This window comes from Mytilus edulis, chromosome 12 (genome assembly GCF_963676685.1).
Source record: "Mytilus edulis chromosome 12, xbMytEdul2.2, whole genome shotgun sequence".
In the NCBI taxonomy this organism is placed as follows: domain Eukaryota; kingdom Metazoa; phylum Mollusca; class Bivalvia; order Mytilida; family Mytilidae; genus Mytilus; species Mytilus edulis.
In genome coordinates, this window is record NC_092355.1 from 17,172,586 (window position 1) to 17,314,363 (window position 141,778).

General features: G+C 32.2%; 5 protein-coding genes and 1 long non-coding RNA gene across 6 annotated transcripts; 3 read left to right on the forward strand and 3 right to left on the reverse strand.

Moving 5' to 3' along the window:
- The first annotated feature begins 9,199 nt into the window (after positions 1–9,199).
- LOC139497351 (cadherin-23-like) lies at positions 9,200–26,132 on the forward strand. Its single transcript, XM_071285563.1, has 15 exons — positions 9,200–9,413; positions 10,149–10,391; positions 11,081–11,156; positions 13,573–13,742; positions 14,519–14,689; positions 15,399–15,517; positions 16,368–16,542; positions 17,254–17,427; positions 17,878–18,006; positions 19,412–19,534; positions 20,166–20,348; positions 21,218–21,405; positions 22,926–23,638; positions 24,514–24,605; positions 25,561–26,132. The coding sequence occupies exons 1-15, from the start codon at positions 9,362–9,364 to the stop codon at positions 25,695–25,697; spliced, it is 2,745 nt and encodes a 914-aa protein (XP_071141664.1). The 5' UTR covers positions 9,200–9,361; the 3' UTR covers positions 25,698–26,132.
- A 3,939-nt stretch (positions 26,133–30,071) lies between these two features.
- Positions 30,072–54,883, reverse strand: LOC139497352 (cadherin-23-like). The gene is made up of 16 exons (XM_071285565.1): positions 54,704–54,883; positions 48,438–48,521; positions 47,140–47,307; positions 46,794–46,866; positions 45,052–45,224; positions 44,028–44,195; positions 43,528–43,646; positions 41,352–41,529; positions 40,758–40,916; positions 39,535–39,675; positions 37,530–37,655; positions 36,166–36,345; positions 34,220–34,413; positions 32,390–33,159; positions 31,470–31,597; positions 30,072–30,359 (listed from the first exon to the last, which is right to left on the reverse strand). Exons 1-16 carry the CDS (start codon positions 54,771–54,773, stop codon positions 30,193–30,195), a joined length of 2,898 nt encoding a protein of 965 aa, XP_071141666.1. The 5' UTR covers positions 54,774–54,883; the 3' UTR covers positions 30,072–30,192.
- Positions 54,884–60,210: 5,327 nt separating this feature from the next.
- Positions 60,211–77,801, forward strand: LOC139497353 (proton channel OtopLc-like). Its single transcript, XM_071285566.1, has 9 exons — positions 60,211–60,426; positions 62,600–62,752; positions 63,416–63,442; positions 65,649–65,757; positions 67,129–67,246; positions 68,328–68,598; positions 70,354–70,517; positions 74,164–74,335; positions 76,862–77,801. The coding sequence occupies exons 1-9, from the start codon at positions 60,309–60,311 to the stop codon at positions 77,650–77,652; spliced, it is 1,923 nt and encodes a 640-aa protein (XP_071141667.1). The 5' UTR covers positions 60,211–60,308; the 3' UTR covers positions 77,653–77,801.
- Positions 71,144–73,153, reverse strand: LOC139497354 (uncharacterized). The gene is made up of 3 exons (XR_011657753.1): positions 72,479–73,153; positions 71,769–71,874; positions 71,144–71,530 (listed from the first exon to the last, which is right to left on the reverse strand). It is a non-coding gene; the product is annotated as an uncharacterized lncRNA (long non-coding RNA).
- Positions 77,802–80,159: 2,358 nt separating the features above from the next.
- LOC139497355 (transmembrane protein 47-like) lies at positions 80,160–86,544 on the reverse strand. Its single transcript, XM_071285567.1, has 3 exons — positions 85,974–86,544; positions 82,683–82,832; positions 80,160–81,152 (listed from the first exon to the last, which is right to left on the reverse strand). Exons 1-3 carry the CDS (start codon positions 86,197–86,199, stop codon positions 80,992–80,994), a joined length of 537 nt encoding a protein of 178 aa, XP_071141668.1. The 5' UTR covers positions 86,200–86,544; the 3' UTR covers positions 80,160–80,991.
- Positions 86,545–91,721: 5,177 nt separating this feature from the next.
- On the forward strand, positions 91,722–112,237 carry LOC139497356 (TRAF3-interacting protein 1-like). The gene is made up of 4 exons (XM_071285568.1): positions 91,722–91,881; positions 100,063–100,987; positions 106,881–106,962; positions 110,121–112,237. Exons 1-3 carry the CDS (start codon positions 91,864–91,866, stop codon positions 106,937–106,939), a joined length of 1,002 nt encoding a protein of 333 aa, XP_071141669.1. The 5' UTR covers positions 91,722–91,863; the 3' UTR covers positions 106,940–106,962; positions 110,121–112,237.
- The last annotated feature ends 29,541 nt before the right edge of the window (positions 112,238–141,778 follow it).

The following is a 141,778-nucleotide window of genomic DNA, read 5'->3' on the forward strand; positions in this document are numbered from 1 at the left end:
TACCCATTGTTTTTGCTGAGGTCTCATAAAGCTAATATGGTAAACATGTTGATTGATTCGGCAAGCTTATTTTTCTATATTCGCATACACTTAACATTTCATGGGCAAAAATCAATACCTAGTCATCTTTTTTTTTCTCTGTTTGTGCTAAAAACCGCATGATGGGTATTGTACTTTGTTTGTATACCACATTTGGCAATAGAAAATATCTCAACACTAAGTATAGTTCAAATATAACAATGAAAATACTAAAAACGGGTAACAGGCGTTGTGTTTTGACATCACGTCTGTTATATTGCCAAACGTAACATAGGTTACTATTTTGTATGAAATAGTTGGGTTTCTGCAGACTTTTCTTTAGCTTATATATTAAACATTTTACAGAAACATTTCTTAACTTTTTAGATTCACTTATTTCATCAGTTAATCAACAGTAATTCTCATAATAAGTATAACAATGTAGATGAAGTATGACCACACTACCAGCACAATGTCAACAGATAAAAGTAGACGTCTATGGTTGAAAAATATTAACAAAAATGCACAATAAATGTTTCATTTATGTTGGAAATTGCTAGTCATCATCATTTGATAGAGATTTATTCTCCTGATTTGAATAGAAACTAATATTGATCGGTCAAGTAACGTGCGTTACCTTTCAACCACTATAATGAAAATGCTGTTTTAATGCCCCAAAACGGTATAAGTTATGTTCCTAACAACGTAGTTTAATTATTTATATATTAATCTTACAGACTGCACAAAAAAAATAAAGATATGCTACGCTTTAAAATTTGGACATCTTTCACAATAGATATACACTGTACTGTGGAATGTACAAATTATACAAACTAGGGCATTTTTCAAAAGTCCTACAATCTTTACTAAAACAAAATTATTACAGTAAGTATATTCTAAACATCTTAACGTACTTAGCAATATTTTCGAAACCGCAATATATCTCATTGAATATATAAGGAAAATTAAAAATAATAATTTGATACGAGTAAGGTATCATAAATACCTTATATGATCTTATATAAATTTCGAATTCCATGGGGTGTAGCAGTGGGGACTTCTGACTGCCGTAACAGTGATTCCATAAACAATCAACTTATTGTTTCAACAAAATGGAGGTCCATGTCCACACCCACCCACTTTTATGAAAGAAATCCACCTCTGGGAAGGTCTTAAAACTTTTTGATTGTGTTCCTGTAAGTGAAAAAAAATGTAGGGTATGCCCTACATCTTTAAAATAAAAAAAAACTAAATTGAAAATTCATCAAATGCCCCCAACCACCCCCCCCCCCCCCCCCCCCCAAAAAAAAGGGCCCATATGCATAAAGCTACTTAAGTTAAGATTTTCCTTAGTAAACACTTAAGTTAAGGAAACTCCGCCCTTTTTATCTAAGTGGTATGCATAAAAAATCTTAAACTAAGTATTTCCTAAGTAAAATCTTAGTTCTTTTAAGTCACGCCCACAAAACGTAAGTGGCATGCATAAAACTACTTATACTAAGAAAACGCCTAAGATTACACCTAAGTCTAAGGTACCTATAGAGCTACCTTAAATTTTCAAAAATAGTTAAAAATCAGTTGACAGTATCCCTTTTTTGTCAGAACATTAATAGGTTACCTACACTTTAATTGATCAATAGCTATATCAGTAATAAAATCGACGTTTTTATGATACCTTACTCGTATTAAATTATTATTTTTAATTTTCCTTATATATTCAATGAGATATATTGCGGTTTCGAAAATATTGCTAAGTACGTTAAGATGTTTAGAATATACTTACTGTAAAAATGTGTTTAGTAAAGATTGTAGGACTTGCCCTAGTTTGTATATGGATTTCTGGAAAAAGGGAAGTGATACAAATGTTAATTTCACATCAAAATAGATTTTGTTTTAAACCATAAGCAAATGTAATCAAGGGGTCTGGAAAGGGAGATAGCAGCGCATAATAAGCTGAAAAATTAGTAAATATTTTATTGAAAAAAGTGTTTTGTAAAACTATTTGTTAGCACGTGCTTACAATGCTACACTCAGTCTTGTGCTACGCCACTGAAACCTTAATCATATTTTGCTAGAGTTTAAAACATATTGTTGTCTCCAGAAAATATTACACCTATATGTTACATTTTTATTGAATTGTTTTACATACCAATATCAATTTAACCCCAGGGCCTCTTTAAAAATAAAAGCATGCATTGATCAATAAATTTAACATAATCATAACAAACTTTTACACGGATGAGTACATGTGATGAGCTAATATACATCATACGGTAACTAGAGAAATGTTCCGATTTAAGAATTCCTTAGTTAAGTTTAAGGAATACTTAAGTTAAGATGTTTTATGCATACGGCCCCTGGTTGTTACCGGCCTGTTTCTTTGTTACCTTTGTATACTTGGGTAGAGCTAATTAATTTTAAAATAAACAGGCTGTGATCTTTATTTTTAATGAAAAAATGCAGGATGTGTGTCATTCCATCCCCCCGTCCCCCCTTAAAAAAATTGTTGCCAAATACATGAATTTAATATTCAGTGGTGAGGGTCCTGAGGGTTGCAACAACCCTTTTTTGGATGATGAATGCATTTAAATGGGGACATAAAGTTGGACCACACCCCCGTTTTGTCCTGGATTTGGACCTGGATCCGCCACTGATATAAATTCGATAACAATATAAATGCGATAACAATATAAATGTATCAAAAGAATGAATTTTCTACTTCATTAGTAAATGAAATGTTTATGAAAAAATGGATTTTGTCTTAATATTATATATATTCAGGCATATACTTTTTTTTTTAATTCATGCTCGTCCCTTGATCTGCAAGTGTTGCTCGGGAATAAATACGTGTTACATTATGATCCAATCGCAGCTTACCGCCCAAAATTGATGACATAAGTTGAATGATTTTCTTCTAGATTTGCTGCTTATTTGGACGTGTATTCCATGAACGTTTTTTGTTTATAGGATCAATCGTGCATTGGTAGGTTAATAGGAATTTTATCTTTTGATAAGAATTGAATTTTATTTACTTATTTCCTGCCTTATTTTTATTGAAATATACACGTCGGTATCATCATTTCTTTACTTTCAGCATTGTCCAAAATACTATTCATATCCACGTATTGAAGAAAACATTTATTGACCGAATATTTTGCTTCATAAAGGGGGCGGTATGCTCTTTTTTTAGTGTATTAACTATTTACTTTTCAACCTCATCACCCATTTTTTATTATTTAAAATTAGCACTATTTACGGTATTCGGAAAATCAGGAATCATGCAAAACTTAATTTGTCATCTGCTTGACCATGATAAATTTTTCTCATAAAATTTGGGATCAAAATATCTTTTTTGGGAGAAAACCATACCCCTCCTTTTTGAAGTTAAATATCTAATCCCTTAGTGTATATGATATGCATAGTATTTTACTGGAAATGTTTGAAAAAAGATATTGATGCTAACGTAAATATTTAAAATATTTACGTTAGCATCAATATCTTTTTTCAAAATTCAAAATTTTTGTTTAATAAAAAGACAGGAAATAAGTCGGTGAACCAAAAAGTTCAAATCTAATTGAAAGTTAAAGTGCCCATGAACTCACTGATTATGCACGAGTGATTATATTCATAAAAAGTGTCCGTGTAACAACAAAAAAGAGTCCGTGTATCATCTAAAAGGTGTCAGACCACCAATTACTCCCTCCAATTTAGAAATTTGTTACAAGACTTTAAACATTGGTTGAAAATTGGCATGTAGGAAGGTGATACATGTACAATTCAGGATATACCTGGTTTCCTTGAAGTTAAACTTAAGGTAAAATATTTAGAAAGCTGTGAAAATTGCAAAATTTGGTTGAACAGATAGGGATTTTTAATTGGTGGTCTGACACCTTTAAGGGAAATGCGGTGAAACCCCAAATTCAGAAAACAATTGATTTTTTTTACTTAACTGATCATATGAAGTGATAGTAGTCACATTTAAATCTTTTTTGGGGCAAAAAGTCACATATTGCAAATTTAGAGCCTTAGACCTGAATTTGTGCTATTTTTAGCTTTTTCCACCCTGACAATATGCTTTCACATAAAAAAATGTTCCAAATTGTTATAAATGCACAGCAAGTTGTTTCTGTGGTTTTAACATTAAAACATGGTTATTTTACCACCAAAAAAAGTTCTTGTCATCAAGATTTAATGAAATTATTTGATTTTTATCCCTTATATCATTGCGTCATAGCATGTATTTGGCAGATAACATAGCCTGATGTAAACATTGCAAAAACTCACAAAAATCCCATTTCTTATCTCAAATGAAAGTTTTATGCCTTAAGTTGTATTAACTGATAGTAAATAAAAACAGTTAAATGACCATGACTGCACTTTTGATCATTTAATAGTCCCATTACTTACACCAGGTGTAAAAAAGGGGGGTCAATATTCCTTGACTCTTCAATACCTTGAATTTTTTACTTAACCCATTGTAAAAATTGTGGAAAGTCTTTTAAGAAGTAGAACAAACAAGAAAATTATCAACAAAACTGATCTTGATATTGAAAGTTTATGTTCCTGTAGTCCAAAATGAAATTTTCAAGTATTTTCTATCAAAGTCATACATTACAGTCAGTTTAAATTGAGCTGTGAAATTTGTAATATAAGTCACATTATGCTCAGATAGGATGTTTCTGACTTCAAATTAACTAAGGATTAAGAATAAAGCAAAGCAAAGATTTCTGAGCAACTTTTTTGGCTCTTTAGGTGTCAGACCACCAATTACTCCCTCCAATTTAGAACGTATGTAAAAGTAGTCCTACTTTGACACAAAATAGTGCTTTTGATGTCATTGTTTACTTAAACTAACCAACAAATTTGCAGAAATGAAACTTTTGGTGAAAGGGAAATATATTTAGACCATTTTGAGCCAAAATTCACTTGTCTATGAGTTTGCATTAAAAATTCAGGATTAATGCGCTACATAGTACACTAATTTAAGATTTCCAGAAAACCGGGAGTTATTTTGGTAGTACCTGTCTTTTCAAAATCAGAAATTTGTTACAAGACTTTAAACATTGGTTGAAAATTGGCATGTAGGAAGGTGATACATGTACAATTCGGGATATACCTGGTTTCCTTGAAGTTAAACTTAAGGTAAAATATTTAGAAAGCTGTGAAAATTGCAAAATTTGGTTGAACAGATAGGGATTTTTAATTGGTGGTCTGACACCTAAAAAGAGTCCGTGTAACATCCATTAATGTACTATTTTTCAATAGCTCTGCGGGGGGCAAAGTCGTACAAGCAGTCGATAGTCGATGTAGGCCTTGCGTAGGTTAAGTGTACACAAAACTAGGCATTCAGAACTTTAATGTTCTCATGTATATTTAAAAAAGAAACGATTTTTATATAAAATCGATACTTATAACACTTATTAATAATGTTCTTATTATTTGTCTAAACTTGATATATTCATTTGTTATAAAAACACTTTACGTATTATATATAATACAAAGGTAACAAAGAAACAGGCCGGTAACAACCGTTGCCGGATAGTTTTTCTGCACGAGTAGTCAGGTCAAGGTCCGAGGCGAAAGCCGAGGACCTTGACCTGACTACAAGGGCAGAAAAACTATTCGGCTGGTTGTTACCGGCCTGTTTCTTTTGTTACTTTTGTTTTTTATCTGACTTGTACGACGTTTCAAGAAAGTAATGATACGATTTACAAGACTAAACATTTGAGAAACTTAGATAGCCATAAAGCAGTAAATGTAAGTTACAGTATAACTCCTTTATTTTTTTATTTACCTTCAACCGTGTTCAAGAAAAAAAATCAGGAATCTTATAATTTGATAAAAAAAAAAGAACCATTTCAAGTAAAAGATGAATGTTGTACACATTTAAGACTTTTTAGAATGCAACTTCGTAAAAAAAGTAAGTTATTAAAGAAATAATTTAGCGTTAAGAAGGATAACGTTTAATTTTTATGGATGAAAAGGAAAGCGGGGAAAAGGGGTGGGGGTGGGGGTGGGGGGGGGGCTAATTCATTTTAAAATACACAGGCTGTGATCTTCATTTTTGATGGAAAAAATGCAGAATGTGCCATTCATGACACCCCCCTCCCCCTCCCCCCAATCCCCCTTAAAAAAAATCGTAAAAATCGCTCGTTTGTGGCCAAATACACGAATTTAACATTCAGTGGTGGGGGTTCCCGGGGGTTGGAACAACCCTTTTTTATGATTAATGCATTTAAATGAGGGCATAAAGTTGCCCCCTCTCTTATTTGTCCTGGATTTGGACCTGGACCCGCCACTAATATAAATTCAATAACAATATAAATGTATCAAAAGAATGAATTTCCTACTTCATAAGTGAATGAAATGTATAAATTTATGAAAAAAATGGATTTTGTCTAAATATTATATAGATTCAGGCATATACTTTAAATTTTTTTTAAATTCATGCTCGTCTCTAGATCTGCGTGTTTTGATCGGTTTTAAACACGTGTTACATTATGATCCAAATTACCGCCCAAAAGTTGATGACATAAGTTGAATGATTTTCTTCTAGATTTGCTGCTTATTTGGACGTGTATTACATGAACACTTTTTGTTTATAGGATCAATCGTGCAATGGTGAGTTAATAGGGATTTTATCTTTTGATAAGATTTGATTTTTATTTATTTATTTCCTGTCTTATTTTTATTGAAATATACACGTCATTATCATAATATCTTTACTCTCAGTGTTGTCCAAAATACTATTCATGTCCATATATTGAAGAAAACATTTATTGACCGAATATTTTGCTTCATGAAGGGCCCGGGGGCGGTTTGTTCTTTTTTTAGTATATTAACTATATACTTTTCAACGCTACCACCCAAATGTTTTGCTTAAATTAGCAGTATTTACGGTATTCGGAAAATCAGGAATCCTGCAAAACATTAATTTGTCATCTGCTTGACAATTGTTGACCCTAATAATTTTTGTCTCGTAAAATTTGGGATCAAAATATCTTTTTTAGGAGAAACCATACCCCCCCCCCCTTTTTGAAGTCAAATGTCTAAACCCTTAGTGTACTGATATGAATAGTATTTTACTGGAAAAAAAAAGATATTGATGCTAACGTAAATATTTTGTTCAATAAAAAGAAAGGAAATAAGTCGGTGAACCAAAAAGTTCAAATCTAATTGAAAGTTAAAGTGCCCATGAACTCACTTATCATGCACGAGTGATTCTATTCATATAACGTGTCCGTGTAACAACTAAAAAGAGTCCGTGTATCGTCTAAAAAGAGTCCGTGTAACACCCGTTAATGTACTGTTTTTCTATAGCTCTGCGGGGGGCAAAGTCGTACAAGTAGCCTTATTTAAAACCTCTCATCGACTCATCCATCATCATAACCGAACACATGATTCATTTGGAAAGGTCTTCCCGAATCGACTGGACGTTCAAACTGACAGAAATATTTGCCACTGGTCTTTACTCAAACAACGATTCACTCATAAATGCATTACTGAAAAAGGGTGAGGTTAATTGTTTGTTTGAAGTATCTCAGATCCGTTAAAATACAATTAGAAATTTAAAAAAACCACAACATTACCCCCTCCCTTTGCCAGATAATCCTTGGAGAATAATACCATTTGAAACAAACAGGAAAGATAGAAATGTATAGTGATCCTTAACACCGCAATTCTTTTTCTTCGTCTGTAAGCACGCTGATGCAGCCTACGTTTTTAATGCGTAATTGAGACATCTTTAAACAACTGCAAATAATCCAAAATGACTTTCTTAAAGGAGCAACCACTTTACTTCAAAAAGGGGGGGGGGGGAGATTCTGAGTCAGATTATTTTTATCGCGCGAATGTTTATATTTAGTTTTTTTTCCGATGGTACCAATTCAATATATAATGTATGGGGAAACTTTGAATTTAGAATATTTGTTCATTCTAATCATCTGTATGACCCGATTTTTTAAAAATCAAATTGTGGTAAAATCCATCCCCCATTTTTTTTTTAAGTCAAATGGTCGTTCCCTAACTGCTAGAAAACTTGTTCGAAAATTTGAATTCGGTTCTACGTAATGAACATTTAAATCACATATAGTTTAAAAGTGTGAACAAATCTTATGTACAGGTAGCTATATATAGCTAAACAAAGTGTATAGATGTGAACAAATTTAATGTGAAACTAGTGTACATTACATTAAATCGAATGTAAACATGTTTACTGTAGACGGCGTTTGGTGTGAACACGGCCTAAGTAACATCGTGTGCACCATTTAAGAGTTTGAAAGTGTTTTAAAGTTGAGGAAATATATTAAGTGCATGATCATTTGATAAAATTCATTATTCTGAAGAAGTCGATAAACGCATGTGCAAACAAATTTTATTGGATTTAGAGCAGTGGTTTGTTCACAAAGCGAAAGTAGCACGTCATATTAGAATCATCTACTGTAACAGTTACTGTTACACAACAATATTAATTATTATTTTTTTAATTTCATCAAATTATCAGGTACTTCTACAATAAGTCTCCTAAAAAGAGTATCGCTTACTGTGACCTCTATATTACGTTATGGTTAATTCTTTATAAAAAATATACTGCTTCCCACGTTCCTGCGACTCTTTTCACATCTTTTAGAGATGTGTATGACTTACGAGAATTTTTACTCTTAAGATTTTTTGTGAAAAAAGTCGCTGTTTGTGTTGAAAGTTTTACTAATTTACACAAATGTTTAGTCTCCGTTTCCCTACTTTGCAAACTACAATAATTTTATGAATATCGGCCCATTTACCTGAAAGACAGACTTGAAAGCAACAAATCATCTTGAGATGATCCGCTTTCAAAAGGTTATCTGTCTTCTTATACTTAAATGTAGATTATATCTTATAATAGACTAGTAGTAAAAGAATTTTTTGACTCAGGAAAATTATAAGTAATTAAATTCCCATATTAAATGCTTTATTTTTTTTCTTCAATTTTAGCTTCAAACCAATCTTATCTGTATTCTTATGAATTCTTCAATTTAATAGATTATTTTTTTATTGTTTGCTATGATATAGTGTTGAGCGATCCGTAAACTTATTAAATTAACACTGTCATTATGGACTTGTCTGCATTACAACAATACTTGTAATTTAAAACTCTTGTTTTACTTTTCGTCCATTGTTCTTGTGTTTGAAATCGATTGTGCGTAAAATAAATCCAATGTTATGTTTTATTAAATAATTTCAACTGTATTTGTTTTATTTATATATAAAAAAGATATATTACACTTGTGGTGAATCCGAAATGGTTACAAGTTATTTAAAGAGTTAGTACATTCCGAATTGTAAAGGTTTCACACAAGAAAACATGAAATGTGTAGACATCGTTGGGATTATTTTGATGTTCAGATCTTCCCATGGTAAGCATGATCATAAGATATATGTTTAAAGTTTTTTTTTATTACGTCTCTTTTAATTTTGTATTTCAAAATTTATTATTCATCAAAAAGTGTTATACTGTCTAGTAGTATCAAACAGACTTCGTATACATTCTTTTACACTGCAAGACACCTTGTAACCGTTAATCCAGTTGATGCTCAAAATAGACATTATAAATGACTGGTAGTGTTGAATGTGCAGTGGCAAATGTTACAGACATAAAACAAAAAGGACAAGTGTATACGGAATCCTCCTTTAGAGTATCTCGAAAATGACACAATCAATATTTAGGGCTTGTGGATGGTAAATGTACAGTGAAAAAATATTACAAGCATATCAATAATAAGCACAAGGTACGAGTACTCTTAAACTGGCACATACTAAAGGATAGGTCACGAGGAATTCTTTAACTACTAAGACGTTTCGGCAAATACAGAGACGGTAAAAAGGTTCTCGTTGTGGATAGATATTTTTCTAAATAAATATTCTGATCCCCAATTTGATGGAAAAAAATATTCTGGTCAAACAGATGACAAATAAAAAATATTCTGAATGCAAATTTCCCTTACATCTCATACTGTTAGATACTGAGAAAAAAGAAAATAGTCTTATTGATTGCATCGAAAAACTAAATATATATGTGTTCGGGCTGAGACCCCCCCCCCCTTTTTTTGAAGTTACTGGTCGCTCCCTTACCTCTTTAAATTACTTTGTAGCATTTACTAAATGTACAGCAGGAGGAATAATTGGTAACAACCCTGTAAACTCGTTTGCGTCAGCTATCACAACTACCGGTAGAGGTTATCTACTAGAGGACGAGATATACCAGGTCACGTGCTGTGGTTCTATAAGTCGATGGGAGATAGGGACGAACGGTGGAGGGACAGTTAAATTACAGATATGGCGAAAAACTGGAACATATTCGTATACGCTTATAGGGAGCAATGAATATACTGCAGGTAAGAGTAAAACAACTACATATTATCGAAACTATGACAAATGATAAAAACCATGACATATTATTAAAGTCATGACTATTATCAAAACCATAACTATCATTATCAAAACCATGGCATATCAAAACCATGACATATTATCAAAACCATGGCATATCAAAACCATGACATATTATTAAAACCATATCATATATAATCAAAAGCATGACAAATAGTGAAAATCATGACTTAATATCAAGACAAGGACTTTTTATCAAAACCATGACATATTATCAAAACCATGGCATATAAAAAAATGAGGTATAAAAAAAACATGACATATTATAAAAATACATTTCAATATCCTCCATCTGAAGGCTAAATGTATAAAGACAAAGTCTGTATCCTATGAGCAAATTACATTTCTATGTTATGATTACCTTAAAAGTTAGGGTATTTTTTGTGTATATTTTTCATACAATTATGTAAATGTTTTATAAGAGGTGGAACTTACATAAGATATTGTTTTGTTTTGTCTTGTCTACGACGAAACCTCAAGGTACAATTATTCTTGATATTTTTTCTCTATTTTTCATAAAAATTAAGTATTCGTCATATTTACACATTACTTTTTTGTATTTTTTGTTGTTGTTGTACTGCTATTTACATTTAGTATTTATCAATGTGTGTATACTTTATTTTTTCCACTACAGGCGCTGCTGGATCTCACACACTAGATGTCGCTTCGGTGGACAGAATATCTGTACAACATGGGGATATGATAGGATGGTAAGTGTATAAAATAATGGAATTTACTATTTGGAGTGTCAATTTTAAATATCTTTAGAAATTTAGGATAAATTATGTGTTTCTGATGCATGGTCCGTTTTAAAGGTTGTCAATAATGTCTGTTTTCGACTTACAACATGAGCATATAATTTTATCAAACAAAAGTTTTGCTCGGGAAACTCTTTATTAACATTTATGAGAAAAGAGTCTATGTTCGAACGATAATGTCCCTTTAGCCCCTTATCAAACTGTTGAAGGATGTAAATTTAACAAAGTAGTTTTACATGTTATAATTAGCTTCAAACTGGCTTTCAGTAGCTGTGAGTGCTCTTATATTGTTTTCTTAACGTTAGTGCTTTTTGTATCTCGTGCATGTTCTTATTTGATTTTAGTCAACTGCTTTTTAAACTTTGCTCATGTGTTGTGCTTTTTCACCACTATGTCAGGTTAGGGAAGGTCAATTGCTTACAAACATGTTAAACTCTGTCGCATTCATTCTTTATGCACATACCACAAGCCAAGAATCAGAAGTGCAGTGATTTTCATTTGGTCGTGTAAATATGTATATATATATATATATATATATATATATATAAGTGTCTAAGAATGTAACTTTAACACACTAATGAGTGTTATAAAATGAGTTGTTATATTTTATATATTATTCACGCAATATTTCGCTAAACAAATTAGCTTCATCGGGCGTGTGCATCTATCTAGGTGAAATCGGATGCCCGATGAAGCTAATTTGTTTAGCGAAATATTGCGTGAATAATATATAAAATATAACAACTCATTTTATAACACTCATTAGTGTGTTAAAGTTACATTCTTAGACACTTATATAATTTAATTTAGTAACTGCATCAGTTTATTTACAAACTGATCCACACCTAGATAGATTGAATGTTGATTGTTGCTATTTTTAGACACTATATATATATATATATATATATATATATATATATATATAAAGATGTGGTAGGATTGGCAATGAGACAACTCTCCACAAGAGACCGAATGACACATACATTAACAATTATAGGTCACCGTACAGCCTTCAACGATGAGCAAAGCCCATACCGCATAGTCAACTTTAAAAGGCCCCCAGAATAACAATGTAAAACAATTCAAACGAGAAAACTAACGGCTTAGTTGTACAAAAAAATGAAATGATTAGTCCACTGATTTTCTCATTTGAATAGTTTCACATTTTTAATGTCGAGGCCCCTTATAGCTGACTATACGGTATGTTTTTTTTGTCATTGTTAATGGCTTACTTTATTTCAACTCTGGTGAATAGTTGTTTTAATGGCAATCATACCACATCTACTAATTTTTATATCGAAAATAACATGGAAACTGCATGTGAACACATCACACATAGAAACTGCATGTGAACACATCACACATGGAAACTGCATGTTAACACATCACACATGGAAACTGCATGTGAACACATCACACATGGAAACTGCATGTTAACACATCACACATAGAAACTGCATGTGAACACATCACACATAGAAACTGCATGTGAACACATCACACATGGAAACTGCATGTGAACACATCACACATGGAAACTGCATGTGAACACATGAACACATCACACATGGAAACTGCATGTGAACACATCAGATTTGATGTTGAAACCTATATGAATGAAAGATCACCGATCACATGTTACTCTTTCATTTTTTGTCTCAGTTTTAATAGTTTGGTCGATGATGAAATATAGTTTAGTTATGTTTTTTTCGGCATTCTCTTAATCTTGAGGCAGTTTATCTACAATAGTCAATATTTTTTGGGAGTGCCTTACTCTCTATGCTACTTCTGTTTGCACGGAATAAAATACATGTCAACAGTTGTGGTCTTGTTTCTTTGACACTTTCCCCATTACCATTCTGAATTTTATTGTTTCCCATTACAATTTAGATGAATCCGATTGTTACATTGTATGATAAACTTCAACAAGTCACTCTGGTTGTTCAATTATTAAAACGGGAAAATAAAATGTGGGAATCAATGTTAGGTAACTTACAGTAGTGCTGGAGCAAACTCCGGACAAAAAAAAAATTAAAACCGTTATACCCTTGATCTGATATTTTGTATCCAAATACTATATGTTTTGCTAATATCTTGTCTTGATTCTTTGACACTTTCCCCATTACCATTCTGAATTTTATTGTTTCCCATTACAATTTAGATGAATCCGATTGTTATGATAAACTTCAACAAGTCACTCTGGTTGTTCAATTATTAAAACGGGAAAATAAAATATGGGAATCAATGTTAGATAACTTACAGTAGTGATGGAGCTTATTTTTGAAATCTTTTCTTACAACTTAATCTTGAAAAAATATATAAATGTTTTGCATTATATAATTATTTCATCTATCATTTGTTTCCCTAGGTATGCGTCGCCAAATATCATAATGCATACTGCTTCAAGTGGATATCCAGTCACAAATCGTCGCTCATCATCGATAACGGACCTAGCTGTCGGCAGTATTTATGACTGGGCTTCTGAAAATACCTTTCCAACTGCACTTAAATTTGCAATAAAAGCAACGACAATTGCCAGTATGTATTGAATTCAAGTTATATTTTTTATGGATTCTAAATTCTGAAATTATTCTGTTAACCGGCTTATAAATTAATTTTACATACTTTGTAATTAAATTTAAAAAATAAATTGATAAAAGTGAGAACAGAAATGAGGAATGCGTCAAAGAGACAACAACCCGACCATAGAACAGAAAACAGCCGAAGTACCCTCACTAATCAATAAAACATTTATAATTGCACACATGCTGAAGGAAAACAATGTCTACCTCGATTAGATCAAGAAACAGAAATTTTCATCACCAAAACTTTTAAATTTTGTTTACGCAAAATGTTCATTAATAATTTTAAAATGGAAAATGAACTACTATCAAGAAGACAGTAGTAAAGGGCACGCTAACAGAATTTCCGTTTATTTTTATGTTTTTTTTAAATTCACGACTTGTAAACTGTAAATATATTGAAATGACATGAATTTCATAAAATCAATATGCAATGTACAATGTACCTGTTAAACATTCTGAGAAATTAAAAGGCTTATTCAGCAACAAATATTAATGTATAACTCGGATGCTAATCACGGGAGTAACAGAACATGCTTAAATGGTGTATTCTTTTGAAGTATCAGTCTCGTTGAATCCTCGTTCTGGAATTATTTCTAAAAAATGTGATACAAATGAAAAATTTCATTGAATTCATTAATCTGTTTAAAAATTATAGTGTTTGGATAAATTAATGTAAAAAATAAAATCTGAAATTAAAAAAATCCATAAAGTATAATTTTCATACTCTAGGTACATTACCAGAATTTACAATTGGAACCACAGAGGCCGTGTCGATAGATGACATCACACCAGCAGAGACAAATATCCTCTCTCTCACTGTTTCCGACGATGGTGGCGACACCATTGTTTATTCGACAAAAGCGAACGACAGCCCATATTTCTACGTCGATACTAACAATGGTAATATAATAAAACTGGTATGATGAATTAGTCAAGACAGCATGTGGCTAGAATAAACGAGGCGATATTTCTCTGTATCTATTATTTTCATACATTGCCCTTTTGCTAAAAACTCTTTTTTTCAAGTTTTGCATGGTGATGTGCACGTGACATCTGCGAAATATTGGTTCTTCATGTATCAAGTCTACTCTCGTATGCTATCAAGTCTTACAACATTTAAGAAATGAATGCTTCTTTTTTCACTTTAACTTAATTGTGTGTAAATTCAGAGGTAATCTGTATTCTATGTAATGCATATATTCTCCTGACCATGCTTTTGACTTCCCTCCCATTTCATTCGATCCGTCATTCACATGCATGAAAGAAAAAAAAATTTCAGGGTTGACATTTTCATATCAACAGGTGTCTACCTGTAAGGATACCGGTAAATTGTATGTTTCGGTTCAAAGAATGTGTTTTGTGTTGTAATATCATAAACCCTTAATGGTTTATACATGTAACTACATGAGACTTAAATTTTTTAGTCTGACTTTCAATTGTTTGCTTTTAAATAAGTGTTTGGTTTATACGTGTCAGTTTATCATTCGATGTCATTCGTCATAACTCGGCTGATTCCGTACACAGTAGTGGATTTACCCGAGGATTGCCGATTGCATTCAATGTATGTACAACAATGTACTCATGATTGAAATATTTATTCTTTTTTCAGGCCAAGTGAAGACTTTACAGACAAACATACCAGAAGGCACGTATACTATCACACCAATGGTTACAGATGACTGCTACAATACAGCTACAACAGTTGTTACAATAACAGTAGAAAATGTGGTAAGAGAAACTATGGAAACCAATAATTTTTATTTCCAATATAATGGTCTTTAAGCAGAATGAATATACTCCTCGTATCTAATAAAAATATATTATTCACTTGTCTTCATTTATTACAGACTTATTGTAAACCAAGACCTTATACCTTTCTTGATATAACAAAAATGGGCGTTGGTACAAATGTATCTCCCCCCCCCCCTTTTTTTTAAGTTTCTGCATATCTCTTCAACGGTTCGTGACCTTTGTTAAAATTTTCTTGGGCATGCACATATCATTATTCATGACATTCAGTCAGAATTGAAAAAAACTTACCATCACCCTAAATTAAGATTAAGGGGATATATATATATATATATTTTTTGATCAGAAAACGAAAAACATATCAAAATATGCATTACTTGTAAGTAATGGTAAAAGTCGAAATCGATAATTTCATAGTTTTTTTTTTTAGTTTTTTCCGTTGTTTTCAAGTATTTAGAAAAGATGAACAAAAACAAACATTTTACACAACAACAAACGACAACCACTGAATTACAGGCTCCTGACTTGGGGCAGGCCCATATATAATGCTGCTGGCCTAAACTCGTTTGAAGGCACCAACACTCCCCTAAACATGGGACAATGGTGTAATAGTAGAACACAAGAGCTGCAATGTAAAGAAAACAACCATACAGGCCCAAAAGATGATATTGTAACTTCACGAATAACATGATAGAAGTATTCGGCACTCCCTCGCATTCTATCGTTTTCTAAGCTGTGTTACAATAAGTCATATATTTTGATACAGTGTATAGTATACATCATGCAATCATTACAATCAAGCCTAAAGATACATTTTCTGCTATTATAGGCTATTACTTCGAGTGGATTTACTGGAACTTCAGTAACTATTTCTCAAGATGATTATTTGGAAACAAATCTAACGAATATTCTAATAACAGAACCAAATGACGGTTATTATTGTTACCTGACCAGTTCTGCTAGTTTTCCATTTAGTGTCAGACAGGCCAATAGCTTATCTCCAGGTATATGTACACTTTAAAGCTTGCTATGATTTTGCCTTGAAGTTTAGTTTGTAACCACATGATAGTTTTAGTCTTTGTGTTTGAAATTATGCAATACCTTTTGATATTAATTTGGATGTTGCTTATTGGGTTTCGAATATGCTTCGCTTTTCAGAGAGATAATTGCTATTTGTAGCTAAAATATACATGTATTATAATGTAAATTACTAGTAATAATAATAAAAAAAAATACGTAATGTAGAACACTGGTAAAGAGTATGAAATACGTGTGTGGCTATCTGTGGGGCCGAGCATGAGCCGTTGCTCGTGGCTTTGCGAAGGGTCTTAGCCTTTTTGGTAATGACTAAACAAACAGCCATGTCCGAAATCATCAAACATGTCAACATAAAACTTGTGCCGCTGTATTTCACAACATCGATTTCTTAAGGTGGTACCTAACACTACAGGGAGATAACTCTGTAAAATCAACTCAACGTTTAAATTACTTCGAGTTGTTAAGGGAATATTAAGCTTCTCAATTATAAAAATTAGGGTTTGTCAAACTGCTATATATCCAGTGTATTTTTTCTGATAAATTGGTTGGTTCAAATTTTTTGAATTTTTTACATTTTTGTCAAAGAGTCAAAGTAAATATTTTTTCAGAATTTTATGAAAATTAAACGAGCCAATTAAATTTTATATCTCTATATTATATTCACCACCTCCTTTTAGGTTATACATTATACCTTCAAGATTGGCCAGAGTTGAACGCAGCAACTACACCAAGTTATACGCTTACTGCAGAATGTATAGAGGCGCATTCTGCATCACCCGCAAGTGTTAGTGTTGGTTCCTTTACCGTTAATGTTTCACCAAATAGTGGTCCGTCAATGGCCACTGGAACAGGTAAATTTACTTCAGTCATAAATTAAAAAACTTAAACAGCCAAATTTGACATGCGGTTGATTTTGATATTTATTAATGTCCCATATGAGCATATAGTCTGCATCTAATTAAGTACTTCAAATTTAGTGTTTAAGCGTTCCCTACGAAATAAGATCTTGAAAAGCGCTCCAAACACAAGTTATCTATGATTTTTTCTTTCTTTCTAAAACTAGCTGCATTTCATTGTTGAAATTTTGGTTAAATAATAAACAGGTTTAATTGTACGTCTAGTATTTCATACACAGATTGTACTTTTTTTACGTCATCATTTAAAAAAAAAATCCCTTCTTTTTTCCGTTCTCAAAACTACATCATTTGCTAAGTGACTACTTAATATGTAATCAAACTCATACAAACATAATTTGCTAAGATTTAAAACCTATAATAACTATTTATTTTATTTAACCGTAGCCACAGCAACGCTTGATGCCACTACAGACTGGACTGGTACCTTGGTTTATACAGTAGTTGCTACAGATCCAGAAAATGATCCATTTACATTTACCCTTGCTGGTGGAGGACCATTCACAATAACTGACGGTTAGATAACATATCAAATAGAGGCAAAAGATTAGTGTATCATGTTCAGTGTAGAAACAATAAAATGCGACCTTTTTAAAAGCTGTTGCATTTGATCTGTCTTTTTGCTGCGATTTTTAGTCTTATTTGTATCATATTTTTTTTTTTGCTTGATCATATCATCAACCAAACGTCAAGCTCAGGCTGGGATAGAAACAAGGTGATGAGTAATATAGTAACTTATTTAAACAGAAGGCAGGAAATGTTTTTCAGTCTTATTTCATTACGAATGTCTGTTTTTATCTCCGGGGATTCCGGCTTTTCTACAAACAAAAACTTAGCTCCACGAAATAACACATGTGCAATAGTGCTGAAAGTTTGTTTTAACACCAAACAAACAATCAATCATTTAATAGTATTTTCTTATGTTCAAGACCATATGAGTATTTCGACCGTATGCGTACGGTCTGGACCGTTTACGTATATTCGTAAATTCCGACCATACGCGTACGGTCGGACCCTACGAGTATACTCGTACGGTCTATACTCGTACGGTCTATACTCGTACGGTCTGGTACGGCCATCAGCCGTATACATGCTTGTTTTTGGACTCGGTGATATGGATTTATTTTAGACAAATGTTTATAAAAAAAATTATTGAGTTTTACAAATGTTATAACTGTTTGATGAACAAAACTTCAACATATTTCAATTAAACATTCGATTGTCTATCTGAATATGATTTTTCGCAATGTTGATATCGGTGACACTTGCTGCCACATGCATAAAAGCTTTTATTCCCACAATATGTTTACTTCCAATCAATTCAATTTTAATAAATATAATTTAATTTTACGTATAACTGACATGCTAACTACAGGAAATTAACATATTGAATTAACGAGACATTTTAGTTATATATATAACTAATTAAAATATTTAGTTTTTATTTCAGTAACAATGGAATTTTTATTTAAATTGAGATTTCAGTTAGTTTGATATGGAAATAAATATTTATTTCTATCTATTAAACATGAACAATTTCTTAAAATTAGGCAGACCGTACGCGTACGAACCGACCGTATGCGTATTTTGTAAAAGTATCAGATCGTACGCGTACGGTCCATATATTCATATGGTTTGGAACATTTATATTCCAGAATAGGCATCTGCTCCTTGGTCGGCTTGTTGTCTCTTTGATATATTCCCCATTTCCATGATCTATTTTATCTGTCAAATCTGTAAATCGACGGATTGTCAAATTTTAATTGAGAGTGGATTCACATGACTACTGGTCCTTGCATACAACAGTCTCGCCCATTTTTGAATACATGCGTCAGTTTTTGCTATTTTTTTAACATCAGTAAATTACTGTTGCCTTTAACCTAAATCAGCATAACATATCGCTTTCAAAATATGTTTTCAGCTGGTAAGATAGTGTTGACAGAAAATCTTGTACGTCATGGTCAGGGTAGTTATACACTAACAGCAACTGTGGCAGATAACCGTGGTAACTCTGATGCAACGACAGTAACTGTTACCATTAACAGTAAGTAGTGTTAACTTTGATATATAATCTGTAAAAAGATTGGAAGGTGCATGGGTACCACGAGATATCATTAACCTTAGGTCAAACAAAAGCAGGCAACGTCAGCATTCACTTTGCAGTTTGAAAACATTTTGAAGAAAAAGAAACATAAAAATGATTTTGTCGTTACGCAAATCATTAGATAAAAACTAAATGATGGTAATTATATGAATGATAATTTTTGGAGTTACACGCTTGGCATTCTCGAAATAATTTTTAAACCAGCGATGCACATATTATCAATGGTCTTTCAAACGCAAGGATGTTTCTGAGCTGAATCTCAATTAAGATCTATCGTAAGATGAGACTTAACCTGTTGCTTATAAAACTTAACAATCGGTGATCTATTTAAATGTCGACCCAACGTTTACCAATTTATTTATTTGTTCTAACTTTGTACATTAAAGATAGAAATGTGGACCAAAGGTTCACCAATTTATCTAATGGTTCTTACTTTCACTATTAAAGATACTAGAATTATTCAAAGGACGTTCACTATTTTTTTAACGATTTTAAATTTATATGTTTAAGATAGAAATGTGAACCTTATATTTACCAATTTACTTACTTGTTCTTACTTTGTATGTTAAAGATAGAAATGTGGACCCGACGTTCACCAATTTACCTGCATCAGAAAGTATAACAGAAAATGTAGCCGTGGGAACGACTGTATTCCAGCCTGTTGCAGCAGATACTGACGTCACTGATGTCCTTGAGTATTATGCTCAATTTAATCCATCGTATGGCGCCAAATTATTTACAGTCAATCCAAATAGTAAGTAATAGTTGTAAGGAAGAACTGAAATGCAAACATACTCTTTTACCTTTTTTTTTTTGAAAGCTTACATAGTCGTTCTTTGGCAATTATACCTTCTATTTTGATTGTATACACCATTCAAATTTTGGCAAAGTAAGAGACAAACTGATGTTGATTGGTCGGAAAAAAATCATTACATGCAGTACATGGTAAAATTAAAAACAAATTGATAAACAATAATGATTCAAATTATCACACACTATTTACTTTAAAAAGGAAATTGTCAAAGGTTCAAGATCATACATTTGGGAAGAAAACTTCTATAAAAGATAATAAGCTAAAATATTGGATAAAGATTGACCAGCGGTTTAGCGTAACTCGGACATTTAATGAGAGAAGTGTATGACGAGATACATTCCTTAACCATACATATTTTCCATCATTAAAATTGCAGCAATACACATTTTAATAAAAAAAAAAAAACAATCTACTTGAAATTGATGCGACTGTCATGCATGCGAGAGGTTTAGCTAGCTATACAACTAGATTTAAAACACCATTTTCTACATAAGAAAATGCCTGTACTGAGTCAGGAATATGACAGATGTTATCCATAAGTTTCATGTATTTGAGCTTTTTATTTTGCCATTCGATTATGGTCTTTCCTTTTTGAGTTTTCCTCGGAGTTCATTATTGCCATTATTTTTCTGATTTTAATTTTCACTTCAAATTTCTTCATGATATTATCGATAGATAATTATAGGAAGATGTAGACAATGTCTCCGTTTTCAGGGTTTTATGTAATTTTGTTAAATAATAACTTACATTACAATTAATTTTCAATATAGTTTTCAAACTGAATCCTATATATGTCATTGTTATTATAGCTGGAGAAGTCTTGACGTCAGCAAATATTGATTATGACGTCATCGGTGATCCTTCCATTGCGATTTTCATCTCAGTTTCTGACGGAAAATGGTTTGACACGCAACGTTTGATTGTAAATATTGGCAATGAAAATGAAACCCCAGTAATAGCACAAAAATATTTCAAAATTATGAGAGACGAGGGAGTGGTGAGTTAACATAATTTTTTTTGGGTTTAAACGCCACTTTTAAGAACCGCTTTTGTGTTATTTTGTTGCAGCCAGTTTTGCTGGATTTAGAGTTTCCGGAGAAAACCATCTACCTTCGATAAGAAAACTGACTATCCTAGTCAATTAAGATTAAAGTCGAGTGCACCCGCAGAGGCTGGGATAGAACTCAAAACCTCAGTGTTGACTGGCTAGTAATTGCAGTAGTAACTGTTAAGACCACTCGGCCACTGAGGCCCCTCCATTAAATATAAACAAATAATGATAGCGTCTTACAAATGCAAATATATTACAATACGTATAGAGGAAGAACACTGTATTACTGCCAATGGGACAAAGATCCACATTTTTCTAGAAAGTTGATGTACGCAATTTTAAACAACTGTCTGTCATTCAACAATTAGAAAAAAAACAATCCCGTATAGTCGGCTATAAAAGACCCGAAATGAAAAATTTGAACCAATTAGATTGAGAAACCTTATGATCGTAATAACGATAAATATTTTTCGAATATCAAATATATATTTTTATTATCATGATTAAGTCCCATCGTCAGAGACCTCATATAAACGGTGTACTGATGTTCACAAACCTGACCCGATTCCAAATATTTTAATCTCTCTGCAACTGTGTTCGATAAAATATACAAGTCACATAAAAAAGAATACATGTTTAGCTGATTTTCAATCAATAAGTTGAATAAAGAAGATGTTTGGTTTACGATTTACAGATATCAACCAATCGCAATAGAAACAATATATATTTATCCATAAAAGAGGGGCGATATACCAGAGGGACAAACTCATAGATCGAAAATAAACTTATAACGCCATTGCTAAAAATGAAAAAGACAAACAGACACATTTGTACACAAGACACAACACAGAAAACTAAAGGCTAAGCAGCACGAACCCCACCAAAAACTAGGGGTGATCTTTGGTGCTCATGAAGGGTAGGCAGATCCTGCTCTAAATGTTGTTTATGTTATTACTAACCCGGTAGAGAGTCTAATCCGGATGGTCACATTCTACAAATTAGCATTCCGTTTAAAAGATGTATGTTTTTTTCAATATCTATACTGTGGTCATTTTTATAAATTTCCTGTTTACAAAACTTTGATTTTTTCGAAAAACTAAGGATTTTTTTTTACCCCAGGCATAGATTACGTTAGCCGTATTTGGCACAACGTTTTGGAATTTTGGATTTCAATGCCTGTCAACTTTTTAATAGTTTGGTTTTATAAATATTTTGATATTAGCGTCACTGATGAGTCTTATGCTGTATAGACGAAACGCGCGTCTGGCGTACTAAATAATAATCATAGTACCTTTGATAACTATTTACACCACTGGGTCGATGCCACTGCTGGTGGACGTTTTGTCTCAGAGGGTATCACCAGCACAGCAGACAACACAGCATTGACGCTATAGTTTCATGAAGTAAGAATTAAAAACCCACAGCATATACGATTTGAAATTAAAACTCATTTGATTCTTTTTAAGTCTGGCGATTCCTTTCCTGTGATACGATACGATGTTGAAGATCCGGACATAGCTTCAGTGAATGATGTAATGTTATATACAAAAGATTGTGGAGTTGACAACAGCAGGGTGGCCATTTCATCCTCTACGGGAGTTTTCTCCTTTAACGGAGATTACGACCTCGACGACGCATCAAACCCAACAGATTTTACCTGTACCGTCACAGTGACTGATAGTGGTGGATTAACTGACACGTGCATTGTTGACGTTCGTGTTGATTATGTTAATGAGTTTACTCCAACATTTACCCAATCGTCGTATGATATAACTGTTTTATATACAGAATTAGTCGGTACAATAATTCTTTCTGTCAGTGCCTCTGATCAAGATTTAGGCGAGCACGGGGATTTTTATTATGAAATTATCAACGCTGAAAAATTGTTTGGAATATTTCAAAACGGCAGTATTTTTGTGAATACAGATCTAATTATACATTATCCGAATGGACACGTGGTATTTATGACAGTAAAAGCCGAAGACACTGGTGGCTTGTTTTCCACAATTACAGTAAATGTAACCATCCCATCATCAATTGTAGAAAGTACCACCACAGAAAAGCCATTAACTTTCTTCGAGTACCAGATGAACATGGTCGCATATGAAATTGCAGCAGCAGTAGTCGCAGCTTGTTTACTGGTATCGATATTTTTTGCATGCAGATATATAAGGAGAAAGTAAGATTTAATTTTACTCCACGTTTACAATGATGTCTTTATATTTAATTGATTAGTTAGACTATAACACGTGATAATGTACAGAACATCATGTTCCCCTCTGAATATCGTATCAACCTCTTGCGATGTACAATATGACATGTAGTTTATATATCGTTTTAGCACTTTTGACACAGCGTCATCTCAATTATAAAGGCAAAATATGAATACATAAGCAATTATCATCTTTACAAGAAGGCTTAAATTGTATTTCATTTTGATTAGAACTTGAAATTTAAAAAAAAAACAGCACCACAAAACACTTATTGTTATTTAACTAAACGTTACAATGCCAGATTTTGATTGTTTGGTACGAGTGAGATCATTCACTCTATCCCATAGCTCAGAGGAATATAGTTATTTCTTGTCACCATCTCGTGTAGACCAATTAAAAATCGATAATTTAAAGGGCAATGAATGGCATTTACATCTATAATTGTAAAGCAAATGCTCAACTTCGACGATTTGGCCTGAGAACTTTTTCATAGAATGTCAAAATAAACAAATGCACCTTGCTACACTTACAGTTATTTTCTTATGGTATAAATGTAGAGTTGTTTTGTATACGAACATGACGTCATATTTAAATACTTTCAGTTTAAAATTCAAAAGACAATAATGATAGTACATTCAACACAATGAATTTATAATACGTAGCTGAAAGGGAGATACAGCACAAAGGTACCCCTTAAAACACATCGTTAACATTGTCTCTGGATACCAATATACTCTATCAGACTATTAGCTATACACTATTCATATGATAGCCAAAAGAAACAATGTTCATTCATATATAGTCACATATATTTAACTTTTTTACCATTTTGTTTTTTCAGACCTCCTGTGACTGAGGTTAAGGCAATGACTTTGCCGCAAGTACCTGAAAATGGGGCTAAAAATGGAATCGTAGACAAGTCGAATGACAATGGTAATTACAAAGATACCGTAACATATATAAATGAATCAACTGTTTATTATAAACTAATGATTCGTCGTATTATCTTTTTGTTCTTGTTCTTCATTTATTGTTAGTACAGTACTAAATAGATATAGGAAGATGTGGTATGAGTGCCAATGAGACAACTCTCCATCCAAATAACAATTTATAAAAGTAAACCATTATAGGTCAATGTACGGCTTTCAACATGGAGCCTTGGTTCACACCGAACAGCAAGCTATAAGAGACCCCAAAATTTCTAGTATAAAATCATTCAAACGGGAAAACCAACGGTCTAATCTATATATAAAATCGAGAAACGAAAAATAAACGCTGTTTAATAATCCGTGCCGAATTTTCTTCCAATGTTGAGAAATAATCAGAGTGTTATATGTTAAGCTTTTGAATTTAATTTTGAAATTTAGCTATATTTACCAAGACCTGATCAAAGATGGCTTATATTTGAGTTCGGCAGACGCAGGTTTTGTCTACAAAAGACACATATACGTCTTCTGAAACGTTAGACGGTTACATAGCGTGTACTAATGCGCAATATTGAATTTATAGAGATTGCTTCTTTTTTTTAACATTTATTTCACATAGTGTTCATAATTTTTAAAACATTTCTTCGGCATGTTCGTAGCCTAGTATGAAAGCATTTGAAACTGCTCTTGAAGATAACTCATAACTTTAGAACGCAATCGTTTTTTCTTCATGATCGGTAATATTTATCAATTTTTAAAGGTTATCTCGACATGTCTTCTAAAACAGATTTTATTTTGCATGATTGAATAGGCTAATGACAATATCGATATTTATAACATGAGTAAGTTTCTATACTTAATGGTTCAATCTAGACATTTTGAATTCAAAACAAACTATACATGTATGCGCTGTGATATCGTTTATTTCAATGTATAATTATAAATTCTGTTTTCCATTTTAGGGGATGGCAACAGTGTGAACAACCCTCCGTCAAACAATGAGGAACCTCAAACTCGTGTTAGACCATTGTTTAACATAGAAGGCCCCAGGACAGCTGATGGAGGAATGCGGAGTCCTCCACCGGCATATAACCTATAATTAAGGATACTAATATTTTCGGAATCTGTTCTATTTTGTGTTTACAAACTAATATAGTTGATGTGAAAGGATGTTGAAACATTCTTGTCACCACACGCTTAACAATTCTAAAAAAATATCTTGTTTTACGATCACATAACAACATTACGCTCTTGTCCAATGTTTCATACATATGATTCAAACTTACCGCTATTTTTTTCATAAATAATACACAAGTAATGTTATATATGGAGTCATATGGTAAATCTAAAATTTATAATCAAGTAGTGTCGACCGCTTACGGACACATGCAACTCATTCTATATGACTATTGAGAAGACCAACAAAATTGGTCTGTAAACAGATAGTTCACTTGTGTTTTAAACTCAACAGTATACTATTATGTGCTCAACTTTGCAAATATTGCATGTAAATATTAAAAAAATGTAATCTTGACTGTTCTTAATTTTGTACATTGTATTGATTTTTTTAACTGAAATCATATACTAATCACTTTCCTTGTACGGGACAACAAAGGCAATTATCAACAGCCCTAGTACATTCAATATATGATGATTAATTCGTTATCATGAGTTTCCTTTACACGTAGGTTGATAGTTATGCACCATTCAACATGAAAATGTGCCGTTATATAGCCCTTTTGTTTCATTCAGAAAAAAACAGATACTATAATCGAATGTAATCAATCGCTTGTTTTATTTTGAATGAGCAGGACGACATATATTACTAGAAATGAATGCGATTTTACATTTGCTTTGCTTTAATATGAACCGTTAATTAGTTTACATTTATATACGTTTTAAGGGTTGTAATTGTAGTAATTGATAATGGACGTATAGCTGTCTTTTTAGCTCACCTGGCCCAAAGGGCCAAGTGAGCTTTTCCCACCACTTGGCGTCCGGCGTCTGTCGTCCGGCGTCCGGCGTCGTTAACTTTTACAAAAATCTTCTCCTCTGAAACTACTGGGCCAAATTTAACCAACCTTGACCACAATCATCATTAGGGTATCTAGTTTAAAAAATGTGTCCGGTGACCCGGCCAACCAACAAAGATGGCCGCCATGGCTAAAAATAGAACATAGGGGTAAAATACAGTTTTTTGCTTATAACTCAAAAACCAAAGCATGTAGAGCAAATTTAACAGAGTAAAATTGTTTATCAGGTCAAGATTTATCTTCCCTGAAATTTTCAGATGAATCGGAAAACCAGTTGTTGGGTTGCTGCCCCTAAATTGGTAATTTTAAGGAAATTTTACTGTTTTTGGTTATTATCTTGAATATTATTATAGATAGAGATAAACTGTAAACAGCAATAAAGTTCAGCAAAGTAAGATTTACAAATAAGTCAACATGACCGAAATGGTCAGTTGACCCCTTTAGGAATAATTGCCCTTTATAGTCAATTTTTAACAATTTTTCGTAAATCTTAGTAATCTTTTACAAAAATCTTCTCCTCTGAAACTACTTGGCCACAATCATCTTTGGGGTATTTAGTTTTAAAAATGTGTCCGGTGCCCTGTCCATCCAACCAAGATGGCCGCCATGGCTAAAAATAGAACATAGGGGTAAAATGTAGTTTTTGGCTTATAACTCAAAAACCAAAGCATTTAGAGCAAATCTGACATTTAGTAAACGTGTTTATCAGGTCAACATCTATCTACCCTGACAACCCGTTGTTAGGTTGCTGCCCCTAAATTGGTAATTTTTAGGAAATTTTACTGTTTTGGGTTATTATCTTGGATATTATTATAAATAGAGATAAACTTTAAACAGCAATACTGTAGAGCATAGTAAGATCTACAAATAAGTCAACATGACTGAAATGGTCAATTGACCCCCTAAGGAGTTATTGTCCTTTATAGTCAATTTTTAACAATTTTCATAAAATTTGTAAATTTTTACTAACATTTTCCACTGAAACTACTGAGCCAAGTTCATTATAGATAGACATAATCAGTCAAACAAACTTTATTAGATTAAATCTCTAAGGAACGATCGTTTTCATTGGTCAATTCAAACCTTCGACCTCCCACCTGCAAAAATAGAACACATTCATAACATATGACCAACCATGCTTTGTTAAGAAAAAACGGAGATGGCCAATCATGGCACAGGGGATGATTAAATGTAGTTTATAAACTCCAACGATATACTTCCTGAGGTTTTGCTTTTCTCGGTTAAAAAAACGAACGTAAATTGTAAATTGTAAATATTAGACCGTTGGTTTTCCCGTTTGAATGGTTTTACTCTAGTAATTTTGAGACCCTTTATAGCTTGTTGTTCAGTGTGATCCAAGGTTTCGTTTTGAAGGCCGTACATTGACCTATAATGGTTTACTTTTATAAATTGTTATTTGGATGGAGAGTTGTCTCATTAGCACTCACACCACATCTTCCTATATATATATCTATGTTTATTCATTAAACCATTTAAATGTATTGATAAAAAGGTGAGTTTCTTCTTGTATATGCATTTAGTCATCCTTAATTTCTTGATATTTTGTTTATCAGTTTATCATACACGTTTCGTTATGTATTTCATTTTAAATACGAATACATACTAAATACTTTAGCGGATAGTTCAACAATGTTATGCAGCTCTATTCTTACAGTATAAAATTTAAAGATAATTGTTCATCTATTTAAAATCGAAAACAGTACATTTATATTTAAAAAATAAGATGTGGTATGATTGCCAATAAGACAACCCTCTACAAGAGACCAAAATGACACAGAAATTAACAACTATAGGTCACCGTACGGCTTACAATAATGAGCAAAGCCCATACCGCATAGTCAACTATAAAAGGCCCAGAAATGACAATGTAAACAATTCAAACGATAATTGTTCCTTATAAACTACGACATTTCTCACAAGTATTAATTCAATATTCAGTTCCACACATGCAAAAGAAATAATCTTCGCCGATGTAACATTTCAATTTATTACAACAACATATGCCTTCACTGAATTCATTCAGGTGCACAAATGATACGATTAAGGTTATTTTGTTTATATCTTTAGGGGACAATTTCCTCCGTTTATGGTACGCTTATAGCTACTGTGTGTATGTTTTATAGCAACCCATCATTAATTATTGTATGGATCAGTATTATGAGATACTTATTATAAGTGACTACGACATTATTAGGATTATAACCTATCGTCAGTATGAAAGAAATTAAAAGTGGTTCATATATTCATCCGTATAAAAGCGGCACATGTATTTTATTTTATCCTTATATTTCTCATCATGCCGGGTACAAGATAATTGAGTTGCTGCATGCTAAAGAACTTAGAATATTACTTAATACAAAATATCAGTATAATATTTCGACCCCACTATTTGAAGTTAACAAAACATTTATTTAATTCTTTTGACCAAAGGTTTGTAAACTATACAAATCATTGGTTTTTACGTTCGTAGTAACATAGTAAATTCCAATGTCGGTCACCTGTGTCAATTCACGTGGACACTGACTACATTGCTGTTGTATTTGAATCCTTCGGCCAATGAAATGAGACGTTACAAGTTGTTTGTTTATGATACGCCAGAATGTTATTAATTACTATCAAACGCTAAACTTCATTGCATATAACTGTATCATGATTATAATTTAGTACGCCAGACGCGCAATTCGTCTACACAAGACGTATCAGTGACGCTCAGATCAAAATAGTTATAAAGCCAAACAAGTTCAAAGTTGAAAAGCATTGAGGACCCAAAATTCCAAAAAGTTGGGCCAAATACGGCAAAGGTAATCTTTTCCTGGGATAAGAAAATCCTTAGTTTTTCGAAAAATTATATTATTTTCCTTTTAATGTACACCATACATCAAACCGCATCAATAAAAATTAACTGCATTAAAGTTTTGTTACAGAACAAATGTGCGCTACAAAATTTCGATTTCAATGAAAACAAAAAGCAAAGAATGTGTAAACCCAAACTATCATCTCGATTTCTAGAATTATTCACTATTGTATGATGCACCAGAATACTATTTTTAAAACATCATTTCGATTTGCACCATTCACCATTCAAGTTACATTAAACACGTTTTCCTAGTAAGTTTACATAATTAAAGGGCCATAACTGTTCATGTTACTTTTGTGCGAAGAAACTTGATATCATGGAAAATAAATTGTAGTTTGCATTGGACCAAGTTATAACACATCAGCTTCCTGGTATGACAGATCCGTACATATGATATTGTTATTCGATTCAAATGACAACAATTGGCCTTCAAAACTTTGAGGTCATAATGAACTATATTACATTCTGTAATCTAATAAATATGTTGTTTATGAAATAGATGATCGATTTAGTTTTTTTTCCTTCGCGTGTTTTCATATACTCTAACAATAACTGAAATACAGTGAGTAAATACAATTTATTATAAAGATCGTTCTTTTTATCAATGTATAGATGAATTGAAACCCAAATAATGCATAAGATATTCCAACATTTGCATTGCACTTGTCTTTAGATAGTAAATTTCAGAGCTGTGCCGATTGGTTGCTATTTACTTCCTTGTCAACGGTTGACATCCATTTATTAGGATCACCTCCTTGACTATTGCTGTATGTTTGTTCATAAATTCTTTCATCCCGACTGTCGTTTCGACTTTTTAGTTTAGTTGAAGGATCTTTTCCAGTAATGTAAACTGAAGAATAGATACAAACATTCATTTTCCAAAACATTAATGAACATAAGATATTGCTAAATATTTTTTCGATACCTACTTTTAGTCTCTTTTTTTATCTACGTGGTTGTTCGTTTTCTATATTGTGTGTTGAGTGTGAATTCACATTGCTATAAGACGTGTCATGATACTTTTCTAGCCAAAATTCATGTATTTAGTTTTCATTTTATATTTGTTATTCGCATCGGATTTTGTTTAATGCTTAGTTCATGTCTGTGTGTGTTATATTTTAATGTTTCTGTTGTTTCGTTGTTCTCCTTTTATATTTCTTGCGTTTACCTCAGTTTAAGTTTGTAACCCAAATTTTTTTTTTCTATCGATTTATGAGTTTCGAACAGCGCCATACAACTATTGTATTTATTTGTAGAATGTTGTTGATTTCTTGATATTATTTGTATATTTTTTGTGATGGCTTTTTGTCAGGTATTATAAATTTGAATATCACTTTGGGATCTCCCTCATTTCCTTATTTTGACTTTGCTTGTGTAAAATAAACTTTTCTTATTTTAACAAAGCCATACAGGTAATCATACAGCTTCTTCGTATCATTTATAATAATATTTATCTTTGATCAGAGTGTCGTTGGTTTGTTTCCGTAAAATCATATTTCTTGCAAATCTTGGAGTTTTACACACTCTTGTAATATCAGAACGTTTTACTTACATCTGTCTTATATGAAAACTTAATAAACATTTGATTTTCTTTGTTTAGAGTATTTCGTAAAGATTTATTTTTTCTTTAAATTCCTGTTACAAAGTTTTGAATTTTTCGTAAAACTAAGGATTTTTTTGTCCCAAGAATAGATTACCATAGTCGTATTTTGCACAACTTTTTGGAATTTTGGGTGCTCAATGCTCTTCAACTTTGTACTTGTTTGGCTTTATAACTATTTTGATCTTAGCGTCACTGATGAGTCTTTTGTAGACGAAACGCGCGTCTGGCGTATCAAATTATAATCATTGTACCTTTGATTTGGCTTATGTCTTTATTGGGTTAATAAAATGTTGTTTCATAGACTTATATGTATTGCGAAAAAAAATGTTTTCGCTAGGAAAATGTTTACTAGACTACCTCTTTCGTCTGCTGGTTCCCCCAACAGTATACCTCTTGGCAGCGGCATTGCTTCCATCGGTGTGTATACTGGCGGTGGCAGTGGTGGCGTTTTTACTTTTGGTTTAGGTGGCTTTGGTTTTCGTTTACTAGAAAAGACATGAAGTGCTGTTTTTCAAAACTTACAATATACGTGTTCATCATATACAATTATTATGTTATAAAAATAACAAAAATACAGAGCTCCAGAGAAAATTCAAAACGAAGAGTTCAATATCAACATGATCAAATGGCAAAATCAAAAGCTTTTTTAAAACACATCAAACGAATGGAAAACAACTGTCATATCCCTAGTGGGGTAGTTTTTAAAGCAACAACAACACAACAAAGCGATGAAAAATAACGACTTTTGTTTTGTCAATATAAAAACGAATAAATTATAATGACGCATTATCTTGGAAGTCATGGTTTCTGTATTAGACTTGTTGAAATAATAGATAGTACGATTATGTCAGTTCTCAATCTCTAACCATTCAATAATTGTGCACTTGTTTGTGTGCTTAAAATTCATTTATAAAAGAGGCAACAGTAGTTAACGTACACACAAACCTCGTAAATGCATTTAGAATACACAAAAGAAGATAAATATCAAGATGTACATTAACACAGTCAGATACTATATTTTGAGTCTTTTATATTATACCAGTTAAGGAGAACTATATTTCTATGTATCCAGCTACAGTCTTGTATTATCAAAGGTTTTGTTCGTGGTCTTCCTTCGTGAAAAATGTGCAACACGCAATAAAAAATTAAACTAATCGAAAGGAGATTTCCTTAATGTTAATATTTTGCAAATAACTTAAGAATCCTGTCTTACATATAGCATGTATAGAGCAGGGACATTTTAAAAGTTAATATGCTAAAAGAGAAAAGACACTTACCAGCAATTGCATTTTGGCCTATTGCACGTTGGTAATGTAAAATAACTGAATAACAAGCAACCAATCAAAAGAATTACAACTATTCCTCCTACAACACCGAATGATAGAAGTGATGTATTCACTATATCTTCTGTATACCGTAATGGCGTCTCGGTAGTGGTTGTAGTCGTTGTAGGCGCGGGAATAGTTACTTGTATTGTTGCTGTTCCTATGAGACCACCAGTATCTGTAGCTAACATGAGAACATCAAATGTTGCTCCATTGTCATATATACTGAAATCACTTTTAATATATACACTTCCGTTGTTTAATACACCAAAAAGTTCGGCACTTCCGTTGAACGTTTGAACAAGTGAATAATAAAATGTACCATGTTCTGTTAGGTCATTGTCAGTGGCTGTTATGGTAATTATTATTGTACCAATTATATCATAACTATATACCGTTACTGGATACTGTCGCAATGGTGCCCACGGTGAATATGGAAAGAATGGGGTATATTCATTAACGTATCTGATATTGACTGCTATTTGACACGTGTCAGTTAAACCACCGATATCAGTGACGTTTACTATGCAACTAATATCTGTCGGAGTTCCTTCAATATCAAGATCATATCCGTCTCTGAAACTTATCTGTCCGGTGTTGTTATTAATTGATAACCTAGACGTGTTTGTACCACAGTCGATAAAGTATTCGTGAACATCCCCATCTCTTGCAACATCTGGGTCATAAACATGATACCTTGTCAAGGGAAATGATAGACTTTCCTATAATGAAAGTAAAATCGAGTTAAAACAAATATTTACAACTCTTTAACATGTTTAATATGTTTTGGTATATTTGATTTTAGACAAACAAGCTGAATATTTTTTCAATCTATTGTTTTCCCCGTTCGGTCTTAGACCGTATTAAATGCACGTTAAGATATTACGGTGCGTTATCTACAGCATCCGGTTTTTTACTAAATAAGACACGTTGTTTTTCTTTCTTATATCAGTGTAGCTCGAATCAAACCTGTGGACGGTCAAAACACAGATTACAATTTTGTCTTTAAATACTGTTTCCCTGTGAAAATTAAAAATATGTCAACCACCATATATTATTCAAATAGTATTGATATTCAAAATAGCTATGTAATTTTTAAGGCTTTTTAAAGTGTGAAAGTGCATCTCTAACTCATATATACTAGGCGGATAATTGTTAATGCGTTGATGAGTTTATTTGCACGCGTTCCGCCTTCACAAGGAGAAGAATGATGTAGTAAACAAAAATACTGAACTCCTATGCATATACAAAACGTAAGTCCTTTATCGAATGGCAAATTCAACAGATTAATCGCATCTACCGAAAAAAGAACAACTGTCATATTCCTGACTTTTTACAGGCATTTCCCTATTTAGAAATGGAGACTTAATTCTAGTTTTATAGCTAGCTAAAACTCATTGAGAATCAAACAATTTCAAAAATGAAAAAAAAACCATATACGACTTAGGATGAAAGTGTGGATCAGATGAACCATAAAAACGTGATTGAAAAAAGTCAAATAAATATGGGCACATGTACAAAAGAGTATGGCATAACACGTTTGAGTAATTTAGCACAAACGGTTTTGTATACACTATGTGATAAATCAACCATAATCTGAAAAAAATATTGAAATGTTATATTTTCCACTGTTACGCAATTACTAGTTCTTTGAAGTTGTGGTTTGTGTACGCTTGTTTGCGTTTGGTAGTTTTCCAGATTATGCCATTGCTTTATCGTTTTTTTCAAGTTAGGAGTTTGAATATCCCTTTGTGATCTTATGCCTTTCTATGGTACACTTACGTTGCTTTCATCTCTAGATATCGAGTAATGAGTCTGAGAAAATGAGGGCGCCTCGTTCTGATTTTTAATTTTAATCGTCAGTAATTGTTCGTCGTGTTCTTTTTCATCTGTAACCATGACCCATACTTTTATCGAAATGGACTCGATGTAATCATAATCTATGTTGTGTACCGCCGAAGTCCAAATTACTCCATCTATAATTTTTAAGTAAAGAAATAATATTAATAACGATATATGTCACTGTTATAGCAATCAAATAATAGATAACAAAACCTATATTTCTTGTACAAAACCAAAGCAACATGAGCAATGACAATTCCACGACGGGTGCAACATGTGGAGCAGAATCTGCTTACCCGTTTGGGAAACTTGAGATCACCTCCAGGTTTTGGTGGGGTTTGTGTTGCTAAGTCTTTACTTTTCTATGTTGTGTCCTGTGTACTAGTATTTGTCCGTTTGTCTTTTTATTGTTTAGTCATAGCGTTGTTAGTTTATTTTCAGTCTATGAGTTTGGTTGTCCGTGTGGTATCTTTCGCTCCTCCTTTACAAGTTTATTGAAAGTCATTTGTGCGTTATAACTTTGTAGTTATTTCATCGATGAACAAGTATTCATTTTGGCTGTATATGTTTGTTCTTATCATACAGCAGCAGCATCTACACAAATAGGACAAACATTGAATTAATTAAAAATGTATTTTAGAGTAAAAAATCAAGTGCTTAAAAGGTTGAAAATTAACATACATGCATGAAATGCCTCTACAAAAGGTATGATCTAAGTACTTCTGACATCAATTAGATACATTTTACGAGGTTTGAAAAAGTTAGAATAGTAACAACTTAAATTTAATAACAAAATTATAATGTTTCAAAGCTTAGCACATTGAGTACTTAACTGTATGTCATTGGTTTTTAGATACAAACGGTAATATGTTACAGTATCATCTTAGTAAAAGCTAATACTAAAAGGTTAACTACATAAGCACGAATATAGTACTTAGATAGTGACTGACTATTTGTTTTCATAATACATGATTTCTATATGATTTCAAAACTTTGTAAATCAATCTAATTCAGTTAGTTTGCAAGTTATACTTTTAATAATAGAATGTAAATGAGTTGTGTATACGGTAGAAAAGTGATATTCTTGACTGAAATAATTACTTATTCGATTCAATATTATTCTAGAAAGTTTAAAAAAAAATCATCATAACAAATGAGACCTTGGCTTTGATATTCTTAAGGTAGATACATGGTATACCACCATCTGGGATTGTACAATCACAGTAAAAAATCGGTCTAGTTATTTGCCTAAATCTGCAAATTTGGAGACAGATTTGCAATTTAAAGGTTAGACTGTATAATAGTATAAGGAAAACATGGTAATTCATTGTATAATACAAGATATTTAAACAAATATCATTTTTTTTTGCTTTTAGAATCATTTTTTTCAAATGAGCCATTTAAGGGAAGATAACTCTTTGAGTAAAAAAATTATACTGGACAGATAGGGAAATTTTTTTTTTTTACTTGTAGCAAGAAAACAAGTTCGGTGACACCATTTTTTCATTTTATTTTCTTAAAATATATTACAAAACCTATCTTTTCACTATTCATTTCAAAATTCTATCTCATTGAATTATTTTTATGCACACAAATGTGTTTTTCCAATCTAACCAAATTTAGGCAATTTTCAACGACTCATAGCTTGAAAAATAGCACGGTGACCAATACTTTTTATTATATTTTTGAAAAGAGCATAGTAAAATCTTCATTTTTGCTAAGTATAAGAAAATTCTGTCTCAAAAAATATTTACTTATGATCTACCTTAATTGCAATATTGAATGATAAAATTGCACTTGTCGAAATAACAGAGATAAGGTGGTCACCTACCTTCTAAAACCTGACATAAGGCAATATTTATGAATTTTCGGTGATTAAGACTTACCACTATCAATTGAAAAGTATTTTGCAGCCCGTCTTGGACCAAACGTTGCTGTGAAAACACGTGGATCTGATATGTCAAGATCATCGACAGAGACAGTAAATAATGACGTTGATAATGCTGCATTTTCTAACAAGTTCATATTTGCTGGTAAATTTGATAAAACAGGTTTATCATTGATATCTACAAAAATAAAACACGTGTGTATTATACGGCTGTATTGTTTACCACTATTCTGATCCTCCTTCTGAGAATTTGGATCCACATGATTTTCAATTTTGTACTTTATTTTGACCTTTTTATAAACATTGTGTATATTGGAGCTTCACTGATAAGTCTGTTGTAGACCAAACGCACGTCTTGTGTACAAAATTTAAATCACGGAATCTATGATCAGTTTATTTCCACTATATATAAAAAGTAAAATCACAACAATACTGAACTCCAATGAAAATTAAATCGGAAAGTCCCTAATCACATGGCAAAATCAAATGACAAAACTCATCAAACGAATGGACAACAACTGTCATATTCCTGAATACGTACAGGCATTTTTAAATGTAGGAAATGGTGGATTGAACCTTGTTTTAAAGCGCTAAACCTCTCACTTGTACGACAGTCTCGTCAAATTCTGTTATATTTACAACGATTCGTGAACAAAACAGACATAATAAATAAAATAGTCAAAATATGGGTACAGCAGTCATCACTGTGTTACAATCATATATGTTAATGTTTTAACTTCAGTCATCAAAGGATACAAATAATCATTAAATAAAAACATTAATTGTCTATTGAAATTCTTTCATAATAAGCCTCCTCTAATTTTAGAATCGGGCCTTTGCCGAAAAAATCAAGCTGAAATAATCATGTGTAACGTTGTTTTTACATGTTTTCAGTATACTTATGCAATTTATAATCCAATTATTAAATACAGCGAAGGAAGATCCAGTTCTTCAGTTTTGGCTTTAATTTTTAATAAATATCGAACAGACCTAATGAATATCCATGATGTTCTTAGCATGTGCCGTTTGGGTATATTTTGAGTTTCCATGTTTTTGTATCTAGCATTAATTCAAAACCCAGAACGATCAAATTTCTTGCATTGTTTGTATTATATATTCCTCTTTGATATCATATGACCAACGTTTCAGAGGAGGATTCAGGTAGAGGGTAGAGAGCCAGGTCTCTCCTTTTTATAGAAAAACGCTGGTTGATTATAAAGGGATTCACTGAAGCATGCTTGGAGTGGGCCTCTCCTGAAGAGGTCAATGGGCCCCCTTCTGAACATTTCTGCTTCTTTTTCAATTCATGATATATCTTGATTTGTATGTTTTCTACTTTATGTCTTTCAGAAATATACATACCATTAATATTTACTGTAAGTGTTCGAGGTCCAATGGTATTATAACCATCATTTGCAGTTATTGATAGATCATAAGTTGCACTAGCATGGTGGCGCAATACATTCTCTGTTAAAACAATTTTTCCCGCTGAAAACAAAAAGGTTGCTTGTTTATACATGTTATATGTGAGAAAGAAAAATACCATTTAAGAGACCTTATATTCCATAATATCTGTATAACCTTTAAAAATTTTACCTGCAGCAGCAAATTCTAACTTCAAATGGTAATAATGGTACATATGCTGCACCTAAACAGAACGTTGACTACTTATGTCACTTTGGCCATTGTTACATTACAGTTTGTTTCTCTGTATGTTACGGTTCGGTGTTGTGTCTCTGTTGTGTCGTAGTTCTCTTATATTTGAAACGTTTTCGTTCAGTTTTAGTTTGTAACCCGGATCTGTTTTTTTTCTTTATCGATTTATGAATTTTGAACAGCGGTATACTACTGTTGACTTTATTTAGGCCAAAATATCTGAAACTTCTAATATTCATTACAAGCTTCAAGAGAGGACCGAATTGAAAACGACAACACAGTGGATATACTAAGCATGCAGAAACGTGTATGATTTGAAATTAAGAAAAATGTAAGCTTTGTAACAGACATTTACGATGACGACTTTAACATGATAGCTTACAAGGTGAATGTCCACAAAGAGACCTAATACATTACGCCAATTCGAATTTTCTTTAAACTTATGGCATAAATTTTGTGTTGAAGAAGAATATAACAATATAAAGTTTAAGGTTTACTTAAAAAGGCAGGCATTGACTAGAGGTATAGGGGGAGGGTTGAGATCTCACAAACATGTGTATCCCCGCCGCAATTTTGCGCCTGTTCCAAGTCAGGACCCTCTGGCCTTTTTTAGTCTTGTATGATTTTTAATTTAAGTTTCTTGAGTATAATTCAGAATTTAGTATGACGTCCATTATCACTGAACTAGTATACATATTGTAAGGGGCCAGCTGAATGACGCCCCTGGATGCGGGAGTTTCTCGCTACATTGAAGACCCATTGGTGGCCTGCGGCTGTTAGGTGCTCTATGGTCGAGTTGTTGTCGCTCTGGCACATTCCCTTTTTCCTTTCTCAATTTTATATATATATTTTTCACAGCAAAATACATGTGAATGGTTGTTTATTTATCTTTTGGGAAAACGGGGAATTGGTGTATTGATATGGATTATGTATGCCCAAAACAGAACAACTCAACCTCACTTATTCATTTACAGTATGAACTATCGGAATAGGGCCAACCGAGATTATAATAGGAAAATTTGAACCGACACTAGATTTTGAAATGATTCACAGAGACAGACATTTCGGCTTTATAAAAGGCTACATCTAACCAGTCAGATATTTTTTTTCACTAGAGTATCGAAGGTAATTGATCCAATTTAACCTGGCTTTGATTTTATACATCAGGGGGCAACAAACACACATCATTTTTGTATGTATCTTTGTAACATTTAGGAGATGTTCAGGTAACCTTTAATATATGTGTTTTTCATGGACATTCGATTAAAAGAGAAATAATCTTTTGAAAATGGAACTTGTCAGATTATTATTCAATCATATACTGAAGGCAATGGCAACACAATCCAGGCATGTGAAAGGTTGGTACCTATTAAACGTTTAAACCCGCTGCATTTGTTTACACCTGTCCTTAGTCAAGAATCGGATGTTCAAGAGTTGCCTTTTGTTGATGTTGTTCATAAGTGTTTCTCGTTTCTCGTTTTTTATATAGGTTAGACCGCTTGTATTCCCGTTTGAAAAGTTTTACACATGATATTTTGGAGGCTTGCTGTTCGGTGTGAGCCACGGCTCCGTGTTGAAGACCGTACTTTGACCTATAATGATTTACTTGTACAAATTGTGATTTGGATACGAGAGTTGTACCATTGGTACTCATACCACATCTTTTTATATCTATGCGAACTATTAGTGAATAATATCAATTGTAACATACAATAATCAAGTATATCAAATGGTCCGCCAGCTGGTGAAGTCGTCATTGTAAATATGATCTGGTCATTTTCATCGTCTGTAACACTTACAGTGAATACAATATCACTGTTAACCTGTGTTAATGCATCAACAGTCACTGAATCTAAAAATAGAAAAAAAAACAATTAACTACTGTGGTCTTACATTTAAGAAATAAATGAAACAAACAGGAAAAACGATTAAACACTTTAACAGTAAATGTGTTAAGATGTCAAATTAAGATATATATTATATATGTTAGCGGCAATAAGTGAAATTAGGCATTAAGCTTAAATCCTAGGCAATAAGCTAACGTCTAGGCATTAAGTTATTGCCTGAAATTTCCAGGCATTAAGCTTATTTCCTGAAATGTGGTGATGATTATTCATCCTATTGCCGAACACGATTTTAGGCAATAAGTTAAATTTTAGAATTTATATATATGATTTTTCTTAAAATAAAGTATTTTCTTAATATAATTATATTTCTAATACTAGTATACGTTTATCTGACAAATCTTCAAATTTTAGTACTCTTCTTATATTTTAGGCATTGAGCTTAATGCCTGGACACATTTTTCAGGATTTAAGACTAATGCCTAACATCATTTAGGCATTAGACTTAATGCCAAGGCGTTAGCTTATTGCCTAGGATTTAAGCTTAATGCCTAATTTCACTTCATGCCGCTAACATAAACATATTCAAACATAACGGCAATTTTAGAACTATTTCATATCTCTTGCAATTATATGGTTTAATGATTTTTCTTTATAAGCGCTAAAACAGGTGCAAAGATTGGAAAAGTCTAATTCAAAAAGGATTTAACAAATACAAGAAACTGTATTTAGGATCAAAGCAGAATACTACGCAATCACAGATTGAACAAATGACGGTGAATTATCCAGAAAGCTGCTTTGGAGGCACAAAGTTTATAGAATATTGTTTTAATTTGTAACGTCAGAGAAATTCAGAATTTTCAGATTTACAGAATACGGCATTCAAAAGTCAAGGCTATTTTCTATAAACTTGAAGAAAGTTGTAGCAAGATAAGATAATTGAACAAATAGAGTGCAAAGTTCATCAGTGACGCTCGAATCAAAAATGTTAACAAGCCAAATAAAAAAAGAAAAAAGTTAAAGTTTGATCCACGCGTTTTTTTTATATTTTGTTGAATCTTTCCCTAAGTATAACAGATACATTACTCACTATCGAGATTGGTGAAGACAGGATCTGTGTTCTTTATAATTGAGATAGTAGCTGTTCCACTTGCTGTATGGTGATCATCGTAACATTTCACCGTCAATAGATATTTATTGTTTGCATCATAATCTAGTTGAGGCCAAGGATTCAGATATATTGCATAATCTGAAGTATAAATGACAGCCATTAGTAGGGTTCGGATGGAAATGCTATTGTTAGATCTAGAAAAGTATAAATCAAGTTTTTGTTTTGCTTGAGGAAATGAAGGTTAAATAAATCACTACAAAGTAATATAATAAAATGACCTGTAAGCATATACTTTTTGACTTAATATTGGATTGGATCTCTTTCGGTTACAGTTCAGGTACTGCCATATTATATGAATATCTTTTAAAAGGTATGCAACTGATGTCTTTGTTGATTTTAAAGGGTCAATGAACTTTTGCGAGGTGTAAATTTTGCGATTTAATTTCTATAGCGGACATACAAAAACTAGACACACAAATACAGTAATTGATATTTGGTACATTTACATTGATTTGTGTTTAATTTGTCCATGCATAAAGACAAACCTTATAATTAATTTATTATTATACTTGCCTGGACTGGGTCCTCCAGCATCCTCTTGTCTTGTTAGGAAAGGTGTATCATTTGTATCCAGCATATCACAATACCATATATCAGTAGCTTCAGTTACTATAAGATCGTATATTTTTTCTTCTAAATATAAATCTTCTCGAATTGTTAATGTATGTGGCAAATTGTCAATAGTTATAACCTGAAACAAAATGTATAAAAACATTACATTGTAAAATATTCCTATTTCTAACTGATGGTAATAAGCGAGTACAGTCAACATCAAACTACCTACAATGCAGTGTTGTGATCAAACAGCTTATGTATTGGATAAATTTTCATTCCAATAGTTGTTTGATAAATAAAGGCAACAGTAGTATACCGCTGTTCAAAACTCATAAATCTATGGACAAAAAACAAAATCGGGGTAACACAAACTAAAACTGAGGGAAACGCATTAAATATTAGAGGAGAACAACGACGCAACATTAAAATGTAACACACACAGCAACGGACTAAGCAATCCAATGAGAATAACCAATATAAAATCAAATCCAAATACATAAATTTGGGATAGAAAAGTACCGTGACACGTCTTATAATAATATGAATTCACACTCAAATATAGGAGAAAACAAACGACACAACGGAAACACAACGTAAAAATATTACACACAGAAACGAACTATGATATAACAATGTCCATTTTCCTGACTTGGTACAGGACATTTAAAACAATGGTGAATTGAACCTGGTTTTGTGGCATGCCAAACCTCGCACTTTGATCGCATTGTTAAATATAACAATAAAATGACAACATAATAATACAGGACTACAATAATAATAAATAGGAGAACGTATTAGGCAAAGAAACACATGAGTAATAGAAAACAAAAGGCATCAGGTTTAAAATTCATTACGTCAAAAACGCGCCTCGTCCAAACAAGACTTACCAGTGACGCCCAGATATAAAAGTTCGAAAGTCAAAAAAGGGGGTACAAAATTGTACAGCTCTGAGGATCAAAAGTTGAAAAAGGTTGTGCCAAATACGGCTAGGGTTTTCTGCTTGTGATAAGAACATCCTTATTATATAGAACAATTTATGCTATTGCAAACAGTAAATTTTATCAAATGAATATAAAAGATTTGCATGATAAAACTGACGTCTTAACTAATTACAGAAAACAAACCCCGAATACATAATACATTGAAGACCAACACAGAAAATAGACACACCTGACTCAGTCCAGGCCTGAATGCAAAAAGTCATAACATTGACGTCACATACGAAGTGGTGAAAAGGCACAATATTACGTCACGCAGACATTTGAATTACAGCACCAAAATGACGTCATATTTGAAAAATTAAATCTAAAAAATAAGATAAAAATAGGATTGATTTAAGATTATAATAGAACTAAATACTGATATTACATTTAAACACAATGCACATTGCAATACTAATTAATAGCAATTAACTATATTATATATATGTCCGGTTTGTTTTGAATCTAACTTTAAAACATAAAAATCGTACAGATTACGTTGAACAAAATCAAAACTAATGAATGAAGGCGGTGATTAATTTTCTTTACCATAACACATGAATTTAATAGAAAAGACGTCAACCAATTTGACAAAATCCGATGAAAATTACAAATATAACATTAAACTAAATACATGAATTTTTGAAAGATAAGTACCGTAACACGTCTTATAGTAATGCGAATACACACATAGCAAAACAGTCACAATCGGGAATAAGTCACGTTCGGTAATTAAAAGATTAGACGACGTAATGACAAACCACAATCTACCATGTGGTAAAAATGACCTTAGCTAGTTTGGTCAAAGAATTGACAATGTTTTAAAACAAAAGATATGACATCACACAGGGTTAACTACAGATAACAGAAAATCCGCAAAATCCTTCAAACAGATCACATTACATACCATTCAGTTGTACACTGAAAGATAAGATCGTTTAAGAGCCTCCTTTGGCTACATTTTGTAGGAACACAAAAAGACAAAAAAGGTTTTTTCCAACCTGAAAATGCGTGGTGCACCGGTTCCATGAAGAAGGGATTTAAGGAAGATCATGCAAGACTTGGTTTTGATATCATCCATTGAAAAGCAACAAAAGCTATTGATACGCGTTGCTCTGGTTACATAAGAGGAATAATATTATAGAATAGCTTACAGTGTTTTGAACTGTTATGGTAACAGTAGATGTTGAGGTGTGGTAACACTCATCTATGACTTCTAGTTCCATTATGTAAGTGGCTTCTGGTATCTCATCTTGTAGTGTCTCCAGCGCCACTGCAACAAACTTGAGCAATTAATTCAACCGTATTAGATTTCGTTCATGCAAAATAAGACAGTCAATACTGTAATAGTCTGGTTTGTTGTCTTTTTTTAATTCTATTATTATGGTTCATTTTCAAATAACATTTGTTCATGGTTTAATACAAGGGTGAGATTCTTGGCTTAGAAATGATTCTTCGTGTAACATTTTTTCAATGTAACCGTCTCTTCGTGGACATAATTAAAATTAAGGATATGAAGAACAATTTTCAAATAAACAACATGATCGATTGAACAATGATATATATTTATTTATTTGATTTATATATGAAACACTATTTTCAAAAACGAACATTGTTTTGTATGCGTCTTGGTAACAATGAATTCTAAACTTACACGAATTCAGTTCAAAATATCCATTATCTGTGCTGAGTACATTGATGGTATGTATATCTGAGACATCGTCGTCGACCACTGAAAGGGTAAGTATCGCTGTACCAACAACTGTTGATTCGTCAATAGTCATCTCATAATTGGTACCAATATTCAGAGTCGGAGTATCACCTAAATTGAATTTTTAATTGAATGAATATAGGCAAAATTGTGGATTGTAGTATAGCATACAAGAGAGCTTATAGGTAGGATCAATGTTCTCCTAAATTAAAATCGTTCTAAAAAAACACTTTCGATCTTTACTTATACGAATGTTCACAGTATAACTGTGTGTATGATTTAAGGTTCCAGCTTTTTATAACGTATTCATAGCCAGATTACTAAATTCTAAACGACTACAAAAGACTCAAAACTTTAACTGTGAGAATACACAAGTTGCGTTTCAATTTTTAGGTATAGAACCATTAATTCAGGCCCGGTCGGAAAGAACATACAAGAAAGTAGTACATATTTCAAACAAAACAGTTCTTCCGCATAGCTGTATCTTTGTCAATAGGAGAAATGTTTGGATTATGGTATCAAATGAAAGCTTGGGGACTTGGGATCACTGTAGAACCCTTTTTGAACGTTTCTTTTGAATAATATAGAAGTATATAAAATTGTAATAGGAGAGCACATGTTCCCTGTTGTTCATATCAGAAGTACCGGTTCTTTTGTACTATCAAACATCCTGGAACCAATACGCTATTATATCATATATGCAATTAAAGCAATGTTGGAATTTTCAGCAGAAGTCAGGATAAGGTATAGTTTACATTGTACCACTGTATTTGAACTTGAGACAAAGTAGCAACTAATGCATGAAATTGAAGATTTAAAGATAGAAAGCAATGTGGGCTATGACTTAGTGGTTGTATACCTTTATTATATTAACAACAGACACAAAATGAGCAGCGGCGATTTTTTTTTTTTAATTTTCGTTTAAAAAAAATGTTGTTATTTTTTTATTGCTTTTTTATTGTTGTACCTGAGGCAGTCCGGGCTCCAATAGCGTACTGTCTGTTTGTTATAGTATTTCTACTAGTTGTCCAGTCTAAAGTATCCCCTGCCGTAAAACTGGTTTGTCCCGTAAACTTTCTGTTCATGATTGGGTATGAACTATGTTCGTTGTACGAAATTACCTCAGTTCCCGCTGTAAACCTGCAAATAAAGTCTTATTACAAATAAAACAAACTTAGAAAAGAGGGTCTACATGGGGTTTACATAATAGAGGAGAATTATAGGTGAAACAAACAGAATAGTTGGAAAAAGATAAATAGAAAAGATGCATTTGTAATAACTGTGTGTTAAAATAAAAAAAACTTTCAGACCCTAATAAAAAGACACCAAAATGAGCAATACAAAATTAATGTAATTTCAATAACTGTTATAATAAAAGATTATTACTAAACAAATAATTAGGAAAAACATGTCATCTTTTAGAGACGAGAAAGCATATATGTTTAGGAGAATATATCAGGCTGTTGAAAAGAAATCTCTTCTGTAATAAGTGTCGTATTTAACATATAACATCCAACAGATTTCTCTTTTTTACGTCCATACTTTCAAGGAGTACGTTCGGTTATATTTGGCCCCGAATATTAAGTCGATATTGTAAACTAAAAATGTTTCAAGGAAACAAAAGACACATAATACATTGAAATAAGAGTATATTTAATAGCCTTTCTTATAAAACAAATTCACATAAATAGACCAAAATTAGATATCTGTTTTAGATTTGACAAAAAATTTAACCTGTTGTTGCTACTAGGAAACAATCATAAATATGGCTAACCGCACATCATCTCGCTCAAATCCCGACAGATAAGAGATAACACCGCTTCAAACAAAAAGAATATTTCGGGAAAACTGTTACATAAACGTATAACTGAAAATACCAAACTTCAAGGCCAATTTATAAGTCCATACAAACATACAAAAGTAAACTCTATTTATTACAAATGTGGCAGAAATGAAAAGCAACTGCCATGTTCTTGGCGTAATACATGAATTTTTCAAAGAAAATGGTGGGTTAACCTGTTTTTATAGCTAGCTAAACCTCTAACGTGCACTTCATTTAGTTCGTTTTCAAAACTGTTTGACATGAGTTCTGTTTTACCATTTATGTGTGACCTTTTAATGCTATATGGAGAAGTGTAATTTGTTCCTGCTTTGACTCTCAATTCGTAAACTTATAAATCTCAAGTTTATTCCCATTATTACACACTAAACGCGTTTTTGAAATATGTAATTGTTCCACAATTCAGGAACAGAATTTCAATGACATATAAAGTATTAGTATACCATCTTATGTAATCACCATGTTTAACACTAATCCTCTCACAAATCATGAAACGCTATCAATTAACGAAACAAGTGATAAACAGCTGTCATATTCCTGACTTGGTACCGGCATTTTTCATATAAAATGGTGAGTTACTCCTAGTTTTATTTATAGCTAGCTAAACCTTTTACTTGCACTTCATTTGGTTTGTTTTCCAAATTAAACTGATTGGCATGAGTTTTGTGTTACCATTCCAATTTGACCTTTTTATGCTATTTGGAGAAGTGTAAGGGTTCGATGTAGTATGTGTCTGCTTTTACTCTCAAGGGATTAGTGAACTTATAAAAGTAAAGTTTATTCCTATGATTACACATACTATACGCGTTTTCAAAATAGATAAGTGTTCGATAATACAGGAACATAATTTCAATGACAGATTCACATACCATCCTATGTAGTCACCATGTTTTACACTTATCCTCTCAGAGATAGGAACATCGTATTCAAAATGTCCAACATCTGTAAAAATAAAATATGTATTAAAGTGTGAGTTATTTAGGTTTTAGTAGCAATATCCTGATTTATATGTCTTCACATCTTTTTTGTTATCTTTTCGTTTCCTTAAAAAAATATTTATTCAAGAAAATAACTTATGTAATTTAAAATTTAACAACAACTTTTGAAAAAACTTACATATTGTAGATTTTTTTTTTTTTTTTTTTTATTATAATTAGGAGCGGTCATGTGTTGTTTTTTTGTGGGTTTTTTTCAATGTACTTTTGTTATACTTACCTGTTGGTGTAACAGTATTGAACCCAACCAGTTCATATGAGTTTGAAGACAACCTTCTCCATACGTGCAAATAAATGGTTGCTAGAGATCGAGCATTTATCTCCCAGTATGATATTACACCACAACATTTCACTTGAAAGTTCTCGTCTTCTACCATGTATACTGCTCCTATTGTTGGAGAAGGATAAACAAAATGATTTAAACAGTTATGTTAAAGTCATATGAAACGAGTGACTGGTGAAAAATAATGTTTATCCAATTATTATACCAAAGCATTTATATATCATAAACTTAGTCTTCTGCATGTGCACGATTTTCTCATTTTTTACGCAAATATATCGTATAATCGTCAATTTCTTTTCTCTTTGTCTGTTATGATTTAACAAATATGGCAGCTCATTAAATGCCGTGTTTTGACTCCGAAGTTTACCGCGCGATTGTCACCTTATAGTAAACAATCAACAAAAAGCATGGATATTGAGCATGTGTTTAACATGTACAATCAGATAATAGTTTATTTCAGTGACAGATCCAGGCGTATTGCGATCACTAAGGTCACTTTGCATACGGAAAATATTTCGGCGAATTGCTTCCTGGAAGCAAGCAATTAAAAAATTTTAACCTCTTCTAAATATCGACAAATTAAAGAATTTTCTTTAGGAAAAAGTATATGTACATAAGTTTGATAATGAAAACTATCTATTTTGTTATAAAAAAATATATGCATCATTTTTTTTTAATTTGAGGTTTCATATGACTTTAACAGAAGTATATTTTCCCTTGTTGAATGTAATAAAAACGTTATTTTTCTGTGTCTTTTTAATAATTCATAAAGACATAATTTGTTCACATAATAATAATCAAATGAGTTTATTTTCAGGATTTTCTCCAATAAGAAATACCTTTATCAAGAAGTCAATAAAGTACTTAAAATAGACAAAAGAAAAATAAATTTATAAATGATTTAAAGAATTCAAATCCGAAAAGAATAAATGTTTCAAGAGAGTAGAATATAACCTTATCAAAACATGTTATATGATTGGCAATGGCACCACTAACTACCAGAATAGCGACACGGACATTTGAAATAAACTCATCACAGATAACAGGATTAAATTCAGTAATTGCGTCAGCCGCGCGTTTCGTCTACAAAAGACTCTTCAGTCACACTTGTATCAAACAAAGTTCAAACGGCCAAATAAGTACAAAATTGAGGACCACAATTACGCGTCCTCTTCGTTGGTATTTAATTCAAGTTCGTCTGTTCTACATTGTGGCTAAAAGGTTCTACAGCTTACCAGTACTAATGTCCAGCAAATCTTTGAAGTCATAAGGAACTGACTCCCCAATGGTAGACGACACTGCACATGTTGTCACATGATCTAAAGAAATATACGTATATATAACATTTAAATATTAGAGATATATACATTTATATATATACATATGCTAAATCCGTGTACTATTAGTACTTTATTTTCTCACATAGACATTTGGTAGACCTCTTCCAATACATGGTCAAAATTGAGACAGGTAATTTTTTTATCTATATTCTGATATCGCACCGCGGGTAAATTATCACGTTGTGATTGGTTTAACCCCTTATGGGTTTTACTAACCCTCTATGCATCCGTAGGGGGTCAGTAGCGAACCATATAACTTTTAATAGAAGGCATTGAACGTGTAGGAAATTCATTAGTCCAACTTGAAATCATTACATAAGGAAGTAGGCACTAATAAGTTATAAAAAGCGTTTTTGCTTTCCTCATTGTTGAAGGCCTTACGGTGACCTATAGTTGTTAATTTCTTGGTCATTTTGGTCTCTTGTGGAGAGTTGACTTTTGCAATCATACCACATCTTCTTTTTTATTTATTTTTTCTATTCATGAAAAAATGTGGATTCTTTTTCGACCACTCGACCCGATATGTCTCTAAAGAACACATTTCTCATACGTATGAAAGTTTTTGAAATGTTAAACTAATGGATACAAGATAGCAGGATAATGAACATACAGGTATTTCGAGTAAAGAGGGGCGAAAGATTCAAAGGTCAAACGTACTTGGGAGAGGACCATTATTCTTAAAGCGCATCCCCCTTTTTTTCCAAAATTCGTTTTTTATTCTATTAATTTCAATTATATTTTGCGTTTTTCTGTTTCATATGAACATAAATATGCGAGAAATAACTTTCAATCTTTTTGTCTTTCTATCAATTTCAGGTTAATCTAGTATAATAAATACACCAGTGAAAGCTTTGGATAGTACACATGGAATTGATAGTAAAAAATTAGCAAATACAAATTATTTCTAGTATATTTATGTTCATATAATACTGAAAAACGCGAAAATAATTGGATAAATAAACAAAACAAAAAGGAACCGATTTAGGAAAAGGGGGAGGGTTAAAAATAATTTTCCTGTGTCCAAGTACCTATGGTAAATGTAACGGATACACGCTCCTGTCGAACTGGCAAAATAATCATCAATATATAACAATTGACATACCACATTATGTACATACTGTTACATACGAAAGCCGAGAAGGCTCACCTATAATTCAGAATTCAACATTCGGAATTCAGCATTCAGAATTCAGAATTCGGAATTCGGAATTCAGAATTCGGAAATATTTATTTTATAATGTTATAAACTATTATTGTAATAATAACTATTTGTTTAAATTGTGAAAGAAAATTTAATACCTGCCTTTATATCATCTACTCCTTCTTATATAAAGAAATTCTATATATTTGTCCATAGCACAAGCTATACAGGACTGTTTGCTTTTCATTTCATCTTTGTGTTTTTTACTGGTTTGAAATCGAACCCTGTAAGGGAGCTACCATTTGATTTTTATGGGGGGGGGGGCTAGGATGAAAAATTTAGTCCTGCTTTTTTTTTTAGTTGTAATCTCTGTCCTGCCTTTTTATTTTTTACTCTATTCGGTCCTGTCTTTTTTTTTTACTAGTTTATCCTGACTTTTTTTACACAAATTGTCATCCTGCCTTTTTTTTTTACCAAGTTGCTCATCCTGCCTATTTTTTTACTCAAAACTCCTGTCCTGCCTATTTTTTTCAAATTTCATCCTAGCCCCCCCCCCCCCCCCCCATAAAAATCAAATGGTAGCTCCCTAAGTCTATGGTTTTAACTTCCATCCTCACCACCTTCCCATTATACACCCCTACGCTGTTTCTATTCCCTGTCTTTATTTATTCTCTAAAACATGTTTACCAAACCCCGAAAATCCGTTTAGCGTTAAAATTAAATAAAGAATTACATAAAACTTAGGTAGAAGCTTTTTCATGATCGAAAGATAATTTCTCTGGCAAAACTTTGTAAACAAAGTATTCTCAATTATCCATATTTTGACATGTAGATACGGACCACCATATAGTATACATCTATTATTTGGAAGGGATTATTTAAGGGGATAAAAGCAAGGCGAGAAACGGGTGACACTGATTCAAGCATTTTGCTAGTTTTAGGTTTGCTCTTTTTCAACACTCAGTCTGTATTACATGCCTCTGATTCTAACTACAACCCCCTTTTTCTTCCATTTGCCCTTGTCTAAACGCATGCTTCTGAAGGGTTTACTAGGTCCGTGAAACATTTTCTCGGAAAGCTGTTTGATTGTGAAAAAAGTTCAGAGATATATTATATCCTATATTTATTTGCAATCCCCTTTTCACTGACGCGATAAGAACGTGTAAATACCCTTAGTGCTGAGAAAGGAGATATCAATTTCCCGCGTTTTTTAGTGTCAACAATTTGCACAATACTGAGTACATACAAAAACGCAACACAAAAAGTTTGAAATTTTTATAACAGTTACTTCATTATCTACTATAAAAGCAACAAAAAATAATAACCTTGGGTATAATTGCACATGTTTCTAAATTCATTTGGATCGATCATATTACTTTAACGAGTAAGTGAATGAATTCTGCTTAACGTACAGAAGCAAATATAATATATGCATATGCATGATTTGAACATGTAAATGAATTATGAATAAACTCTGCTTGTCCGACATGTAGAGCCGGATACCAATTTTTAAGTCTTTTGTTTGATCTAGCTGGCAAAGGTTCGAACTTACGACATTACGGACTCAGACAAGCACGCTATCCACGAGACCATCTAGATTGTTTAGTATAATAATGGAAGTTTAAATATTTCTTCCATGGTATAATATATTCTTCCCTAACAAAGATATTATAAATATCTTTAAAATCCTGTTAATTACATAGCTACTGATATATTTCATGGGAAATAAATGGTTTCAATCTTTAGAAAAATAATGTTCCATTTGTTGTTGCGTTTTAGTTGACATTCACTATCCCAACGGAAATCAATGACCGATCATCATAGAATATCAATTACAGAACTATTAAACTCATTATGTATGTTTATCTTAAGCCAGCAAATTCTTAAGGTTTCTTATACTATAATCTGACAAGTAAACAACCTGTGTATTCCTTATCTTTATCTTGATCTTGTGTAATTGAAGTCGGTCGCAGTTGAAAGTTAATAGACTAGCTCTTATTATAATAATAATAATAACTTTATTAAAAGAATGTGACTCAAGTAGAAATTCACTAATCTACCTTGAGACCCTCACAAATATAATAATACAGAACAAATATTACAGATATTATAATTTTTGAACATATAATTGAACTTTCATGCTATATATATCTAAATTGCGGTTTTTATCCAACGCAATCATAGGTTTGAACGTAGTTATCAATTTAGACTCGTTTATATTTTTTCGTTTGGGCTTGTATCATATTTTCCCTCCGGTTTATATGATCCGTTCATCCTATATTGACTCTTAAAATTCAAGAGTCTATCTAAAAATGAGGGTACTTTTTCTAAAAATGAGGGTACTTTTTATATGGCCTTCCAAATACCGTTTCGATCCCTAACATCACTGAAGAGACATTTGTTGTCGAAATCCGGATCTGGTGTACTAAAAAAATATTGACACCGTATGTTTGTGGCATAACATCGTGGCCACAAGTTAATTTTTTTTCTGTTTAGTATTAAATTTATATTAAGATCCATTTTGTTACATCTTGTGATCAATTTTATTTGGCAATCGCCAATGGCAGTCAGCAGGGTTAAACAACACCAGTTGTTCGACCTGTTAGTCAAATGCGTTTTGTTTAACTATACTTTTTCACTTTTTTTGGTCTTTTGGAAAATGTTGTTTGTGCTGTTTTTAAACCCTTCTACAACGAAATTTGGTTTACATGCACACGTATAAAAATTGCGGTTTTTATCCAACGCAATCATAGGTTTGAACGTAGTTTTCAATTTAGACTCGTATATATATCTATATATATCTATATTCAATGATTGTCTGTTGAAAAGGAAAAATAAAAACAAATAATCCGTTTAATTTATTGCTCAGACTTGTATATAAAGATGTCTATATTTTGGAACACATGATTGATAATAACTAGTTAATATCTTTTTAAATATAACCAATATTATTTGTTCTAGTACTTAAAGTTTTAATACTGCAGTTAATGACGTACATGTATGTGTCTGAGGCACGCGCGGGAAATGTTAACATGTAACAGTTGATTGGCATACATGCAGTAAAACATGAGATGATATTTTTCATTTTCCACATCACGTATCTTGAATTTTGACTGGACTGTATTTAGCTTAATAAAAAAGTGACATATAGAAATAGTTAGCCACTAAAAAAAAGAAGATGTGGTATGATTGCCAATGAGACAACTCTCCACAAGAGACCAAAATGACACAGAAATTAACAGCTATAGGTCACCGTTGGCTTAACACTGTACACAGTTGTTATGGTGACATTAAGGTGTGCAGACTTATTGGTGAAATTTATTATTTCACATGTCGCAACGTCTTGAGAATGCATTGTGTTTACTTCCGACTTTTTTTTTTTTTTTACTGCAAAACGTTACCAGTAATTTCAAGTACCTGCCAATTTTATACGCATAAACCTCACACACAGCACCAGTTTTGATGACGTCATTCGAATAAATGTTAAAATTTGAAAATAAAATAACAATTGTTTTTTTTTACAGTCAACTATGTCAACTAATTTCACTAAATTAATTTGATAAATAAAGGCATACAATTTGAAAGTTTATAATTGGAGTATAGCTTGTGTAAAAATTTGCAACTTACCTCTAAAAAATTTGTTTTCAACCACAAACATTCAATACATATATTTTGGACTTTTAGGGTTATTCTTGTAAAACGGAACCATTTCAGTTATTTTCCTTCAATCCTATAAAGGTTTCGGCAGTAAAATGATGTTTTTTATATACGTTTTTAATGGTTTCTGGGATCTGTTAAAAAGCGACAAAAATGTCGTTTTGGCGTGCTAGCGGTAAACGACAAAAATGTCGTTTTGGCGCCGAAAGGGTTAATCACTTGTGTATGTTCCTCCTAGAATCAGATGTTACATAGAATACCATAAAAGTCATAACTTAAATATATAGGCGTAATGTTGGTTTTGAATGATTTGACTACTTTTATTTATTGCCCAAATTTTTAAAAAATGTATTAAAACATCTAAAAAGTCAAAACCGCTTATACCAAATTATTAGGTCAGGGAAAAACAACCTTAGTCTTTTAAACAATTGCTGGAAATTTCGTCGGATGATTCAGTGTCAACACCAATGTGTTGTCTTTTGAAGATGGTCTACTTGGGGAGTAGGAAATCGGCATCAACACACAGACGGATAGTTTTAGATACGAGCCTGATAAAGTGATGCTTGATTTTAGGTCAGTACTGTAAACTGACACGCATCTATTGGTTTAACAGTGAAGATGTCCACCTTGATTCACACCTTCAGTGAAGAAGAACAGATTAATATGACGTTAAACGGTTGTTTGATTCTTTCTTTTTTCGGATTAATATGACGTTAAACGGTTGTTTGCTTCTTTCTTTTTTCGAACAAGATACATTCGGGGTGGGGATGGGTAGTGTTTATATTTTCGTGTAATTGACATACATGTATTTCGAGGGAGTTAATGGACTTAAAAATAAAAATAAAACAGCGTAGGGGTGTATGTTGGGAAGGTGATGAGGGGGACATTTTGAACCAGACTCTTACAGGGAAAGATTCTTAAACAGCAAAAACACAAAGATATGAAAAGCAACCCCCTCTATAGATTATGGAAAACAAAATAAATATAAACTATTTATGTAAGGTGGGGTAGTTAGTTGCATAAAGACAGGCATACAATGTGCATATCACAATTAAGACATATATCAATTAATACAATATGTGTGTTATAACTTTTGATAAAAATGATTTCCAAATTCTGAATTCCGAATTCTGAATTCTGAATGGCGAATTCTGAATTCTGAATTATAGGTGAACCTTCTCGGCTTTCGTAGTTACACATTACTATCAAAATTACCGTTAATTCTGAGATAAATTGAGTAGATAAAAACATGTCATATTCGCAGAGAAACGATACCTAAATTATTATATAGATTTTAGCAGATCAAAAGTTATTGTACATTGAATTTCGTTTTGAAACTTTTCTTGCATAGTTCATGACTTACCGTAAGTTAGTACTTTAGTAAATTTGAATACTAATAAAATGAAAAGGACAACAAAATTTAAAAAGTCCATATCCGAATAGTTTCTACTGTAGTCATTTTTTAAATTAGTGTATAAACGAGATTTAGAAATCAATCTCACGATACTTTTTTGTTGAACTAATTTCTTTGTTTAAACACCACGAACCGATATATAGTTAAATACAATTGTCTTTCGTTGCTATTGTTTTCAAATGATTTGAATTAATTTGACATATATATGTCAAAAAGAAATAAGATCAACAAGTTCAAACTTTTCTTTCATAACTTTTTTTTATACTTTAAGTTATTTCCTTTTTTGTATAATAAAAATATTTAAGCTATAACCATGATATCTTAATTTTTCACATCACTATACAATTAAAGTTGTTTGCTAAAAATGTTAATTGTCAATAATTATTGTTCGCTTTCATTTTGGAACTCTACGACAATTTCCCATACTACTACTATTAACAAAAAATTCCAACAATTCCAAACTTTTTTTATTTATGCTTTTCTAAATATTTCATATTTTTTAGTTCCCTTGTGTCCGTTTTAGTTTGACTTTTTCAGTTCTTTTAGTCCAATTGTATTTAATTCGTATTATAATGTTGTAATGCATTGTTGTTCTAACTGTATCTGTAACAATTACATATTAAGTCAGTTGCGCAAGCGGAAGTATCCATAAAATTTCACACATTCTACGATGTAAACTCAAAATCTAATTATTTATTCAAGAAACAAGTGATATATCATTTACCCATAAGACTTGGTGTGTTTCATACAAGGGGATTTAAGGTTCCACTAAAGTCAAAATATAGGACACTTCATAAACATCTAAACTTTTTATGAAGTGTCCTATATTTTGACTTTAGTGGAACCTTAACGGGCTCTAGATCTGGGCACTGTAACCATTCTAAATTCGTCGTTTAAGATTCGGGTGACTTGAGGAAAAACTCTCGGGCTCTGTGTTTTCTTGATAGGGTTGCGGACACAACTGATAGGGCTCTCTATAAGCTTAAGAAGTTTGTTTCCGTCTACTGGACGTAAGCCTAGTTCCCATGTAAAATTTTGAACTGCATCATACGTTTGTTTACCAAACTTGGTTAATAATTCTATGTTGGAGAACCAGTCTAGAAGCTCGCGATCCTGGTGTTAGTTTTATCCAAATAAAGTATCACTGTTGAATTAGCTAGGTGTTGAAAAAAAATGTAGATGTTATAAAAGTAAATAATTACGTTCTACATTAGGGAGCTACCATTTGATTTTTATGGGGGGGCTAGGATGAAATTTGAAAAAAAAAGGCAGGACAGGATTTTGAGTAAAAAAAAAAGGCAGGATGAGTAACTTGGCAAAAAAAAAAAGGCAGGATGACAATTGTTGTAAAAAAGTCAGGATAAGCAAAGAAAAAAAAAAGGCAGGACCGAATAGACTGAAAAATAAAAAGGCAGGACAGAGATTACAACTAAAAAAAAAGGCAGGACACAATTTTTCATCCTAGCCCCCCCATAAAAATCAAATGGTAGCTCCCTTAGGCCAACACGAGACTTTCAAAAGCCTGACATATTTTACTTGCAAATGTATCACTTAGTCGAAGAAAAAAAACCCAGACATGATGAATTTAAGTTAAAATGGAATTGTCTCGTACTTCTTGTTTCAGAAGTGACTATTGTTAATAAATGCCTAATCAGAATGAAAGTATCACTCTAGTGGGTTCATGATATCTCCCTATTGGAACCAAATGCGACCTGAAGAGACATAATTGCTAGTCGAAATGCTCTCCTGGTGCAGAAAAATTGGTACCCTTATGTTATAATTACCACTGGGTCGATGCCGCTGTTTGGTGGAATGATAGCCCCCGAGAGTATCACCGGCCAAGTAGCCAGTACTTCGATACTGGCATGCAAATACGGATTTTGTGTAATTAAAATTTCCTGTTGCAAAATTTGGGAAAATTGATTAAAAATAAGGAATATATCTCCCTCATGCAAAGCTCCGGTTCCTTGTCTGGCTTGGGCTATCCTTCTTTTGTCCTTTTTGGTTTATAGCTTTGGAATTTCAAATATTCTGGCCTCGAGCATCACTGAAGAGACATTGATTGTTGAAATGTGCATCTGGTGCAGAACAATTATGTTATTGTATACGTCCAAGATCACCAAGACGTTGTAAATAATTTCTATAAATTATATTTGTTACTATATAAAACTCGTTTTAGAGAAGACTATGGCAACTTTTTAATTAGGTTTATATGCACAACACACAATGGTACCCTAAGTGATGCTTGAAAGTGCCAAGTGAACTGATAATAACTATACAGCAAAACGCTCAAACGAAGCTTGATTGATTGTCAGTTGCTTAACATCCACTGTCTAACTTCACATGCATGTTCTGAATTGAGATTAGAAACGGTTAAAATGTAAAGTCATGTAAAGTCATGTAGCATATTTATGTGATTCTTTATTTCAAACACGTTATTCGAAATAAAAATGTCCCACTTAATGTTTACGTTTTATAAACAACACTTAAACACTTTTTTGGATTTGTTTCAACATCTTTTAACATGAATTTCTTCCCCGAAGACGATTCAAAATATGTGCATATGTTGTTTTCACATGTATTTTTTGTTTGTTTGTGTATAAATATAACTAGCTAGAAGACACCCGCGGAATCGCGGGCGTTGTATGTATGTTAAGTGTTGAAAGATGAGTTTTCGTAAAAAAAATAACATAATGAGAGGTATCAAAAGTCATAGGTACTTACGGACAGGACAATTGTTTTTCTACCCCTCCTCTTTTTTTTCCAAATTTTCCCATTTTTTAGTTTTCTATTAATTTCAATATGAACATACATTTAGAATATTATGAACATTCGTTACTATAAAGGGAGTGTGTTTGCTTTTTACTATCAATTCTCAATTATATATAAATCAATTTAATATGACCCGATGATTTTTTGTAAAAATATTTATGACTGAAGATTTCAGAAAAGGTATTAAAGTCTTAGGTAGTTTGGTACAGGACAATTGTTTTTCAAGCCCGGTCCTCCTTTTTTCCCCCAAAATTCCCAATTTTGTTTTCTATCAATTTCAATAATGTTAGCGTTAACATCTGTTTATTATGAACATTCATTACTATAAATTAAGTGTATTTGCATTTTACTTCAATTCTCAGTTTACTGATCGATCCTCTGCGGTCATTGACATATAACATAGATAGACCCTCTCTATTTAATAAACTCTGTGACCGTCGTGGATAGTAAACTTGAAAATGATAGCAGATAGCAAATACACTTTATTCCTGTATCAAAAATATACAGAAAAACGCAAACCGGATGTCTATTCTGACTTAAAATAACGTCCAATGACGGAACAATATCCGGACGTCTTTTTTTCGTTTTTCTCCCAAGATAACCCAAACTGAATAATCATAACAATGGATGACAAATGCGACTATGCATGGTACCTATAGGACACAGAGGCATGATGAATAATTTATTGTGGAAAGAAGAGAAGCGACAGACAAAATGAGGTCTTCTCGTTTAAAAGTATAGAGATGACAAATGCGACTATGCATGGTACCTATAGGACACAGAGGCATGATGAATAATTTATTGCGGAAAGAAGAGAAGCGACACATAAAATGAGGTCTTCTCGTTTAAAAGTATAGAAGATAGAAGATACTACTTCAGTGAAAAATGGACATCACACTAAACTTCACATAAATGAACTAATCTCAAAACAAAAAAATAAAATACTAACAAAGGATATAGTTTATGCCCCTGATTTGTGACAGGCGCAAAAATGCGGGCGGGTTAAATGAATTTTTGAGATCTCAAACCTCCACCTACACCTTTAGCTAATGTAGAAGCAATACACATACTAAAACTACAGTGGAGATCACTTCTAACCTTTCATTAGAACTGTCAGAATAATCTGTCATATAACTGTTCTAAACTGTCCTAGAACAGTTATGCCTAGAACAGTTCTTCCCTAGAACTTTTCTTAGTAGAGCTGTTAGAATCAGTTCTAGGAAGAACTGACCAAATCAGTTCTAGTTAAAACTCTCAGGATCAGTTCTAGGGTAGAACTGTATAAAACTGTTCTACGAATAACTGTCCAAATCAATTCTAGTCGTAGAACTGTCAGCAGAACCGACCAAATCAGTTCTAATCGTAGAACTGTCAGGATTGTAGAACAGTTCTAAATGACGTCACTGCATATATAATATCAATTATATTCTTGTACTTACTTATATCCAATACAAAGAGTTCTTAAAACTCAATTCTAGCCTTAGAACTGACCAAAGCAATTATAATCGCAAAACTGTTCTAGTCGTAGAACTGTTCTAGCCGTAGAACAGTTCTAGTTCTAGTCAGGATTGCTAAAATCTGTTCTAGGGCAGAACTGTCTAAATCAGTTCTAGGTTATAACTGTTCTAGCTAGAACTGTCTAAAATGTGTCAGGGTGCCAGTTCTACATAATGTCCTAGAACAGTTCTCCTGACAGATTTGATGAGAGGTTAGAAGTGATCTCCAGTGTATGTTAAAAATAAGTCCGAGTCGGAATAGGTAATAGAAGAAAAAAAATACTAAAATGACATATAGGTCTATAAATGTGCCGGGCCTAGGTATATACTTAAAATTGTATAAAATATTGAAAACAACACGTTTAATAATTTCATGCAATGTACAATGTATGCAATGATACACATTTCGCTATAATAATGAATAATTACTTTCTTACTTACATAGTATAAATATAAAACTACCTGAAGGTCATTTTGGTTAATGTAAAAGTTCAACCACGCTCATTCTTTGTGGTATGAGGCCAAAAAAAACACTATTAGTAAGGTTGTAACTTATAACACCTTAAAACTAGATTTTTCTTGATGTTTGTGTGTTACATTAAAATTAATGATTATGTTTACAACCTTAAGCGAATTGACACTCATGACCTCGCTTAAAAAACAAACTTGGTAAATTAACATACAAAACCAAGAATTATTTAGTGAAAGGAAGAAAAATACCTACAGGTTAAATTAACCGTGAAAAAATAGGAGAATACGTCTTCATGTAATTGAATAATCCCAGCAGGTTTGCAATACAGAGATGTTTCATAAGTAGTTTTACAAGTCTAACTGCACATCCTATGACTTATCTTTTGACAAATATGCAAAATAGTGCAATTGCATAAATAAGCGTTTAAGCTGATGATAAATATCTCCGTATAATGAAGTAATCCCAGCAGGTTTGCAATAAAAAATTGTTTGATGAGTATTTTTAAAAACTAACCTGCATTACAGGATTTAACGTTTAATATCTTCTTCTTTTTTTTTAATAAAACTTGCATTTTTGTAAACTGTTTAAATTTAGCGAACAAATTTTGTTTTGAATTTAAATTTCATATATAATTTGTGTATCTTTATATTTGCGCCGTTTAAAAGTTTGAAAAAAACAAGAAAAACAGTAAGTATTTCGTACAAGCGTTTTTGTTCAAGGTATTTTTCAACTAAGTGTGTTTTGTCATATTCTTTGGGTCATTGGTATTTGGACTATTCTTTTCATTTCTCCTCTCATGTTATAAGTGTACTGGATGTATTCCTTGCAGGATGACATGTCGTCGGAGATAGAGGCTGACCAGACGCTACCGCCCACTCGACGACAAGGACTTCGTCGATGCAGTAGTGCGACCTGCCTTTCGGATGGAAACGGTAAGATATTGAAATTTTGCTAAATGATAAGATGTGTATATATAAATAGGAAGGCATGGTATGATTACCAAATGGGAGATATATCCACCTGAGACCAAAGGGACGAGGATGTAAACGAATTAAATGCATGAATTATTTTATCAGTTGTTATTGGTTTTGAAATAGCTGTCAGTAACTGCGAGTGCTCTCAGATATGTGCTAATTGTCTTTATGTTGTTGTTGGATATACATGTACCCGGCCACGTCCACTCTGTGGTTTTGTTAGGTGTATTTCTATTTGTATCTATTCGATGAGTTAAGTATTTTCAACTGATTTTAACAGTTCGTTCTTATGGTGTTCTGTTACACAACTGTCCCAGGTAAGAGAAGGGTTTGGATCTCGCTAATATGTTGAACCCGTAACATATATGTATGTGTCTGTCCCATATTAGTAGCCTGTAATTCGGTGTTTGTCGATTTCTGTGTCATATGGTCTCTGCCCTCTGGTGAAGAGTTGTCTTATTGGCAATCATTCCACATCTTCTTTTTCATATTCATCAGTAAACATGATACCAAACGTTAGGGAAAAGTCTAAACAAATTGAGTTAAATTAATACTACGAAAAACCTTGCAATGAATACGTATTTTTTCATGAGCTAGTTGCAACCTGGGACTGTATACTAGTATAATAGTCCCAATTGCAACTTCATTATAATTCAACACTAGGACAAAATGTGTGTATCTTTCCGGAGAATCGGAAGTGATCTCTGGTTCCTTTGTTAGTCTTCAGTTTCTATTTTGTTTACTGTTGTTGACTTTTTGTCTTTTTCCCTTTTATTGGGTCGTTAAGGTTATTGTCGATTTGGTATCTGTCAACTCTCCTTTATAAAAATCATTAGAATTGCATGTATTATCTGTAAAGCGGAAAATATCTTAGTTCGGTTCCATTCGTCCTTCAATGCAATATTTCTCAATAAACATTTTACGCTATTTTATATTTTTTTAATTTATCTTCGTTTTCATTTTTAAACACATTTTATTTCCAAATGTGTTTTGTCAGATTGTTATTTTCATTTTTCTAGTAGTTGTAAAATTGACCGATACCGCTGTTATTGGTCTGTTAAGCTCTGATGGTATTATCAGCTTAGAAGTCTACGCTTCGGAACTGATTTGACTTACCATATTTTTAAAAATCAGCAGTTGATTCACGTAATTTTTTTTAGAAACTAAGGTTCCAGCTCCTTCAGGAAAGGAAGATTATATAACATTTATAAATGATTTAGCAATGGTGTTGTGTCCCCCCTTTTTGGTCGGATATAGCTCTACGGCTATTCGTGTATTTATACATTCTTGCACTAAAGAACTTTGGGGCATGAACGTTTCTAGGCAGATAAACACAGAAAAGTGTTTAGGACACACTATATTTATAAAGCGTATTTTTTGTATTTGAAGTCTGTTTCTAGGTCATATGTACGTTCATTTCATCAACCCCCTTTTACCAGTGGCATTCAAATCACCCGCTCTTCATTCCTGTCGCCCAACTTGCCCAACTTTGCAGAACTTAATTAACTACAATGTAAGTCCATTGTAAATTGATCTCGTCGGGAAATTTATTGTAATGTGTGCAATTGGACGTCAGCGAATATACTCAATTGTCTTTTCTTAAATCGTTGAATTGCTTTCACTTAAAATATACCGAACACACTTAAATTATTCAAAGACATATCTTCAATAGTTCAGTGAAAATAGACTTCGTACTAAACTCCAAAACATATAAATGAACTAAAATTGAAGAAAAACATACAAGACTAACAATACCAGACGCTCCTGACTTGGGACAGGCGCAAATATGCGGCGATTTAAACATGTTTTGTGAGATCTCAACCCAACCCACTATACCTCTAGCCAATAAAGAATATAAAGAAATACACAGCAATACGCACTGTAAATCTCAGTTTAAATGAAGTCCGAGTCCGATGTCAGACTAGACATAGGTAAACTAAGCAAAATGACAATAACACATACTAAATTAACAAACTAAGACCATCTAGCAGTTACTGACAAACCAGCTCCAGAACTCAATTAAACTGATTGCAAGATAATATCGTCATCCTATGTATATATACCTACAGTGTAGTATGGAGATTAGTCTCCAGTATTCATATTAACCAAAGTTTTTTTGTATTTGCTTTAGCTTCTGATAAAACACCACTGGAACATCCCGATCTCATGAGAGTGAGACATCTGTCATTTATAAAGGGTGCAATCAAGCCTTGTTTAAAATCACCAACAAAAAAACAGGACGGATCTGGAAGTATAGCATCATTGAATTACTCACGAGGTCGAGGTAAATTATAATAATTTCAGTAAAAACTAAAAGTAAAAAAAGGAGTACTTATTTTAAAAACGGTTGTATATTTTGACTCGAGCAGAGTGAGGATATACTATGTAATTGATTGCTGATTAAGATTTTGTAAAGAGAAGATGCAACCTCCGCCTCCTAAAAATGCGGAATTTGTTCACTTGTTTGTGTGTCTATCGCCAATCAGGTACTTCATCGATGGTGGTTTTATTCGCACACAAAGTCAGAATAAACTGACAAAAAGACAGGACAACATTTCGTATCCTAGCTACGGCAACCCATCCCCTATAAAAATCAAATGGTAGCTCCTTGATACTCCTTTATAGACAAGACAAGACATTTTCAATGACATGGCATTTTGAATTTGTTTTGTTGGTTGTATGTGGGTGGGTTTCTTTTGTAGGTGACCTTTTTATCGTAAATTACAAAAACAAGAAAAAGAAGTTTTGGTTTAATAATGGGAATAACATTATTATAATTTTCTGTAAGATAATCCAAACTCAAGGTTAAACTAATATGTGAAAAGTGGATAGTTGCTAGAGCATATTTATAAATCTTTGAGTGTTCAGAAGTTATTTATTCAATACTCATTATATGTATAAATGTACTTGGAAACGTCTGCATTTATTTTTTTTTTGGTAATTTTAGTGCAAAGATTCGTTTCAAAAGGCTCAGGTAAATAAGCATGATCAGACATGATCAAACAACACTGTTATTGTAATATAAATATAGGCTAGTAGTCTTGACTATGTTTTAGTTCTTGGCATTCTAGATTATGTAATACTGTACCGTAAGTAGCTAGATGGTAATAAATGTATTGCTTGCATAATACTCCACTGTAGCTGGTCAATCCCCAGTCTGATCAAAATCTAACCTCTTAGCGCTCTTGTAATCTGATGTCTTTCTTAAAGGAGTAGGTTCAGTAAGACCCCTTTTTGGCCCCAAAATATAGCAGTTTTACAAAATTGTTAAAATGTAAACCTTTAGTTATTTATTGGGCAGTAGAATGCTTCTGCTACATAAATATGGGCTGTTTTTGACAATACAATGCACATATATCCGGTACTAGCACCATTAAGTCATGCTAAATTACTGAAATCCTCATAATTCTGGCATTTTAGTAAAATTTTAGACGGTTTTCGTGTAAAACGAAAGTGGCCGCATTCGTGTTCATCCTTAATATTGAAATGTAAGTTGTATTTTATGATAATACATAACATATATAAAGGTTGAGGATGAACACGGATGCGGCCACTTTCATTTTTACCAAAAACCAACTGAAAAGTGACATTTTTCGGCATATTAGGTAGATTTTTCATATTTGAGCTTGAATCGGATCGATTTAATGACTAAAACTGTTAAAATCTTTCACATAAACTAATTAATTCAAATAAAATAGACACTTAGGTGTTTAAAAAGTGGTCAAAATCTTTCGACAGATGAACCTGAAATTTGAGGCCAAAATCGGTCCTTACCGGACCTACTCCTTTAAAAAAAGAATGTTCTGATAATGGATATGTTTTATATTGTGATAACTATTGCAGATTTTTATTTCGAAAACCCATCATGCTAATGAACAACTCTGACAGCTTATTCTTGACGAAATAACAACATAGACAAAACACATAGGACAGCTAACTCTCACGCGACATTCCAGAATACGGAGCCCTAAGAGGTTTGATTTTAACCAGAATGGTCAATCCCATAATATGTTTCTTTTAGTTATTGTACATTGCACGTGCTTTATTTTTTGTTATATATAATCACATTGTTTCATAAATGTTCCGTTTCACTTGTTTGAATATGTGCTGCTTTCTATTGTTTTTCTTTTTTAAATAATACAAAACGGATCTCAGAAAACGGAAACTTTTGGTATATTTGATAATTTTTTTTATAAAAGTATATCAGAGGCAGTTCGTGTTCCATATTCTCTTTGCCGGTTTATTAATTCTAGTTCAATTACTACAAATGTATATGCAACAATAGTACAAGGGCAGAGTTGACTTGTTTATAAAATTTTATTGAGAGAAAGGTAACTGAGGTCAAAATATAGACATTTTCTTCTAAACCAGCTTGTGCATGTGTCAGATGCGAGTTTAGATATAGAGAATAAAACGAGTCTAATGGATACATTGACTAACATTGAAGCCTTACTGAATTATATACAACATCATAAAATAATTATTTCTTTGGAGGTTTAGATATTTCAGTTGCAGAAGGGAATTTCTAGACAAACATTTACTATAGAAAGATTTTTGGTTTCCTATAGTTAGTTTTTGGACGGTGGTGTATTTTCGGTCCCTTCCTGTGGTGTGTATAATTTTTAACTCGTTGGCTATGTCCGTGTCTGAAGTGTTCGTTAGTTGTCTACATTATCTTAGATAGTGAGTACATAGGCAATCATGACTCATCTCCTAAGTGTATAATGTCTAATAGAAGTCGAAGTATTACATTGTTAAGCCGAAGTCTTAAATTATAATTAATTTACAATACGTAAGTCTAAGATTTCATGTATGAGTTATTTTTAAACCACGGTTAATATATACTAGTACTAATAATCATAATAAATTTTCAGTAACTGTTGACATGTATATACAACCAGATATAGTGACATAATTTATGTTTTATTTTTAGTTGTATTAATTTTACAAGCATTATAAATACGCAGTTGAAATTCATAATCAGATAAAAGAATATTAAAGGGAATAGGTCAACGATCGAACAATTTGCCCAGGAAAGTCCTAAACTCAAGTAGCTAGACCAGTGCAAAATCGTTATTTTCTTATAGTATTAGACTCAACGATAGTGATCTCTATTTATATGTAACTACATCAAGTTTCAAAGGTTTCGTGAAAAGTCTGTGAAAATATTTTATTTCCAGAATCTGACAGCGATATGAATGACGACATATTTGAAACCGCCTCTGTAAGATCGGAAGATATCTTTCTGTCATCTGAACAAAAACAACAGAAAAATCAGTCTAGCTTGTTGTAAGTATATCATATATGTTTATTGTATATTTATAGTGTTTTTATGATTGCCCTGTTATTTGTCCAAGGTCTGTAATGATGGTCGAGGAAGTCTGTAATGGCCCAAGGCAACGTCGAGAGCCATTACAGACACCCGAGGCTATTATTACTGACCAAGGACATATTTATAACAGGGCCATTACAAAAACACCCATTTCTTAATACATTTATTAACAAACTGAACAAAAGTGTATGTGTTGTTGACAACTTGATGTACTCTCTTAATCTTTTAATGACAGTTTAATTTGAAAAAAAAAAAAATTGTACTTCACCACGATAAAGCTTTAAATATACCAATTCAAATATCCAAGATATTAAGTTTAAAGAAGTTATGTGTTGAAAAACAGAATTTAAATATGGTTCTTTAATGTTTGTTGCTGGTTACTAAATTATATAGAATACAAAAAGGTATTATACTCTTTACAACTTAATTTTATCAACTTTATTAAAAACCCTAACTGGGCTTAATACAGACAAACTGGGCATCAATACAAGGCCATTACAGAAAAACAGGGCCATTATAGAAAAAACGGGGGCATGACAGAACATATGTAATGGTTTATAAACCGTCATTTTTGGCAATAATGTACTTAGTTGGTTAATAAATTAAATAAATGAATGCTACTTGTGGTCATATTGTTTGAGTGTTAAAACGTTGTCCACTGAACAAGTTGTATGAAGCGGGGAAATCTTCGCTGAGGGGGGTTACAGTGTTTTTATTTGACCTTCCATCAGTCATTCTGTCAGTTTATCATGCAGTAACTTATTTCTTTGTTTTCGTCAGGACAGCTTCTTCATCTCAGTCGTATCCTATGCAAAATAGGATGAAGTTTTACATTTATCAAAACCGCGGATGATTTATAATATAATCTAAAAATCTCTCCGAGCAGAGGAGGGAGTTTGCAATAATCTGATTTCTGAGCTTACACCTGAACATTTTATTTTTTGTGTGCCCCATTTATGGTCATTATGTTTTCTGGTTTGTGCATCCGTTCCTTCATTTGTTCATCCCGCTTCAGGTTAAAGATTTTGGTCGAGGTAGTTTTTGATGAAGTTGAAGTCCAATCAACTTTTAACCTAGTACACAAATTCCCTATGATATGATCTTACTAATTTTGATGCCATACTAGAGTTTTGATCTCAATTTTACGGTCCACTGCACATAGAAAATGATAGTGCGGATGGGGCATCCGTGTACTTGGGACACATTCTTGTTTATAGCTATATTTTAATTGTCTTACAATCAAATGCGCTCTGGTTTATATTCAAAAGTCACCGACAAAAAAACCATATTTAGTCAAATAATATAAAAAATATTTCATATGTTTTCAGAGACAGTTTTGTTTTGATCCTAAGTGGTTTGTATGGTATTCTGCTTGTTGTGATTGGCTCTGTCGTTCCTATTGCAGAAACATTTGTTCATTCTTATGTCAGACATATCACCTTTGAGGTAAAATACTGTACAATAATTGAAATAGTATAAGCGACAATTTTGATGAAATTAGTTCAATTCCGGTTTTTGTATAATCAAATATGTACTTTGATGATCTTTCAATTGAATTGAAACAATTTACGAACCTGAATTTGCATGAAATATTTGCTACTGGACGTTAACTAAAATTGTAAACTTTGATTTACGGAAATATGACACAGACAAAATTCGTTTTATCTTAATAAAATCTACAATTTCTAACATTCATTTTTGTACAATTAGATAATATGTAGTAATATCCATATATTTATCAGAATAGAGGAATTATTTGTCATGATGCAGTTGAAACAAATATGCACCACACATGTTTTTTTTTTTTTTTTTATGGTTTGTTTGTTGTTTTTATGTTTTTCTATATCTTTTTAAACTAACATAAGGCTCTCGCAGGGTCAAAAACGACCTTCGACCCCTGGGCTTTTTAGAGGCGACTTCCGACCTGAGGGCCTTCTAAAAACGACCTACGACCTGCAACCTGTAAAATTGGGGAAAAAACGACCTCCGACCGACTCCGTTCTCTGTGTTGGGAAAAAAACGACCTGCGACCTGTACATTTCCCTTAAAAACGACATCTCGACGAATTTAAAAGTTACCTTGCTACCTTAGGGGGGAACGCTGTGGGAGCCTCTAACATGTTCTCTAACTTTTTCGTCAGACAATTAAGTGTAAATTTGATATTTTCAAGGACAGACAACGGTTTTATGGTTGTATATGATGTATTATGTACTTACAAATCGTAGCAAACAAATGGACATTCTTCCACAAAATGTAGATGCATTCTTGAGGCGGATCCAGAAGTTTTTATAAGAGAAGGCCTACTGACTGCCTAAGATAGGGGCTGCTCTAGTTATGCTTCAGTGATTACCTATATAAGTAACAATAATTCCCAGCCCCTAGCTCCCCTCTAAATCTGCCTTTGTATTAAAGTGATTTAAATCGATGTATGTACATGTAGTTTTTAATGTGTAATATCTCGAGCCTAACGTTGACTCATAAATTTTTAATTATAATCACGAGAAGTGGTTTTTTTTTCTACTTGTAGGTATTTTACATATATCTGTATGCAGTCAGTATCTGCTTCATTATCTATATATACATGTTTCTTCTGCACGATTCTCCCGTAGCTGTTGGAAATCTCAAAAGAAGTTTGAGCGAGCGAGGCAAAAAACGTCTTGGAACCTCATCGCCAGATACTGAAAACTGCCTGCCAGATACATGGAGTCAGATCTCTCGTAGTAAACGACGAAAAATTACTTTTAACAATACAATGAAACAAACTGCTGCAAGTTTTTATCTGCGACTTGGTGCAGTGGGTAAATTATTTTTTTACAGTAGAAAAATACCAATGAAACGAAATATAAGTTAATATTTTAAAAATCAAGATTACAATACGAAACGAAATAATCAAAATCGACTTCGAACGAGTTTTGTGTCACATGCTCATGTGACCTTTTAACCTTTTATTTTTTATAATGTTATTCAAATATTTGCTGAAGCAGGTGGTGTAAGCATAGCGAAGGCATTATTCAATGTTAACAATGTATGAATGTACTTAATTGTTTTAGTGTTAAAGAAATTAAGAACTAATGACAAATCAAAGTTTCCTTGCTAGTGAATAAACTTGTAATTACTATAAAAATAAGAAGATCTGGCATGATTGCCAGTTATACAACTTTCCATAGAGACTACATTAAAACAGCTACGTCACCACACGACCTTCTGCAGTTAGCAAAACCCATACCCGTATATGTAGCAAGCTGTAAGGCCTCGACACGACAAATAGTGAAACAATTCAAACGCGTAAACTAACGGCCTGATACATGTATGTGTAAAAATCAATAACCGAAAAACAAATATGATATAAAACAGTAACTAACGACATTTACTGAATTCTGACTTGGGATAGGCATATACAGAATGTGGGGGGTTAAACATGTTTGCATGAGCCCAACCTTCCCACCTACACAGGGACAGTAATGTAATCAAATAACAAAATATACGCTTATTCTTTTGTTAGATATCTTTTTGTTTTATTCACATTTGAAAAGTTCTGTCCACAAATCTACTATACACCTTATCGCTATTTGTCCGCCATTGCTGGAAATCACACAGGTTCCCGTAAAATTTTGACGTCATAAAACAAAATGTCTGACGCCACAATGGAAAAGTGATTGTTGTTGACGTCAAAAGTTCAAGCGGACGGGTCAGCCGGGAATAGCGATAAGGTGTATTGTGTTTGCTGTAGAAAACAGTGATACATGTACTTGCATTGTGTGTTAATATCTATATCTTTTTCAGTGTTTGGAATAAGTTGTATGATATTAGAGGGTCTATACAATGTTAATATCTTTATCTATTTCAGTGTTTGGAATAAGTTGTATGGTACTAGAGGGTCTATCCATTGTTAATATTTAACTCTATTTCAGTGTTTGGAATAAGTTGTATGATACTATAGGGTCTATACAATGTTAATATCTTTATCTTTTTCAGTGTTTGGAATAGGTTGTATGATACTAGAGGGTCTATACAATGTTAATATCTTTATCTTTTTCAGTGTTTGGAATAAGTTGTATGGTACTAGAGGGTCTATCCATTGTTAATATTTAACTCTATTTCAGTGTTTGGAATAGGTTGTATGATATTAGAGGGTCTATACAATCTTAATATCTTTATCTATTTCAGTGTTTGGAATAGGTTGTATGGTACTAGAGGGTCTATCCATTGTTAATATTTAACTCTATTTCAGTGTTTGGAATAAGTTGTATGATATTAGAGGGTCTATACAATGTTAATATCTTTATCTATTTCAGTGTTTGGAATAGGGTGTATGATACTAGAGGGTCTATACAATGCTACTATCTTTATCTGTTTCAGTGTTTGGAATAGGTTGTATGATATTAGAGGGTCTATATACAATGTTAATATTTTTATCTATTTCAGTGTTTGGAATAGGTTGTATGATACTAGAGGGTCTATACAATGCTACTATCTTTATCTGTTTCAGTGTTTGGAATAGGTTGTATGATATTAGAGGGTCTGTACAATGTTAATATTTATATCTGTTTCAGTGTTTGGAATAGGTTGTATGATACTAGAGGGTCTATACATTGGACAGCTTCTTGAGATTTCACATTCTAATGATCCATGTGCTGCTTTAAGTATGATTATCAGACCTGTTCTCAAACCATGCTTTACCTTCTCTCAATTGTTCTTCATTTTCAGAAACTCAAAGGTGAGTAATACTCATTTTCAGAAACTCAAAACAGAATTGAGTATGGAAATGGGGAATATGTCAAAGAGACAACAATCCGACAAAAGAGCAAACAACAGCCGTAGACCACACTGTAAATCTAAGTGTTAATAAATAGAACACTGCTTGAACGCTTTTTTGTAACACTTTTTGAACGTGTAATGGTGTTCCAAATGTTTACACTAGTGTTCATCAATTGAATGTGTGGTGTTCAGTTTTTAATGCCTTTGTGTTTCATTTTTGAACACTTGATGTTAAAGACCTTAACATTAGTGTTCAACGATTTAACGTGTCCGAATGTTCAAAATCCTAATACGTCGACGCGTTCAACAGCCATGTAACACTTTTTGAACACACAGAACATGTTTAAAAACCAAAATGTTAAGATTCAGAACACCAGACGTTAACATTCAGAACAGTTGACATAGGTGTTCAAATTGATGGTGTTCAAATGTGGAACATGTTCTATTATTAAGCGTACATAATTTGCCATAAGTACTAAACTTAATTAAACTGTTATAAAAACTATATTGAATCAGGCAAAATACAACAATAAAACATATTTTAACCAGTAATTCTTTATATAATCAAATGAGCATGTATGTAAGAAAAGTGCACAAGAATACCATATGATATCACAAGTAACAGTCAGTGAAATCACATACATAATGTTTTTAAACCGACTTAAATATATCACAAATAATTATTTTCTTCTACATGACAAGATATAGTTGCTACATCATGTGTATCCTAACCAAAAAAAGCATGTCAGTGTGATAAGTAGATAGTTTATGATATAGATATTTGTCACAATGAAAGTTTAAAAGTTTTCAAATTCCAACAGTTCTAGTACGATCACACACAATGTACGCTCAACTTTTCAGTGCATCTTCACTAAAAGCTATCAACTGGTTCAACTTGGCATTTTATGTGTTATCATCAACTTCTAATGTCAAAATCCTCCACAACAAGTAATGTCTATGCGCCTATATATCCTGCAAAATAAAATTTAAAATTAATAGAAGATAGTTGTTCATAAAGCATCAAATTATGCAATAGTTGTTAGGCTTTAATTGGATTTTCGATATATACTAAAGTACAAATTGATATTCTATGGCAGTGCAATGCAAGTTTTGACATTATAAATTACATAAGTCGATTTCTTGACCTAAGGTATACAGATATAGAAAAGATACACTTACATAAGCTATTAATATACATATATTGTCATACCTTTTTGACATCTTTCTTTTTTCCAACACATTATAGCATGCAGAAATGACCTTCGTGGGCTTATTTGCTACCGGTTTCTAGTTCAAACATTCCAATCTAACGATTCCTGCAAAATAAAAATAAAAGTGAATTTTCTAAGTAAAAAATGGTGTTCCTTATGTTTACACTAGTGTTCACCAATTGAATGTGTGGTGTTCAGTTTTTAATGCCTTTGTGTTTCACTTTTGAACACTTGATGTTAGAGTTATTTAACACTTAGTGTTCATCAATTGAATATGTGGTGTTCAGTTTTTAATGCCTTTGTGTTACATTTTTGAACGCTTGATGTTAGAGTTCTTAACACTTTCTGTTCATCAATTGATTGTGTGGTGTTCATTTTTTAATGTCTTTGTGTTTCATTTTTGAACACTTGATGTTAGAGTTCTTAACACTTAGTGTTCAGCTAATATACGTGGATGTCAAAAATCATCATTTATTGTATATAACAGACAGACGATATCACAGACTGGTTATTCAGCAGTTTAGAAAATCACCAGAACAAAGCTGAAAGTTATTTACGTTAAATACTGTTCTTTAATTCGTCTTTTATGTTGAATATTGAAAATTTGGATATAACAGTTATGAATATTTGACAAATATATATCTGACATGAGAAAATAACAAGGAAGCCTTCGAACTACCTATGGAGATTATCCTAACTTGTTACTCACTTCTTTCGTGTTCATGTGGGATAGAAGTCCATTCTCCAATTCTCTACCTTATGTGTATCCTTTCTTCGTTTAACCGCCTAAATCACCAGCCGATATCTGTTTCCGGTATTTGGTACCCTGGTATATTTTTTTTTAACACGATGTGTTCAAAATTTCGAGCGATTTGAACACTGATTGAACATGTTATGTTAATAAACTGAACGGATCATGAAATAAGATAAACATCGACATATTTTTATTACGATATTATCATAACAGGCCTCATTAATATGCATAATTATGTCACTTATAAGTAAAACTAGTAATAATAATAAAATAAGTTCATAAACTATACACGTATGCCAGCTTGGAAGTTTAATATTTCACAATTACTAAATTATTTGTCAATAATTCACAAGATCATCATCCTGCGTGTACATTCATATTTTTAAATGAATTTCTTTGTAAATTTGCCAATTAGAAATATAGAAAATCGGACAAACAACTATCCTCTTTTTCAGATCAGAATTTGAACACCGGTGTACACTGTGTCTGAACACACATGTTAATATTTTAAACACAAACGTTAAAACTTTGAACACGTCTCTAAGCATGAACATATGACGTTAAAATATTGAACATTCGGTGTACAAATTTTGAACGCGTCCGGACGCGTCAGGCGTCAGGTAGATTTACAGTGCACCAATGGGTCTTCGATGCAGCGAGAAAATCCCGCACCCAGACGTGATTCTCGGCTACATTTTCTTTAAGGTTGACCTTTATTTCGGGAGCTTGTGACACAGAGGTACAAATAATCAGATTTACTTAGAATCTGAAAATATATTAATGACAAAGCTCGACAAAAACGTACCAAAGACTTTGAAGAGTTATGTCACTTATCGTTGATGGTAAAAAGAATCGACACACATGGTTTAATCTATATATATATAGTTTCCACATACATGGAATATATGCGTCGACCACAGATTTTTTTTCACATATAAGTGTGCTATATTTTTATTACAATTAGAAACACATTGGTTGCAACTAGTATAGCAAGACCATCTTACCTTTCCAATACACAAGATTTCAACGCAAGTATTTTTGGTTTGATTTTGCGTGTTGCTTATATTTGGTTTTCTGTGAGGTAATTTTTGATCTGCTTATTGTTCACTTGTCAAAAGACCATGTTTTTTTTTGCCTACATATGCTCTTCAATTTTTAAACCCTTGGAACCTACTTCCGTTTTTCAAATAATTGAAGAGGAATAACACACAAAATCTAGCAGTTGGGTCCTCTACCTTTAAGTATTACAAACTATACATATTTTTATCTATTTTGATTTTTTTTAAAGTATTTATACCCTTAGTCTGTTAACTGCACGACTAAAGTAATCAATTGTATACAGGACATATTTTAAAAGGAATAAAACGTAAAATATGTTTTAAAACATTAGTGATTTTATATTTCTTAAAATATTGCAATGTATTACATACAATTGAGAGGTTTAGCTAGCTATAAAACCAGGTGTAATCCACCATTTTCTACATAGAAAAAGGCCTGTACCAAGTCCAGAATATGACAGTTTTTGTTCATTCGTTTGACGTGTTTGAGGTTTTGATTTTGACTTTTGATTACGGACTTCCCTTTTTGAATTTTCCCCGGAGTTCGGTATCTTTTGTAATTTGACTTTTTACATATTACAGATGGTTGTTTATAAGGGCCGATCAATAGCTAGATTTGGCTTTATGCACATGGCTGCAACAAACATCTGCAGTTGGTTTAGATCTATTGTCATGGAAACATTACAGTCGTTTGCAGAAACAATCGCAGAACAGAGACTGCAGAAAATAAAGCTTGAGCAAGGTAACTATAATGGTATGTAAATGGGATAGCAGTGAAGTTGGATTACGGGGGTTAGAACATCCACTTCTTTCTGAACGATCAATGAGCAATGTATTTGAATGGGAACATACAGTTGGAACACCCCCTTTTATCCTAGGTTGGGAACCCCCTTTTATAAACGGCTGGATCTCCCCCTGTGATAGTACCATACAAATTAAATATAATTATTCTCTTACACACACTATGCCGGCTAAGTCTAGCAGTCGGTAAAAGAAGTTACATGTGGCTGTTTTATGAATTTTATGAACGTACAATGTAGACCTCCAAAATGACAACAAGAAAAAAAAGGAAAACTCTGCTGGGTCAATCGAAAACTGTCTATATATTTATACCGGTAACAGTAAATATTTAGTTTCAAGTTTAAAAGATACTTGCTTTAGAAAATATTATTGAAGTCTAATATGACTCTTTATAAAATTTTCTCAATAGTAAAATTGAAAATGAAAATGGGGAATGTGTCAAAGAGACAACAGCCCTACCAAATAGTAGAAAACAGCCGAATGCCACCTACACGTATAGACCTTCAATACAGCGGGAAAATCACGAACCCGGAGGCGTGCTTTAGCTGGCCCTTACACAAAAAATGTACTAGTTCAGTGATAATGGACGTCATACTAACCTCCGAAATAGTATAAATGAACTAAAAATAAAAATCATACAAAACTATCAAAGGCCAGAAACTCATGACTTGGGACAGGCGCAAAAATGTTGCGGGGTTAAACATGTTTTTAATATATCATTCCTTCCCCTATACTTCTAGTCAATTTAGAAAAAAATAAAAACACACAGAAATACGCACAGTTAAACTCATTCTTCTAATATATTTAACTTGTTTTTAATTCACTCATAGGATTGAAAGCTTTCTTTTTTAATGATATCTAAAGTAAAAAAATATAAGCCAACAGTCTTACAATTTTTCTCTCTATACCCGTATATATACTCTGACAAACTATGTAACTACAGCACAATAAAAATAATGCACTTTTTAAGGGCAATGTACAGTAAATGGGCTATGTCATAAATATTGTCAATGACCCCTATTAATTATTTTTCATTATTAAAACGGCAATTTATGTATGAATAACATACCTTTTATTATAACAAATTTATGGATTTGTTATTGGAGATTTGATTATTTTACGACAATTCAAGGACACTTTTCGTCAATTGAATGTTCTTTCTATAAACACGTTCGCCTTTTTATGCCCCATTTATGGGCATTATGTTTTCTGGTCTGTGCGTCCGTTCGTCCCGCTTCAGGTTAAAGATTTTGATCGAAGTAGTTTTTGATGAAGTTGAAGTTCAATCAACTTGAATCTTACTAAACATGTTCCCTATGATATGATCTTTCTATTGGTAATTAGAGATTTACCCCATTTTCAAGGTCAAATGAACATTGAAAATGATATTGCGGATGGGGCATCCGTGTACTTGGGACACATTCTTGTTTTGAAATATTTCATGCAGTAATATTTCAGAAAATACAAGATAAATACATTATTTTATTCGATTTCCAGCTAAAGGTTAACAAGCCAAATTTGTATGCAAATTTTTACCAAAATATACGACTCAGCCTATTATCTGTACCTTGAACTTAACATGCATACATTTGAAAATTTATGTCAACTATTGCTAAGCTTGCACTTATTGTCAGCGATAATCAATTCATTGTTTCCCCTATTGAACAATAATGCCAATCTGCTTAAATCAACATCCTAGATCTAAATCAAAACTTTAAGCACTTTTTCCTGCTACTTTCTGGCACTGTATAAAATAGAAGTATTTCTTTGTATTTAATTTAAGACTTTATTCCAGAATCCAGTAACATAATTGATACTAACACTGTATAAATAAGTGGTATTTCTATATATAAATGTATTTAATTTAAGTTTTATATTTCAGAATCCAGCAACATAACCGATGTGAGCCACCAATCTGTGCATATCAGACTACCGCTTACTGAGTTTTCCTGTCGCTATAGTAACATGATAGGAGGGATGTTAATGAATTTCAGTCATTATTTATATCCGTTCTGTATAGAATATAGTGTAATTTGTGCTGGTTTGTATTTAATTATTTTTTGTATCTAAATCGAGGTAATTCTTCAGCAGACCTCATTCGTCTCAACTCGGCCGATTCCGTACGAGAGTAGCGGATTCTACAGGTCAGTCACCTTCACTAGTTAAACAATTAGATTGTTCGATGTGCTGTTAACTTTTCTAGCCATAACCGGTTGGTAAACTGTCAATTTTGATTATATGCTCAGTGTATAGAATGTGCCCAGCCTCACTAACTATACAGATTTTTCATCAATTTTCTATAGGAAAAACCCGAAAAAAATGACAGGCATAGTCAGTTTAGACTGCTAGGTTCCGAACTAAAAAACCTAATATTAACAGGCTACTGATACTGCACAGTAGATGCACTCGCCAAAAAACTCTTCCTATATCATTTGAAATTGAGAAACCAATATTTTAATATTTTTTCTTATATTTTTAGGAATTCTATATGTTATGTGGAAAAACATAGGAGTGAAAGAGAAACTGGTTATCAGTGAATCAGAAGACAAAGAAGAAAACCGACAGAGACATAAAATGAGCGTGGATTGTTCGGGGTCCAGTAGAGGACTTTTTCTGGGAATATTTGTGTTCGTTGGCATGGTTTGCAGTATGATCGTGTTTTACGTCATCAGTAAGCATGACCCGGATGCCAAACATACCGCCATTATTGTACATTCAACAGAAATCATCATATTGTCTTTTGCAATGGCGGCAATTATTGGTGCGGCAGTGAGCATGCGTAATCTTCATTTTATTTGGAAGACGAAAGACATGCTTGAGGAGACATTAATTTTAGTATCAATGACGGGACTGTACATGTTTTCAATGTTTAGTTTAATCGCAGCGTTCTTTTACAAAGACACAACTAAAGGTGTGTTAATGATTATCGTTCACATTTTGATGATATGTGTTGCGACTGCCCAAACTATATTTATGATTTTTGGATTACGATTGTCTGCGAAAAATGTGAATCATGTTAAATCAAAACCAGGACGAGAGTTTGTAACATTCTTATTGTTGTGTAACTTTTCTTTGTGGTTTATTGCGACGTTTGAAATTCAAAAAGCAGGACATAATCCGCAACAACTGGAGTTTTATGGCGCAAAAGCATGGACTATTTTTACACATATATCCGTACCACTAGGAATATTCTATTTCTTTCATTCTACTGTTTGCTTATCGCATATTTGGAAACATGCTTGGAAGTTCAAGAAAATCAGCAAAATATGATTAACAAAAACAGAGCATTTTACAGAAATATGTTTAATATTATACCGTATTATGCTTTTTATGTCATACCGTATAGTGATTTCTATGGTGTACCGTCTTATGCTCTCTATAGTGTGCCGTATTATGCTTTCTATGGTGTACCGTATTATACTTTACCATATTGTCTTAGATTACCGCACTTGTATGCCATAGCTTTCAGTAGATTATATTCTAACAATTTTTAAATTGAATTATAATTGTATATTATATTTTTTTGTCACTTTAAAAAAGACCACATGAAACTTGAATGTATAATTTGAATTCTCCACAAGAGACCAAATATCATACTTAGATGAAACCGATCACACAGGTTATTATACGATATTCAACATTTCACAAAACTCAAACCGTATAGTAAGCTCTAAACGAAACATGCATCGAACAATCTTACCAATTTAAACGAGAACTCGAACCGTATAGTAAGCTCTAAACGAAACATGCATCGAACAATCTTACCAATTCAAACGAGAACTCGAACAACCTGATTTATTAACAAAAGTATAATAGGAAATAAAACAATGATAGACATCAACGAAATACAGCCATTGTGTATAGTGTCATTTACGAACGAATGTAACCTACCGAATTAGACTATTTACCGTGTATGCAATCACGTGAGCAACACGCACATGTGGAGCAAGATTTGCTTACACTTCCGAAGCACATGGGATTACCCCAAGTTTTGGTGGGGTTTGTGTTGTTTAATCTTTAGTTTTCTATGTTGTGTTTTGTGTTCTATTCTTTGACTGTTTGTCTTCTTTTTTTTTGCCATGGCGTTGTCAGTTTATTTTCAATCTATATGAGTATCTTCCTGTGGTATCTTTTATCCCTCTTTTACTCTTATATGAATGGCTAAATGTGGTCTACATTTTTTATTATCGTGTATAAAACTAAATTTTGAATTATATAAATAAATATCACTAAAGTGTTAAATGCATTTTGTTTCAAATAAGTGTATTGTTGATTGAACACAACCCAACACACTGAAACTGAGTGAAATGTTGACTTCAAATATACATAAACTCCCTAAAATCACATTGATTACTTAAAATTTCAATAAAATGCATTGTACATTTCCCACGGAAACATCAATGAAGTTGAGAATATGAATGGAAATGATGAATGTTACATAGATACAACAACCCGACCAAAGCAGAAAACAGCCTAAGGCCACCAATGGGTTTTCAATACCGCACCCGGAGGCTTGCTTCAGCTTGCCTCTTAACAACATTTATGTACCAGTTCAGTGATAATGGACGTCGTAATACTCCAAAAAATATAAATGAACTCACATTTAAAATCATACAATACTAACATCTCAATCAAGAATGCGAAGAATGGTGTTCCAAAATTTATGGTATATATAGTACTTAAGGAGGCTCGAGGGTATAAAAATTTCAGAAAAAAATCAAACATTTGTTTTTCATTACAAATTTTATTTATTTCCTTTTGTAGTTGTTACTTTATCATATGGTACAAAAATCATTCAAAACAATCAATTCGTGTTGGCCCCAGATGACTTTCAAAATGTATACATCATTGAAAAAGTTTCAAATTATCTCCCTTTGGTGGAAAAATGCCATTTTTTGGCTCTAAAATTGAAATATCTTTTTAAACTCATCGGTGACCTATCTTTTTTAATATAATTTCCATATAAGCTGTACTTAAACTAAATTATTGTAAAATTTTAGCGATTTCTGTAATAAATTTCTTTTTTTTTATTTCGACATTACCTTTATTTCTCCTATTACTTCAACAGAAAAAAAAACACTTTTACAAAAATGTATGCTTCTTTCGAAGGCAGATTGTGAGCGCAAATGAACGGTGACCCCACTTTTTTATTTTATTTTTCTATTAACTATAAGATAAAGTTCATTTATTGAAAAATATAAAGAAATCCTATATAAATGATTTAGACCCGCGAATCCCCTTAAACTGTACAAACTATAATCTAATTTAAACTTCAACGGTTTTGGTACTTTTACATCCTCCGATTTCAAATGATTGGCTTTGAGCGTTACTGATGAAGGTAATTCCAGAAAAGCGCTTCAGACGCATGAAATTATTACGCGTTGTTTCCAATTTTTTTACATCACTGGGTCGATACCTCTGCTGGTGGACTATTAGTCCCCGAGGGTATCATCAGCTCGATCAGTACTCAGTACTTCGGTACTGACATGATTTAACAAACTTTTCTAAAATTGTCCGTTTATAAATTTTGAAATTATTAAGAAACTAAGGTTTCAACTCCCTCAGTCAAAGTTGACTTTAGATGATTTTGGCTATTTATTTTGGGTATCTTTGTCATATAGCTCTTCAACGGTATAGCTCTTCAACGGTTTCGGTACTTATAAATCCTAGGATTTCAAATGTTTAGCTTTGAGCGTTTCTGATAAGAGAAAATCTAGAAAAGCGCTGTTTCCAATTTTTTAAAGGGTTTCAATCAGAAATAAAAAAAGCTTATGATGTATAATCTATAATTTATTGACAAAAATAAATAACAATCAAATATACAATACAACGGGTTAGAAATTTCTCAGTCTGTACAAACGTCATGTGATTTCAGGTTGCCGTATTACAGTACAAATATGCATATCCCCTGCATTACCGTACCAGTATTCATATCATAAATAAAACATTATGTAAAAAGAAACCCGTAAAATCCTTTTCCTGATTAAAGGTGCAGTATATAAATCATTACAGTAAAATGTCGGGATTAATTCCAAAATTGTGATGCATTATGGGCACGTCATTGTCTTTAAATTACATATTATTATTGGTCGAAACGCCCTTTAACATTAACAAATAAAAGTTCAAATTACAATCATAAAGTGAAACTTGTTCGGTTTGTATAATAAACGTCATTTGGTTTCACAGTCTTGATTGCAAAAAGCCCATTTTTTACCCGCAATCTCTTGATTTTTGTTCATTTACATAAATGTATACGCACGATCACATATAATTACTTTTCAAAAAGAAATTGTATTAAATTTGCCTATCGGTGCTTACATGTATGTATGCCGTTTAAAGCTAAAAATTACCTTATTCATGTTTCGTTGATATTATTTTTTAAGTTGACAAAAAAAACTGGTATCACACTGGTAATTTTTTACAATTAAAACGTGAATCTAAATTAATATGCAATTTGAAAGATTTACACTATCTAATACATCAAATTAAACTCTTCACAATCCACTTTTCTAGTCACAAATATTTGCTGCGTAGTATCCTTTTAAAAACTAGGCTATGCGTTTTGTCACGAATTGTTTAAAATGCGTAATGAACTTTTCCATGGTAATTTTACAGACAACACGAATTAATAATAAGAAGAATGGCAGCTACAAGACTAAGAGCACCACTAGCGACATCTAATCCAAATGACCAACTAAGGGTGGTTGCAGCGGTGTAGTATTCCATCCATTTCACTCCGTAAACAGTAGCTCCGGCAATAATTGCTCCGACTGAAATAGTTCAAAGTAAAGCATCAAAGAAGTTTAACATATGAACAAATTAAAACAGATAGTTTTCGATATGACCTAATTTGAGTTCGAATTATTTCCCCTGGCCGCCATTAAATGAAGGGATCTCTAACGTTGCGACAAGAGAGAAGAATCTCTTGTTCAATATGTTCAAATTGTGTCATTTTCGATTCTTATTTGATCCCAAAAAATTAATACTTTCAAAAACATTCAAAGTCAACATATGGAATTCAAGACCATTATAATCAAGCTCTAATTGACTGCTTTAATTTGTTAAAAATGAAACGTTTAGCCATATTTATCGATATTTGCATTAACACTATCAATAGCAGATCAATTATTTATGTAATGTAAACTATGTATGCATGCAGAGTTCGGAAAAAAATACTATTTCTAAGGATAAGATTTTAAGTTTGAATTGGAATCTTCTACATTCTTTGGTTACTAGTAGTTATGACCTCTATTTCAGTAACTGAATTTTTCCATGTCTATTTTTTACTGACAAATCCCACATCATATATTGGTACATAGTTTGGGTCTATCTAATCAATTTAGAATAGAAATTTAATTTGGGGAGAATACGGCATCACACATTTTTAACCCTTCCACATTATCTAATAATTTATACAGGAACTGTTTAATTAGTTCATTTTATACATATTTTTTGTTTTTTAGCACAAAAAGGTCCAAAAAAAAAAGTTCGCCTCGCTACGCTCGACCACGAAATCTATTCGACGCCCCCAAATCATGCAAATTGTTGCTTAAAAAAAATGATGTTTTAATGAGTAAAATTTAAGTGTCAGGAGAGGCTCAGAATGCAGGATTATGCACCATTTATACCAAAATTTCTCGGGTTCTTGAGCGGCCCCGAACCCCTGTCGAATATCCGCCTCGTTGAGGCGGGATCAGTCACTTCGCGACCCATTAATTTTAATCAAAATTGAGTGCTACGCCTCTGTATGAAAAATGGTAAAAACATTTGAAGTAATTAAAATGAATATGTTTACACCCAGTTTTGTCGTGGTCTGTTGTCGAACACAGAGTGCTATAACAGAGGCTCGAAAAGAATAAATCGGGTATTCAATAGTTTTATAGTGGTTCAATCTTAGACTGAAGTTATAAAACTTTTAAAAATGATTAAAAGGAATCATTCATATTCGCGTTCGTGATCTTTGTAAATAGTTTGGCAGATGAATATTAACGGGAAATCCAAACTCATGAAGCAATTCAAAAATAATGTTAATAATATATTTGATTGTTTTTGAAGATTTTATTGTATATACTGATACACGTTTATGTAGGCGTTACATCTACTTGATAGACTTTACTGCGTTATAATCTATTCTAACAGGATATTGATTTGGTCTGATATTTTGTAGTCAATGGAAACAACCAAACAAGAATAAGAACCTATTTCGTAACCTTTAGAATATGACCCGACCGGGCCAAGCTAAGGCACACAAAAAAAAAAGGTCTGTGATAGTTAACAACAAGATATTCAGAAATACTTACATGCAAACAGTTGAAAGCCAATTATTACATAAGCTAAATATTTATTGGATAAACAGCAGCTGTATATCGAAAATAAAACTATGGCAACAATCAGGGCAACCAATCCCGACATCTGTAGAGACAAGTTGACGAGGAAATCATCATAAAAATCTGAAACACAAAGAAGATTAATTTTATTGAAGAATACAATAAGAATCAAAATAAATTGCTTTTTTTCAAAAAAATAAAGTCAATACGTGAACCGTAGAACTTGTTTATGCTAATTCTTATTTCAACTGAATTGTAAATTGTATGTCAGTGTTTTCGTTATCATGTGTGTGGAGGATATTATTTTCTTTTTATTGTATCAGGATAATTTGGGTATGTTGAGAGTGATGTTAAATATAAAGTGAGGAGATAATTAATGTTTTTATTTAGATATTATTTTTCACCAAATTGAAAGGTCAAACTAGAAACAATGTACCAATGGATGACACTTCTAGGGTTCTTATTGGTAGAGGTAATATTTCACCTAAGTCCCACAGTCGTTTTATTGACTTTTCTGTTAAAAAAAACCATATTAATATCGATGTGGTATGAGTGTCTGTTTTTCGTTGTTTAGTATACAAAAATTACCATTACCTGCTCAATACTTTTTTTAAATGCAGTTGCTAATAACGAGCCAGTCGGAAATTGAAAAAAAAGTGTCTCGGTTTTCGGCTGTCCGTTCCTGAAGAGTTTATTCTTTCGAAAAATTTGCTGTCTTAAATGTTTTATGCTATTATTCCGGTCGCTAATAAAAACGAGCTAAAATATCAAATTGAAACCCGACTAAACTTTGTGACATACTATAGGTTTATACCTTTAACATACATTCGTATGAAGAATCTAGAGAAAACCATTTTTTTCACCATGAAATCTTTTTATTTCTTAAAAGCTTGTATACGTCGTGTATCTCTTGTTTTAAATTCAGTTTCAATTGAAAACGGAATCTGTTTACGTTTTTACAACATCGAATCAAAGTTCCTAAGACAAAAGATTTGTTGAAGAAAAGTATCTGCAAATGTCTGTTTAGAGTTGTTTTTCTAACAAAGTATATCAAAAGAGCAATTTTATATACCAAATAAAACACTTTGTACATTGAAAAACAAATTAAACTTCTTTTAAATTCTTTCTGCGCAAAAAAGACACTTGAAAATTTTATTTACTTTATATTTTGAGGTGTTTTATAAACTTTAAAATACAGTGTAAACAAAAAGGTCGTGGTAAGATAAACATAGAAATGGGGACGGTATCAAAGAGACCCGACCAAAGGGCAGAAAACAGAACAACAGGTCACCAATGGGTCTTCAACACAGCGAGAAAATACCGCACTCTGGGATATACTCGAAATTATTACTTTTTTCAACTGTCGAAAAATTAAGCTTAATATATACAAAATAAATAATGTGCGTCTTCCTAAAATAAAAGTTTTCTCATATGCCATGATCTTTATTACTTCACTTATAAATTTTACGGACGCCATTACGAGTTGGTTGACAGTTATGGAATAACCGTTTCACAAATGATATCGGATATGTTCCTTACGTCGTAACTACAATCCCCTTCCCTTTCATAAATGTGACCTACCGAATAAGACTATTTACTGGATTTGTCATCACATAAGCAACACGTCGGATGCCACATGTGGAGTAGGATCTGCTTTCCCTTCCGGCGCACCTGAGATCACCCCTTGTTTTTGGTGGGGTTCTTTGACTTTGGTTTCTATGTTGTGTCATGTGTACTATTGTTTGTCTGCTTGTCTTTTTCGTTTTTAGCCATGGCGTTGTCAGTTTATTTTCGATTTATGAGTTTGACTGTCCCTTAGGTATCTTTCGTCCCTCTTTTATAACAAAATAACAAAATAAATATATAGTGAAATCGGCAATGGTGGAAATGCGCGCAAACGTAATGCATCGTCTTCACGATACTTTACAAGACCGTGCCCTTCACAAATAAGTCATTACGTAAAAAGACTTTCATTGTGACTTTTTTCAGTATTGTGACTCGCTTAATTTTTTAAAACAGAGGCTGAGTTCGACAAAAGTCAGTGATTTTGTCTCGTCTGTATTTTGGTTCTCGCCTGCAGACCGAGAACCGGAAACCGTTATAGGACTTCTTTGATTGTTGCAGATACGATTTAAATTAAGTTCACTTACGTATTTCAAATATTTTCCGAAATTACACGATTCCAATGTTATTTATTCAACTTATCTATAAACAGCAATTATTTGACAGACTTTCATATTGATCAATAAAATCAACTTAAAAATTTAATGAAAAATGTGTTTTCGTTTCATTTCATTTTAAAACGCATCATATATCAGAGTCTGTAATGTGACACAGTTGACTAGTTTTGTGTAAAGTTATTCTGAACGATATACACCTAACTGTATAGATGTATCCATGCATGGTTATCAAAAGGATATACAGTAAAATTCTTAAGAATTAAAATATAATCCTCGGTTTACATTTTACAGTTTTCAGTTATTGAAATCGTCAATGAAGTTCATTCAAAACACAGGAACATTTCACCTGAGGACTAAACATTCTTAATCGAACTTTCACTTGAGGACTAAAAATTCTTAATCGAACTTTCACTTGAGGACTAAAAATTCTTAATCGAACTTTCACTTGAGGACTAAACATTCTTAATCGAACGTATGAATTATTGCAAAGAGCTAGAACGTATTACTGAACGGTGAATTGGTTAAGGTTCATCCATCATGTAGTCGCATTTGCTTTTGATATTTTCGATTTGTGGTTATATTATATCATCGCATTTCTTCATAGCTTTTTAATGTTAGTTTATTTAAGGAATGACAGTAAAAAAAATTCTGTCTATGAAGAAATTACATAAAAAATTTGGTGCACACTGAATAACGCGCGTAGCGGGTTATTTAACAGTGTGCACCACATTTTTTTATGTTACTTCGAATAGAGGAATGTTTACGAAATGTAGTTGTTTTTCTGCTTTGATGGTAGGTTTTGGGTATAATTGCTGTGTGTTTGGTTGTTTTTCTACATTGGCTAGAGATATAAAAAAGGGGGGGGGGGGGTGATATCTCAAAAAACATATTTAATCCGGCAGCATTTTTGAGCATGGTGGTCTTAGACTGTTTTCTGCTCTTTGGTCGGGTTATTTTATCTTTGACACATTCCCCATTTCTATTCTCAATTTTATTTAAAAAAGATTTGCATTAGAGGCAAAAGAACTAAACTTGAATAAGAAATATTTGGCGGAAGTGGAAAAAAACTGAAAATATATCTTACCTGTTCCTTTATAAGCATTGAGAACATTTGATATCGAGAAACAGTTACTTATGTCGTCTTTACACTGAGAAAACAGTCCAGCAAAGTCAACATCAGGGTTATTATCCTGCTCGTTCCAGTACGGAGTAAAAATGGCAACCAATCCACATATGAGAGCTACCCATGTAACAATATATGATACCCAGGATATGGGCGTGGAATCACAGCAACATCCTGCACATGCCATCTTATGATAGTTTGTTTGATCTCAACACTGTAAATTAATTAACTCGTAGAATTCTAGACCTAACCGTCTTCAATACTTTCCGCCACTAGAGGAGGTAAATATGAGCGAATATAACAACCAAAATTAACGGTTCTCGACACTATTTTGCGTCAATAACTTGACGATTTCGATCCTTTGACAAATCTTTTTTTTTCCTTTCTTAATATGAAGTTCACTACAGTGACTTTAAGTTAATATAAGTAATATACCTCTAGTAATTATCACTTAAATAAATATTTTCAAAAGGAAAAATATGACAATTTAAATGCCTCGGATCTACCACGTATACGTTTATTATTACTTCTCGTAAAATCTTAGTTTACTTTTATATATAACGTGGGGTCATAATTTAAACGGAATTCGTGATAATGATTTTAAGGTTAGAAGCTACCTGTATACTAAAATAAGAAATATAAGTAATGTTGACGTAGATAGATCTAGTTTTGTTAAAAAAATCACTAAGATATAAGGAAAACATACTTGCTCATGTCATAGGATTGTCCCGCAATCTAATTGGTAATGTTTGAACACAGTAAAAAAGGAACTATAACGTACATGTATATCGTCATAGTTTATAGATTAGATTACAGTTAAATTTATTATACGTGATTCACAACAATATAATACTTCAAATGAATAAAGTTCAATGTATGATATAAAGATATAAGAAGATGTGGTATGATTGCAAATGCGACAACTCTCTTTTCAAGTCATAATTTTTAAAAGTAAACCATTAAATGTCTAAGTACTCAGTCCGTCTTCAATACAGAGCCTTGGCTAAACAACGAATAGCAAGCTATAAAGGGCCCCAAAATAGCAAGTTAAGTGTAAAACCATCAAACCAGATATATGCTTACTTAAAAAATGTCGCGATCAAGTTTGAATTTCAGCACCGATCAACTTTTTTTACGCGATTTACAATGAAAATTATATGAACATTGCATTAGAGGCCCCCTCACTCCTTCATATATATCTTAATTAATTGCATTTTCAGGAATTGTGTTCGATGGAAATTTGCATTGTCACCGCTTTTACTCTCCATATCTTTTCAAATTTATGTTAAAGTTTAATCAGAAAAAATAAGTTTTCGGACTGTTTGTTTTCAAAATCAATGCAAACCATTAATCTTTACCGGCTTTTCTCATTGTTAAAGGCTGTACGGTGACATATAGTTTTTAATTTCTGTCATTTAATTTGGTCTCTTGTGGGAAGAGTTTCTCATTGGCAATCATACTACATCTTCTTTTTTATAATTATTAGCTCTGCAAATGTAAACTATACTGACAACTGTGTCGTTAGGACACTGCTAATATCAAAATGAAAGTTACTAGACAGAAATGAGATATACTAGTACATGTACCTATTTTACACACATTTGAGAAAAGTTAATCATAAGCAATCATGTGTTTTCGCTCATTTATGACTTAAAACAACGCAGCCTTACTTAAAACTAGGTAAATTGACAATATTCCATCTATCATATATATATATATGTACATTAAGAATTTATTAGATCTAAGGGTTTTTATCACCAGTAAGTTCTCCAGTAAGTCCATCAATATTTAATAATTCGATTATGGATGAAAGATTGTTGAAAATAGATGTCAATAAGAAATTGCATGAAAATAAGAAATAGCAATTATTCGAAAATAAAAAGAAGGATCGATTTTGGATAGTTGACATTTTATTTAGTCTAAGAATACATTTCTGCCCTTAGTAGAGATATAATTGCAAATCCTGTTTGTACAAATGTAAGTATTTTTTTCTTTCTTCTTCTAAATCATTCAAGTTCTATAAATAAACACTTATCGATATTTACTTATTTAGAAATCAAATAAGATGGAATAATTATCATTGATGAAATAAAACAACTGAAATACATCCAATAAGTATACAGTCATTTAGTCATGTAATATGTATAGTACCTAACAATATTTTGTTTTGTTAGGTAGGCGAATCCGGCCTTGGAATAATTTAAATGACTTTTTATGTACAATAACAGGCATATCGGGGCCTTTTATAGCTGACTATGCAGTATGGGCTTTGCTCATTGTTGAAGGCCGTAAGGTGACCTATAGTTGTTTTAAAATGTCTGTGTCATTTTGGTCTCTTGTGGACAGTTGTCTCATTGGCAATCATACCACATCTTCTTATTTATATATATCGTTCATATTTCGAGTTCATTAACTTACGGATTTGGTATGTATTATAAATATGAATTATAACAGCAATGAAAAATGCTGATTTCATTTGAATACGCACAGTCAAGCTTTACATATTGCGAACACATGCGAATACTATATATTATACTCAGTCTGATATATATTGCCACGTTTCTTTTCAAAGTAATTTCTTTTTTCAAAGAATGAAAATACATGATCTGAAAAAGGTTCTCAATCTTCTGAAGAATGCTTGATTTCATTTGCGGAAAAAACCTCTGTGTTATGAAAACTTGGTGGAAAAGTATATGTAAAAACTGCCATATTGTTGAATTCGCAATCTTATTCAACAAACATTTAAGAGTAATTTTATAATTTCTTAACAAATATTGAACTTAACTTGTTTCCGTCCTAGACAATAAACAATATTATTCCATATTGGTATTATTTTAGTAGGTTTCTCTATATGAATTGGATTTTGAATAAAAAAAGCATATTCACCTGAGAAAGTGTTATTCACCGCGCCAAACGTCACGCGCTTTTACATGCAACGTTATGGTTAGATTGTTCATGTTAAATTTATTTTGGTATATGTTATTCCTTAAATACATGTTCTTCTCTCGGATTATGGAATAAAACAATTATTGTCTTTTGTTTCGGTCAATATGGGGTTTAATTGACTTTTGAAAAACTGATATTCACTTCGGCCGTCGGCCTCAGTGAATATCAGTTTTTCAAAAGTCAATAAAACCGCATATTTACCTCATCAAAAAACAGTAATTGTATATGATTCCATATTGATAAAATTTTAAGCATATTCACTTGCGTAAAAAGGATATTCACCGCGCAAAACGTCACGTGCTTTTACATGTATAATTTTGGTAAAAAACGTTTGATATTAAATATTTTCCATAACATTCATTTCTCTCGGAATATGGATTCGAATAAAACATTTACTGTCTTTTGTTTCGGTAAATATGTTGGCCTCAGTGAATATCTGATTCAGTTTTTCAGAAGTTAAAAAAACACACATTGTATAAAATTGCACTAGTGCAATAAATCTTCAAAATTCATGACGTCATTAACGACAAAATCTTAGTTTAAACCAATTTTTACTTTCAAATATTATATTGCTATACAATAAAAGGGTTATTGCATGAATATTGGGGAATATTGTCCCTCGTAGAACATATATAAAATTCTACTCGGGACAATATTCCCCAATAACCCTATATTATTGTTGCATAAAAACATCTCATATTCTGACATAATACATTCGGAACTAATTCATTAAGGTAATAAGGTAAAGGTGAAACAATGAATAACTTATCCAACTATTCAATAATGTACAATGACCAGTCCATAAAAACAAGATGTTAGGGGTTATAGGTTAGTTATTTTTTCTCATTGGTGAAGGCTACTTTTGACTATAATTGCTGACATCCACTGTATTTGAACTTAAGTGAATAGTTGTCTCATTTGCAGTAAATACCATTTTTTATAGGGAGAACATAACGGGTTTTAGCTCACCTGGCCCGAAGTCACTTTGCGTCCGGCGTCGTTAACTTTTACAAAAATCTTCTCCTCTGAAACTAGTGGGCCAAATTAAACCAAACTTGGCCACGATCATCATTGGGGTATCTAGTTTAAAAATGTGTTGCGTGACCCGGCCAACCAACCAATATGGCCACCATGGCTAAAAATAGAACATAGGGGTAAACTGTATATTTTGGCTGGTAACTCTGAAACCAAAGCATTTAGAGCAAATCTGACGTGGGGGTAAAATTGTTTATCAAGTGAAAATCTATCTGCCCTGAAATGTTCAAATGAATCGGACAACCGGTTGTTGGGTTACTGTCCCTGAATTGGTAATTCAAGGAAATTTTGCTGTTTTTGGTTATTACCTTTGATATTATTATAGATAGAGATAAACTGTAGACAGCAATAATGTTCAGCAAAGTAAGAGCTACAAATAGGTCAACATGACCAAAATGGGCAGTTGACCCCTGAAGGATTTATTGCCCTTTATAGTCATTTTTTACCAATTTTTCGTAAATTTTTGTAATCTTTTACAAAAATCTTCTTCTCTGAAACTACTGAGCAAAACTTAACCAAACTTAGCCACAATCATTATTTAATTTAGTGTATCTAGTTTAAAACATGTGTCCGGTGACCTGGCCAACCAACCAAGATGGCCACCATGGCTATAAATAGAACATCGGGTTAAAATGTAGATTTTGACTTATAACTTTGAAACCAAAGCATTTAGAGCAAATCTGACAGTGTTAAATTCTTTATCAGGTCAATATCTATCTGCCCTGAAATTTTCAGATAAATTTGACAACTGGTTGTTGTGTTTCCCCCCCCCCCCCTAATTGGTAATTTTTAAGGAAATTTTGCCTTTTTCTGTTATTATCTTGAGTACTATAATTATAGATAGAGATAAACTGTAAACTGCAATAATGTTCAGCAAAGTAAGACTTACAATTAAATGAACATGACCAAAATGGTCAGTTAACCTCTTAACGAGTTGTTGCCCTTTATAGTCAATTTTTAACAATTTTCATTAGTTTTTACAAAATATTTTCCTCTGAATCTAAAGGGTCAAGTTCATTATAGATAGACTAAATTGTAAGTAGCAAGAATGTTTGAAAGCAAAATCTCGAAACACATCACCATCACCAAAACCCAATTTTGTCATGAATCCATCTGACGATCTGTTTTCTTTGTTTGATGTGCAAATATACCAAGGTAAGAGACACAGGCTCTTAAATAAAAAAAAATAATAAAAAATAATATTTCATAGCTACTGTTAACATTCATTGTAGTCTTGATTACTCAGACGCAAAATTATATATGAATATAGCTACATGTACATGAAAAGCGGCTGCATGATCGCGACTACAGTCATTGTTGACACTATACTAATGCTTGTTTTGCAATGATATACGGTTGAACTTATTTATTTGTCAACAAATGAAAGATCCAGCATACATGTATATATATACAACAATCTAATTAAAATATTGATCTCTGATTACGTTATACTACATATGAGCTCATTAAAATATTGATCTCTGATTACGTTATACTACATATGAGCTCATATGTAGTATAACGTAATCAGAGATCAATATTTTAATTAGATTGATATATACAAATAACTGACGGCTATACTATATGTACATGCTACTGTACGAAAATAATATATACATGCAACCAAGCGTTTATTATATAAAAGATTTAAATAGCAGAAATTTTAATTTTAAACGAAAACCACACGGAATTCAAATCTACTAGACCGTAAACTTCTTTTTATTATCATTTAAACACTTAAAGTTTTGTGTAAACATTCTAACATTTTAATGTGTATTGCATGAATATTTATACAATAGAATAACACAAACTGTAAACGAATTCTCAGAGTCAGCTACATGTACGTGTAGGTTTTTCTTAAAACGAAAAGATGCCGAAATCGTCGAAGGTAAGTGATCTATCAAATATTTGTATATGTCGAAATAATGTGTGTATATATATATACACTACACATTCATTCATTATTTCTTCGTAAAATGTTACTGTAATGTTTATTTATGTGGGCTCGAAGATTTCAAGACGGATTTTAAGTTTCCACACGCGTAGAATGACATCGCCTTTGACTGTTATTGTATGAGCTAGCATGTTAATGTCCGCGTACAAATCTAGAAAAGTAACGATTACAACCATTAACACCAATGTTGTTTTCGCCATGCGCCGTGTAATATTTTCCACTGCACAAAAAAACAAACGTTCATCAATTGCTGAAGGACTTTCGATCAACTTCTAAAAATGAAATAATAGAAACATAGAGAAATAAGAACGTGTTTGATTTGTATTTTAAGGTACTGGTCATTTTCTATTTAAAAATGAATATCTTTATATGATTTTTATGGAGAACAGAACTTTCTAGTTTTCGTAAAGTTTGTATTAAATTAAGTATGCAGGTATATAAAGTTAGAAAAGCATCAGTATGTATAAAATTTGAAAATACCTCTGCAAAAATAAAACATACAAAAAAAGCAAAAAAACACAGCCCATACATCAAGACAAACAAAAAAAAAACCAGCAAAGAAACCAACCACCAAAAATGATAAAACACGAACATTACTGTAACAACAAATACACACAATGAATAATACGGAATTATAAAGAGTTGTGTTTCTTTGAGCACAAAGATAAAAGTTGTGTCATAATATAGAACGATTCATTTGCAAATTGTCATGCATACTTCTTAGAATTATTTGCAGTTTATTCTCTCCTTTCTATTTTCATTTTTACTGTATAATATTTACCAACCATTATTGCCGTGTTGCAAAGATCCCCGCGTTAATAAATTTTACGGGATTTACCATACAGGCCTCATTCAGTGGCGGATTCCAAACACAGGCACTTGTCTCCAAAGGAGGGGGTCCGAGGATTGGAACCCCCTTTTTTGGATGATCAATGCATTTGAATGGGGACATATGGGTTACCCTCCTTATCCTGAGTTGGGAACCCTTTTCAAACTGGCTGGATCCGCTACTGTTCATCTGTACGATTTGCTACTACAATATCATTGAACCATGTGACCATATTAGTAGTATAAACATTCTCCTTTTCAAAATTTGATTTGATTCAAAGGTAGAAAATAGTTTCAAAGCATTGTGCTTGAAGTACTCTGTATATATCAACAGCTTATTGATATCTTATATACAAAAAAAAGATGTGGTATGATTGTCAACGAGACAACTCTCCACAAGAGACTAAAATGACACTGAAATTAACAACTATATGTCCTCTATGTTACCGTACGTTATTTGTTTTATGTTGAAAGTTGAAAGTTTACATTTGCTAATTAAATTTTTGATTTACTTCCGACTGGCACTAAATCATTTGCAAAAGTGGGGCGTCCGTTAAATTGTGAAGAATGTACAAGTGCATAGCCAATTCGGGTTCAAATAGAGATGTTGGATAAACAATAAGTTTTTTGGCAGAAAATCATAAAAACAAATTTGAAAATTCTTAACTTTTGTTAGAATCTAGAGTTATCTATCAATAAAAAAAGAGAATGTAACATATATATTGGTTTCTTATAAACAAGAAGATAGGGTATGAGTGACAATGAGACAACCCTCCATCCAAGAGGCAATGCATAAAGAGTTAACAAGTTCCTTGGCTCACACCAAAAAGCAAGCTATAGAGGACCCAAAAGTGACGACATGTAAAACAAGAAAAACAAGAAAACCAACGGTCTAATCTATAATATATTCTAGTTTGAATTACTGAATGCATATATTATATAGGCAAGTGTATCAACATTTATTCTACGAAAAAAAAACAAGCAAACAAAACAGTAGTCTTTTAATTGAAAATTGGCTTATACTCTTATAACTGGAATGGCAAGACCAGTGTTAAAGTCATTATCCTATATTCATACAGCTTTGTGGGAAAGTTAATATGAAGTGTTATAATTCATATTCTATGAAATAAAAAAACAAATAGATGAAAGTTGAGTTAATATACTCTTTTAACTAAAATGGTAAGACGTCTTTACGTCATTCCAGTGTCATATATTTAAACAACTTTTTGTGAAAGCTAATATTGGGTGTTATAACTAGAATTAAGGAACTCCTATTGCTATACCCAACAGCTAGAAATATAAATTACTATGGTTTATGACTTCATCAAATAATAAATGATGATAAATAAATCATATATACTCTTGTATCTTCATTATATATTTGTAATACCAATAGAAGTTACTTGTAACAATACATTAATCATACATAGTTGTGCAAGAACTTAGCTTTGATTATAACAGGATAATTCTTTATGGAATTAAAGATTGATTCAATTTTTTTTGGATTATGGATACTTATTTTGAACATACTAATGTTGACAGCATATTTGATAGACATTTTCAACTGTGGAAAGTTCAATCTACTGACTCAGACCTGACTAACTATCTCACAGTAAGAACACATTTTTAAAGTACCATTGTTCAGTTCATTTTACGTAGCCTACTCAATTGGTATTTCACATTTGAGACTGCTTTGATAAGTCAAGATTTCAAAGTTCCAGAATTCCTAATTCTCGTAGATAATACATAATGAGATACAATTCCTTCATTATTGTTGTGGCAGTTAACCAGATTACTACTCTGGGCCATACAAATGGACAGGAGACCAGTTTAACCAGCAACGGACACTTTAACTTATACATTTTTGAATATGTTATTACTATATGGAAGAATCATAAAAATAATATTTCATGCATATATATTACTGAAGAAACTTGTGGAAAATACTAAACCAACACTTACATTTGAATAAGAACATTGAACTATAATGGTTTAACATTTTTTTTTTAATTGTTATTTGGATGGAGAGTTGTCTCACTGGCACTCACACCACATCTTCCTATATCTATATATTGTATTTTTTCGAAGTAGTAAAACAGACACAAATAGTGCATACATATTCAGTACTTGCAATAAAACTATAGAAAGAAATAGTTGCAACTGTATCGATTGTGTTTAAATATGTCTTTATGTTGCAAAAGTCATCCCTGGATGAAATGAAGGAATTTATGTTTAAATTAATTCGTCATCGGTTGTAAAAATTCTCCCTATTCAAAATGTCTTCATGCGGGAAAAGTTATCACTACAAGAATGGTCTGCTTCATTTACACAAAGAAATTGGAGATACATATCTAATAAAGTGGAAATAGTGAGATGTTTGTTTCTACAACTGAAATGAATCATGGAGAATGTGTAAGTGTTAGTACTTTATGTGGTTTAAGGAATTAAAGTAAATGGTAGCTCCTCTTTTAATATTAATGATAACCGAAACAGAGGTAGTCTGCTGACTTTAACAAAGAAACGTCACATGTACTCAACTTCCGAAGCAAGGTTGTCGGCTCTCCGAACTTTCCCGACCTTCACCGAGCTTTGGTCATTGCTTGTAAGTTGCGTAATCACTATTTCTGTATAATTTAGTTCTTACGCGGTATATATTTTATCAAAATGTTCTACGCTTCTAAGTAACATACATTCTTGTCACATGAATGCCTAAAAAGAGTATTAAAACTGCATATTTAGTTTTACACATTAATCATTTATTTAAATTTCTCATTTCGTCAAGGTCTAAAGCTAAAAATACTAAATAAGTCGAAAACTAAATGGCTCAAGAAAAATAAATTAATCACAAACAACATTATGTGTTCTAAGGGAAACAGTACCACGTTTCTATGATAAGATACAACAGAATATTGGTCAAAACATTAATATTTCAAAGAGTTATCATCAGAATGAGAACTACTATAAGCAATGAAAAAAGCCACCATTTTAATACTTCACGCCATGATTGACGATTTGACAAGCGTACAAACTTTTGGGCCGACGGAAGTACGCAAAGACAAGAAAACATAAGGCCCCTTGCTGTGTGTAGTGTGCCATAAAAATAATATATAGAACAAATTACCTGTTAAGTGAAAATTAAGAGACCTTATTAAATTTAAAAAAAAAAGCTGGGTTTTAAACATATAAGGGACATGGAATCAGAATGGCTGAAAAGGAATTTTTGTTCCTAGTATCATGAAAACAGGAATCGAAACAAGAACCATAGGATGAAATTTGAAAAAAATAGGCAGGACAGGAGTTTTGAGTAAAAAAAAAGGCAGGATGTGACACTTGCAAAAAAAAAGTCAGGACGACAATTTAGGTAAAAAAAAGTCAGGATAAGCTAAAAAAAAAAAAAAAGGCAGGACCGATTAGACTGAAAAATGCAGGACAAAATTTTTCATCCTAGCCCCCCCCCCCCCCCCCCCCATAAAAATTAAATGGTAGCTCCCTTATACAAAACGTCTATACGTTTGTTCATATCTTCAAACCTTTTATTAGTTGAAGATTGTTCATTTCTCATGTCAGTAAGCATATTAATAATCACATTATTATTACTATCTGAAGTACGTACTAGCCGACACCTCGTGTCCCTTGTTTACCACAGTCTTTCCTTTAGCGTCCTTGTTATTAACCTTTGGACCGCTACCTGACTACTTTTACTGGCAATAGGTTTTGAGCATTTTCTTTTAGCGGGACCTTTACCCTTCCCTTCGTATGCTATTTCATCTTCATCTAACCTTAGTAAATCATCTTCAAAAGAAGATTTATGAGTTTTATCTCCTTTCTCATTGTGCAGCATGGCGTCCGCCATCTTTGTCAAGTAGTATATTAATCTCGTTTCACAAACGAAATATTTATAAGATTTTTACTTGCGTAAAAAATCTCTTTAGACATATACTTTTATTTAATATAAATAAAATATATGTACAAGTCAATCACATTGCCTTAATATATCTTTAAGGAAATCTTTAGTTAGAGGTTGCGCATCGAGACAAACCACGTCCGCTCGACAACAAAGTTAGCAACACATTGAGGTTGCAGTTGCGCAGTACTATCTCATCTAATACCGGAAGTGTTATGACGTAATATAATTCTAATTGACCTCAGATTCTTACAAAAATATTAAATTCAGAAATGCAAAACGAAGGCATCTGACAATACTGTAAATTTCAAAATATTTATATTGACCAAAACGGTGCCATGTTCAAGTAGAGTGATTCTCCGTCACAAGTCGATCCAGTAATCAGCACTTCTGTGTTGACTTGAGTTATCATTGATATGTTCATAATTATAAATTAACTGTTAACAAAACTTTGGATTTTTTAAAAAGAATAAGGCTTTTCTACCTCAACAATAGATTACCTTAGATGTATTTGGCAATACTTTTAGGAAATTTTGGTCCTCATTGCTTTTTAATTTTGTACTTTATTTGGCCTTTCAAACATTTTTTGATTCGATCGTCAACGATGAGTCTTTTGTAGACGAAACGCGCGTCTGGCGTAAATATAAAATTGTAATCCTGGTATCTATGATCTATTATTTGCCATTAACTACCATACTGCGTCGAATTATGTATTTATGCTGATCTAACATGTACATATTTTATATATCCGTTGTCATTAGAGATCTGTCACAGAAAGACCATCATTGATTTTTACCACTTAACGAGAAAGAAAAAAAATGACATGATATGAATGAGAGGCTTTCAGCTATGTATATAAAAAGAAAAATTACATATCTCGTTACGCTTTGTCTATGTCAAAGCTTTGTTTCGACTTAATACAAGTATGCATAATTCACCACAGTTAAAAGGAAAATAAATGTTTATAAAAAATCTCAGCGAAAATGCGTTGTGAAGATTAGCTAATAATACGTTTCTCTTTCATTTAACAATCGTCTTTTTTTTAACAATCTCAATCTGTAACAAATGTACATACACTTTGCTAGAGTACATGTAAATATCTTATATCATTCAAAAATTTTAAATACGAGTTTGATCTATTTAATGCGAAATGGTATATATATGTAGTTTTCCCCATATGGCACGAAATGTCAATGGTACAACATATTATTTCGTTTGGTACAAATGTTAAACTTGCATATCAAATGTCAAAGCATTGTTTCGACTTAATACAAGTATGCATAATTCATCCCAGTTAAACGGAAACTAAATGTTAAAAATTAAAAACAGGAGATAATGCGTTATAAAGTTTTCCCATATGGTTCAATATGTTGTTTAACATTGTATACATTTGTAGTTTTGGGTTGTATGAAAACTATGAGACTATATACTGTATTATTTAACTTAACATAATTTACAATTTTAAGCTTTCAGTGGTCATAAATTACTTCGAGGGGTCCGAGGTCCCTTCTGTCGCTTTTAAGTTGAATTGAAACTGTTCATATTGTCCGAACTGTTAAGAATCGAGTTGCATTTTCGAAGATAGTTTGATATTCACCATACCATCTAGTATGAATTCGGATGTCTAGATTTTAATGTTCTTTTTAAATGTCACCATGACTATTGTACAAATGTGTACATTCGTATATTTTGTCTTACGTTTATAGGGTAAAAAGTAAAATCACAAAAACACTTAAGGGAGCTACCATTTGATTTTTATGGGGGGGCTAGGATGAAATTTGAAAAAAATAGGCAGGACAGGAGTTTTGAGTAAAAAAAAAGGCAGGATGAGCAACTTGGTAAAAAAAAGGCAGGATGACAATTTGTGTAAAAAAAGTCAGGATAACTAGTAAAAAAAAAAGGCAGGACCGAATAGAGTAAAAAATAAAAAGGCAGGACAGAGATTACAATTAAAAAAAAAAGCAGGACAAAAATTTTCATCCTAGCCCCCCCCCCCCCCCCCCCCCCCCCCCCCATAAAAATCAAATGGTAGCTCCCTAACAGCAAAATCAACATGCATATTTTAAATGATTATAGTGCAACTCGAGACTTGTAAAATATATACAATGTATTGATATAGTACAGCTAGTATTAGTTATGCCACCAACCATAAACACCCTACTACTATATACGGAAATATAAATGGGTGGAATGGATTTTCTGGTATGGAATGCCATTTGCGTATAATAACAATGTCCGCATCCCAAATCGGAGCATTGAACGCATCAAGTAGAGTTTTGTTTACTGTTAAATACTTCGATGGAAGGTGTCTTAATCTGGGTAACATATATACCGATTTCGCTGCCTCTAATGCCGATATAAGGGTTTATACTGAATATATGTTACCTATGCCAAGGGAATGGCTGCAAAGTACAATAATTAAATTCAAAAAGTTGAGAATAATTAGTGTAAAAGCATTTTGATGTTTATCAATCTATTGTTTTTCTTTTTTTCTTTAAATCTTTTGTTGGATTTTGGTACCTATTTATGCCTTTATTTTTCTGTTTGTATTAGTTTATTTTCTATAAACATATAAAAGTTCACCTTTTAATGCATATGTTTCAGTCGTTATTTTTTTTATAATTTACAATTTTATCATATCTCATATAATTTCTGAACTACTACGCTCAGCCTTCATTAATCCCGCTTGACGATTTACAAGTTAATTACTAGATTGCGTGTATATGATACTACCAGCAAATTGATTCATGGAATTTCATACACCACTGAGCAATATGGCGTTATATACAGGAATGCTGCTCGTCAAATCATTTGCTAAATTATTCAACACTTTTACTATTTTAGGAAATGTTTTAACGATAATTTTTTAAAAACATTCATTAAATATGCCTTATAATTGATTTTTTCCCGTCACGGTTGATGTTATTGTTGACACACATGTACAGCGTAACCTGCCCTATCCGATATCTCAGAATTCCAACATCCTGTTTTAACCGATAAATTTGTTATGGTCCCAAAATATGCCTATCCTTGCAGAAAAAACCCTGATTATTCCGAAATCTTGCTTACTCCGATTTTTTTCTAGTCCCCCAGCGTGTCGGATAACGCAGGTTACAATGTACATTAAAAATATTTGTTTGCAATATAATTACAAATTTAAACAACCTACACATATAAATTTATACTTTTTTGTAAATAACACATCACTATGAATACAGCATCTGTTACATTAACTTGAATGAAAAAGTTATTTACAGTGATAAACTATTCAATAGTATGACTGATTAAAAGTGTAACAATAACCGTGTTGTATTGTAAAGTTCACAGTCCTCTAAGGAAAACAAACTATATGTTGTAAATTCAATATCATAAATGTGTTGCAGGATAGGAAGTCAGGAAAAACAGATGATGATGATAAAATAAAAGCTACTGATGATTTTACTTCTAAAAATGTGCAGGGGAAACCGGAATCAAAATATGATGACGAAAAAGACCCTACTATTTTAACATTATGGAAGAAAGCAAAGATAAAAAATGCAGAGGTGCAAGCTAAAAGAAACAAAATGACAGACACAAACAGAAAACGGCAAAGTGAAAAGGTGCATATTCATTCATCTGGATCGCGTGAGAAAATGCAGCAGCAGAAGTCACGCGCACAACGTGACAGTAGAGACAGACGACCTAAAAATGCTACTGATAATGCAAAACAAGCAGAACTGAAACATATCAATGGGTTGTCACAGATGTCGTCTGATAGATTCCCGCCACAACCTAACACTACGCAGCGCGTGGTATACTTTCAAAATCGATTTATCATTCTTGATTCAGCTGATCATCATACAGGGCCATCTAATTCGACAATTAACGAACATAATAATGACAATGATACTAGGAGAATAAAATCAAGTAAAATGGATTCTATGGAAACCTCTTTTTCAAAAATTAACAGCACGACAGACACAAAAAATAAAACCAATCGGAAAGAAATTGAAATGGATGCTACTTCGGTGACAATGGATGCTCGAGGCATTGATATCATTTTAACGGATCCTGATAATAGTTCTAAACAAATAAAAAATATGGATAGTTTTAATACTGACGAGGCGAAAGAACGAAATACAATTTGGAGAAAAATAAACCGCGTTCTTTTAGATGATAGAGTTAAAGCCAGCAATGGTCAAATAGTTTTAGAAAACAGAAATCCAGAGGAATATAGGATTTTAAAGAAAGTGCTGAATATACTGTTTTTGACAATAGGAATAACGCTGTTTGTTTCTGTGATTATTGTGGTGATATATGCATTCATTGGTAAGTATGTTACAAATATATATATATATATATACACACCAATAACAGTAAATAATATTTGTTTGTAGCTATTTATAGAGACATCAATATATAATCTATGTGACTTTTTGTATCAGCTTTATAGCCATTATTGGATTAATTTGTAATTGCTTTTTTCCAACCCGGATCGCCTATTTACATTTACCATTATCTGGATCATTTTATGTAATAACTTGTATTAGCCCACTTGTCTAATCAAATTGAATAATTAACAATGAATTGATAAACATTGAATTGATAAACACATGACAGTGCGTTATTTGGGTTAATTTAAGGTGATTTTAAATTGACAATCTTTGCCTATATCACAGGTCAACATAGTTTACTGATGTACAACACTATAGCAAATGCATTTTAAATAATAGAGTTGTCTCATTGGCACTCATACCACATCCTATATTCTATAGAGAAAAACCTTAAAGAATTGAATGAATAAACTTATTATAAATACGAAGATTAAAATTGTGTACATCAGAAACATTAAGACAAACTACCAAATGAGACCCCGTGTGAAGTGATGGAAAGCAGCTCGTCATTTGCGTTAAGCCACTTTCCAAAACATGGCTAATAATTTGAGTAATTTTGCATTTCTTTGTCGTTCGAAGCAATTGTCTATTGCATAATTTAGTTTTTTGTTACTAGTCTGCTAGTTTTAAAAAACGTTGCAAGATTTTTCCAAAGTTTGCTTCTAAATTGGACCCTGGTCATGAAAGTGTTAAATAGATGTCAATATAAAAATGCTATTCTCAGATAAGGTAAATTGGATCAGACAAAAAAACAATTACTTATTTTGCAAATATAATTTTAGGGAGACCCAATAAACTATGTTTCAGTACAAGTGATAAAAGCGTTGTTATGAAACGTGCCATTATCTTTCATAATCTATTATTGATAAGTAGATTCATTAAACAATGTTTTATTTTCTGTCAACATAATCTATCGTTCAATTATGTTTTATTAACATTGATTCCAAGGCAGTCAAGTCAGTGCGGTATGTTGGTAGACTTTCTTTGCGATACTAAAGTGAATGTATAAACTAATGTGTTTTTAATCAATGAAGAATATAACGTCCTATATAGAGATCATTTCGAACTTAAGAAACATTCTCTGATTTATTTTTCTCTTGGATTAGGACCTCTGAAATATGTTGTGTTGTCAAACTCAGCCAGTGCTGACAATCGTCAAAATAATATCGTTTTCATCAAAACAGAAATTTATCGATAAACAATTTTTCAAGTCTCAAGATGCTTAATCAAATGAATGAAAAGTGTCAAGTTGGACAAAGATTTACTTACATTTTCCCATATAAATAAACATATAAAAAAGGCAGACGTGGCACAGGAATACTATTGTTAATGATTATCTTGTTTTGATTGAAGGCGCGACCCCTACCCCACCCGACTAATTATGTAAATATAAGCATATACATTACATATAACAACTGTTTTTAAATTTAAAGATAAGTATAAGGTTTATTGAGCACTTTCTTTAAAATCCTGTTCTCCTCTTGGTGTCTGTTTTCTAGAACTGTTTTACCAGTGCTGGCTTTAAATTCATATACTTATATATTAAGTATAGATTTTGTAAAAAAAATTAGGCATCAATGATAAAAAATAGTTTAAATTGCCACAAGCACGACAATGGAGATCGTTTTACAAAGTATATCAAAAAGCCTATCTGAATTGAATAAATAGATTCAAATTCAAATCCTAAATCTTTAAGTAATTCTTAAGGTGGTTCCCAACACTTTCACTAAAATTAATTTTGCTCGTTTAATTTTCATAAAATTTTGTCAAAGTATTTACTTTGACACTTTAACACAAATATAAAAATTTCAAAAATTTTGAACCAACCGTTTTGTCAGAAAAAATACACTGGTTATATAGCAGTTTGACAAACACGAATTTTGATCATTGAGAAGCTTAATATTCCTTTTACAACACAACGTAATTAAAACGTTTAGCTGACTTTACAGAGTTATTTCCCTGTAGTGTTAGGTACCACCTTAAACTAATTGCTCATCAGTGTATTACAAAAACAGTATTTGCATATAGATTGACGACCATACGCAGAAGAATATCTATGCCGAAATGAATTGCAAGTTCATTGGAGAATTCCAAACTCTGTAGTGAGCTATCAGAACTAATTTGATTTATAACATACCGCTTATACTATTGCATGCAACATACCTCTGGGTCGATACCTATTCCCGGTTAACTGTTAGAAATCGAAACTAACACCATAGCCAGTACCAAAACTCCGAATATTGTTTGAATAAAATTTGCTGTTATAAAGTGTTTGAAATTATTCCAAATTAAGGAATATATCTCTACCATGCAAAAGCTCTAATTATTTGTGCGGAATTGGTAATATTTCAGGTCCATTCTTGTTTGATCCACTCAACATATCTATGATATTTAGATCTTAAACTAATTTGATTTCGAGCATCTCTAAAGAAACATTATTTTTCGATACGCGCATTAGTTAAACTTGTTATGTTATTTTTTTATATGTGTTTTGTTGATTTTAGAAATTTGAAAAATTGAGATGTTATGACTTGATTATTCTTTAAGATAATTCTCGTCATATAGCTTTTCAACTTTTTAAGTATTTATGCATAGATAGAAAGTTTTGTTCGGTCTTTTGAAGGTGACTTCGGGTGAGCATTCTGCATGGACGAACCAAGCTATTGTTTTATCAAGTATTACTTTCATACTTCCTTTTTCGTATCAACTTCAACTATTACCTAGAGCAAGATGAATGACAATGCTTTATTAGAAAAGCTCCCAAATTAGTTCTTTTTCACTTTTATTCCAAAGTTTATATATCAAATTCAATTATACTAGTTGCACATTGCAACAATTAATGTCTCAAATAAAGATACATGTCACACGCTGTTTATAATATTTACATGCGATATTCTATATTCATTCTAACAAAATATGGAAATAAACTTATAAGAGATCACACATCAATTTGTTTTACTCTTTATACAAAGCTATGTGAATATACATATATTTACATTGAATACTTACATTTCAATCGATTTATGACTTTTGAACAGCGGTTTACTACTGTTGCCTTTATATATGGCAGCTGTTGCTCTTTATAACATAACAAGTCGATTGGAAGCACTTGCTCTTCATCTATAGATCGAATTTATTTTTTTATTTATTTATTATAAATTTATTTAAATCATTGTATAGTAATAATCACTTTGTTAACATATTGTTGGTTTTTGTATTGTACTGAAAAGGCTAAATTTGAAGCGTTGAACCAGGTTAATGTAGTACTGCATAATATGATAAGTGCATATAAGCAGTTGATACGATTACGTTTTTTTATTATTAGAATGTTTATTACACAAATACAATTATACCATGATGTCTGGTGACCTTTCTTAAACAATTACTAGTAACTTAATAACCATGATAACCAATGATAAAAGATGGAATTTATAAGATGTGCACTGGAACAAAAGATGTATTTAAGTTGCCCCTGGTTGCAAGGAATAGTTTCAGTCTTACAAATTAGTGAAAATACATTCAAAGTAAACGTAGTCCTGTCTAAACCAATCAATTCGGTACATTTAACAGTAAAATCTAATTGAGGTTGACTTGTATAGCTATTCAAATAACATTATTATTTTATTGTTCATATCTGATTTTATGCTGTATAATCGCCTTTGAGGTACTCCATCAACAATATCCGGACATGGAAGTGTTAAAACTCCGGACCTTGAATCGTTAAAACCGTTGTCATGAAGTGTGTCATACTCCCTTTTATTATTGATAAGCAGATCAGGAAAACATCACTTTATATTCTGTCAACATCATAATCTACCGTCCAATTAAGGTTAAATTGCTATCTGATACCAAGGGAGACCTATAAGTCTTTTTAATTTTACACTTCTTTGTCATTGTTTTAATAATGAAGGTCAAACGCAATAATATAAACGTTATCGTATATATCTGATCAAAGCAGTGTTGTTTTTCAACGTTTTGAATATGTTTTAGAAGCATTTTATGATAAGAATCCTTCCGATTTTAACTTTCTTTGCAGTTCGGTAGTTTTGTTTTTTAACTACCCTTATGTTTGTTACCTATTATGTTTGTTTGTTTTATTCACAAATTGAACTGTAAATATAATGGAATTTTATGCGACTGCCAAACAAGTGAAACTAGCTATAAAACCAGGTTCAGTATTTTCTACATAAGGAAATGTCTGTACCATGTCTGAAATATTACAATTGTTTTTCATTTGTTCGATGTTTTAGAGCATTTGATCATAAGTAAATTTCCTCTTTGAATTTTTGATAATTTTGTAAATTGTCTTTATATTTGAACCTAGCTATTGTACACATCTTCAGATATCACTGTTGTTTTCATAGTGTTCTTCTATCTAAATATAAAACTTGATGATATCTACACGTAATCACATATGGGTATAAAGTAAAATACCAAAAATACCGACACCGAGGAACATTCTAAATATAAAACTTGATGATATCTACACGTAATCACATATGGGTATAAAGTAAAATACCAAAAATACCGACCCCGAGGAACATTCTAAACGAAAAGTCTTTAAGCAAAGGCAAAATCAAAACCTCAAACACATCAAACGAATGGACACCAATGCTCATATTCCTGACTTGTTCCAATTGTGCACTTAAATTGCTCTTTTTCCCAATATAATGTATCAATAATTTATGTCCTTTTAAATACAATGTAACATGACTGTATCATATCCACAGTTGATATAAATGCATTGTATTATCAAGTACACTCCTATGTTTTATTGATTAAGTCAATTATGGTAATATCATATAGTTATTATCCTCTGGATCAATTGTGAAAGCAATCGTATTAAAATTTATGACATTTATGACAGTCGTAACAACACCATGTAAACATATACTCAACGCATCTATCTGAAAAGCCGTATTCAATTATCCTATTATATTTTAAATTTGATCTTTTTTTGCTCTAGTTTCTAGACGGTAGAATGTTTTCGTCAATAAAAAAAAATATTTCTAGACAAATAGGGGGTTAGGCGTGTTGGTATATCTCTTGGAGCCAAATTGCAAAGTATAAAACAAAATTAAAGACATGGCTAATATTTTATAAGGCATGTCTTACAAAAAAAAGTAAAATCACAAAATACTGAACTTAGAGGAAAATCTAGCCGGAAAGTCCATAATCACATGGCAAAATCAAATGACAAAACACATCAAAACCGAATGGACAAGAACTGTGATATTCCTGACTTGGTACATGCATTTTAAGATGTAGAAAGTGGTGGATTAAACCTGGATTTATAGCGCTAACCCTCTCACTTTAACATGACAGTCTCATCAAATTCCGTTATGTTAACAATGATGCGTGAACTAAACAGACATAAAAAATAAAATCTAACATTTGACACACATTTCAGTTCGAGTAGATCATATTATTTGTCAAAGCAAATTAAATAGCGAACTGACAGAAAGAACATTGTATCATCTTTACCGCAACAACAAAAAATGCAAATGATGAGAAGAAATAAAAGAATTTTATACTCCGTCGGTCCGCATGTTTAAATATCTTGCTATATTTATGCATAACTACTATATAATTACATGACTATATTGTATCTGTTGCTGTTCAGAAACTGTGAGACTGTCATTAAGAAAAAAAAAACATAGATATGTTTCTTTTTATCTATATGGTAACAGTGAACTTTGTATTATAAAACTAGAAATTAAGAACATAAAACTCTAGTATTTATATTTAAAAGTCAATTTAAGTAAACGATTTAAAAAATGGAGAAAATGAGGTTTTATATTCATTTGTATATGCTATTTCTCTTACAGTTGGAGATGAAAAGACTGACACTGATCTATTTATAACGACCACTACAGTTCCACCTTGAAAGCAGTCGATCGGTAATGTAAGGTAAGCATTTCCATGTGATTATATAGCGTACAAAAGACCACACCAACAACAGTATACAAAACACAACATAGAAAAATAAAGACAGAGCAAAAGTGATCCTCATATTTTGTGTTACTTATGTAAGACATAATAACCCGTATCGTCGTTTGTTTATTTTATGCATTCACTGCTATATAACCGTCTATAGAAGTCTTTTATCAAAAGTAACACTAAATATCCATTTAGCTTTGTGAAACGAAGGCGGAAGATACCAAAGGGTCATTCAAACTCATGAGTCGAAAATAAATACACAACGCTATGACTAAAAAAAAAGATAAAGATATTGTTAAACAACAATACTATAAACACAACATGAAAAGCTAAGAACTCGGCAACATCAACTCCATCAAATAATTAGCGTTGTCTCAGTTGCTCTAGAATGATAAGCAGATACTGCTCCACTCGTGGCACCTGCCATCTTGCTCATATAAGTACAAATCCAGTTGTTCACATTCGGGGAAAGGGGGCTGTAAATAAGAAACACCATTTGGAACATATCCGGTGTCATCAGTGAAACAGATATTCTACAACGTCGAACCATATTCTGTTGTCGTCTGTCAATTTTACGGAGGAAAGAATTCAATGTTATCCCTTTGGTACTTATGAGCAGCAACCCTCTATCTAGACAGGAAAATATGTTAGGAAATACAACACGTTGGATATCGTATCAACTGGAAGATATATACTCCGTATACAGTCGGTCGGACTACTGAAATTTTGCTACATAGAAATGGAGAGTTTGAAAAATGATTTGTTTAATTTCATACGATCTTCATTATCAATTTCAAGATGTCAGTCAAGATATCAGGCTCCACCTGTTGCATCTTTAATCTTAACTCGTTGAGATGGATGCGTTCAACATAGTAAAAAAATGTTGTACCAATTTTTGAGAGACGATCATTGCGGAAAGTGTAGTTTAATGATCTTGGTAATTTCTTTGCTTTGTTCCTAAGAAGTTCCAATATGAAATTATTTTCGGTTTTATAGGGACATGAAGGGTGAGATTTAACTTAAGGAGGTAGATCTAGGTTAAGGGAAATAACTCTTAAAATCATCAGTACGTTTGTGTCAACCATTTTCAAAACTATATTCTAAGCTTCTAGGTTACATAGATTATTTTCAATCTCTTTCAGGTAAATGCTTAAAATACATTGATGAACTTGACTTTTACAAACGCTTAACTGATTTAAAGAGTTATCTCCCTGAACCAAGGTCTACCCCCTTAAAGGTTCCTTAAAGATGAATTTACAAGTTGTTTGTTTTTGTTGTAAAATCTTGTATGGTAAACAGTAAACTACTCTGTTATCATTCACATAAATTACATTTACAGCATTTGTTCTTTCCGTCTTATGTTCAATACATTATAAGAATAAATTATTAGCACTGCAAAAGACCTATTTTACGTTGTGCTGGTCGACAATCAAATGAATTCGACACAAAGTTAGTGTTAACTCTTTGATCGTCTGACAGTTTTACTATATAAAAGGAAGATGTTGTATGATTACAAATGAGACAACTCTCCAGACGAGACCAAAAGGACACAGAAATTAACAACTATAGGTCACCATATGGCCTTCAACAATGAGCAAAATCCATACCACTAGTCAGCTATAAAAGGCCCCGAAAAAACAACGTAAAACAATTCAAACTTGAAAACTAACTAGTTGACTTTCAGACCTTTTGTCTGTTCACATTTAGCATTGGAGGAAACATTTTCATGTTCACAATTATTGAAATAAATACGCATTGACTGCTAAAAAATAAAATCACAAACATACTGAACCCTGAAGATGATCCAAAAAGGAAATCCGTAATTAAATGGCAAAATCAAAATTCTAAACACATCAGACGAATGGATTACAACTGTCATATTTCTTCATTAGTACAGGCATTTTCTAATCTTGAAAAAGTTGAATAAATGCAGCCATGCGAAGTAGTTTGGTTAACAATGAATGAATGTAATGTCACCCATTCCGAGTGATAATTCATCTGTATGAAGAAAACACAATTGGGATTTTTCAATATCTTGATAGAATAGAAGAATTTTTTGACAGTAAAATGGCAGAAAACAGTGTTGCAATTTATTCCGTTGATATAAGAAATAAGTCTAATAATTGCTTTGAACTGTCTCATTAAAGATACTTTAGTACCAAAGGAAACGGATGTCATACGAATATATTTACTACGCGTGTGGTACATGTATCTCCATCTGACAAAGCAACATGATAGTCTGTCCACAATGCTGTTTCAGATAATGAAAGTTCAATACAAGTGAGGTCACAATAAGTTCAACATATTGCTGGAATGTGAACAATATTTAGATTATAAGATCGATCGATCATGTAAAAATTTATTAAATAACAAATATTAGACACAGCTAAGAGAAGTGTTATGTACTAATATAGAAGAAGCCAAGTGAAGCATCTGTGGTTATTGATTTTTATCCATGTCTTGTAATTAGTGTGACGCAAGATTGCCTACTGAATATTTTCCTTCCTACGGCTTCGAGGTTGTGTATAATTTACACATTATTTTCAATTAGATGTTGTAAATTCAAATAACTACAGGCTTTTGCATACTTTAATGAAGACTACAATGTAATGACAATATATTTTTCCTTATTCCGTACTTTGTACACCTGGTTCGGAATTTGATTTGATACATTTTAAGAAAATTAAATGTAGTCTTTTGGACATAGATATGGAAGAGTACAGGATTAACGAAGATAAACAGAGCATATTGCCAGAATGGCTGGAAAAATATTGAATGCGCAATTTAATGACTACTGACTAAACGTAGGCACTTTCAATGAGAACATTTTGGTTTGAACAAATATTTGGACGCGCAATTAAAATTACCTCTCATGTGCCTGTACATATACTGTTTGTTTTCATAAAATGTAACCAAAACCATGTTTTGACTCATTTACTTTAAAACCACCTTTATTTGCCAATTTTGTACGCTAACTTAAGAAACCATAATAATTAGATATTATTTGCAATATAGTATAATCATCAAAACCAACTTTTTGATATTCCAGAAAAACTTTGAAAAACTCTTGAAGCACAAGGTGTTAACATAAATGTCTCTGGTATAATAATGTCTATTTGTTCTTTTAGGTAATTATCATTCAAGAGACTTGAAGGTGATTGGAATACAGAAATTCACAACCAAGATGTGACAGTATGATAGACTGAACGACAGATGTGCAATCACACTTGTATGTTTGTAACATCTGTCACGAAACAGAAATTCAATTTGGAATATTTTGTAAATTTATATTTTAACATTCGTATCTTTTTGAACTTGTCGGTGAGGTATTACTTATCCCAATTTATATCGTTTGATACAAAATAGTTTTCCAACATATAATGATAGATTCTTCTAAAAGCAGTTTCTACTATTTTTATAACCATCAGTAATTCAGAACATCTTTATTGCACAAATACAACTGACAGTTGTATAACTGTTGTTGAATAACATTATAACATCATATTTTCATATACCAAGGAGAAAGTTATCTTTTTCATTAAGATTCTCGAGGGCAGCTATAAAAAAATATTTGTGTTAACAAAAGGCTATACATGTATGTATTTAAATATTAGCATAAGGTATTTCAATTACACAAGTTATAACCCTTTAAGGATGTTTGCTTGTCATGTTTTTTAATATTTGTCAGATTTTCGAAATCCTCTGGTTTTATCCATTTGAATGCCTTAACAATTTTTGCCCATTAACCCCCATTTTTCTTTTTATTAATCTTTCACGTGTATAGCTATAAGCCATTTGTTAAAGTTTTATAAAATTTTATTTATTTTCTAGTAGTTTTTGAGAACTCTAAGTGGTCAATGATAAAGCTATGAAAAATCAAGAGAGAACATTTTCCCGCCAAAACTTCCTTAGTGATTAATTTGTTAAATGTTAAGCTTTTACATGAATTTAAAACCGTTTCAGACATTATAACTTAATGTTGGTTTGTATAGATATAAGGGATAAAAGTTTGTTCACTGTCTTATTCCATCTGTGATGACAACAATCTTTACACATCATGTGCAGTAAACGAAAATATAAAAATAACAAAAACAAAAGGAAAATTAAAAAGTCCTTTATCGAATGGCAAAATCAAAAGCTCAATCACATCAAACGAAAGTTAAACAACTGTCATTGTCATGACCTAACAAGCCATTTCGTCATATAGAAACATTAAATTAGTTTGAAAAATATATATTTTCATGATATAACTACAATTTCATTGCATGCGGCATCTACTTAAAACCAATACTGATCTCTTCGTGCATTTGTTACGTATATAAATTTAATTAAAGATAACATGTCATTATATAATGATTCTCAGACACATCTTTTATTATGTACACAAAGATTATCATGTAACATGCAAGAAACGATCATTAAGTCAAGCTTTCTATAGAATTCATTACTGGTTCACGCAGGAAACAGAAAATTACTATTGTATTATGTTATGCTCATTTAATTAAAAAAAAATGAAATTGCTAATGAAAATGTTTTTGAATTGTTGATCCTAATTGTCCTACAATTTCTTACTTTTTTTTGTTTTTTAACTTGATTCGTGTGTCACTTTTCAGTCATTTTTAGACAAAACGCGCGTGACGCATTCAACAGTTTAATATATTGATGCGTAAATGTTATATTAATTAAGAATTGTGATGTTTATTTTCTCTTGGGTATATTCCTATCTTGTTTTGATTATAAAACAGTAACAAGCCCAGTAACAGAAGTTTGAGAGAAATAGTTCACCATGTTTATTAGCTTAGACAGGTTTCACATGCTTACAGTCGTTTATAGCTAACCTTTTGTTTAGCATAGTTCAAATTAAGTAAATACAACGATTTTAAGACCATGGTTATGAGGTGCTACACTTTATTGTATTGGCAAAAGCTTTAATCATTTTGATTCGAATGTTCTAAGTAGTACATAATATTTTGTTTCATTCAAATATAAATGATGTTTTATTCAAAGGAATTGCTGGAACTGCTTTTTACACACGCATTACTTATTTGAAAAGTTAACTCCCGTTACTTTGATCAGTTCGTTTAACCTTTTCAGATTTACCTCCCTTCACCTTGAAGGGTTATTTCCCTTATCTTGTTTTCTCCTCTTATATCAATACCAGATCAAAAGAATTAGATTTGAGAAAAATCATAATGTATTTTTTATAATAACAAAAAGTAAAAAACAAATAAAAAATATGATTGTATTTAGTTCTATTTATAAAACAATCAAAACTATGATAATGATTAATCATTTAGTTTAAACATATTTATTTATAGTGGATTGAATAACAAGTTTTGCAACTTATATAAACCCCTTTCCACTTTGCGGGTGCGAGTGCTGCCTTGTAGCGGCATTAGCCTGCTCTTTTTCGAAATCTACAAGGGTGTCTTTAACGTGCAAGAGATATGGCTCACTCTTAACACGGGTCAGTCATTTATCGTCCCCTTCTGACGGACTATCATAGTTCCACAAGACCATACTCGCAATTGGTGTCAAGGGAGAGCCGAAGATTCAGTCTCTGAAATGTTCATCCCAGACGGAAATCGAACCAGGAACCTTGGTGTTAGTAGTCCAATGCATTAACCACTACACCACGCATTTGACTTAGTTGACCATACATTGATTTGGTTATCATTTTAAGGTGAAACCCAACACTTTAAATAAAATTAATTTGGCTCTTTTAATTTTCTTAATATTTTGCCAAAGTATGTACTTTGACCCTTCGACAAAAATATAAAAAAAATAAAAAATTTGAATCAACCGTTTTATCAGCTAAATTACAATGGTTATATAGCAGTTTGACAAACACTTATTTTAATCATTGAAAAGCTTAATATTCCCTTAACAACACATTCTAATCAAAACGTTAAGCTGATTTTACAGAGTTATCTCCCTGTAGTGTTAGGTACCACATTAACATAGATCACCATACATACTTGACTTTCAGTATTGTAGCTATAAGCGTTTTTTGGGAAAGTATACGAAGACAAGCGGTTCGGACATATTGAGTGATATTTTCAAGTTGTTGATAATTCAATAGCAAAAACAATTTAAGTGTAGAAGTGATGGTTAATCTAATTATTAAATATTTTACTAAAATTTGGATATGATTAATCTAATTATTCAATATTTTAATAAAATTGGATATGGAAAACAGCCATACTTAAAACATTCAGAAGGTCGTGCAAAATACTTTTAGTATAAGACACCTTGTTTCATAGATATGTTTTAGTTAAACTTATCTCATTAGTTAAAATCAGTATTACGGTCTGAAAATAGGCTATATTGTAAGCTTTTTGCAGGCCTCGTTTTCATTAAATGCACAAATGTATCAGATATGTGCAAACAAAAAGCATAAAATTGTCTGATGTCTGATGAACTAATGTCTTTTTTTCAATAAATAAATGATGCTGATGACTTGTCAAATTCATTCAAACAAACAAATTATCTTATTACATTTTAGAAACAATGCTTGCCGATCAATTTCATTATTAAATATTGAATTATTTTGCTGCCTTATTGTAATTGTAAATAAGTATTTGTCATAGTCATAAACTATACTTAATTTTTATTTTAATAATAAAACATATAAACCATTGTTGACACTTTTATTTACATTTTTGTTTAGGAGCATGCTGAAGCCCAACTTCGGGTGTAGGACTTTTTTTCGCCATTTGTAGCCTTCGGCTGTTTCAATCATTTGGTCGGATTTCTGTCTCTTTGACACATTCCCCAGTTCCATTTCCAATTTGATAACATCAATTAATTCATTATTTTCAGCTTTCATGCTAACAGTACAATGTGGCTGTTATTCGTCAATGTTTTCAGCTCAACGGAAAAAGTTTTATAGTACATTGAAAATGTAATAAGACCAGTGAATGTTGCTGACAACTGACAACTGAGTTGTTGATACCATCAGAAAATAGCAGAATTGTATAAAATTATAGTCATCAACATCGCATAAAATAACATCGAAAGCGAATTTTAAATTAAGGTTGGACGATTTCCATATGCATTTTAGTTTCTACCGATATATAAAGTAAAAAGATGTGTTTTTTTTTAATTCGACAGATATCCCACATAGTTCATATAACGTGGATTTGATCAATAATAGGTAATAATATTGCCTTCAACAAATGAGCAAAACACATGCCGTACATAGTCAGGTGTGAAATGACAAAAGGTAAAACAATTCAAACTGACAAAAACAAGCGTCTTATATCATGACAAAACGAAAAACGAATACTAAAGATGACAGACAACCACCAACGAAGACTATTGAATGATTCCAAAAGATAACGTTGAAATCATCACTTAACAAATATTACGGATGCCATCACAAGTTGGTTGACCGTTCCGTTATTGAATATCCGTTTCACAGATGATATGGTATAATGTTCCTTATGTCGTAACTACAGTCTCCTTTCCTTTTCACGAATGTGACCTACCTTATTAGACTAATTACCGGCTTTGTAATAATATGCGCAACACGACGGGTGCCACACGTGGAGCAGGATCTGCTTATCCTTCCGGAGCACCTGAGATCCATCCCCAATTTTGGTTGGGTTCGTGTTGCTGTTTGTGACTTTTTTGTTCACACATTGTTGTCGATTTGGTGGAATGTGATGCGACTGTCATACAAGTGAGAGATTTAGCTAGCTTTAAAACCAGGTATCATCCACCATGTTTGACGTAAGAAAATGCCTGTACCATGTCAGGAATATGAAAGTTGTTATCCATTCGTTTGATGTGATTGAGCTTTTGATTTTGCCATTAGATTAGGAACTTTCTGTTTTGAATTTTGAGTTCAGTATTGTTGTGATTTTACTTTTTACATGATTCTGACATAGAACAGATACATACAAAATGTGCCAGATTTGTTATATTTATTTACATTTGCTGTTACAAAGTTCAGAGTAAAAAGTATATAACTAACAGAATATACGATAACCAGATCTTACGTTTCTGATCATGAAGTTCTTGATATACAGTTGCTGTTTACAAAACGCTATTGAACCAAGGGGTCCGAGTAATAATGTTGAAGATGTCTCTAGTAGAACGTAATGGAATATTGTGTCATATGTACAGATGCCCATGGGTATGTTCAAGTGCCAACATCTTTATCTTGATTCTAGTTTTACCAATTGAAATGTATTAACGGATTTGTACTTGCTTGAGCAACATGTGAAACACGATTTGCTTTCCTGGCCACAACACTTCAGTTCACCCCAGTGTTTTGTTAGGGTATAGATGATCGTCCTAATTTGGACTGAAGAATATTGTGTCTGTAAAATTAATAATCCAAGTTTGCTGTCATTTACGAATTGATTCCGAGTACACCTTCATTTTAAGTTGATGATCAGATAAACTGATGGCTATGATAATGATTAGGCATCAAAATTACGACATTTTGTGCTGACAAGAATTATCCTTTATTTGGTCATATTTATAAATTAACTGTTTCAAAAAATTTAGTGTTTTATCATGTTAATTTAGTCTTGCATATTCATATATTGAATGGAAGTCGAGTATATGACTGTACAAATCCTGAAACCGAAATAATGCTTACACCGCATTTTAAACAATTATGTATCAAATTGAATAAAGAAACAAAATCATACTAAGACTGCTTTCAATTTGACGGACCAACAAAACGAACCGTTCATCTTTATCAGATATTATGCGTTTGAACGGCCTTATTCAATCTTTCTGTTACTATGTCGAAATGTATAATTTAATTGACGTGCTACAATCTAGCTTCATGCCAATATATTCCTAAATCTTTCAGATTTCCTTCGATTAACAAGAAAAGAATCTTGATAACGCGTCTATAAGGCGTCGTTAGATTTATGAGAAAATTGCCAATATCAATAAATGTTTAGATACATGCATCGTTGAATGACATTCTTCAAAATTTCCTTCATTCATAAATGAGAGTCAGCATTATTTCAACAATTTTAAATCAGCTAAGAAATCAAATTAAATTATTGTCAGGGATCGAGAAAGTTCTTTGTAACAGGAACAATTTCTGTTATTGTATAGCGATCCGAAAAGGAAAACTTCCATAGTTGATGTATAACAGTGAAAAAGAATTTCTAGAAAAAATCGATAATATATTGGAATGTTTGATACAGCCCAGTGTTTCATTATTTAAGATTATTTTCTTATTAATTCAACATCAAATCATTCTAGAATGACAAGGTCACTTCACTGCACGAGGAAAGGTCAAATTGGCGTCAGTTACGAAAAGAAAATTACAAGCAAATTAATCATTCATGAAAGACATCAGTGTAAAAGTTTTAAAGCCGTTTCATTGATATAATTAGATTTCTGTACATGCAAGTATGCTAATAACTTACTTTTCAGTCACACTTGATTCATGTGTCATAAATTAATTTTTTTTTATATAGATTATGATTTATTTATAGCTGATGGCTGATGAACGCATAATAGTACATGCATGCTAAAGACAATACCATATGCATGAGGTCAGATATTATGTGTCACATTCTGACCAAGAACATCTAGATTGAGTTTTGAGCGTGCTAGGACAAAATGTAACACACAGAAGGTCGACAAAACTACATTATTCTCAGTCTTATTCAGAGTCTCAGTCGACCAGCTGACTTTTACTAGTGACACGATTAGAGGAAAAGCAACAATAGTAATATTCTACCTTGTATAGCCTTAACCAATCGGTGATCAAACACGCAACCTCTCGATATAATACCGCATCTTCTTGTGTCTATATAAAGAAGGATAATTCAGGATATGATGGTTTAAATTAACCAATTGAGAATAAATATGATACCAGGGGTTCGATAATGATTATACCAAGTAAAACTGGCAGCTTAGTGCAAAAAGAAAAACCGGAAAGAAAACCAGTCCGTGTCAGCATAATACCCGGAAAACCAAAAATAAGTAGTATTACTTAGACTAATACCAGGGGCTTACTCAAATTGTCTGGAATGATAAAGAAAAGATAGCGAAACTATGTTACATGAGAAATACTATGAACATGTCGACTTAAAAATGTATTACTAAGATTTATTCAAGCTATTAGAATACATACACTTAATCAAAGTAATAAATTATTCCCTTCAGTTACAGGTGACACTTTCGTTTGTAGGCATTCAATGCTTATTTCTTTAGAGATTAGGAAATGTTTGTTCCTTATACATTATTAACGGCGTCACTTCCTGATTTACGGTATCATAAATTGGTATTGATTTGTCGCAGCTGAACTATTTAGTCTTGGAAATAATTCCTTTGATGATATTGATAAAAATGATATACCTTTGACTTAATCAATTGAAACTGGAAACATTCTTGGAAAATAATGGCATGTCCGGTGAAAGGTTAAAGAGCGCTGCATGTAAGGTTAAGGTTTATATGTTTATATGTTATAAGGGGGAAACACTCATCAAAGTAGCAAGATTAATAATTTTGCTTCCCATTCGAGCGTTTTTACAGAATAAACATTAGTGACTTTCGGATAAAAAGGCCGAATAAACTACGTAGTTGAGAGCATTTGGAATTAAATTCATGATACGACAGATAAACTATAATTCGTTTTTCCGATTGAAATTAAAGCACGTGGGTTTTATTTCAAATAAGTAGCATTAACATTCAATACTTCTTCTTTTATAATATTCTCCCAGGACAACGCAAGACAGGTTTACAAATGCGTGTTCCACCTTTATTTTGTTGTCCATATATAAATATAATAAAGATTGTAAATTTTCCTGACTAGCCAATAGCTGTTTTGAAGACCTATTGGTAACCTTGGGCTGTTTTCTGGTCTTTGGTCGGCTTGTCGGCCCTTAAACACATTCACCATTTCCATTCTCAATTTCTTTTTTTGCTGATCCATAATAATGTTGTAAACTATTTATATTGATAATGATAGTGATAGAAACGTTGCATAAACAAAACAAAAAGGGAATATGATACCTTAGATCTATCTTATCAAATTAAAATTTAGTGGATATCAGTTTCTAGATGTCCATTGGCTAATATTTCATGCATAACTATGACAAAAAAATAAAATTAACAAATACCCAATAGGTACAGTTTTGCAAGTTCTGAAAATATGTTTACCGGAATGAAGTAGAATACTACTGGAAGATGGGTGTGTTGTACATATAGAGACACCAGTAAATCCTTTTAACAGGCCATCTACATACCCATCCGATTGTTTGGCAATGGTTCTTTACGTGATTAGAAGACAGATCGTGCAAGGGCTGTTTAGTCAGTTAAGTTCATTAAAAACGCTCTTATCTAATGTCCTTAGAGTGTGAAACTAGGTCTACTCTTTCACAATTAATATCGGTATTAAGCTGTTTTCTTCCAATTTCAGTTTACGTATTATATATATGGAAAATAACAAAATAGTGAAATATTGTCAACGTAGTAATTCATAAGGTCGTTTGCATGTTGCAAATTACGATAGAAAGTACTTGAGTGTTGTGACATTTTATAACCAATTAGTATTACAGAAAATCGATGACCACCTCTGATATCTTAACTATAATGGATCATTCAGCGGATATAAAACTCATTTCTACAGCGTAACATTTGCTGCTTCCTTAGTTAAATGATTTCTCAATGCATGATATTACAAGTAGATCTAAAGTTGTTACTAAATGAAATTTCGCGTTTGATATCAGCCTTGTGCCATTTCAAAGGAAAAACACTAAGAATGTGTGCATGCAGATACTCATTGGTTTTATTGTAGTGTAAAACGGCATGGTATCCAAGATTGTTTTTATTTAATACCAAAACATGTAGGCCTAATTATATTAGTCACACATGGTGAAGAACACTCCCAGGAAAGAAACCATGCAAAAACTACCGTACAAACTATTAGAATTGAAGAAATTACAAAGCACAATACAAAGAAAAAAATGCATAAACGAACAAAATTCACCTAAACAGTCTTCATTACAGCGTGAATATTTCTCACTCGGAGCCGGACTTTAACTGACCTCTGATTAATAATGTTAATTATTACAGCGAAATAGGCACTGAGCAATGTATATATGAACCAATATAAAATAATCACCTAAGAATATATAAAGCCTTCATCTCTCGTATCAAACCGTATTTAATTAGTTATCTTTTTTTGAACGTACAGTTTCTAATATTTCATTCAAATTTATGACAAAATATAATGTAAGTTTTTTAAAGGTTCTGATAAAGTGAGTTGACTAGGACGAGGCTGGCTGCTACTGGAGGAACAGTATACTGTGTTTAGGGTTTATCCTTTCAACAAGACCCCTCTTACAATTAAAATAACGTTCTAAACGTGTGACACTCTCCCTACAGTATACTTTCACAATTTATATCGTTGGTAAGTCGTTTTCTTCCAATATCGTGACTATTAGTTAAATAATAGTGTGTTTATTCCGGAACCCTGACTTTACGTTTTATTAACATACTTGATAAGATTATATCATTTCTATCGATCATCCCGCTGAGAAGTCGTCAAGAACACAGTATTATTTTATTTAGGGGGTTCACTCGATAGACGCTAATTTTTATTAGTCTAATATCTATTTTTATTTCATCTAATGTCAGTCATACCAACTGACAAAATCAGCGAAAACCCTACATTGTATGTCTTTTAGAATCACTGATGAGTCTTTTGAAGACAAAACGCGCGTCTGGCGTATATACTAAATTTAGTCCTTGTATCTATGACGAGTTTATTTACCTGCTATGGATGATTCTCTATAACAATTAACATTGTCGCGAATCCCGGCTGACACGGCCGCTTGAACTTTTGACGCATGCAACAATCACTTTTCAATTGTTGCGTCAAATGTTTTGTTTTATGACGTCAAAATTTTACGGGAACCTGTGTGACATCCAGTAATGGCGGACAAATAGCGATAAGGTGTGTTAACATTGTATTTTAGGGGATGTTTGCATTTTGAGTCGTATGAATTTTATGCTACTTTTTTTTATACAAAAACATGACACACAGTTTATTTACACTTGAGTGTGTCTAAATGACCTACATTACAGCCATGAAAAAGGTTTATCCCAATTTACTCATGGCATAAACGTGGGAATTCTGCAAATACCATACTGCAATATCGAATTTACCAATTACAAAACAAATATATACATGTACATGTATAGTCACAGAAGTTTGAAATTCTAGCAATGACGGTGTAAAGATATGACAAACTCGACTATCATAGTAGAAATAAAAAAAAATAGGAAGGTACACCCGAAGGTTCACCCAACCCCCATCCTTAATTTTTATCTAGAAAAGGGCGGGAAGGGGGAGGGTGTAAGGTCGTTCTACGTTGACGAATTTCATTCATATTCACATTGATAAATTACATGCGAGTATACGTTAACGAGGACCCAACGTCAATGAGGACCCAACGTCATTGAGGACCCAACGTCAATGAGGACCCAACGTCAATGAGGACCCAATACAATGACAAAGAAAACAAACGAAATATAGGACATATAGATGGCGACAATCAGTCTTCAACAATGGACAAAATAAAGAAGTAAAGCTAACTGATTTGAGAGTATTATAATTTGGACTTCGTTAGATATTTTTCAACAAATGTATAGTTTTTTTTTTGGTTGTGACCTAGAACTGTCTTACATCTCTCTCAGACAATCAAAATTTCAGTTGGTATAACATGTATAAATCTTTTCGGTCCTTTTTTGAAGTGTTTTTCTTTTGTTTTGGACATTTCCATATAATGCAGCAATTCAAGCCTAATATCCCGGTGTTTGGATCTTTGCATATGGCCATAATCCTGACGTCAATTCGAGAAGCTAAAAATTGGACGTCGATTAAAGAGGCCAAAACATTGATGTCGTTTGACCCTGAAGAAAAATATATAGATGTACCTATTCAATTCAATAGTCTGTTCTCAGATGCCTGAGATACACTTCAATATTTATTATTCATTGAAAATACAATGAATATATGTGGAATCATCTTTAAGAAAAGTTGTTCTTATGGTAATGACCCCCCTCCCCCCCACACACACACCCTTTATAAGTTAAAAAGGCTACATCTTTTTACCCTTATTTTTAAGCAGCAAAATATCCCTCATATTTTAGGGGGGATACTTTTCATGTCAGGACAGTTTTCCTCATATTTGAAGGCTGTATCGTTGCCTGCCATTGCTATGACATCTGAACCCCTGTGGATAGTTGTCTCATCATGCTCATTGGTAATCATATTAAATATTAGGCCAACAAAAATATATGTTTGTCTTCGGTTACCCGACCCAACCTAATTTGAGTGCCGACCCTAAGTTATTTCATCCATCATAAAGCGAAAAATAAACGGAACTCGTGTCAAAAGTGAAGATAGTGTCGCCTTATTTCAATAAGTCCCCTGACTTAAAACAAACATAGATTTTTTGTTGGCCTTACTCTTTGTAAGTTTTATATGTATCCGCCCTAAAGAAAAGTTGTTTGGAATGAAATGAATCCCCATTAGATCCTCCTTAATAAGTTGAAAAGGCTTTATTTACTTCTTACCTTCTTTAGAACTTTGTTTTTTTGGGGGTGGGATTGGGGAGGGGTTGAACCTGTTGTTAATAAGTTGTAAATCAGGCCATACCTTTTTTCAATTTGATTGTTGCGTATTTAACATGTCTGGACTGTTTTCTTTCTCTTTTTTGAAGGCTTTATAGTTGCCTATATTTACTTTGTTATTTAAACCTCTGTGGATAGTCGTTTCATCATGTTCATTGGCAATCATACCACATATACTTTGTTCTATATTGATTGCAGACCTGAAATATATGTTCAAAGTTGAATATTCTGCAAACTTCAAACAGCCTACTACAACTTATTTAACATGAAACAATTGATCAGAATTGAACTATACATGTATACATTTATAATTGATTTCACCTCAGTCCTCATGTACATGTACCACTATTGCTATTAATCAACATAACAAATGCAAATACGTATGGTTTTGATGCCATGAAAGTTTTTTTTATAAATCTCTTATCTTTATATCAATATATTAACTATATCCCAATAGGAACATGTTGGGCTCTTTTACAGCAGAATATACAGTATAATATGTATAAGGTTTTTTCATTTGTAAAGGCCTGTTTACAGGATGTACAATGAACTACTGTTGTCAGTCTGTCTGTCCGTCCGTTGTTAACATGTCAGACATTTACTATAAAAGGTACACTAAAATTGCATAAAACTTTGGTGACTTGTTTATATATATCAACGTGCACTCCCTTTCGTTTTATTTTTACTAATTTTAGAATTTATGTTTCCGAGTCCTTAAAAAACGGATATAAGCTTTAACTCAAAAATGCGTTCAGCAGTTCTCATAAAACATTGGTGAATTGTTGATTTCTAGTGATGTACGCTGCTGCCTTTAGATAGAATCTTACAAATTTTACATTTCCAAGTTATGGTGGTTTTATATATTAAAAAGGGGAAATTTTCAAGTTTCTGATAATGTTATCAACAATTCTCATTAAACTTTGGTGCATTGTTTATATCTCTTGATGTAAACTCCCTGTTTGATTTTCATATATTTCTAATATGACATTGAGAAGTAATTGGACCTTATTCTTAGTACATATGACAAGCAGGCTATCAAGCGCTCATGGCCCAGCTGGTTACAGATTTGTTAATGCCTATGGATGACTTTTAATTTCTTGCATCCATTTTATTTGAATTTTAACATGTTTAAGAAATAGTTATTATTTATGTAAACAAATTCCACATTGATGTATAACATGTACAATAATCAGACATCAACCCAAGCCAACCTGGATGTAATTGAAAGACATCTAGAGGTCAATACACAGTTTTAAACAAAAGAAAAAATAATGAAAAATTTAGCAAAGTTTTGAGAAAAATTATTATGAAATGTATATGCAATATTTAGAATATATAGTTTAAGATTTAGGTTCCATCTATCATTTTAAAACTGGTATTTTGTTGCGGCTAGTCTATCAGAGGGATATTTCATCGATATGGAATCTTTGAACATTGACTCGAGATATGAAGGTGGAGTAAGGCTCGAATATCAGTTTGAGTCTTGTATATGTTTAGTCAATTTTACTCTTATATATATTTACATATATTATTCATTCAGTGGTGATGGTAAATAGAAACTCACGAGTATAAGATGAAATTTTATAGTTTTGAATGTTTTTTTATCAGTTAACTAAAATTAGGTAGAGATATGTTCTTCTTTCCAACAGAGAGGCACTCAACCTATATCAATTTGTGCATGCAGTGATTGATAGTTGATAAATACTGAATGCTTTTACCACAAATTTGTGAAAGTTTTAACTGGTATTTATACTGAAAATACAATAATAAAATTCATGTCTTTCACTTCAGGACTTCTGATTCAACCATGTATACGTTGTATGACATGTTATTGAGATTATGGTTTTGGTCGCGATGAATGTATATACGTAGTACAAAGTATATTGTCCAAGTGTATTATGAAAGTGCTTTGGTTGGAGGTCAGTTCATTGTTATGCAATTCATTCATAGGGAAATAAAGATTTGACAGATAACTCTCATGTACAAGGAATTATCAAAGTTGTATCTACTTTAGTACAATGTAAGCAAAAAGGAGATAATAGCATTTTATTTAGATTTGAACCAAACAATTTTGTCCATTAGCCAAATTTATATATATAAAAAAAGAAAACACAAATTTACCAAACAGCGCTACTCTAGCTACTAGCAATATGATGCCTGATTGTTACACTTTATTTTATACAGCTATACTGCCTACATTACACCTTAGTCCCGAGTGTAAATACTCACCCAGTATGTTAAAAAAAAAGGAATATTTATAAGGCCTACTTGGCCTAATTGAATTCTAAAACTATATTTCACTGTATATGTTCAACATTTATCATTCATTTGTAAATGTCTTAATTTTTGTGAATGTATCCAACATCAAAGATGTGGAACATATTCTATCATAATCATTTGGCAACTAATGCAATAGGTGTCTTTCCATGCCGATTTTGAACATAAAATACGAATTATTTAATAAACAACTCTCCTAATGCTCAGGTTGTTTGTCATATTGTGCAACACAATTAATAATATGGGAAAAACATAGAACTTCTTTTGTCATACAAAACACTGCCAAACATCCAAACATACTATCCACATTGATCTGTGTCCACACGTGTATGTATATGTAAAATAACAATATAGTAAAATATCGTCAACGTAGTAATTTCATAAAGTCCCTTGCATGTTAAAAAGTATGAAACAAAGTACTTAAGTGTTGTCACAATTTATAACCAATCAGTATTACAGAAAATCGATGACCGCCTCTGACATCTTAACTATAATGTATTATTCAGCGGAAATAGAACTTATTTCTACAGCGTAACATTTGCTGCTTCTTTAGCAAAATGATTTCCTATCGAATGATCTCAGAAGTAGAGTTATTACTAATTGGAATTATACGTTTGATAAAATTAAATGTCGTCTTCTCTTCGTATGCGATGATACGGCATGTTATCCAATATTGTTTTAATTATATAAAGGGGAAGGGTCTAATCATTTAATACCAGGACATTATAAAAGCCACATATATATATATAGAAAGTGAATTAAAAATCTGAGTAAATTAAAGAGACCATGCAATCTATTAGATAAGGAATAAAAACTTATCAAGTGACGACACAACAGGCAACACACAGAGAACACAGATATGCAGAAACGAATGTATGGCACCGAAATTAACTGATTGGTGCTCAGAGCGGGGCAACACCTGGTGAACATTCCTTGAGTCCGAACGACCGAGTAAAGAGACCGTGCAATTGATTATATTCGAAATAGATACTTATCAAATGACAACACAATCGGCAATGTACGGAGAAACAAAGAAATGCATATGTAAAGTGTTGATGCTATTCCGAAAAATGTGTATTTTGTCTTTAATACCGTCCTATGACTATTCTTTCCTTTGCTCCAAACACTTTATCTGTGTTGTGTATTTCGATCTCCCGAGTCATTTATCATGATTGTACATGTCTAAGCTTTTGAATATTTCAAATGAAACTGAAAAAAATATTGCCTGTCTAAATTAATCTGCATTTTCTGGAAAATAGAAGGACAAGATTTTATATACAAAATATCAATAGTTCATAAATTATATCTGTTTTTTATTATATCGTATTTTGTAATCTGCGCTCAAACATTTTTTACAACAGACTGTTTCTATTTAGATACACATTTGTCATGTCAAAATACATAATGTTTAGCAAATCTATTTACCCGAAGTGAGGATATAAATGTCAAACTGACAAAAAGAAAATAACAACGTTTAATATAAAATTTTGTTCTCTGTTTTTCGTGTGTAATATACAAAAGGAAGTTACGAAATTCAGTAGCGCATCTAATATTGGACTTTATATTCAATTAACAATGGCATAGAGGAAATATGTTTGTTATTCTATGAGCGAGACGGAAGAGAATTGCTATTTGTCTAAAGACCAGTGGCACATATTTCATAAATTTGTTTTTATATCATTTGAAGCAGAATTTATCCAAGGGCATATACAGAAAGGAGTAAAGAAATTAGCCCAGTCTTTTAATTTCACCTTTCGGTATAGTGATGATGTTCTGTCTCTTGATAATAATAGATTCAGTGATCACGTACATTTAATATATCCAAGAGAACTTGAAATTAAAGATACTACCGACACAGATAAATCTGCTTCATATCTATACCCTTTTCTCGAAATGACTACTGATGGTAGGTTGAATACCAAAATTTATGACAAACGCGATGATTTTAATTTCTTATAGTCAACTTTCAATTTCTGTGTAGCAACATCCCAGCGGCACCAGCATATGGAGTGTATGTGTCTCAATTGATACGTTAATCCACAGCTAGCTCAAAGTACGTTGATTTTGTTGAACGAGGAATACTGCTTTTTCAAAAGTTGCTAAAACAGGGCTAGGAATCAATCAAATTAAGGTCATAACTCAAGATATTTTACGGTCGCCATCATGAGCTGATTGGCCATCATGACAAAAGTGTGTCAGAAAACATATCTGATATTCTTCCTATGTCATAATAACCTTCCATGATTACCGAACTGAACAAAGAAATAACACGACGGGTGCCGTATACGGTGCAGGAAATGCATACCCTTCCGGAGCACCTGATTTCACTCCCGGTTTTTATTGGAGTTCGTGTTGTTTCTTAATAATTATTTATAACTGTTGATGTAAATGTCCTTTGATTTTGTGAGTCTTTGTTTACTCCTTGGTTTTGATTGTTATTGTCTTATTAACCAGAGCAAAATTCAAAATGCCGACGAAAACAGGACAACTGTACATTATAACGGATCAAACTATAATAATAGAATGAATCTCTTCAATATCGATATCAGAACAAAATTAAGCGTTAGTGATCAACTTGAATACATTGAAATAATGTTAGTTTTGTTATTATATACACTCTCCAAGAACCGAATGTATTCGATCCGTTTTGAGTGGGATTTTTTTTAAAAGATACCAAACATGCCAAAGATAATACGAAGAAGTTTTTTTATTGTGTTACTTTAGTCTTACAGATGCAGATAATGAATTGAAGTAGAGAATATTACCCTCCCTTATAAAGCTTTAAAAATGGTTGTCCCTATTAAAATCCTGAAACCGAATCTATTCGTAACCAGAAATTTAAAAAATCACGTATCAAATGACAAATAAACAAAATCATACAAGACATGTAATCAATTTGATGACAGGCAAAACGAACAGTATCATCTTTGTTGGATCTAAAGCGTTCGAACTGCATGTTCAATCTTTCTGTAATTGTGTAGAAAATGTGTAATTGAATTTACGGGCTACAATATAACGACATGCCAATAAATGCCTACATTTTTCAGATTTGCTTCGATTAACAAGAAAAGAATCTTGATATAGCGTCTATAAGGCGTCGTTAGATTTATGAGAAAATTACCAATTGCAATAGACTGTTAGATACATGCATCGATGTTTGACATTCCTCACGATTCACTTCTTACATATCTCAGAAGCAACATTAATTCAACTATTGTAAATAAGCTATGAAATCCAATTGAATAATAGCCCGGAGAAAATTCTCTGTGACAGAAACATTTTTTTTTATTGTATAGTGATCCTTACAGAAAAACTTCCATAGTTGAAGTATCAGTGAAGAAGAATTTCTAGAGAAAATCGATAAGATGTTGGAATGTTTTATACAGCCCAGTGTTTCATTATTTAAGTTTATTATCTTATTAATTCAACATCAAAGAATTCTAAAATGAAAAGGTCACCTCACAGCACGAGGAAAGGTCAGTTACAAGCAAATTAATCATTCATGTAAGGCATCAAACAGTGTAAACGTTTTAAAGCCGTTTCATTGATTTAATTGGGTATCTTACATGCGAGTATGTAATAACGTACTTTTCAGTCACACTTGATGCATGTATCAAAAATAAACACTTTCAGTTTATAGATTATGATTGATCAATATCTGATGGCTGATGAACGCCTAATATTACATGCATGCTGATTACAATAACATATGTATGAGTTCATATAAAATGTATCGCCTTTTGTCCAAGAACATCTAAGTTGAGTGTTTAGTGTGCTAGCACAAATGGTAACACACAGAACGTCGACAAAATAATCTTATTCTGAGTCTCGTTTAGAGTCTCAGTCGACCAGCTGACTTTTATTAGTGATACGATAAGCAGAAAAGTAACACTAGTAGTATTCTACCTTGTATAGCCTTTACCAACCGCTGATCAAACACGCAAACTTCCGATCTAATACCGCATCTTCTTGTGTATATGTAAAGAATAATAATTTAGAATATGAAGGATTAAATTAACCAATTAAGAATTAGTATGATACCAGGGGTTCGATAATGATTAGTCCAAGAAAGACTGGCAACTTAGTGCAAAAAGAAAGAACGGAAAGAAAACCAGTTCTTGTCAGCATAATGCCATGAAAAAAAGTATTAACATTTAGACAAATAGCAGGGCCGTTCATTTAATTCTCTGGAGAGATAAGAAACAAAGATTGCGAAACTAAGTTACAGGAGAAATACTATTAACATGTGCTCTTATAAATATATTTCCAAGATTTTTTCCAGTTATTAGACTACATATTACACTAACGCAAACTATTAATTAATTATCTTCAGTTACGGGTGACATTTTCCCTTGAAGGCATTCAATACTTATTTCTTTAGAGATTATGAAATGTTTGTTACTTATACATTATTAACGACGTCGCTTCCTGAAATCATATACTGTATCACAAATTGATATTGATTAGTCGCTGCTGAACTGTTTAGTCTAATAAATATGTCTTTGATGTTATGTTAAAAATGACATATGCTAAATACCTTTGATTTAATCAATTACAACTGGAAACATTCTTGACAGGTTTCGTGGAAGTTTAAAGAGAACTACATGTTAGATTTTTTTTTATCAAAATACATTTTTTGTTTATAGATTCATATGTTTTATGAAGTAAAAGCACCTCATCATAGAAACATGCACCAGTTGTATCTCCCTCATGCAAAGCTCTGATTCCTTTCACGAATTTGGCTATACTTTTTGGACCTTTTAGATTATAGCTCTTCATCTTTTATATAAGCTTTAGATTTCAAATATTTTGGCCACGAGCATCACTGAAGAGACATGAATTGTCGAAATGCGCATCTGGTGTAGAACAATTGGTACCGTTATTGTTATTTCTACCACTGGGTCGATGCCTCTGCTAGTGGACTGTTAGTCACCGATGGTATCACCAGCCCAGTAGCCAATACTCCGGTACTGGCATGAAAATACGGAATTTTTGTTTTATTAAAATTTGCTGTTACAAAATGTTAGAAATTATTATAAATTAAGGAATGTATCTCTCTCATGCAAAGCTGTGATTCCTTTGACGAATTTGGCTATACTTTTTGGAACTTTTGGATTATAGCTCTTCATCTTTTATATAAGCTTTGGATTTCAAATATTTTGGCCATGAACATCACTGAAGAGACATGAATTGTCGAAATGCGCATCTGGTGCAGAAAAATTGGTACCGTTATTTTATTGCATAGTTTGACACTCCAGTCACGCTTTTCGTTTACAAAATACTCATCAATGTCGACCTAATAAAAAGGGAAATGGCCAAAGACTCGAATTCCGAAAGCTTTTGCTCATTTGACCATTTCAAATAATTCAATCAAACGCGTATTCTATTACAGACTATAGGCATGCCAGGAAACGTACGATTTTTTCCCCGGTTGGTTTGAAAGCAAATGTTTTGACAAACATGCAAAGCACCTAAAGCAAGTACATGTTATACCAATAAAAAAAGTATACCATTTAATTCTTGATCAGTAACATTGAGCTTTTTATATTACTGTGTTGATATTTTATACTTGCAAGATAAACAAAAATGCGGTTACAACCTTGATTGTGTTTCAAGGCATAAAAACATCATAGAATTCCCCTGATAGCACAGTTATAACTCTTCATTTGATTTCTATTTTGTTAATTCGCATATAATTCGTATAGGCGCGGGCAAATGATGAGGTTTAAGTATACATCCAATATCGGACTATAAGGACCCCTTATATACTTACAAAGTGCTATCAGTGTAAAAAATCTCCCTACATTTTCAAAATTAATATCGGTGTTATGCCGTTAACTACCAATATTGCAACTATCAGTTTAATATAAGTGTGTTCCTTACCCTGTCTTTACTTATCATATGTTAAACTATAAAGACAATAACAAAATAGTGGAATATCGTCAACGTAGTAAATTCATAAGGCCGTTTGCATGTTGCAAATAACGAACAAAGTACTTAAGTGTTGTGACAATTTATAACAAATTAGAATTACAGAAAATCGATGACCGCCTCTGATATCGTAACTATAATGGATCATTCAGCGGCAATAAAACGTATTGCTACAACGTAACATTACTGCTTCCTTAGTGAAATGATTTATCAGCCCATGATCTTAGAAGTGGAGTTGTTACTAATTGGAATTAAACTTCTGATATCAGCCTTGTGGCATTTCAAAGTGAAAACATTGAAAATCTTTGTATGCAGATACATTTATTAGGTTTTAGTTTAGTGAAGAACATTGATTTAAGCTCGAGTTAATTTATCGCCGTTTTGTCTTGGTTTGCGATAATACGACATGTATTCCAAAACATGTCAATTGTTAATTGTATTGTTGTTTTATTTCTATTTTGAAGGAGCTCTTTAGTGTTGTCCAAATCCTGAATTCCATGACAGATAGACATGTACCTATTTATATGATCCATACATTTTAACGGAATAAAAACTCCGAGTAAAGAAACAATGCAAAAATTACCACACAAACTAGTTAATTCGAAAAGAATACTTATCAAGTGACGACACAACAACGACACCAACTAACAAAGCTACATCTATAAACCAAAATAAAACAAACACCAAGACGTATTAAGACTAGCGTTTCTTGAATTGAACAGGCGTAAAAAAGCGTTGGGGTTTAATTTCTTTACAAAGTTATTATATACATTCGTTTGACCTCTATACTTTACAAATGTTATGGGGATTATATGCCCTTGACCTAAAGCAAAAAATCCTCATATCCGAAACATTTTGAGGCTATTCCGAAAAAGTGTGTACTTCTACTCGTTCCTTTGGTCTTTTAATACGATTTCCTGTTGTTTATTGTGATCTTGTTTTGATTACTTGTTTTTTATTTGATCGCAGACAGTAAGGTCTGAAATTTTGGTTATGATTTGTGATATGGTCAAAATCAGTGCTATTTTTATGACTTTCCGACTTTATCACTTTTTTTAAAGTATATATGTCAGGATAAAGCACTGGGGAACGGTCAATACCACCGAGTCATTAATCATGTTTTTACATTTCTGAGTTTTTGAATATGTCATTGAACTTCACAAAATGATTATCAGTCTCAATTAGTCTGCCTTATCTGAAATATAGAACGACAACAATATTAATGCAAAATATCAATATCTGTTTTTCGTTGAATTATATTTTGCAATCTACGATCGAACAACTTTGAAACAAACTGTTCCTATTTAGATATACATTTGTTATGTCAAAACACTACATTAATACGAAATCTATTTACCCGACTCGGGGATATAAATGTCAAACTGATGAAAAGAAAATAACATCGTTTAATATAATTTTTTTTCTCAGTTTTTTATTTATATAATACGAACGGAAGTTACTGAATTCAGTAGTGCATTAATATTATAACTTGATATCTAATTTAACTGTGAAAAAGTGGAAATATTTTTACTACTGTATGGACAAACGGGAGATAGTTGCTATTTGCCTAAAGACCAATGGCACATATTACATAAATTTAGGACAAAAAACTAACTTAGCAATAAACATAAAATAGAAATAAAGGAAAATCTTGTGTGATGGGTTTAAAATGTTTACTTGCATCAGACCTTCTGCGAATCTGTTGAAATTATCCTCACCAATTTGATGAATGATGGCTTATATTTCAGTAGCAAATATTACATTTGACAAAAAAAAAATGATGTTATAAATCGTTGGTATAAATGTACGTCGATGAGAGAGAATTCCAACGAGAGGTCTTTCACATAAAAAGTAAAATCACAAAAATACTGAACTTAGAAGAAGATCAATTGGGAAAGTCCATAATTACATGGCAAAATCAAATAACAAAACGCATCAAAAACAAATGGACAAAAACTGTCATATTCCTGACTTGGTACAGACATTTTCAAATGTAGAAAATGGTGGATTAAACCTGGTTCTATAGCGCTAACCCTCTCACTTTAATGACAGTTAAATTTCCGATATGCATATTTCACATGCAAATTCAGAAAGACAACGAGTTACCGAGATATGCATAAACCATGCATCTGTCCTAAGCCTGGAAAATGGTGTTCAGTAGTAGTCGTTAATTGGTGTGGTTCATAAAAGTTTCACGCTTTTTACATAGATTAGACAGTTTGTTTTCCCGTTTGAGTGGTTTTACACGAATCAGGTTTGGGACCTTTTATAGCTTGTTGTTTTTGTTGGCGAAGGATTCGTGTTGAAGTTCGCACTTTGACCTGTGATGGTTTACATTTGCATGTTGTAACAGGGATGGAGATGGATTTACATATAGATTTAGATTCGATATCTGATCATGTCTTGGATATTTTTGTCTAAATTTTCAATTAATCTCATTCAACTGTTAGAATGTTTTATATAACTTAATGCATTCGTATTATGTCTTTCTTGGTCCTTGGTTCAATATTATAGAAAATCTCTTGACTTCAAGTAATTTGGGATTGAAACTTCACCTAATTATTTCACAAAAGAACGAGTTTGGTCATTACTTTTACAATGATGAGCTGCATAAAAAAAAATGTTCTTTCTTATATAGCAGTATAGGGTTAGCGCTATAAAAACTAGGTTTAATCCACCATTTTCTACATTTGAAAATGCCTGTACCAAGTCAGGAATATAACAGTTCTTGTCCATTCGTTTTTTATGTGTTTTGTTAATTGATTTTGCCATGTGATTATGGACTTTCCAAATTGATTTTCCTTTTGAGTTCAGTATTTTTGTGATTTTACTTTTTCCTATCTGTCATATTAAAAGCGTTGAAACTGTATTGTGTAATATCTTCGTTACTATGACAAAAATGTGTAATTGAATTTACGAGCTACAATCTAACGTCATGTCAATATATTCCTAAATCTTTCAGTTTAACTTCGATTTACAAGAAAAGAATCTTGATAACTCGTCTATAAGGCATCGTTAGATTTATGGGGAAATTGTCAATATCAATAGACTTTTATATATTGCATCGGTGATTGGCATTCTTCACGATTCAGTTCTTGCATATCTCAAAGTCAGCATTATTTAAAAAAATTTGAATAAGCTAGGAAAGAAAATTGAATTATTGCCAGGAGAAGGTTCTTTATGACTGGAACAGCTTTTGTTATTGTGAAGCTATCCTTACAGGAAAGGTTTGAGATTGATGTATATCTGCGACAACAACCAGACCATAGAGCAGACACCAATGGATCTTCAATGTAGCGAGAAACTCCCACACCCGTAGGTGTCCTTCATCTGTTTGATATAATTTAATTAATTTTACATCAAATCATTCTAGATTGAAGCGGTCACTTAACTGCACGAGTGTCAGTGTAAAACATGCGTGTAACGCTCAGTTCTCACCCGAACCGACATTAGCTGTGACAAAGGTGTATCAGCACAACATAAGAACACACTTAAAGTTTTAGAAATTACTTAACTAAATCAATCGACACGTAGCAACAACAACAAAAAAACAGCTAACATTCAACACGCAAAGAAGGAATCAAATGAGTATTGAGTACAAAAAAGTACGGGTTCAATCCAAAAGGTCCAAATCATGTATTTTGGCTCTTCATAAAAAAGATCTCTTGATCTCTTAACTATTTAGATCCGCAAGTGTCCAATTCCTTGAACATCAAAGTTATTGGTTTTGAACGTTCCTGGTTGATGTTAATCCAGAAAAGCGTTTCGTTGGCATCCATTTTTAAGGTTTCAATTATATATTTTGAAAGTTAACTTAACTGGTTTGTGGGAAAACACGCCTTAATCTTCTGAATTTGTTTGATTCAATTTAGTATCCAAAAAGGAAAATTAAAAAAAAACGAGCTTCGAAGAAAGTTCCTGGACATATGGCAAAATCAAAACCTCAAAGACATCAAACGAACAGATAACAATCACTGAACCCTTAATTCTCAACATCAAAACCTCAAACACATCAAACGAACAGATTACAATCACTGAACCCTTAATTCTCAACATCAAAACCTCAAACATATCAAACGAACAGATAACAATCACTGAACCCTTAATTCTCAACATCAAAATTAAAAACAAAGCGGTAATTATTTTTTAAGTTTGTGCTTATCCTTCCAAGGCACCTTAATTCGCCACCGTTTTTTTTTTTTTTTTTTTTTGTTGTTTGAGTTGCTCAGTCATTAGTTTCCATAACATTATAGTTATAATAAGGTTTGGCAAATGTTAATTTGCGAAACAGATTATTGTCCTAATTTGACGTAACAAGTTCTGTTTCTGTTAAATGAATATCGTTGTCATTTAACGATTAATTCAGGAAATATTCCTTTCATTCAAGCTTATATAAGATCAACTGATGGCAAATATGCTGATTATTCCTGCGCTATTTGCGGGTTCGAAGAAATAATCAATTTAAAACCATATTTATTCGGTTCTCGGTCCATTTAAAACAAGGTCAAGGATTTTTTTTATCAATCTGTTAACATCAATTTGACCCTTTCTCGTCCAGTGATGTTACCGCGTCAAAAGTTCTTTGATGTGGAATTATTATGATAATAACCTTATTAATAAGAGGAATAAGACAGCTCCATATCCATGCTATTTGGCAGGAAATTTTAACATACAACGAAAAATTAAAACAGCTTTCAGACATTCTTGTAAATTTATACATCTTCATTCATAAGTTATCATTCTGCATAATTCAATAACATTCTATGTGTTATTTCATTTCACAAGTTCTGTAGATGTTATGTGACTATCTATAGGGGTCTGAATTAAGTTAACAGAATGGAAAATAATGGGCTAAATCTACAGAAAATGAGCATAGGGCAAAACTTATTTATAAAGAAAATGGGCAAATGAATAAACATAGAGAACTGAAGGCAAATAAAATAGAATAGAAAATAAAGATCAAAACATGTAAAGATAAGAGAAAAAATTCTATATACAGTAAATGGGCAATTGAAATAGAAATTTAGAATAACAGACAAATAAATAAAGAATCAAAAATAAAGGGCAAAACATATAAATGATCATAAATGGAGAAAAAAATATCTAAACAAATAAAGAATACATAAATATGAATGACCTTTCATCTCTGCATGAACTTTCATATATATGACGATTCGGGTCCCGAAGTATTTGTGAACGGAAAAAAGTTTCAAAAACCCACAAAGGACAAGTCGACAGTGTTAAATGACAGATTAAATGGGACAAACTATAACGATAGAACGAATCTTAACCATTTTCTACATTTGAAAATGCCTGTACCATGTCAGGAATATGACAGTTCTTGTACATTCGTTTTTGATGCATTTTGTTATTTGATTTTGCCATGTGATTATAAACTGTCCGAATTTGATTTTCCTCTGAGTTCAGTATTTTTGTGATTTTACTTTTTTCTAAACAATATCGATATCGGACCAAAACCTAGTGTACGTGTTTAAAATCGTAATTTTAACCATATATACATGGAAATAATGTAGGTTTTGTAATAAGATAAATATACACTTTCCAAAAACTGAATGTATTCGATCCGTTTTGCAAGGAATTTTAATTTTTTTTTATTTCTTGAAAGATATCAAAGTTAATACTAAAAAGTATTTTATCATGTTGATTTTAATATAAGAAATGTAGATATTAAATTGGAGTCGGGTATATGACCCTATGTTATACATGGTGTCCCCTGTTAAAATCCTAAAACCGAGTCTACATTTTGAACAATCACGTGTCAAATGGCAAATAGAAACAAAATTAAAAAAATTGCATTTAATTTGATGGATCATCAAAATGAACAGTTTCACTTCTGTGGGATCTAAGGTATCCGAGCTGCATTGTTTATGCTTTCTTTACTATGACGAAATGTGTGATTTAATTTACGAGCTACAATCTAACGTCATGCCAATATATTCCTAAATCTTTCAGATTTACTTTGATTAACAGGAATATAATCTTAATAAAGCGTCTATAAGGCCTCGTTAGTTTTATGAGTAAATTGCCAATATCAATAGACTTTTAGATATATGCATCGATGATTGACATTCCTCACGAATCACTTCTTACATATCTGAAAGTCAGCATTATTTCAACCAATTTAAATAAGCTAGGAAATCAAATTGAAATATAGTCAGTAGAAAGTTCTTTGAAACAGGCACACTTTTTGTTATTGTATAGTGATCATAACAGGAAAACTTGCACAATTGATGTATATCAGTGAAACGGAATATCTAGAGAAAATCGATAAAATGTTAGAATGTTTGATACAGCCCAGTGTTTTATTATTTAAGATTATTATCTTATTAATTCCACATCAAAGAATTCTAGAATGACGAGGCCACTTCACTGCACGAGGAAAATTCAAAATGGCGTCAGTTACAAACAGAAAACAACAAGTCAATTAATCTTTAATACAAGGCATCAAACAGTGTAAAAGAATTGAAGTTGTTACATTAATATATTTTACATAAATGTATGCTAAGAACGTATTCTGCAGTCGCACTTGATGCATTAAATGTTTTTTTGAGGTTGTAACATTTAAGTTTATAAATCATCATTTATTGATTGGTGGTTGTTGAACGTACTAGTTCAAAAGGTAACAGACAAAAGTTCGTCATAACTATCTTATTCAGTCTCCCTTAGAGTCTGAGTGTTACTAGAAACATGATCAGCGGAGAAGCAAAAAAAAATAAACCTTGTATAGACTTTAACAACTAATGATCAACACACCACCTCCCACAGTCATACCACGTCTCCCTGTGTTTATATATACACCTCGCCAAAAGTTAAGTAACACCTAAATGATTTTGCTTCTATTTTTTTATTCCATATATTTTGTTAATCTATTGTTAATCGACAGGTAAGAATTCAGGCACAAATTGTTCTCCTATGTACCTTAGAAAACAGGTTTTTTAAAGCTATATACAAGTTTTATCCTTGCAAGTTTCGTGCAATGAAATGTAACTGTGAATCGCAGACTAAATTGTGTCCATTTACTTGCCTTTTGACCAGTCAAAAGACCATTGCTGACTCGTAGGCATCGTCAAGCTCGACATCAGTGGTCAATTGGTCACCGCAATTATAGGACTATGAGACAGTGGCGTCAAGTAATGATCTGACGAGAGAAGATTCCTAAAACATCATATTGAAAAGCCCAGTCACGTATGGTGTCCTCGGAATACAGCATACAGGAAACAGTATATTCTTTGAACGACAGCGTTTGTTGGTCGGGGTTTGATAGTTTGAAGATGCTTTTCATTTGACTGTAAAATAGACCTTTATGTTCTGGATGGAACTGACGTGTCAAAAATATTGCGATAACATACCCCGGATATCATTGTTCCACATTTTGACTATCACAGTCTTATAACTAGACCAATAGTCATTGACGATAATGCTAAGCCACAGAGCACGCATTGTTTCAGATTAATTACGCAAGGAGGCAACTGACACTATGCCTTTGCCATCCATGTCACCGGATATGAATCCCATTGAGCATGTCTTGGATGATATTGGTCGAAAATCAACAACAAGATTCTGGCTAGTCAGAATTAATAAGAATTACGAGCAGCCTTGATTGAAAAATGGCAAATAATTCGTTTTAGAATATTACGACGCTTAGTACAAAGCATGCGACGACGTGTAAATGAACTTTTCGGGAAGCGTTGAGGATACATTCGCTCGTGACCTAAATTGTACTTTAATGTTTTCACATATTGTCACACTCTAGTTTTAAAAGAATTTTGTGTATAGTGCAAAGCAATTTTTTCTAAAATGTCAGTATAAGTTGAAACTCTATCTTGTATTTTATCTTGCCATTTTATAACCATTTGCCCAAAATGAAATAGAAAACAAAATTAATCAGGAAAACAGTCCAAACACTTTCACTTTTCAATTAACGTTATATATATATACACAAATTTAGTTTGTTGTTTCGATATTTCGATAAGTTATGAATTAGTAAAAAAACAATTCTGGAAAATAATCAAGTGTTGCTTAATTTTTGGCGAGGTGCATATATAAACATGATAAAGAAATATATTTTTTTAATTAACCAATTGGCCTTTTCAAATTCTGAAGGACTATGGGTAATCTGAATGTTCGTACACCAAAATGAAAATAACGTTACGTCATTTGTTAAATTTCTATTGTTTATCCCGTTTTCAGCCAATCAAATCGTTTTGGTGTACGCTTTTCGAAATATTACCCAGAATGTATTAGATTCTGAAATGACGAATTGAGAACTGAGATGACACCATGAGGTCCTAGCGATGACACAACGAAAGACTGGCAGCTCAATGCAAAATAAAGAAACGAAAAGAAAACCAACCCGTGTCTGCATTATAACCCGGAAAACCACAAAATAATACAATTGAACAGTTAGACAAGTATACGTAGTAGTGGATACTTCAAAGTATCTGGAAAGATACAACAGATTGAGAAACTATGTTAAATGTAAAATACTTTTACCATATGAACTTAAGAAATGTATAACCAAGATTTATTCCAGACATTAGACTACATATATAAAACAAAGTATTTTTAAAACTAATTCTCTTCAGTTACGGTGATACTTTCCCTTGAAGGCAGTCAATACTTTATTCTTAAGAGATTAGAAAATGTGTGTTACTTATAACTTATCAACAACGTCACTTCCTGATATCATTTACTGTATCATAAATTGGTATTGATTTGTCGTAGCTGAACTATTTAGTCTGGGAAATAATTCCTTTGGTGTTATTGATAAACATCATATATGCTTAATACCTTTGATTTGTTCAATTACAACTGGAATATCCTTAGAAAATTACAATGAAAAAGGTTTGGTTAAAGGTCAAAGGTTAATGAGAACTGCGTGTAAGATTATGTAACGACAGAAATATTTGTTATGTGTTTATATGTTTAAGAAAAAAGGCACTCATCAAAGAGACATGTACCAGGCTCCTAATTTAGCACGCCAATGACGCTTTTTGTTTACAAAATACTCATCAGTGACGTTCGAATGAATAAGGAACAAGGCCAACACTTTGGGCTGAAAATTCGAACGCTTTTGTCGAACTGACCATTTCAAATCATTCAATTAAAGCACGCATTCTATTACTGGTTATAGGAATGACCGATATACTACGATTTATTTTCCCTAATTGCTATTAAAACAAATGTTTTGGCAAACTTGCACAAATAATCAAAATCGGAAACGTTAAGTCTTCTTTTTCATGTTGTAATTCATTGGTTGTCGTTTTCTGAACGGACAGTGACTAATATTCATTCATATTTATGTTTAAAAATAACAAAATATATATTTTGAAACGTTCTGAGAAGTGAGTTGAACAGGATGGGGCAGACTGCTATTGGATGAAGGGTCTACTGTGTATCGGGTTACTAATAATACATATAGTTTTTACAAGGCCGTTCTTCTACAAGCTATGTGTGAACCTCCCCCAACACTTTAACAATTAATATAGGTGTTACTCCGTTTTCTTCCAATATTTTAACTATTTGTTTGTAAATAGTTTTATATTCCCCTGTCTTTACGTATTTTTTTCATATGGAAAATATAAAAATAGTGGAATGTCGTCAACGTTGTAGTTTTATAAAGATGTTTGCATATTGCAAATTGTGATACAAATTACTTGAGTGTTGTGACAATTTATAACCAATTAGTATTACAGAAAATCGATGATCACCTCTGATATCTTAACTATTATGAATCATTCAGCGTAAATAAAATTATTTATGCTTCCTTGATGAAATGCTTTCTCAACGCATGATCTTAGAAGTAGATTTGTCACTAACTGGAATTATACGTTTGATATATCAGCCTTGTGCCATTTCAAAGGGAAAAACTAAGAATGTGTGTATGCAGATACATTTATTTGGTTTAAGTGTAGTGTAGAACATTGATTTAAGCTAGAATTTATTGCAGTTTTGTCTTGGTTTGCGATAATACAGCATGTAATTTAAAATATTTCCATTCTTAATTTTTTTGAAGGAACTCTTTAGTGTTGTCCAATCCTTGAATACATGGACAGGTAGACATGTACCTATTGAATATGATTCATCCATGGAAACCGAATAAAAACTCCGAGTGAAGAAACCATGCAAAAATTACCACACAAACTAGTTAATTCGAATAAATACTTATCAAGTGACGACACAGCAACGACACCAACTAACAAAGCTACATATATAAACCAAAATAAAACAAACAATCAAGACGTATTAAGACTAGCGTTTCTTGAATTGAACAGGCGTAAAAATGCGTTAGGGTTTAATTTCTTTACAAAGTTTCGCAAGTAATTATATTACATTCGTTTGACCTCTATACTTCACAAATTTTATGAGGATTATATGCCCATGACATAAAGCAAAAAATCCTCATATCCGAAATTTTGAGGCTATTCCAAATAATTGTGTATTGAAACTCGTTCCTTTTTTCTCTTAATACTATTCTTTGTTGTGTATTGAGATCTTGTTTCAATTTCTTGATTTTATTTGATCGCAGACAGTAAGGTGGCATATAAATTGTTATGATTTGTGATAGAGTCAAAATAAGTGATATTTTTTATGCATTTCCTCTGTTTATTAAAAAAGTATATTTGTAAGGATAAAGCACTGGGGAACGGTCAATACCCCCGAGTCATTAATCATGTTTTACATGTGTGAGCCTTTGAGTATTTAAAAATGAAACTGAACTGAACCGAAAAAATATGTACTGATGCTTGTTCCTTTTTTTCTCTTAATACTATTCCTTGTTGTGTATTAAGATCTTGTTTCAATTTCTTGATTTTATTTGATCGCAGACAGTAAGGTGGCATATAAATTGTTATGATTTGTGATAGAGTCAAAATAAGTGATATTTTTCATGACTTTCCTCTGTTTATTAAAAAAGTATATTTGTAAGGATAAAGCACTGGGGAACGGCCAATACCCCCGAGTCATTAATCAAGTTTTTACATGTCTGAGCTTTTGAATATTTCAAATGAAACTGAACAAAATGATGATCAGTCTCAATTAGTTTGCCTTATCTGAAATATAGAACTACAATGGTCATCATGGTATACTAGTATCTGCAAAATATCAATATCTGTTTTTCGTTGATTTGTATTTTGCAATCCACGATCAAACAACTTTGAAACAGACTGTTACTATTTAGATATACATTTGTCATGTCAAACACTACATTATTATGAAATCTATTTACCCGACGCGTCAATAAATTAGCAAACTGACGAAAAGAAAATAACATCGTTAAATATAATTTTTCTCAGTTTTTTATGTAATACGAACGAACGTTACGGAATTCAGTAGTGCATTTATATTATATCTTGATATATAATTAACTGTGAAAAAGTGGAAATATTTTTTATCATTTTCTGGAAAAACAGGAGATAGTTGCTATTTGCCCAAAGACATAAGGCACATATTTCATAACTTTAGGACAAAAACCCAATCTACCAATAAACATAAAATAACAAGAATGTGTCCAAAGTACACGGATGCCACACTCGCACTATCATTTACCATGTTCAATGGACCGTGAAATTAGGTAAAAAATGTAATTTGGCATTAACATTAGAAAGATCATATTATAAGGAACATGTGTACTAAGTTTCAAGTTGATTGGACTTCAGCTTCATCAAAAACTACCTTGACCAAAAACTTTAACCTGAAGCTGGACAACCGGACGGACGAACAGACGAACGAACGAACAGACGGACGGACATACACACAGACCAGGAAACATAATGCCCCTCTGCTATCGTAGGTGGGGTATACACATAAAAGGTATTTTGTGTCATAGGTCCAACATGTTTACTAACATCAGGTCTCCTGCGAATCTGTTGAAATTATCCCCAACGATTTGATGGATGAAGGCGAACATTTCAGCAGCTAATATCGTATTTGAAAC

Bases quoted from the DNA above. Each gene is read 5' to 3' on its own strand.
- LOC139497356 (XM_071285568.1), top strand. The intron at 100,988-106,880 runs GTAAGTATGTTA...TTTCTCTTACAG, and splicing joins GGTGATATATGCATTCATTG to TTGGAGATGAAAAGACTGAC.
- LOC139497355 (XM_071285567.1), bottom strand. From the start codon at position 86,199: ATGGCATGTGCAGGATGTTGCTGTGATTCCACGCCCATATCCTGGGTA. The intron at 82,833-85,973 runs GTAAGATATATT...TTTGTGTTTCAG, and splicing joins CAATGCTTATAAAGGAACAG to ATTTTTATGATGATTTCCTC. The intron at 81,153-82,682 runs GTAAGTATTTCT...GAACTATTTCAG, and splicing joins TGGCTTTCAACTGTTTGCAT to TCGGAGCAATTATTGCCGGA.
- LOC139497352 (XM_071285565.1), bottom strand. From the start codon at position 54,773: ATGGACTTTTTAAATTTTGTTGTCCTTTTCATTTTATTAGTATTCAAA. The intron at 44,196-45,051 runs GTACAACAATAA...AATTCAATTTAG, and splicing joins TGGAGCCCGGACTGCCTCAG to GTGATACTCCGACTCTGAAT. The intron at 30,360-31,469 runs GTAGTCTAGTAA...TCTATTCTTCAG, and splicing joins GGAACCAGCAGACGAAAGAG to TTTACATTACTGGAAAAGAT.
- LOC139497353 (XM_071285566.1), top strand. From the start codon at position 60,309: ATGTATTCCTTGCAGGATGACATGTCGTCGGAGATAGAGGCTGACCAG. The intron at 63,443-65,648 runs GTAAATAAGCAT...TTTTATTTCCAG, and splicing joins ATTCGTTTCAAAAGGCTCAG to AATCTGACAGCGATATGAAT. The intron at 67,247-68,327 runs GTAAAATACTGT...TTCTACTTGTAG, and splicing joins TCAGACATATCACCTTTGAG to GTATTTTACATATATCTGTA.
- LOC139497351 (XM_071285563.1), top strand. From the start codon at position 9,362: ATGAAATGTGTAGACATCGTTGGGATTATTTTGATGTTCAGATCTTCC. The intron at 16,543-17,253 runs GTATATGTACAC...ACCTCCTTTTAG, and splicing joins GGCCAATAGCTTATCTCCAG to GTTATACATTATACCTTCAA. The intron at 24,606-25,560 runs GTAATTACAAAG...TTTCCATTTTAG, and splicing joins AGACAAGTCGAATGACAATG to GGGATGGCAACAGTGTGAAC.